At 42.7% G+C, this 144,179-nt stretch overlaps 2 protein-coding genes across 2 annotated transcripts; one reads left to right on the top strand and one right to left on the bottom strand.

Annotated features, from left to right (window-relative positions):
- The first annotated feature begins 368 nt into the window (after positions 1-368).
- LOC135529002 (ras-related protein Rab-8B) lies at positions 369-5,792 on the top strand. Its single transcript, XM_064957962.1, has 5 exons — positions 369-586; positions 2,948-3,037; positions 4,268-4,333; positions 4,473-4,523; positions 4,687-5,792. The coding sequence occupies exons 1-5, from the start codon at positions 515-517 to the stop codon at positions 4,777-4,779; spliced, it is 372 nt and encodes a 123-aa protein (XP_064814034.1). The 5' UTR covers positions 369-514; the 3' UTR covers positions 4,780-5,792.
- A 29,292-nt stretch (positions 5,793-35,084) lies between these two features.
- Positions 35,085-93,328, bottom strand: LOC135529003 (transient receptor potential cation channel subfamily M member 1-like). Its single transcript, XM_064957963.1, has 27 exons — positions 93,230-93,328; positions 92,494-92,707; positions 91,364-91,488; positions 90,541-90,712; positions 85,792-85,966; positions 81,673-81,796; positions 70,621-70,693; positions 70,149-70,261; positions 69,056-69,226; positions 66,927-67,061; positions 66,489-66,539; positions 65,163-65,303; positions 63,303-63,332; positions 62,626-62,927; positions 60,607-60,835; positions 57,592-57,732; positions 56,556-56,687; positions 55,321-55,449; positions 54,019-54,270; positions 51,015-51,189; positions 47,437-47,457; positions 45,125-45,269; positions 43,277-43,482; positions 42,467-42,599; positions 38,985-39,218; positions 36,066-36,126; positions 35,085-36,020 (listed from the first exon to the last, which is right to left on the bottom strand). Exons 1-27 carry the CDS (start codon positions 93,326-93,328, stop codon positions 35,145-35,147), a joined length of 4,659 nt encoding a protein of 1,552 aa, XP_064814035.1. The 3' UTR covers positions 35,085-35,144.
- Positions 93,329-144,179: the final 50,851 nt, after the last annotated feature.

The raw sequence follows: 144,179 nt of genomic DNA on the forward strand, positions 1-144,179 counted from the left end.
CCAATAATATGCATATCCTTGCTTCAGGGCCTGAGCTACAGGAAGTTAGATTTGGGTATGAGTCCTTTTAGGTGAAATTAGAATAAAAAGGGGCGGATCCTCAAGAGGATTTATCCTGTGGCCAGTTCCACTGCCTCAGAGTTCTAGTAGTCATAGCAATGTCTATTCCATCTTATTCATGGCTGTGTGGTCCGGTTAGAACATGTACTGTTCTTATGTTTTACTTACTAACCAGATTCTATATATGTCAATTTTATATACTGTATGTAAATACATGTTTGGGAAAAACAACCTGTTATTATTTTATTGAGGCAGAGTATTCTGGGTTTATAAGGGCTTCAAGCTTGTAGGGATAACAGTCAAGACCCAAGACCCTTATCTGACGACAACACAGACATACAGACATTTCACCGGGTCATGACTGGAATGGAGCTAGGTCGGGTCTTTTCCTGTCAATGTCACGGCGTGTCACTTCCTCTGACGTCACTTCCTGTCCTTTGTCCAACAGGGTATCATGCTTGTGTATGACATCACTAACGAGAAGTCCTTCGAGAACATCAAGAACTGGATCAGGAACATTGAAGAGGTATGAAGCTACCGCAGCAGGTAGCCTAGAAACAATCAGGTGTGAAGCTACCGCAGCAGGTAGCCTAGAAACAATCAGGTGTGAAGCTACCGCAGCAGGTAGCCTAGAAACAATCAGGTGTGAAGCTACCGCAGCAGGTAGCCTAGAAACAATCAGGTGTGAAGCTACCGCAGCAGGTAGCCTAGAAACAATCAGGTGTGAAGCTACCGCAGCAGGTAGCTTAGAAACAATCAGGTGTGAAGCTACCGCAGCAGGTAGCCTAGAAACAATCAGGTGTGAAGCTACCGCAGCAGGTAGCTTAGAAACAATCAGGTGTGAAGCTACCGCAGCAGGTAGCCTATAAACAATCAGGTGTGAAGCTACCGCAGCAGGTAGCCTAAAAACAATCAGGTGTGAAGCTACCGCAGCAGTTAGCCTAGAAACAATCAGGTGTGAAGCTACCGCAGCAGGTAGCCTAAAAACAATCAGGTGTGAAGCTACCGCAGCAGTTAGCCTAGAAACAATCAGGTGTGAAGCTACCGCAGCAGTTAACCTAGAAACAATCAGGTGTGAAGCTACCGCAGCAGGTAGCCTAGAAACAATCAGGTGTGAAGCTACCGCAGCAGTTAGCCTAGAAACAATCAGGTGTGAAGCTACCGCAGCAGGTAGCCTAGAAACAATCAGGTGTGAAGCTACCGCAGCAGTTAGCCTAAAAACAATCAGGTGTGAAGCTACCGCAGCAGGTAGCCTAGAAACAATCAGGTGTGAAGCTACCGCAGCAGTTAGCCTAGAAACAATCAGGTGTGAAGCTACTGCAGCAGTTAGCCTAGAAACAATCAGATGTGAAGCTACCGCAGCAGGTAGCCTAAAAACAATCAGGTGCACTGGCACACACACACTAACACGCACTAACACACACTAACACGCACTAACACGCACTAACACGCACTAACACACACTAACACGCACTAACACACACTAACACACACTAACACGCACTAACACGCACTAACACACACTAACACACACTAACACACACTAACACACACACAGACGGTTTCACACACCCGTTCCATCTCTATAAACTTTTTTTGCAATACTCACTCTTCTCTTTCTGTCTGTAGCAATATTCCGTCTTTTCATTCTGTCTGTAGCAATACTCAGTCTTCTATCATTCTGTCTGTAGCAATAATCAGTCTTCTCTCATTCTGTCTGTAGCAATAATCAGTCTTCTCTCATTCTGTCTGTAGCAATAATCAGTCTTCTCTCATTCTGTCTGTAGCAATAATCAGTCTTCTATCATTCTGTCTGTAGCAATAATCAGTCTTCTATCATTCTGTCTGTAGCAATAATCAGTCTTCTCTCATTCTGTCTGTAGCAATAATCAGTCTTCTATCATTCTGTCTGTCTGTAGCAATAATCAGTCTTCTCTCATTCTGTCTGTAGCAATAATCAGTCTTCTATCATTCTGTCTGTAGCAATAATCAGTCTTCTATCATTCTGTCTGTCTGTAGCAATAATCAGTCTTCTATCATTCTGTCAGTCTGTAGCAATAATCAGTCTTCTCATTCTGTCTGTCTGTAGCAATAATCAGTCTTCTATCATTCTGTCTGTAGCAATAATCAGTCTTCTATCATTCTGTCTGTAGCAATAATCAGTCTTCTATCATTCTGTCTGTAGCAATAATCAGTCTTCTATCATTCTGTCTGTAGCAATAATCAGTCTTCTCATTCTGTCTGTAGCAATACTCAGTCTTCTCTCATTCTGTCTGTAGCAATAATCAGTCTTCTCATTCTGTCTGTAGCAATACTCAGTCTTCTCTCATTCTGTCTGTAGCAATACTCAGTCTTCTCATTCAGTCTGTCTGTAGCAATACTCAGTCTTCTCATTCTGTCTGTAGCAATAATCAGTCTTCTATCATTCTGTCTGTAGCAATAATCAGTCTTCTATCATTCTGTCTGTAGCAATAATCAGTCTTCTATCATTCTGTCTGTAGCAATAATCAGTCTTCTCATTCTGTCTGTAGCAATAATCAGTCTTCTCATTCTGTCTGTAGCAATAATCAGTCTTCTCATTCTGTCTGTAGCAATACTCAGTCTTCTCTCATTCTGTCTGTAGCAATAATCAGTCTTCTATCATTCTGTCTGTCTGCAGCAATACTCAGTCTTCTCATTCTGTCTGTAGTAGTAATTAGTCTTCTCTCATTCTGTCTGTAGCAATAATCAGTCTTCTCTCATTCTGTCTGTAGCAATAATCAGTCTTCTCATTCAGTCTGTCTGTTGCAATAATCAGTCTTCTATCATTCTGTCTGTAGCAATAATCAGTCTTCTCTCATTCTGTCTGTAGTAGTACTGAGTCTCCTCCTTCTCTGTCTGTCCGTAGCATGCCTCCTCTGACGTGGAGAGGATGATCCTAGGAAACAAGTGTGACATGAACGACAAACGACAGGTGTCAAAAGAACGAGGAGAAAAGGTATGGAGGGTCTCCGAGTTTCAGGGTCTCTGTGTGTTTCAAATAAGCACTGACGAGTCTGAGATGTCTTGTTGCAGGGTGCGTTGGAAACAATGTGATAACGTTCCAGAGAAAAGAGAAACCCCCACACTGCCCTTCATAGTGTCTTTGGTGAAACCCCAACATTGCTCTTCATAGTGTCTTTGGAGAAACCCCCACACTGCCCTTCATAGTGTCTTTGGTGAAACCCCAACATTGCTCTTCATAGTATCTTTGGAGAAACCCCCACACTGGTCTTCATAGTATCTTTGGAGAAACCCCCACACTGCTCTTCATAGTATCTTTGGAGAAACCCACCACACTGGTCTTCATAGTATCTTTGATGTAAATGTACTCCCAGTTGTATGTTTGACAATGCTCATAATATACAGTATGATCTATGTCTGTCATAGCCAGCCCAGTTCTCCCTTCATGATGTAGTACAATTCCCTTTTGTAACAGAAAGGTAACGTCACTTTTACGTTCTGCGCTATGCCTCTTGGAATGTGTTGCATTGGGGGGAGGGGGGATATTTTTTAAAGGTGCATGGGGGGGAGGGGGGCTGCTGTTGATTTTTTTTTCAAAGGTACATGGGGGGAGGGGGCTGCTGTTGATTTTTTTTAAAGGTACATGGGGGCTGCTGTTGATTTTTTTTTAAAGGTACATGAGGGGGGGCTGCTGTTGATTTTTTTTTTAAAGGTACATGGTGGGGGCTGCTGTTGATTTTTTTTAAAGGTACATGGTGGGGGCTGCTGTTGATTTTTTTAAAGGTACATGGTGGGGGCTGCTGTTGATTTTTTTAAAGGTACATGGGGGCTGCTGTTGATTTTTTTTTTTAAAGGTACATGGGGGAGGGAGGGGCTGCTGTAGATTTTTTTTAAAGGTACATGGGGGGCTGCTGTTGATTTTTTTAAAGGTACATGGGGGAGGGGGGGCCTGCTGTTGATTTTTTTAAGGTACATGGGGGGAGGGGGCCTGCTGTTGATTTTTTAAAGGCACATGGGGGGGGCTGTTGATTTTTTTAAAGGTACATGGGGGAGGGGGCTGCTGTTGATTTTTTTAAAGGTACATGGGGGAGGGGGGTGCTGTTGACTTTTTTTAAATGTACATGGGGGGAGGGAGGGGGGACTGCTGTTGATTTTTTTTTTAAAGGTACATCTGTAACATGCGTTATTAACATGAATTGTTCTCATAATGTTTTATTGGTCACAGTTGGCGATTGATTACGGCATCAAGTTCTTAGAAACAAGCGCCAAGTCCAGCCTGAACGTGGAAGAGGTGAGTTCTGTTCCATACTATTCCCTATTTATTCATTCTTCTCTCAGTCTTTTTCCATTGAAAACAGGACATTTTTTCCTCTAATAAACGTGTTCCTGAAGTATACATTTTTTTGTTGTTGTTTTGTTTTGAAACACAGTCCTTTTTCACACTGGGAAGAGACATAATGACGAGACTCAACAGAAAAATAGTGAGTCTATGTTTGTTGTTTTTGCAGATGATGCTCATATGATATGATGTATACTTATCCAGAACGTAAGTTCCAACAGTTGTTGACAGCAATGGGATCTTAAGAGTGGTAATTGACCTTTGACACAAACCCTTTCATCCCCCCCCCCACACACACACTTTAGAACGACAACAGTCCTCCAGGAGGAGGTGGGCCGGTCAAGATCACAGAGAACCGGTCAAAGAAGAGCAACTTCTTCAGATGTTCCCTGTTCTAGTGGATCCGTCCTCTCCTTTCCATGGACTGATACAGCCCTCATCTGGCCTGCTGCTTCCCCCGAGAGCTGAGCAGAATACACCCCCAACCCCTCACCAGGCCTGGTACCAGGCTACCTACCTAGCACTCCTCCAACCCCTCACCAGGCCTGGTACCAGGCTACCTACCTAGCACTCCTCACCAGGCCTGGTACCAGGCTACCTACAGTGCCTTGCGAAAGTATTCGGCCCCCTTGAACTTTGCGACCTTTTGCCACATTTCAGGCTTCAAACATAAAGATATAAAACTGTATTTTTTTGTGAAGAATCAACAACATGTGGGACACAATCATGAAGTGGAATGACATTTATTGGATATTTCAAACTTTTTTAACAAATCAAAAACGGAAAAATTGGGCGTGCAAAATTATTCAGCCCCTTTACTTTCAGTGCAGCAAACTCTCTCCAGAAGTTCAGTGAGGATCTCTGAATGATCCAATGTTGACCTAAATGACTAATGATGATAAATACAATCCACCTGTGTGTAATCAAGTCTCCGTATAAATGCACTTGCACTGTGATAGTCTCAGAGGTCCGTTAACCTGTTGAAACTCCCCATCCCGGATCCGGGATCGTGACTAAAGCCTCAGGCTCATTAGCATAACGCAACGTTAACGATTTCTGAAAATCGCAAATAAAATGAAAATAATGCGCCTGCTCTCAAGCTTCGCCTTTTCTTAACAACACTGTCATCTCAGATTTTCAAAATATGCTTTTGAACCATAGCAATTGACTAATTTGTGTAAGAGTATGCTAAGCTAGCTTAGCATTTTGAGTAGCATTTAGCACGCAACATTTTCACAAAAACCAGATAACCAAATAAATAAAATAATTTACCTTTGAAGAGCTTCGGATGTTTTCAATGAGGAGACTCTCAGTTAAATACCAAATGCGCAGTTTTTCCTGAAAGCGTCTGTGTGTAGGAGAAATCGTTCCGTTTTGTACATCACATTTGGCTACCGAAAACGAACCGAAAATTCAGTCACCTACAACGTCAAACTTTTTCCGAATTAACTCCATAATATCGATCAAACATGGCAAACGTTGTTTGGAATCAATCCTCAAGGTGTTTTTCACATATCTCTTCATTGATATATCGTTCATTGGGAAGCCTGCATTCTCCTCTGAATTCTGTGGAAAAATACTTTTGCTGACTTTGCGCACCAATTTCGGCGCAGGACACCGGGCGGACACGTGGTAAATGTGGTCTCTTATGGTCAATCTTCTAATGATATGCCTACAAATACGTCACAATGCTGCAGACACCTTGGGGAAACGACAGAAAGGGCAGACTTACTCCTCTCGCATTCACAGCCATATAAGGAGACAATGGAAAACAGAGCCTCAAAAATCCTGCTCATTTCCTGGATGCCGTCTCATCTTGGTTTTGCCTGAAGCTCACGTTCTAGGGCACGCACAGAAAATATCTTTGCAGTTCTGGACACGTCAGAGTGTTTTCTTTCGAAAGCTATCAATTATATGCATAGTTGAGCATCTTTTTGTGACAAAATATCTTGTTTAAAACGGGAACGTTTTTCATCCAAAAATGAAATTGCGCCCCTAGAGTTTCAACAGGTTAAAAGCGCAGAGAGCATCATGAAGAACAAGGAACACACCAGGCAGGTCCGAGATACTGTTGTGAAGAAGTTTAAAGCCGGATTTGGATACAAAAATATTTCCCAAGCTTTAAACATCCCAAGGAGCACTGTACAAGCGATAATATTGAAATGGAAGGAGTATCAGACCACTGCAAATCTACCAAGACCTGGCCGTCCCTCTAAACTTTCAGCTCATACAAGGAGAAGACTGATCAGAGATGCAGCCAAGAGGCCCATGATCACTCTGGATGAACTGCAGAGATCTACAGCTGAGGTGGGAGACTGTCCATAGGACAACAATCAGTCATATATTGCACAAATCTGGCCTTTATGGAAGAGTGGCAAGAAGAAAGCCATTTCTTAAAGATATCCATAAAAAGTGTTGTTTAAAGTTTGCCACAAGCCACCTGGGAGACACACCAAACATGTGGAAGAAGGTGCTCTGGTCAGATGAAACCAAAATTGAACTTTTTGGCAACAATGCAAAACGTTATGTTTGGCGTAAATGCAACACAGCTCATCACCCTGAACACACCATCCCCACTGTCAAACATGGTGGTGGCAGCATCATGGGTTGGGTCTGCTTTTCTTCAGCAGGGACAGGGAAGATGGTTAAAATTGATGGGAAGATGGATGGAGCCAAATACAGGACCATTCTGGAAGAAAACCTGATGGAGTCTGCAAAAGACCTGAGACTGGGATGGAGATTTGTCTTCCAACAAGACAATGATCCAAAACATAAAGCAAAATCTACAATGGAATGGTTCAAAAATAAACATATCCAGGTGTTAGAATGGCCAAGTCAAAGTCCAGACCTGAATCCAATCGAGAATCTGTGGAAAGAACTGAAAACTGCTGTTCACAAATGCTCTCCATCCAACCTCCAACCTCACTGAGCTCGAGCTGTTTTGCAAGGAGGAATGGGAAAAAATTTCAGTCTCTCGATGTGCAAAACTGATAGACATACCACAAGCGACTTACAGCTGTAATCGCAGCAAAAGGTGGCGCTACAAAGTATTATCATAAGGGGGCTGAATAATTTTGCACGCACAATTTTTGGGTTTTTGATTTGTTAAAAAAGTTTGAAATATCTAATAAATGACGTTCCACTTCATGATTGTGTCGCACTTGTTGTTGATTCTTCACAAAAAAATGCAGTTTTATATCTTTATGTTTGAAGCCTGAAATGTGGCAGAAGGTCGCAAAGTTCAAGGGGGCCGAATACTTTCGCAAGGCACTGTACCTAGCACACCCCCAACCCCTCACCAGGCCTTGTACCAGGCTACCTACCTAGCACATCCCCAACCCCTCACCAGGCCTGGTACCAGGCTACCTACCTAGCACTCCTCCAACCCCTCACCAGGCCTGGTACCAGGCTACCTACCTAGCACTCCTCCAACCCCTCACCAGGCCTGGGTACCAGGCTACCTACAAAGCACTGGGTCTTGGCCAGGCCTGGTACCAGGCTACCTACCTAGCACTCCTCCAACCCCTCACCAGGCCTGGGTACCAGGCTACCTACAAAGCACTGGGTCTTGGCCAGGCCTGGGTACCAGGCTACCTACCTAGCACTCCTCCAACCCCTCACCAGGCCTGGTACCAGGCTACCTACAAAGCACTGGGTCTTGGCCAGGCCTGGTACCAGGCTACCTACCTAGCACTCCTCCAACCCCTCACCAGGCCTGGGTACCAGGCTACCTACAAAGCACTGGGTCTTGGCCAGGCCTGGGTACCAGGCTACCTACAAAGCACTGGGTCTTGGCCAGGCTAGGCTACTTATTGCTGCTGAACTGCCTGGCTATTCTGTAGGCTACAGAGGAAAGCGACTCGCCATCCCATCTTTAAAAAATGACACGTTAGAAAACCAAAGCAATTCTGAAAAGAACAAGGAATGCCCCTCAACTGCACCCCTCTCTCCCTTCCCCAAAGGAGTTAGTCCCAAATGGAACCCTTTTCACTATATAGTGCACTACTCTTCACCAGAGCCTTATTATGCAGGCCCTGGTCAAAAGTACTGCACTATATAGGGAATAGGGTGGCATTTTGGATGCAGTACATCCCCCTCCCCCCAACAGCTCTGATTGACAGTTGAACCCTGTCTTCTGTGTTCTTTAACTCACCCCTGGAAACGCTTTGTTGTTTGTTCAGCTTCCTGTTTAGCTGACGCTGCCTTTCCCCTGTATCCACTCGATGCACAGTTCACTTTTTCTTTTGTTGTCGCGTGTCTTGTCTTTCTTTACCTGCCTATCTTTCTGCAGGGGGGGGAAAGATTGACACCTGAAGAATTGGAAGAGTTTGTTTGACGTGGATCTCAGTTGGTTTGCTATTAGAGAAGAATATAGTCGTCTTTTAAAGTGCTGAATGAACATGACTGCAGGGAGAGATGGAGAGAAAAGAGAGTGTTGTACTGCATGTTCTGCCCGCGCTAGAAAGGAAAATGTAACCGTTGTTTAGTATTCTACCAAAGCTGATGACTTCATTGTGGTGGTTGTTTCACCAATGTCTTTATTTTTTATTTTTTTGGTCTTTTAGTTTTATATAATCTTTATGATAATCGCACTGGAGATCGTTATGGATGTTTCAATGATTGTTAAAACACCGCCTCTGTCAAAAAGGATGCTGCAGTCATTCAACGATGCATCCCTGGTCCAGAGCACTAAAGGCTAGATTCAGAACCGCTCTTCAGAAACCCTCTCTTCAGAACCACTCTAAAGAGTTAAAGGATGCTCATTGCTTGGCACTTCAACTGATGACGGTCTCAGAATTGGCTTCACTCAATCGGACGTAATGAATGACTAGTTTTAATGTTGTCACTTAGTCATGCACTTACAGAAGGAGGTTTCTCAATTACTCCAACTTAAAACCACTGAGCACCCTCTACTCAATTTAAAACCACTGAGCACCCTCTACTCAATTTAAAACCACTGAGCACCCTCTACTCAATTTAAAACCACTGAGCACCCTCTACTCAACTTAAAACCACTGAGCAGCCTCTACTCAACTTAAAACCACTGAGCAGCCTCTACTCAACTTAAAACCACTGAGCAGCCTCTACTCAACTTAAAACCACTGAGCAGCCTCTACTCAACTTAAAACCACAGAGCAGCCTCTACTCAACTTAAAACCACTGAGCAGCCTCTGTGCTTTGTCTTTTTAAAGCCTTGAATTGTTGTTGTTGTTTGTTCAGACTTTCTTTCATTCTATTCACTGAAAACGGCCCTCAGTTGGTAGCCCTGATTTGAGTTGACAGACCTTTCTGAAGAAACAACCACAACCACCATGGTAGAAGATACTGACTCATACAACCACCACGGTAGGAGATACCGACTCATACAACCACCAGGGTAGGAGATACTGACTCATACAACCACCACAACCACCACAGTAGCAGATACTGGCTCATACAACCTCCACAACCACCACGGTAGCAGATACTGGCTCATACAACCACCACGGTAGCAGATACTGACTCATACAACCACCATGGTAGGAGATACTGACTCATACAACCACCACGGTAGGAGATACTGACTCATACAACCACCACGGTAGCAGATACTGACTCATTCAACCACCACGGTAGCAGATACTGACTCATACAAGTGCTTTTGAAAAGTAGCAACAAGCAAAAAACCTCTTGTGTTCTATCGTTGGTGCGTTCATGCAAATGTTGTTTATGGTATTATATTTTTGTACGGTATCCGATAAGACATTGGACATTGGCGTTTACTCCCAGCATGCTTTGTGAAACCACAAGGTATACCACTTTCTACATGTTTCATTTTATTAGTTCTTTATTATCGCCCAAAAAAAACATGTTGATGAGGACACTTTTTCCAGTTCATATTAATATCCTTATATCTGCTTTCTGTTGTTACATCCTGCTCTTTCTAGTTTATAAAACCACTGTTGTATTATTCTGATCTGCTGCATTTTATCTTCTCTCTCTGTGTGTGTGTGTGTGTGTGTGTGTGTGTGTGTGTGTGTGTGTGTGTGTGTGTGTGTGTGTGTGCGTGCGTGTGTGTTTGTGTGTGTGTGCGTACGTGCGTCAGATTGAAGGTGCTTCTAACACATCTATATTTCATGTGAAGGGTTAGTAGGTTGATGATGATTGTGTGTATTGAGGGTAAATTGATGTCTGTGCCACTCCATGTCACAACAAAAGACACCAGATAGGATTTAATGTATTTGTTATTTTAATTTACGGTTAGTCTAGCTGTCAAATCTAACTTAATTTTTTTCTGAAAACACTTTTTTTTTAAGCGACTTTTTTTTGTGATGGAAGGAATTTGAAGGAGATCATACTCGGCACTGTAAAGTAAGCCGGGATGTTTATTTCGAGGTTGATTGTAAAAGATTGTAAAAGACAGATGAAAGCAACTCCAATCCATTTTCAACATATAACTGCTGTGTGTGATGGTCATGGTTGATTGGTCAAAACCATTCTTATTTAAAGTAAATGTCCAGTGGAAAACTCACTTTTTAAAATGTTCATGTTCTAGTAACTCATATCCAAATAATGTTGACTCGTTCTGTTGTTGGGGTTACCTCCACACCGTTCTGTTGTTGGGGACACCTCCACACCCTTCTGTTGTTGGGGACACCTCCACACCCTTCTGTTGTTGGGAAGACGTCCACACCGTTCTGTTAACTCACCGTTCTGTTGTTGGGGTTACCCCCACACCCTTCTGTTGTTGGGGTTACCCCCACACCCTTCTGTTGTTGGGGTTACCTCCACACCCTTCTGTTATTGGGGTTACCTCCACACCGTTCTGTTGTTGGGGTTACCTCCACACCCTTCTGTTGTTGGGGTTACCTCCACACTGTTCTGTTGTTGGGGACACCTCCACACCCTTCTGTTGTTGGGGACACCTCCACACCCTTCTGTTGTTGGGGTTACCTCCACACCCTTCTGTTGTTGGGGTTACCTCCACACCCTTCTGTTGTTGGGGTTACCTCCACACCCTTCTGTTGTTGGGGACACCTCCACACCCTTCTGTTGTTGGGGACACCCCCACACCCTTCTGTTATTGGGGTTACCTCCACACCCTTCTGTTGTTGGGGTTACCCCCACACCCTTCTGTTATTGGGGTTACCTCCACACCGTTCTGTTATTGGGGTTACCTCCACACCGTTCTGTTGTTGGGGTTACCTCCACACCCTTCTGTTATTGGGGATACCTCCACACCGTTCTGTTGCCGGGGTTACCTCCACACCGTTCTGTTGTTGGGGTTACCTCCACACCTTTCTGTTATTGGGGTACGCCCCCCCCCTTCCAAACAGAAAAGCTGCTTTTCAACGTGCTTAATTACCCATTTTTGGAAGGAAAACTAATACATTTTACAGTTCATATTCCATAGACATTTGTAAACACGGGACAGTTACTTTAAAAGGATGAAGAATTGTAATTAAAGTCATACAGTGTAACCTGTGAGGTGATACCTCCACACAGGGGTTATTGAGTTACTCCACATGTAGTAGATATGTCTGATCCACAGAGCTGTTGTGGTGATGGCTGTTATTGGGGTTACATGAATTCTCATGGTGAACTTCATGTTGGCATCATGTTCTGGAAATACAGATGTACCTCAGACATTCTAGAATACTTTCTATCACGTTGGTGTAACAATGAAAGCATTCCTCCCATTTGTTTTCTATCACGTTGGTGTAACAATGAAAGCATTCCTCCCATTTGTTTTCTATCACGTTGGTGTAACAATGAAAGCATTCCTCCCATTTGTTTTCTATCATGTTGGTGTAACAATGAAAGCATTCCTCCCATTTGTTTTCTATCACGTTGGTGTAACAATGAAAGCATTCACTCCCATTTGTTTTCTATCACGTTGGTGTAACAATTCTGAAAGCATTCCTCCCATTTGTTTTCTATCCGTTGGTGTAACAATGTTAAACATTCCTCCATTTGTTTTCTATCACGTTGGTGTAACAATGAAAGCATTCCTCCATTTGTTTTGGGGTTCTTTCTCTTCAGATCTGAAAGTTTAAATTGGTCTTTTCTCCTTATCACTGTTCTTTGTTACAAGCAGCTTGTTAACTTGTCTTCCGGCTCCTTTTTGTCAACACTGTAACATATCGATCTGATCAGTGTGAACTGATATGTGTATAAAAATTAAATAACTTTTGTCTTTTTTACCTCCAGTGTGGGTGTTTTTTTTGTTTCCTTCTGTTATCAGGTGTTACAGCTGCAGTGGAAGTTTGTTGTTGGGGTTGGCCCACCGCTCTAACCACTAGGCTACCTGCCACACCCCAGGGGGCCCCCAGGGCATGGGAAGTTTACATACACTGGCCCACCGCTCTAACCACTGGGGATACCTCCGCCCCCAGGGGGCGTGGGGTTTCCATACACTGTCCCACCGCTCTAACCACTAGGCTACCTCCGCCCCCAGGGGTACGCCCCCAGGGCGTGGGAAGTTGATTACCTGGCCCACCGCTCTAACCACTAGGCTACCTCCGCCCCCCTGGTTGCCGCCCCCAGGCGTGGGTTGTTGGGGTACACTGGCCCACCGCTCTAACCACTAGGCTACCTGCCGCCCCCCTGGTTGCCGCCCCCAGGGCGTTGTTACATACCTGGCCCACCGCTCTAACCATTGGGCTACCTCCGCCCCCAGGGCCGCCCCCAGGGCGTTGGGAAGTTATACACTGGCCCACCGCTCTAACCACTGGCTACCTCCGCCCCCTGTTGTTGCCGCCCCCGGGCGTGGGAAGTTACCTCCACATGTTCTGTTGGCCCACCGCTCTAACCATTGGGCTTACCTCCGCCCCTTTCTGTTAGGGGTGGGAAGTTTCATGTTACTGGCCCACCGCTCCAAACTAGGGCTGCCTGCCGCCCCCCAGGCCGCCCCCAGGGCGTGGGAAGTTTACATACACTGGCCCACCGCTCTAACCACTAGGCTACCTGTAACCGCCCCCAGGGCGTGGGAAGTTTACATACACTGGCCCACCGCTCTAACCACTAGGCTACCTGCCGCCCCCCAGGGCCGCCCCCCAGGGCGTGGGAAGTTTACATACACTGGCCCACCGCTCTAACCATTCTAGGCTACCTGCCGCCCCCCAGGGCCGCCCCCCAGGGCGTGGGAAGTTTACATACACTGGCCCACCGCTCTAACCATTAGGCTACCTGCCGCCCCCCAGGGCGTGGGAAGTTTACATACACTGGCCCACCGCTCTAACCACTAGGCTACCTGCCGCCCCCAGGTTTTCCCCAGGGCGTGGGAGTTTACATACACTGGCCCATTTGCTCTAACCACTAGGCTACCTGCCGCCCCCAGGGCGTGGGAAGTTTAACATACACTGGCCCACCGCTCTAACCATTAGGCTACCTGCCGCCCCCCATTTGCCCCCCAGGGTGTAACAATGAAACATACACTGGCCCACCGCTCTAACCATTGGTGTACCTGAAAGCCCCCAGGGCCGCCCCCAGGGCGTGGGAAGTTTAAATTGGTCTGGCCCATCCGCTCTAACCACTAGGCTTGTTAACTGCCGCCCCCCAGGGCCGCCCCCCAGGGCGTGGAAGTTTGTACATACACTGGCCCACCGCTCTAACCACTGTGGGTACCTGCCGCCCCCAGGGCGTGGGAAGTTTACATACACTGGCCCACCGCTCTAACCATTAGGCTACCTGCCGCCCCCCAGGGCGTGGGAAGTTTACATACACTGGCCCACCGCTCTAACCACTAGGCTACCTGCCGCCCCCCAGGGCCGCCCCCCAGGGCGTGGGAAGTTTACATACACTTAGGTTGGAGTCATTAAAACTTGTTTTTTAACCACTTCACAAATTTCTTGTTAACAAAATATAGTTTTGGCAAGTCGGTGAGAACATCTACTTGTCCAACAATTGTTTCACTTATAATTCACTGTATCACATTAACAGTGGGTCAGAAGTTTACATACACTACGTTGACTGTGCCTTTAAACAGCTTGGAAAATTCCAGAAAATTATTTAATGGCTTTAGAAGCTTCTGATAGGCTAATTGACATAATTTGAGTCAATTGGAGGTGTACCTGTGGATGTATTTCTAGATCTACCTTCAAACTCAGTGCCTCTTTGCTTGACATCATGGGAAAATCAAAAGAAATCAGCCAACACCTCAGAAAAAAATTGTAGACCTTCACTTGTCTGGTTCATCCTTTGGAGCAATTTCAAAACACCTGATGGTACCACTTTCATTTGTACAAACAATAGTACACAAGTATAAACACCATGGGTCCATGCAGCCATCATACCGCTCACTGGAAAATAAATGTGAGGAACTGAAAGCACGTATATCCTACCTACTTTCACCGAGACGTGGCTGAACGACGACATTAAGAACATACAGCTGGCAGGTTATACATCCATCGGCAGGAGAGAACAGCAGCCTCTGGTAAGACACGGGGCGGGGGTCTATTCATTTATGTAAACAACAGCTGGTGCAAGATATCTAAGGATGTTTCAAGGTTTTGCTCGCCTGAGGTAGAGTATCTCATGATAAACTGTAGACCACCCTATCTACGTAGAGAGTTTTCATTTTCTACATTCCACCACATCCCGATGCTGGCACTAATAGCATTCTCAATGAGCTGTATACCGCCATAAGCAAGCTGTAGACCACACTATCTACCTAGAGAGTTTTCATCTGTATTTTTCGTAGCTGTCTACATACCACCACAGACTGAGGCTGGCACTAGGACCGCACTGAATGAGCTGTACTCCGCAATAGGCAAACAGGAAAACGCTCACCCAGAGGCAGCGCTCCTAGTGGCCGGGGACTTTAATGCAGGGAAACTTAAATCTGTTTTACCTCTTTTCTATCAGCATGTTAAATGTGCAACCAGGAAAAAAATTCTAGACCACCTTTACTCCACACAGAGACACATACAAAGCTCTTCGCCCTCCATTTGGCAAATCTGACCATAATTCTATCCTCCTGATTCCTGCTTCAAGCAAAAATTAAAGCAGGAAGCACCAGTGACTCGGTCTATAAAAAAGTGGTCAGATGAAGAAGATGCTAAACTGCAGGACTGTTTTTCTATCAGAGACTGGAATATGTTCTGGGATTCTTCTAATGGCATTGAGGAGTTCACCACATCAGTCACTGGCTTTATCAATAAGTGCATTGAGGAGTTCACCAGATCAGTCACTGGCTTCATCAATAAGTGCATTGAGGAGTTCACCACATCAGTCACTGGCTTTATCAATAAGTACATAGAGGACGTCGTCCCCATGGTGACGGTACAACGCACATAACCCAACCAGAAGCTAGATAACTTCTCGGGTCGCTTCGAGGCAAATAACATTGAAACATGCATGAGAGCATCAGCTGTTCCAGATGACTGTGTGATCACACTCTCCGCAGCCGCTTTGAGTTTCAGACGGCCGAACGGCATAGGCAAGATGCAGTAGATGGTATAGAGTACAGTATATACATATGAGATGAGTAATGTAGGGTATGTAAACATTATATAACGTGGCATTGTTTAAAGTGGCTAGTGATACAATTATTACATCAATTTTTCCATTATTAAAGTGGCTGGAGTTGAGTCAGTATGTTGGCAGCAGCCACTCAATGTTAGTGATGACTGTTTAACAGTCTGATGGCTGTCAGGGAAATTGCAAGATTATGTTATAATGCTTGTATTGCATTATAATGGTTGTTTTATTCAACAGAATAGAGTATTCTGTTAACTATTGTGTGTGTGTGTTCTACTGAGGATGGGCCTCTATGAGACAGAGGAGATTTACGATGTCTTTGGGTGATAAAACCTAAAGAGCATTCCAGAGAACATGAGGTAATGGTTCTGTTCTATACCTTACCAGGGAGAGATGGTTCCAGTTTGGAGTCAGAGGACCAGACAATGGTCTCTATACAATGAAAACTCTTGACACAGCAGATGCTGTCTGCTATGTATTACAGATACCTTTCATACAAATCTTAACCGTGTGACCCATTCTATGTATCTGTTGTTCGTCATGTAGGCTGAAAGGGGTGAATCTTGGCTATAAAAGATCGTTGTACTTTTGTGTTGTCACTTTCAATGGTTCGTTAGAAATGGCGCATCATTGAAAGTCAGTGTTATTAGTTAGCTCTTATTATTAAAGATGTAGTTTAAGTATAACTCTGACTTGTGTGATAAATTTGTCTCTCCTCGTTTGATAGTCAAGAAATTAACCACCAAATGGCCTTGAGATAGAAGCTGTTTTTCAGTCTCTCGGTCCCAGCTTTGATGCACCTGTACTGACCTCGCCTTCTGGATGATAATGGGGTGAACAGGCAGTGGCTCGGGTGGTTGTTGTCCTTGATGATTTTACTGGCCTTCCTGTGACATCGGGTGGTGTAGGTGTCCTGGAGGGCAGGTAGTTTGCCCCTGTGATGCGTATGTGCAGACTACCCTCTGGAGAGCCTTACGGTTGTGGGTGGAGCAGTTGCCGTACCAGGCGGTGATACAGCCCGACAGGATGCTCTCGACTGACATCTGTAAAGTTTTTGAGTGCTTTTGGTGACAAGCCGAATTTCTTCAGCCTCCTGAGGTTGAAGAGGCGATGCTGCGCCGTCTTCACGATGCTGTCTGTGTGAGTGGACCAATTCAGTTTGTCCGTGATTTGTATGCAGAGGAACTTAAAACTCTCCACCCTCTCCACTACTAATGTGGATAGGGGGCTGCTCCCTGCTGTTTCCTGGTAGTCCACAATCGTCTCTTTGTTTTGTTGACGTTGAGTGTATGGTTATTATCCTGACACCACACTCTAGTATGGTACTCCTCCCTGTAGGCCGTCTCGTCGTTGTTGGTAATCAACCTGACCACTGTAGTGTCGTCAGATTTGATGATTGAGTTGGAGGCGTGCGTGGCCACGGAGTCATGGGTGAACAGGGAGTACAGGAGACCTTACCCCTCCCTATAGTGCATCAACAACAACCTCTCCTCAACGTGATCAAGACAAACTGATTGTGGACTAAAGGGAAAGGAGGACCGACCACTGACCCCATTCTCATCGAGCAGGTTGAGAGCTTGAAGTTCCTTGGCGTCCACATCACTAACAAATAACATGGTCCAAGCACACCAAGACAGTCGTGAATAGGGCACGACAAAACCTATTCCCTCTCAGGAGACTTAAAAGATTTGGCACGAGTCCTCAGATCCTCAAAACGTTCTACAGCTGCACCATCGAGAGCATCCTGACGGGTTGCATCACTGCCTCGTATGGCAACTGCTCGGCCTCCGACCGCCAGGCACTACAGAGGGAAGTCTCAGCCTCCAGTATTTATGCTGCAGTAGTTTATGTGTCGGGGGGCTACGGTCAGGTCCCCGTATACCCCGTGACCCCGTATATAGTATGGTATTAAACTGACCCTGTATTTAGTATGGTATTAACTGACCCTGTATATAGTATGGTACTAACTGACCCTGTATATAGTGTGGTATTAACTGACCCTGTATATAGTATGGTATTAACTGACCCTGTATATAGTATGGTATTAAACTGACCCTGTATTTAGTATGGTATTAACTGACCCTGTATATAGTATGGTATTAACTGACCCTGTATATCACATATGTCAGAGTCAAGGCCCGACATCCGATATGCGAAGGTTTTACGGCCCCTGGGATGATCTTGATTTATTATTAGAACCGGCCCGCAGACCGCAGCAAGGCAGCCCGCAGATCTTTACACGCACCAATACTACATTTCCCACAATGCAACGGTGACGCACTAAGCAGTGGCTGCTTCATTTCAATATTTATTGGCACAGAGTCGTCAGCATCACAGTAAAATTAACTTTCAGATACCCATCAAAAATGGCAAAACGGAAGGTGGACACTGAGAACCGGGGTTTCAAACAAGGTGGGAGTCGGAGTATATGTTCACGGAGGTAGCTGGAAAACCTGTGTGTCTTCTGTGTGGAGAAAGTGTGGCGGTATGAAAGAGTATAATCTGAGACGACATTATGAAACGAAACACGCGGACAAAAACAAGAATATGGACATGGAACAAAGGCTACAAAAAGGCAGAGGAATTAAAGTATGGCCTCAAATCTCGACCTCTGTTCAAAAAAGCCAAATCACAAGGCCAGGCTGCTGTCAAGGCCAGTTTTATTTTGGCAGAAGAGATCGCTAAATCAGCCCGGCCATTTACGGAGGGGGATTTCATCAAAAACTGCATGATTAAAGTTTGTGACGAAGTTTGCCCAGAAAAAAGGCAACTCTTTTTAAATGTGAGTCTGAGCAGAAACACCATTGCCGAGAGAGTAGACCAGTTGTCCATCAATCTAAAAGAGCAGCTTGTGAAAAAGGAAAAGATTTCATTGCATATTCCTTGGCTGTGGATGAGAGCACCGACATTTCTGACATTGCCCAGTTGTCAATTTTCATCCGCGGAGTGGACTCCAGCCTAAGCGTGACAGAGGAGTTTTGGCTTTACGTCCTATGCATGGCACAACTACGGGGCATGATTTGTATGAAGAGGTGTCAAGATGTGTAAATGAGATGGAGCTGCCTTGGGAAAAACTCGTGGGTTTGACAACCGACGGAGCACCTGCGATGTGTGGACACAGGAGCGGACTGGTGGCGAAGATACGGGAAAAGATGCAAGAGGAAAACGCGACAGGTGAGCTGACAGCTTATCATTGTATCATACACCAGGAAGCGTTGTGCGGTAAAGCCTTGAAAATGGAGCATGTAATGAGCATCATCACGCGCACAGTTAACTTTATCAGAGCCAAAGGTTTGAATCACCGCCAGTTCAAGGCATTTCTGACGGAGTTAGAAACGGAGCATGGTGATTTGCCTTATCACACAGAGGTGCGATGGCTAAGCCAGGGAAAGGTGCTTCAAAGATGTTTCGAGCTTCGTGAGGAGATTTGTCTGTTCTTGGACAGCAAAGGGAAAGACACAACACAACTCCGAGACGAAATATTTCTGTGTGAAATGGCTTTTCTGTGTGACATTACGAGTCATCTGAATGCAATGAACTTGCAGCTGCAGGGTCGGGATCATGTCATCTCTGATATGTACAGTACAGTGAAGGCATTTAAAACCAAACTGACTCTGTGGGAGACGCAGATGCGGAAAGAAAATTTGAGCCACTTTCCCAGCTGCCAGACCATGAAAGAGAAGCTCTCTACCAGTGCGTTCCCGAGCGCACAGTTGGCTGATAAAATAGGTATGCTTGCCGCTGACTTTCGACGCCGATTTGCTGACTTTGAAGCACAAAAAAGCAGGTTGGAACTGCTCGGTAACCCATTTGCTGTTGACGTGGAAAGCTCACCACCAAACCTCCAAATGGAGTTGATTGACCTCCAATGCAATGATGCACTGAGGGCAAAATATGCGGCAGTGGGTGCTGCGGAGTTCGCCCGTTTCCTCCCCGACACAATGCCCCAGCTGCGCATCCAGGCTGCTCAAACGTTGTCTATGTTTGGCAGCACATACCTGTGTGAACAACTTTTTTCTTTGATGAACCTGAACAAAACATCACACAGAAGTCGACTTACTGCTGAACACCTCCACTCAATTCTGAGGATTTCCTCAGCTCAGAGCCTTTACCCCAACATTGATGAACTTGTGGAAAAGATGGGACACCACCAAGTATCACCCTCAACCTCAAACAAGTGAACATTACTGTGCAATCACATATTTAGAGTTTTTACTCAGTTCAAGTTTAAAAGTTAAAGTTTAATATTTGTTTTCACTGCATGTTACTTCTCCTTAAACAAAGTGTTGTTTTTGATTAATAGATTTTTGCACTTTATTTTATTGTATTTCAATCCAATTATATTTTAAAAATATTTCAGTTGAGTGGATGATAGAAAATTGCTATTATTGTTTTTTTCTTTGAAGTAAATTTAGCCCACTTTTGCTAAAATAGAAAATATAGGCTACTGATGGTGCCTTGAATACCGGTTTCTTTCATTTAATGTTCATGTTATGGGGATTTTTATATAAAGGAAATTTGTCTTTTGTGTCTGTTGAAAATTAAAAGATTACTGACAGAGCCATAAGAAAATATTGCTTTATTTATCTGATCATATTGGAATATATTTGTTAGGTTTTCAGTAGGTTCAATTAGGTTCACTAGACTATATGCGTCATTTAAAAATTTTTCGATGAACATTCGAACAGTCCGGCCCTCGGCTTGTAGCTAAATTTTTTATTTGGCCCTCCGTCCATTTGACTTTGACACCCCTGCTGTATATAGTATGGTATTAAACGGACCCTGTATATAGTATGGTACTAACTGACCCTGTATATAGTGTGGTACTAACTGACCCTGTATATAGTATGGTACTAACTGACCCTGTATATAGTATGGCACTATGACCCTGTATAGTATGGTATTAACTGACCCTGTATATAGTATGGTATTAACTGATCCTGTATATAGTATGGTATTAACTGACCCTGTATATAGTATGGTACTAACTGACCCTGTATATAGTATGGCACTAACTGACCCTGTATATAGTATGGTATTAACTGACCCTGTATATAGTATGGTATTAACTGACCCTGTATATAGTATGGTATTAACTGACCCTGTATATAGTATGGTACTAACTGACACTGTAAATAGTATGGTACTAACTGACCCTGTATATAGTATGGCACTAACTGACCCTGTAAATAGTATTAACTGACCCTGTATATAGTATGGTATTAACTGACCCTGTATATAGTACTAACTGACCCTGTATATAGTATGGTACTAACTGACCCTGTATATAGTACTAACTGACCCTTTATATAGTATGGTATTAACTGACCCTGTATATAGTACGGTATTAACTGACCCTGTATGTAGTATTTATTAACTGACCCTGTATTTAGTATGGTATTAACTGACTGTATATAGTAACCTATTAACTGACCCTGTATGTAGTATGGTATTAACTGACCCTGTATTTAGTATGGTATTAACTGACCCTGTATATAGTGTGGTATTAACTGACCCTGTATATGGTATTAACTGACCCTGTATATAGTGTGGTATTAACTGACCCTGTATATAGTATTAAACTGACCCTGTATATAGTATGGTACTAACTGACCCTGTATATAGTATGGTACTAACTGACCCTGTATATAGTATGGTATTAACTGACCCTGTATATAGTATTTATTAAATGACCCTGTATATAGTATTGTATTTAACTGACCCTTTATATATAGTATGGTATTAACTGACCCTGTATATAGTATGGTATTAACTGACCCTGTATATAGTATGGTATTAACTGACCCTGTATATAGTATGGTATTAACTGACCCTGTACATAGTATGGTATTAACTGACCCTGTATATAGTATGGTATTAACTGACCCTGTATATAGTATGGTATTAACTGACCCTGTATATAGTATGGTATTAACTGACCCTGTATATAGTATGGTATTAACTGACCCTGTATATAGTATGGTACTAACTGACACTGTAAATAGTATGGTACTAACTGACCCTGTATATAGTATGGCACTAACTGACCCTGTATATAGTATTAACTGACCCTGTATATAGTATGGTATTAACTGACCCTGTATATAGTACTAACTGACCCTGTATATAGTATGGTACTAACTGACCCTGTATATAGTACTAACTGACCCTGTATATAGTATGGTATTAACTGACCCTGTATATAGTACGGTATTAACTGACCCTGTATGTAGTATGGTATTAACTGACCCTGTATTTAGTATGGTATTAACTGACCCTGTATATAGTGTGGTATTAACTGACCCTGTATATGGTATTAACTGACCCTGTATATAGTGTGGTATTAACTGACCCTGTATATAGTATTAAACTGACCCTGTATATAGTATGGTACTAACTGACCCTGTATATAGTATGGTACTAACTGACCCTGTATATAGTATGGTATTAACTGACCCTGTATATAGTATGGTATTAAATGACCCTGTATATAGTATGGTATTAACTGACCCTGTATATAGTATGGTATTAACTGACCCTGTATATAGTATGGTATTAACTGACCCTGTATATAGTATGGTATTAACTGACACTGTATATAGTATGGTATTAACTGACCCTGTACATAGTATGGTATTAACTGACCCTGTACATAGTATGGTATTAACTGACCCTGTATATAGTATGGTATTAACTGACCCTGTATATAGTATGGTATTAACTGACCCTGTATATTGTATGGTATTAACCAACCCTGTATATAGTATGGTATTAACTGACCCTGTATATAGTATGGTATTAACTGACCCTGTATATAGTGTGGTATTAACTGACCCTGTATATAGTATTAAACTGACCCTGTATATAGTATGGTACTAACTGACCCTGTATATAGTATGGTACTAACTGACCCTGTATATAGTATGGTATTAACTGACCCTGTATATAGTATGGTATTAAATGACCCTGTATATAGTATGGTATTAACTGACCCTGTATATATTATGGTATTAACTGACCCTGTATATAGTATGGTATTAACTGACCCTGTATATAGTATGGTATTAACTGACCCTGTATATAGTACTAACTGACCCTGTATATAGTATGGTACTAACTGACCCTGTATATAGTACTAACTGACCCTGTATATAGTATGGTATTAACTGACCCTGTATATAGTACGGTATTAACTGACCCTGTATGTAGTATGGTATTAACTGACCCTGTATTTAGTATGGTATTAACTGACCCTGTATATAGTGTGGTATTAACTGACCCTGTATATGGTATTAACTGACCCTGTATATAGTGTGGTATTAACTGACCCTGTATATAGTATTAAACTGACCCTGTATATAGTATGGTACTAACTGACCCTGCATATAGTATGGTACTAACTGACCCTGTATATAGTATGGTATTAACTGACCCTGTATATAGTATGGTATTAACTGACCCTGTATATAGTATGGTATTAACTGACCCTGTATATAGTATGGTATTAACTGACCCTGTATATAGTATGGTATTAACTGACCCTGTACATAGTATGGTATTAACTGACCCTGTATATAGTATGGTATTAACTGACCCTGTATATAGTATGGTATTAACTGACCCTCTATATAGTATGGTATTAACTGACCCTGTATATTGTATGGTATTAACCAACCCTGTATAGAGTATGGTATTAACTGACCCTGTATATAGTATGGTATTAACTGACCCTGTATATAGTGTGGTATTAACTGACCCTGTATATAGTATTAAACTGACCCTGTATATAGTATGGTACTAACTGACCCTGTATATAGTATGGTACTAACTGACCCTGTATATAGTATGGTATTAACTGACCCTGTATATAGTATGGTATTAAATGACCCTGTATATAGTATGGTATTAACTGACCCTGTATATATTATGGTATTAACTGACCCTGTATATAGTATGGTATTAACTGACCCTGTATATCGTATGGTATTAACTGACCCTGTATATAGTATGGTATTAACTGACCCTGTACATAGTATGGTATTAACTGACCCTGTATATAGTATGGTATTAACTGACCCTGTATATAGTATGGTATTAACTGACCCTGTATATAGTATGGTATTAACTGACCCTGTATATAGTGTGGTACTAACTGACCCTGTATATAGTATGGCACTAACTGACCCTGTATATAGTATTAACTGACCCTGTATATAGTATGGTATTAACTGACCCTGTATATAGTACTAACTGACCCTGTATATAGTATGGTACTAACTGACCCTGTATATAGTACTAACTGACATTGTATATAGTATGGTATTAACTGACCCTGTATATAGTATTAACTGACCCTGTATATAGTATGGTATTAACTGACCCTGTATATAGTATGGTATTAACTGACCCTGTATATAGTATGGTATTAACTGACCCTGTATATAGTATGGTACTAACTGACCCTGTATATAGTATGGTATTAACTGACCCTGTATATAGTATGGTACTAACTGACCCTGTATATAGTATGGTATTAACTGACCCTGTATATAGTATGGTATTAACTGACCCTGTATATAGTATGGTATTAACTGACCCTGTATATAGTATGGTATTAACTGACCCTGTATATAGTATGGTATTAACTGACCCTGTATATAGTATGGTATTAACTGACCCTGTATATAGTATAGTATTAACTGACCCTGTATATAGTATGATATTAACTGACCCTGTATATAGTATTACACTGACCCTGTATATAGTATGGTATTAACTGACCCTGTATATAGTATGGTATTAACTGACCCTGTATATAGTATGGTATTAACTGACCCTGTATATAGTATGGTATTATCTGACCCTGTATATAGTATGGTATTAACTGACCCTGTATATAGTATGGTATTAACTGACCCTGTATATAGTATGGTATTAACTGACCCTGTATATAGTATGGTACTAACTGACCCTGTATATACTATGGTACTAACTGACCCTGTATATAGTATTAACTGACCCTGTATATAGTATGGTATTAACTGACCCTGTATATAGTATTACACTGACCCTGTATATAGTATGGTATTAACCGACCCTGTATATAGTATGGTATTAACTGACCCTGTATATAGTATGGTACTAACTGACCCTGTATGTAGTATGGTATTAACTGACCCTGTATATAGTATGGTACTAACTGACCCTGTATATAGTATGGTATTAACTGACCCTGTATATAGTGTGGTACTAACTGACCCTGTATATAGTATGGTATTAACTGACCCTGTATATAGTATGGTACTAACTGACCCTGTATATAGTATGGTATTAACTGACCCTGTATATAGTATGGTATTAACTGACCCTGTACATAGTATGGTATTAACTGACCCTGTATATAGTATGGTATTAACTGACCCTGTATATAGTATGGTATTAACTGACCCTGTATATAGTATGGTATTAACTGACCCTGTATATAGTGTGGTACTAACTGACCCTGTATATAGTATGGTACTAACTGACCCTGTATATATTATGGTATTAACTGACCCTGTATATAGTATGGTACTAACTGACCCTGTATATCGTATGGTATTAACTGACCCTGTATATAGTATGGTATTAACTGACCCTGTACATAGTATGGTATTAACTGACCCTGTATATAGTATGGTATTAACTGACCCTGTATATAGTATGGTATTAACTGACCCTGTATATAGTATGGTATTAACTGACCCTGTATATAGTGTGGTACTAACTGACCCTGTATATAGTATGGCACTAACTGACCCTGTATATAGTATTAACTGACCCTGTATATAGTATGGTATTAACTGACCCTGTATATAGTACTAACTGACCCTGTATATAGTATGGTACTAACTGACCCTGTATATAGTACTAACTGACATTGTATATAGTATGGTATTAACTGACCCTGTATATAGTATTAACTGACCCTGTATATAGTATGGTATTAACTGACCCTGTATATAGTATGGTATTAACTGACCCTGTATATAGTATGGTATTAACTGACCCTGTATATAGTATGGTACTAACTGACCCTGTATATAGTATGGTATTAACTGACCCTGTATATAGTATGGTACTAACTGACCCTGTATATAGTATGGTATTAACTGACCCTGTATATAGTATGGTATTAACTGACCCTGTATATAGTATGGTATTAACTGACCCTGTATATAGTATGGTATTAACTGACCCTGTATATAGTATGGTATTAACTGACCCTGTATATAGTATGGTATTAACTGACCCTGTATATAGTATAGTATTAACTGACCCTGTATATAGTATGATATTAACTGACCCTGTATATAGTATTACACTGACCCTGTATATAGTATGGTATTAACTGACCCTGTATATAGTATGGTATTAACTGACCCTGTATATAGTATGGTATTAACTGACCCTGTATATAGTATGGTATTATCTGACCCTGTATATAGTATGGTATTAACTGACCCTGTATATAGTATGGTATTAACTGACCCTGTATATAGTATGGTATTAACTGACCCTGTATATAGTATGGTACTAACTGACCCTGTATATACTATGGTACTAACTGACCCTGTATATAGTATTAACTGACCCTGTATATAGTATGGTATTAACTGACCCTGTATATAGTATTACACTGACCCTGTATATAGTATGGTATTAACCGACCCTGTATATAGTATGGTATTAACTGACCCTGTATATAGTATGGTACTAACTGACCCTGTATGTAGTATGGTATTAACTGACCCTGTATATAGTATGGTACTAACTGACCCTGTATATAGTATGGTATTAACTGACCCTGTATATAGTGTGGTACTAACTGACCCTGTATATAGTATGGTATTAACTGACCCTGTATATAGTATGGTACTAACTGACCCTGTATATAGTATGGTATTAACTGACCCTGTATATAGTATGGTACTAACTGACCCTGTATATAGTATGGTACTAACTGACCCTGTATATAGTATGGTATTAACTGACCCTGTATATAGTATGGTATTAACTGACCCTGTATATAGTATGGTATTAACTGACCCTGTATATAGTGTGCTACTAACTGACCCTGTATATAGTATGGTACTAACTGACCCTGTATATAGTATGGTATTAACTGACCCTGTATATAGTATGGTATTAACTGACCCTGTATATAGTATGGTATTAACTGACCCTGTATATAGTATGGTATTAACTGACCTGTATACACTGTATATAGTATTCTTACTTACTTATTGTGTTCTTCATATTTCTTCTTATTTGTCTTGTTTTTTTCTTCTTGTAATACATTCTTATTGATTACTGCGTTGTTGGGTTTTGGAAACAAGGCATTTCACTGTACTCGTGCATGTGACATAAAATCTTGAAATATTAGAAGTCATGTTCACTGTTGTTGTCTGAAATGTGCTGTTCAAAACAACTTTGACCTTGGAAAAAACGAGCTCCGACTGGGGAAATATAGGTTTGAGCGGTCATCCTACCCGGTCATCCAACCCGGTCATCCAACCCGGTCATCCAACCCGGTCATCCAACCCGGTCATCCAACCCGGTCATCCAACCCGGTCGTCCAACCCGGTCGTCCAACCCGGTCGTCCAACCTTTCATCCTACCCGGTCATCCAACCCGGTCATCCAACCCGGTCATCCTACCCGGTCATCCAACCCGGTCATCCAACCCGGTCATCCAACCCGGTCATCCTACCCGGTCATCCAACCCGGTCATCCAACCCGGTCATCCTACCGGTCATCCAACCCGGTCATCCAACCTTTCATCCAACCCGTCATCCAACCCGGTCATCCTACCCGGTCATCCTACCCGGTCATCCTACCCGGTCATCCTACCCTGTCATCCAACCCGGTCATCCAACCCGGTCATCCTACCCGGTCATCCAACCCGGTCATCCAACCCGGTCATCCAACCCGGTCATCCAACCCGGTCATCCAACCCGGTCATCCAACCCGGTCATCCTACCCGGTCATCCTACCCGGTCATCCAACCCGGTCATCCAACCCGGTCATCCAACCCGGTCATCCAACTCGGTCATCCAACTCGGTCATCCAACCCGGTCATCCAACCCTGTCATCCAACCCGGTCATCCAACCTGGGAATTCGGGCTTCTTTCTAGAGCTCTGACTTTCCAACATTTTTAATGTGTAACCTTTATGTAACCTTTATGTAACCTTTATTGAACCTTTATTTGACCTTTGTGCAACCTTTATTTAACCTTTATTGAACCTTTATTTAACCTTTTTGCAACCTTTATTTCACCTTTATTTCACCTTTGTGTAACCTTTATTTGACCTTGATGTAACCTTTATTTAACCTTTATTTGACCTTTATGTAACCTTTATTTGACCTTGATGTAACCTTTATTTAACCTTTATTTGACCTTTATGTAACCTTTATTTAACCTTTATGTAACCTTTGTGTAACCTTTATTTAACCTTTATGTAACCTTTATTTATTTCACCTTTATTTGACCTTTATTGAACCTTTGTTGAACCTTTATTGAACCTTTATTTGACCTTTATGCACCCTTTATGTAACCTTTATTTAACCTTTATGTAACCTTTATGTAACCTTTATTTAACATTTATGTAACATTTATGTAACCTTTATGTAACCTTTATTTATTTAATTGACCTTTATATAACCTTTATTGAACCTTTATATAACCTTTATTTAGCCTTTGTTTAACCGTTATGTAACCTTTATGTAAGCTTTATATAAGCTTTATGTAAGCTTTATTTAACCTGCATGTAACCTTTATGTACCCTTTATTTAACCTTTATTTATTTCACCTTTATGTAACCTTTATTTAACCTTTATGTAACCTTTAACCTTTATATAACCTTTATTTGACCTTTATGTAACCTTTATATAACCTGTATTTGACCTTTATGTAACCTTTATTTAACCTTTATGTAACCTTTATGTAACCTTTATTTTTTTAATTAACCTTTATATAACCTTTAATGAACCTTTATATAACCTTTATGTAACCTTTATTTAACCTTTATTTAACCTTTTTGCAACCTTTATGTCACCTTTAACCTTTATATAACCTTTATTTGACCTTTATGTAACTTTTATGTAACCTTTATGTACCCTTTATTTAACCTTTATTTAACTACGGAAAGTCAGTTAAGAACAAATTCTTATTTTACAATGACGGCCAAAACCGGACGACACTGGGCCAATTGTGCGCCGCCCAATGTGACTCCCAATCCCGGCCGTACGTGATGCAGCATGGATTCGAACCAGGTACTGCAGTGACGGCTCTAGCACTGAGATGCAGTGCCTTAAAGTTCCCAGCTGCCTTGAACGCACCAATAGAATTCACAGCTGGCAACACCTCATCGTGATTGGTTATTTCCTCATCGTTTGCAACAATGTCAATGAGCGTCATCATTATCTTTCCTTGGCAGTACCTCAAACTGTTGTGATTACCAGCTGAGATCAACCTCATGAGTTGATTTTTACTCCTGGCTCAGAGTCTGAGCTGTGTCTAACATCATCCTAAAACCTACTCTGAGCTGTGTCTAACATCATCCTAAAACCTACTCTGAGCTGTGCCTAACATCATCCTAAAACCTACTCTGAGCTGTGTCTAGCATCATCCTAAATCCTAATCTGAGCTGTGTCTAACATCATCCTAAATCCTAATCTGAGCTGTGTCTAACATCATCCTAAAACCTACTCTGAGCTGTGTCTAACATCATCCTAAAACCTAATCTGAGCTGTGTCTAACATCATCCTAAAACCTACTCTGAGCTGTGTTTTATCGTCATCCTAAAACCTACTCTGAGCTGTGTTTTATCGTCATCCTAAAACCTACTCTGAGCTGTGTCTAACATCATCCTAAAACCTACTCTGAGCTGTGTTTTATCGTCATCCTAAAACCTACTCTGAGCTGTGTTTTATCGTCATCCTAAAACCTACTCTGAGCTGTGTCTTATCGTCAGCCTAAAACCTACTCTGAGCTGTGTCTAACATCATCCTAAAACCTACTCTGAGCTGTGTCTAACATCATCCTAAAACCTACTCTGAGCTGTGTCTAACATCATCCTAAAACCTACTCTGAGCTGTGTTTTATCGTCAGCCTAAAACCTACTCTGAGCTGTGTCTAACATCATCCTAAAACCTACTCTGAGCTGTGTCTAACATCATCCTAAAACCTACTCTGAGCTGTGTCTAACATCATCCTAAAACCTACTCTGAGCTGTGTCTAACATCATCCTAAAACCTACTCTGAGCTGTGCCTAACATCATCCTAAAACCTACTCTGAGCTGTGTCTAACATCATCCTAAAACCTACTCTGAGCTGTGTCTAACATCATCCTAAATCCTAATCTGAGCTGTGTCTAACATCATCCTAAAACCTACTCTGAGCTGTGTCTAACATCATCCTAAAACCTAATCTGAGCTGTGTCTAACATCATCCTAAAACCTACTCTGAGCTGTGTTTTATCGTCATCCTAAAACCTACTCTGAGCTGTGTTTTATCGTCATCCTAAAACCTAATCTGAGCTGTGTCTAACATCATCCTAAAACCTACTCTGAGCTGTGTTTTATCGTCATCCTAAAACCTACTCTGAGCTGTGTTTTATCGTCATCCTAAAACCTACTCTGAGCTGTGTCTTATCGTCAGCCTAAAACCTACTCTGAGCTGTGTCTAACATCATCCTAAAACCTACTCTGAGCTGTGTCTAACATCATCCTAAAACCTACTCTGAGCTGTGTCTAACATCATCCTAAAACCTACTCTGAGCTGTGTCTAACATCATCCTAAAACCTACTCTGAGCTGTGTCTAACATCATCCTAAAACCTACTCTGAGCTGTGTCTAACATCATCCTAAAACCTACTCTGAGCTGTGTCTAACATCATCCTAAAACCTACTCTGAGCTGTGTCTAACATCATCCTCAAACCTACTCTGAGCTGTGTCTAACATCATCCTAAAACCTACTCTGAGCTGTGTCTAACATCATCCTAAAACCTACTCTGAGCTGTGTCTAACATCATCCTAAAACCTACTCTGAGCTGTGTCTAACATCATCCTAAAACCTACTCTGAGCTGTGTCTAACATCATCCTAAAACTTACTCTGAGCTGTGTCTAACATCATCCTAAAACCTACTCTGAGCTGTGTCTAACATCATCCTAAAACCTACTCTGAGCTGTGTCTAACATCATCCTAAAACCTACTCTGAGCTGTGTCTGAAATCATCCTAAAACCTACTCTGAGCTGTGTCTAACATCATCCTAAAACCTACTCTGAGCTGTGTCTGAAATCATCCTAAAACCTACTCTGAGCTGTGAGTTTGTTGTTGTTGTTGTTGTTGTCTTTATCAGGTTTTAACAGGAATCCTAGGGCCTTTTCTGAGATGCTTTGTGGATCTGGGCCCTGATTCAACTAATTCCATTCTAAACCTGAGACTTTGGCTGTGTTCCCCAGCTCAGACTTTGTCTGTTGTTCCCCAGCTCAGACTATGGCTGTGTTCCCCAGCTCAGACTTTGGCTGTGTTCCCCGACTCAGACTTTGGCTGTGTTCCCCAGCTCAGACTTTGGCTGTGTTCCCCAGCTCAGACTATGGCTGTGTTCCCCAGCTCAGACTATGGCTGTGTTCCCCAGCTCAGACTTTGGCTGTGTTCCCCAGCTCAGACTTTGGCTGTGTTCCCCAGCTCAGACTATGGCTGTGTTCCCCAGCTCAGACTTTGGCTGTGTTCCCCAGCTCAGACTTTGGCTGTGTTCCCCAGCTCAGACTTTGGCTGTGTTCCCCAGCTCAGACTATGGCTGTGTTCCCCAGCTCAGACTTTGGCTGTGTTCCCCAGCTCAGACTTTGGCTGTGTTCCCCAGCTCAGACTTTGGCTGTGTTCCCCAGCTCAGACTTTGGCTGTGTTCCCAGCTCAGACTATGGCTGTGTTCCCCAGCTCAGACTTTGGCTGTGTTCCCCAGCTCAGACTTTGGCTGTGTTCCCCAGCTCAGACTTTGGCTGTGTTCCCCAGCTCAGACTTTGGCTGTGTTCCCCAGCTCAGACTATGGCTGTTCCCAGCTCAGACTTTGGCTGTTCCCAGCTCAGACTTTGGCTGTGTTCCCCAGCTCAGACTTTGGCTGTGTTCCCCAGCTCAGAAAGCTGCTGACACATAGTAGATATTACAACACCTGGCTAGGGGAACGCGACCCATGATTAGTTGAATCTTAGAGTCAGGTTTACCAGCTTGGACTGGGCCAAAAGTGTGCTATAAATCAGGCCCCGAGGACTGGAGCTGACCAACCCTGCTGTATGTTCTTCCCATGTGGATTGTTGATGTAATTAAGGTCCTTTGTTTTCCTTTCCTCAGCTGAGCTCTAGAGGGCGCTGTTACACCATTTTAACTCACAGATAGACCGACATGCTCAACACAACTGTAATTCAAATAATTCCATGTTTTTAATTTCAGAATTCAACGTTATTCAATCTGTGTTACACAGAGGTCGTTATAATTGTCCCTTTTTACCCATTTTTAAGGATCAAATAAATGTTTGTAAAAACTATGCCTTGTCTCTTACCTTGTTTGTGTAATGATTTCCATTTTAGATTAATACAAAAATCTCCCTTATCTTTATAAGATGGCTGTCTGTATCTGCAATGTTATTTTCTTGATTAATCAACATGAAATACATTTAATACTAGAAACATTTTTTTTTAAATAAACGTTTAACAACAACTCAATAATCACCGCACTTTCGCCATTCGCTCGCTCAAAGCTGTCCCCATCAACTGGAATGACTTGGAAAAACCAAGATATGCAACGTGCCTGGGTCTCAGACAGGAGGTCAGCGCTGCTCAGCTCTACCACCATTGGCTGGTTTATTCCGTTCCACAGTGAGTAATGCCAGTCAGACATCGTCAGAAGTCATTCACAGGTGTTCTGTCTTTGAGGCTTTTTGTCTTTCTGTCTCTGTCTCTGTCTCCCCAGTCCCTTCTAACATAGCTGTTAGGTCTTTAATACTGTCTGTCAGTCTCTACCTCTGTCTCTGTCTCCCCAGTCCCTTCTAACATAGCTGTTAGGTCTTTAATACTGTCTGTCAGTCTCTACCTCTGTCTCTGTCTCCCCAGTCCCTCCTAACATAGCTGTTAGGTCTTTAATACTGTCTGTCAGTCTCTACCTCTGTCTCTGTCTCCCCAGTCCCTTCTAACATAGCTGTTAGGTCTTTAATACTGTCTGTCAGTCTCTACCTCTGTCTCTGTCTCTCCAGTTCCTTCTAACATAGCTGTTAGGTCTTTAATACTGTCTGTCAGTCTCTACCTCTGTCTCTGTCTCCCCAGTCCCTCCTAACATAGCTGTTAGGTCTTTAATACTGTCTGTCAGTCTCTACCTCTGTCTCTGTCTCCCCAGTCCATTCTAACATAGCTGTTAGGTCTTTAATACTGTCTGTCAGTCAGTCTCTGTCTCTGTCTCCCCAGTCCCTCCTAACATAGCTGTTCGGTCTTTAATACTGTCTGTCAGTCTCTACCTCTGTCTCTGTCTCCCCAGTCCCTCCTAACATAGCTGTTCGGTCTTTAATACTGTCTGTCAGTCTCTACCTCTGTCTCTGTCTCCCCAGTCCCTCCTAACATAGCTGTTAGGTCTTTAATACTGTCTGTCAGTCTCTACCTCTGTCTCTGTCTCTCCAGTTCCTTCTAACATAGCTGTTAGATCTTTAATACTGTCTGTCAGTCTCTACCTCTGTCTCTGTCTCCCCAGTCCCTCCTAACATAGCTGTTAGGTCTTTAATACTGTCTGTCAGTCTCTACCTCTGTCTCTGTCTCTCCAGTTCCTTCTAACATAGCTGTTAGGTCTTTAATACTGTCTGTCAGTCTCTACCTCTGTCTCTGTCTCCCCAGTCCCTCCTAACATAGCTGTTAGGTCTTTAATACTGTCTGTCAGTCTCTACCTCTGTCTCTGTCTCCCCAGTCCCTTCTAACATAGCTGTTAGGTCTTTAATACTGTCTGTCAGTCAGTCTCTGTCTCTGTCTCCCCAGTCCCTTCTAACATAGCTGTTAGGTCTTTAATACTGTCTGTCAGTCTCTACCTCTGTCTCTGTCTCCCCAGTCCCTTCTAACATAGCTGTTAGGTCTTTAATACTGTCTGTCAGTCTCTACCTCTGTCTCTGTCTCCCCAGTCCCTCCTAACATAGCTGTTAGGTCTTTAATACTGTCTGTCAGTCTCTACCTCTGTCTCTGTCTCCCCAGTCCCTCCTAACATAGCTGTTAGGTCTTTAATACTGTCTGTCAGTCTCTACCTCTGTCTCTGTCTCCCCAGTCCCTTCTAACAAAGCTGTTAGGTCTTTAATACTGTCTGTCTGTCTCTACCTCTGTCTCTGTCTCCCCAGTCCCTCCTAACATAGCTGTTAGGTCTTTAACACTGTCTGTCAGTCTCTACCTCTGTCTCTGTCTCCCCAGTCCCTACTAACATAGCTGTTAGGTCTTTAATACTGTCTGTCTGTCTCTACCTCTGTCTCTGTCTCTGTCTCCCCAGTCCCTACTAACATAGCTGTTAGGTCTTTAACACTGTCTGTCAGTCTCTACCTCTGTCTCTGTCTCCCCAGTCCCTACTAACATAGCTGTTAGGTCTTTAATACTGTCTGTCAGTCTCTGTCTCTGTCTCTGTCTCCCCAGTCCCTTCTAACATAGCTGTTAGGTCTTTAATACTGTCTGTCAGTCTCTACCTCTGTCTCTGTCTCCCCAGTCCCTACTAAAATAGCTGTTAGGTCTTTAACACTGTCTGTCAGTCTCTACCTCTGTCTCTACCCCTGTCTCTGTCTCCCCAGTCCCTCCTAACATAGCTGTTAGGTCTCTAATACTGTCTGTCAGTCTCTACCTCTGTCTCTACCTCTGTCTCTGTCTCCCCAGTCCCTACTAACATAGCTGTTAGGTCTTTAACACTGTCTGTCAGTCTCTACCTCTGTCTCTGTCTCCCTAGTCCCTTCTGACATAGCTGTTAGGTCTTTAATACTGTCTGTCAGTCTCTACCTCTGTCTCTGTCTCCCCAGTCCCTTCTAACATAGATGTTAGGTCTTTAATACTGTCTGTCAGTCTCTACCTCTGTCTCCCCAGTCCCTCCTAACATAGCTGTTAGGTCTTTAATACTGTCTGTCAGTCTCTACCTCTGTCTCTGTCTCCCCAGTCCCTTCTAACATAGCTGTTAGGTCTTTAATACTGTCTGTCAGTCTCTACCTCTACCTCTGTCTCTGTCTCCCCAGTCCCTTCTAACATAGCTGTTAGGTCTTTAATACTGTCTGTCAGTCTCTACCTCTGTCTCCCCAGTCCCTACTAACATAGCTGTTAGGTCTTTAACACTGCTGTCTGACTTGGTTCTCTGTGCCCAGTCCCCTCTGGCCTTCACTTTTCTGGGGTTGGTGTTCAGGCTCTTAGACCTCAGTGATGGATACATCCTGTCCTCTGCCACAAGCAGAAGGCCTCCACCAGTATCTTCAGCCTCCGCTTCCAGCTTCTCCTCACCTCCATCTTGGTTGCTCTCTGGCTCCTGTGGTTCATTGTCTGTCGTTGTCTCTTTGGCCTCGTCCTTTGTGTCTGTGGTGGTGGGGACTAGCTTCTCCATGGAGACTTTGGGCATGTGGCCGAACGGGCAGGGGTGGACTTTGTACTCGAAGCGCGCTGCCCAGTGACCCATGGTCGGAGATCTGGTGGTAACCGTTTCCTGATGCCCTGAGAGGGGGTTGTTGACGTCTGTGGCCCAAGTAGCCCCCTCGTCTCCCCCATCGGCTGGGTTGTACACCATAGTGCTCCTGGATCTGGGCCTGGAGGTGAGCCAGTCACTGTGGGTCTCGGGTGACTGGTACTGCAGGGACCTGACCCTCTCCAGAGGGTATGAGATGGCTGCTTCTAGCTTGATCTTCTCCGTGGTCACTCCTGCCTTCTCCAGGGCCGCGTCCATCGAGGCAGCAGGGCTGCAGGGCGGTGGAAGAGGCTCTGTAGGAACCTCAGGCCTCTGGGTTGGGGTTTCCTTCGCCCCTTCGCAGACAGAGACACTGGAGCGGTTCCTCTCTCTGGGGCCCACCACGTCTAACGTGGCCCCGTACTCCTTCACAGAGGACGTGATGCTGGTCGTGGTTTCTCTCATACTCCGTTTCCTCTCAACCACCTTCCTCTGGCTCCCCTTCCTCTCAGGGCTCCTGATGTCCCCCGCCTCAGAGCGGGTGTCGTCTCCCATCTCCAGGTGGTACCGGTACAGACTGTAGCCGTCAGAGCTGAAGGACAGACAGACACACAGACAGATATATAATCAGTAAATATCATCCTCACATCGTCCATAAACACTAGACTACTGTACTGATCATCAGTAAATATCATCCTCTCATCATCCTTATTCAACACTAGACTACTGTACTGATCATCAGTAAACATCATCCTTATTAAACACCAGACTACTGTACTGATCGTCAGTAAACATCATCCTCTCATCATCCTTATTAAACACCAGACTACTGTACTGATCATCAGTAAACATCATCCTCTCATCATCCTTATTCAACACTAGACTACTGTACTGATCATCAGTAAACATCATCCTCTCATCATCCTTATTCAACACTAGACTACTGTACTGATCATCAGTAAATATCATCCTCTCATCATCCTTATTCAACACTAGACTACTGTACTGATCATCAGTAAACATCATCCTCTCATCATCCTTATTCAACACCAGACTACTGTACTGATCATCAGTAAACATCATCCTTATTCAACACTAGACTACTGTACTGATCATCAGTAAACATCATCCTCTCATCATCCTTATTCAACACTAGACTACTGTACTGATCATCAGTAAACATCATCCTTATTCAACACTAGACTACTGTACTGATCATCACATCATCCTTATTCAACACTAGACTATCATCAGTAAACATCATCCTCTCATCATCCTTATTCAACACTAGACTACTGTACTGATCATCAGTAAACATCATCCTCTCATCATCCTTATTCAACACTAGACTACTGTACTGATCATCAGTAAACATCATCCTCTCATCATCCTTATTCAACACCAGACTACTGTACTGATCATCAGTAAACATCATCCTCTCATCATCCTTATTAAACACTAGACTACTGTACTGATCATCAGTAAACATCATCCTTATTCAACACCAGACTACTGTACTGATCATCAGTAAACATCATCCTTATTCAACACTAGACTACTGTACTGATCATCAGTAAACATCATCCTCTCATCATCCTTATTCAACACTAGACTACTGTACTGATCATCAGTAAACATCATCCTTATTCAACACTAGACTACTGTACTGATCATCAGTAAACATCATCCTTATTCAACACTAGACTACTGTACTGATCATCAGTAAACATCATCCTTATTCAACACCAGACTACTGTACTGATCATCAGTAAACATCATCCTTATTCAACACCAGACTACTGTACTGATCATCAGTAAACATCATCCTTATTCAACACCAGACTACTGTACTGATCATCAGTAAACATCATCCTTATTCAACACCAGACTACTGTACTGATCATCAGTAAACATCATCCTCTCATCATCCTTATTAAACACTAGACTACTGTACTGATCATCAGTAAACATCATCCTTATTCAACACTAGACTACTGTACTGATCATCAGTAAACATCATCCTCTCATCATCCTTATTCAACACTAGACTACTGTACTGATCATCAGTAAACATCATCCCTATTCAACACTAGACTACTGTACTGATCATCAGTAAACATCATCCTTATTCAACACTAGACTACTGTACTGATCATCAGTAAACATCATCCCTATTCAACACTAGACTACTGTACTGATCATCAGTAAACATCATCCTTATTCAACACTAGACTACTGTACTGATCATCAGTAAACATCATCCTTATTCAACACTAGACTACTGTACTGATCATCAGTAAACATCATCCTCTCATCATCCTTATTAAACACTAGACTACTGTACTGATCATCAGTAAACATCATCCCTATTCAACACTAGACTACTGTACTGATCATCAGTAAACATCATCCTTATTCAACACTAGACTACTGTACTGATCATCAGTAAACATCATCCTTATTCAACACTAGACTACTGTACTGATCATCAGTAAACATCATCCTCTCATCATCCTTATTCAACACTAGACTACTGTACTGATCATCAGTAAACATCATCCTTATTCAACACTAGACTACTGTACTGATCATCAGTAAACATCATCCTTATTCAACACCAGACTACTGTACTGATCATCAGTAAACATCATCCTCTCATCATCCTTATTCAACACTAGACTACTGAACTGATCATCAGTAAACATCATCCTTATTCAACACTAGACTACTGTACTGATCATCAGTAAACATCATCCTTATTCAACACTAGACTACTGTACTGATCATCAGTAAACATCATCCTCTCATCATCCTTATTCAACACCAGACTACTATACTGATCATCAGTAAACATCATCCTCTCATCATCCTTATTCAACACTAGACTACTGTACTGATCATCAGTAAACATCATCCTTATTCAACACTAGACTACTGTACTGATCATCAGTAAACATCATCCTTATTCAACACTAGACTACTGTACTGATCATCAGTAAACATCATCCTCTCATCATCCTTATTCAACACCAGACTACTATACTGATCATCAGTAAACATCATCCTCTCATCATCCTTATTCAACACTAGACTACTGTACTGATCATCAGTAAACATCATCCTTATTCAACACTAGACTACTGTACTGATCGTCAGTAAACATCATCCTTATTCAACACTAGACTACTGTACTGATCATCAGTAAACATCATCCTTATTCAACACCAGACTACTGTACTGATCATCAGTAAACATCATCCTTATTCAACACTAGACTACTGTACTGATCATCAGTAAACATCATCCTCTCATCATCCTTATTCAACACTAGACTACTGTACTGATCATCAGTAAACATCATCCTTATTCAACACTAGACTACTGTACTGATCATGACAGAGCAGACCATTCAGTCTTTCTCATCTGGAGTCCTTAAAGTTGTCATTGAACCTGTTGATGGAGCTGTGACGGAGCAGAGAAGAAGTGTCGCAGACTGAGGAGACCCCCGACTGGGTTCTGACCAGGTCGTTGTGGTCCACCCCGGCCAGCTTCTCCAGGGCGTTCATCATACGTCCAGAGAACTCCTCCAGCTGACCCAGTCGCAGGTCCACCGTCTGCAGGGAAGCCTTCATGGAGTGCTCCCTCTCGTTCACCTCCTCCAGACGCATCGACATGTTCTCCACCCTGAGAGGAGAGAGAGTCAACGGTACCACAAGTCGTTTTATTTATTTATATTTTACTCACCCTGCCGATTACACCAAACGTATTGGGATTACACCAAATGTATTGGGATTACACCAAATGTATTGTGATTTCAACAAATGTATTGGGATTACACCAAATGTATTGGGATTACACCAAATGTATTGGGATTACACCAAATGTATTACTAAATGATTACACCGAATGTCTTGTGATTACACCAAATGTATTGTGATTACACCAAATGTATTGGGATTACACCAAATGTATTACTAAATGATTACACCAAATGTATTGTGATTACACCAAATGTATTGTGATTACACCAAATGTATTGTGATTACACCAAATGTATTGTGATTACACCAAATGCATTGGGATTACACCAAATGTATTGTGATTACACCAAATGTATTGTGATTACACCAAATGTATTGTGATTACACCAAATGTATTGGGATTACACCAAATGTATTACTAAATGATTACACCAAATGTATTACTAAATGATTACACCAAATGTATTACTAAATGATTACACCAAATGTATTGTGATTACACTAAATGTATTGTGATTACACCAAATGTATTGGGATTACACCAAACGTATTGGGATTACACCAAATGCATTGGGATTACACCAAATGCATTGTGATTACACCAAACGTATTGGGATTACACCAAATGTATTGGGATTACACCAAATGTATTGTGATTACACCAAATGTATTGTGATTACTCCAAATGTATTGGGATTACACCAAATGTATTGTGATTACACCAAATGTATTACTAAATGATTACACCAAATGTATTACTAAATGATTACACCAAATGTATTACTAAATGATTACACCAAATGTATTGTGATTACACCAAATGTATTGTGATTACACCAAACGTATTGGGATTACACCAAACGTATTGGGATTACACCAAATGTATTGTGATTACACCAAATGTATTGGGATTACACCAAATGTATTACTAAATGATTACACCAAATGTATTGTGATTACACCAAATGTATTGTGATTACACCAAATGTATTGTGATTACACCAAATGTATTGTGATTACACCAAATGTATTGTGATTACACCAAATGTATTGTGATTACACGAAATGCATTGGGATTACACCAAATGCATTGTGATTACACCAAATGTATTGTGATTACACCAAATGTATTGTGATTACACCAAATGTATTGTGATTACACCAAATGTATTGGGATTACACCAAATGCATTGGGATTACACCAAATGCATTGTGATTACACCAAATGTATTGTGATTACACCAAATGTATTGGGATTACACCAAATGTATTGGGATTACACCAAATGTATTGGGATTACACCAAATGTATTGGGATTACACCAAATGCATTGGGATTACACCAAATGTATTGTGATTACACCAAATGCATTGGGATTACACCAAATGTATTGTGATTACACCAAATGTATTACTAAATGATTACACCAAATGTCTTGTGATTACACCAAATGTATTGTGATTACACCAAATGTATTGTGATTACACCAAATGTATTGGGATTACACCAAATGTATTGGGATTACACCAAATGTATTGGGATTACACCAAATGTATTGTGATTACACCAAATGTATTGTGATTACACGAAATGCATTGGGATTACACCAAATGCATTGTGATTACACCAAATGCATTGTGATTACACCAAATGTATTGGGATTACACCAAATGTATTGGGATTACACCAAATGCATTGGGATTACACCAAATGCATTGTGATTACACCAAATGTATTGGGATTACACCAAATGTATTGGGATTACACCAAATGTATTGGGATTACATCAAATGTATTGGGATTACACCAAATGTATTGGGATTACACCAAATGTATTGGGATTACACCAAATGCATTGGGATTACACCAAATGTATTGGGATTACACCAAATGTATTGGGATTACACCAAATGTATTGTGATTACACCAAATGTATTGGGATTACACCAAATGTATTGGGATTACACCAAATGTATTGGGATTACACCAAAAGTATTGGGATTACACCAAATGCATTGGGATTACACCAAATGTATTGTGATTACACCAAATGTATTGTGATTACACCAAATGTATTGTGATTACACCAAATGCATTGTGATTACACCAAATGTATTGTGATTACACCAAATGTATTACTAAATGATTACACCAAATGTATTGTGATTACACCAAATGTATTGTGATTACACCAAATGTATTGTGATTACACCAAATGCATTGGGATTACACCAAATGTATTGGGATTACACCAAATGTATTACTAAATGATTACACCAAATGTATTGTGATTACACCAAATGTATTGGGATTACACCAAATGTATTGTGATTACACCAAATGCATTGGGATTACACCAAATGTATTGTGATTACACCAAATGTATTACTAAATGATTACACCAAATGTATTGTGATTACGCCAAATGTATTGTGATTACACCAAATGTATTGTGATTACACCAAATGTATTGGGATTACACCAAATGTATTGGGATTACACCAAATGTATTACTAAATGATTACACCAAATGTCTTGTGATTACACCAAATGTATTGTGATTACTCCAAATGTATTGTGATTACACCAAATGTATTACTAAATGATTACACTAAATGTATTGTGATTACACCAAATGTATTGTGATTACACCAAATGTATTGTGATTACACCAAATGTATTGTGATTACACCACATGTATTGTGATTACACCAAATGTATTGGGATTACACCAAATGTATTGGTATTACACCAAATGTATTGGTATTACACCAAATGTATTGTGATTACACCAAATGTATTGGGATTACACCAAATGTATTGGTATTACACCAAATGTATTGGGATTACACCAAATGTATTGGTATTACACCAAATGTATTGTGATTACACCAAATGTATTGTGATTACACCAAATGTATTGGGATTACACCAAATGTATTGGGATTACACCAAATGTATTGTGATTACACCAAATGTATTGGGATTACACCAAATGTATTGTGATTACACCAAATGTATTGGGATTACACCAAATGTATTGTGATTACACCAAATGTATTACCAATAAATATGAATAACCGTAGCGAATACTGAGACAGTTCTACAAGGCTAATTTAAATATAAGTAGTTCCCCCAAAGAAGAAAGACCATAGCTGTCCGGTCTCCGACCTCTCAGATGTGACCCGGATGCGTTCGTTGCTAGACGACTGCTCCTCGTCCTCCTTCTCTCTGAAATACTCCTCCACACACTGCTCCTCAAAGTCATACAGAGCCTTCAGCTCCTCAGCGTTCAGCAGCAGCTCTGTCAGAGAGAGAAACACACGTCACACACTGGAGGCGGGGTTGGTGGAGTTCAACTGCTTCCGAAACCTGGTAGAACGCACTGACATCGGTCTCGGAAGGACCATCAGTCAACCCAGCCAACCAACCTGACAACCAACCGGTCATCCAATCAGTCAACCCAGCCAACCAACCAGACGACCAACCGGTCATCCAATCAGTCAACCCAGCCAACCAACCAGACAACCAACCGGTCATCCAATCAGTCAACCCAGCCAACCAACCAGACAACCAACCGGTCATCCAATCAGTCAACCAACCAACCAGTCATCCAATCAGTCAACCAATCAACCAGTCACTCAACCAATCATCCAATCACTCAACCAATCAACCAGTCATCCAATCAGTCAACCAATCAATTAATCAGTCATCCAATCAGAGTCAACCAATCAATCAATCAGTCATCCAATCAGAGTCAACCAATCAATCAATCAATCAAGTCATCCAATCAGACTCAACCAATCAACCAGTCATCCAATCACTCAACCAATCAATCAACCAGTCATCCAATTAGAGTCAACCAATCAATCAATCAACCAGTCATCCAATCAGAGTCGACCAATCAACCAGTCATCCAATCAGAGTCGATCAATCAACCAGTCATCCAATCAGTCAACCGATATCCCGAACACCACTGACGTAGTCCTTTGTTGTCCCTGTCGTCCTGCTCTCCCTCTGTTCTCCTCTTGCAACGCCGACAGACGTGTTTCAGAACGATGTAGATGTGGCTGAAGATGATGAGGGGCGGAGGGAGGAGGGGCCGGTCGTGGAACTTCATGATCAGCTGGTAACGCTGGAACTTCCAGATCTGGTTGGAGACGGACTTGACCTCTAAGAAGGTGTTGCTGTAGGTCAGAGGTCAGGACGGAAAAAGCGGATCAATCAGGGAGCTGTTCTTTTTTTAACCAACGGGGTTAAATCTTCACAACACCACAACACAGTCAACTACATAAATGAACCAGGCCAAATCCCCAGGCCTCCTACACAACACCACAACACAGTCAACTACATGAATGAACCAGGCTAAATCCCCAGGTCTCCTACACAACACCACAACACAGTCAACTACATGAATGAACCAGGCTAAATCCCCAGGTCTCCTACACAACACCACAACACAGTCAACTACATGAATGAACCAGGCTAAATCCCCAGGTCTCCTACACAACACAGTCAACTACATAAATGAACCAGGCTAAATCCCCAGGTCTCCTACACAACACAGTCAACTACATAAATGAACCAGGCCAAATCCCCAGGCCTCCTACACAACACCACAACACAGTCAACTACATAAATGAACCAGGCCAAATCCCCAGGTCTCCTACACAACACCACAACACAGTCAACTACATGAATGAACCAGGCTAAATCCCCAGGTCTCCTACACAACACCACAACACAGTCAACTACATGAATGAACCAGGCTAAATCCCCAGGTCTCCTACACAACACAGTCAACTACATAAATGAACCAGGCTAAATCCCCAGGTCTCCTACACAACACCACAACACAGTCAACTACATGAATGAACCAGGCTAAATCCCCAGGTCTCCTACACAACACCACAACACAGTCAACTACATGAATGAACCAGGCTAAATCCCCAGGTCTCCTACACAACACCACAACACAGTCAACTACATGAATGCATACTTCATGATGTAATGACTGTAGCTGTCCGTAATGCCTGTAATGACTGTGATTATCACCCTGAACGGAGAGGGTTTTCATTGGAGAGGAGAGGGTTTTCATTGGAGAGGAGAGGGTTTTCATTGGAGAGGAGAGGGTTTTCATTGGAGAGGAGAGGGTTTTCATTGGAGAGGAGAGGGTTTTCATTGGAGAGGAGAGGGTTTTCATTGGAGAGGAGAGGGTTTTCATTGGAGAGGAGAGGGTTTTCATTGGAGAGGAGAGGGTTTTCATTGGAGAGGAGAGGGTTTTCATTGGAGAGGAGAGGGTTTTCATTGGAGAGGAGAGGGTTTTCATTGGAGAGGAGAGGGTTTTTATTGGAGAGGAGAGGGTTTTCATTGGAGAGGAGAGGGTTTTTATTGGAGAGGAGAGGGTTTTCATTGGAGAGGAGAGGGTTTTCATTGGAGAGGAGAGGGTTTTCATTGGAGAGGAGAGGGTTTTCATTGGAGAGGAGAGGGTTTTCATTGGAGAGGAGAGGGTTTTCATTGGAGAGGAGAGGGTTTTCATTGGAGAGGAGAGGGTTTTCATTGGAGAGGAGAGGGTTTTCATTGGAGAGGAGAGGGTTTTCATTGGAGAGGAGAGGGTTTTCATTGGAGAGGAGAGGGTTTTCATTGGAGAGGAGAGGGTTTTCATTGGAGAGGAGAGGGTTTTCATTGGAGAGGAGAGGGTTTTTATTGGAGAGGAGAGGGTTTTCATTGGACCGACTGCGTGCCACAAAGTTATGACTTTACTTCAGACCTCGTGCTGCTCCCTACCGTTCCGTTACGCTGGTGTCAGAAGTGGGATCCACGACTTACTTGAAGACAGCGATGAGTAAGTTGACCAGGAGGATGTTGGCCACCAGCAGGTAGCAGGCCATGATGGCTGGAGTGAGCCAGGCTCCAGGGATACAAGGAGGAAGCTTCTTCCCATCCTCATCGTACATGTTATCACCACATGGTGCTGGAAACAGACTAAATGTGAGTCCACAGTACTACTACTGATACTACTACTACTACTACTACTGATACTACTAATACAACTAATACTACTACTATTACTACTAATACTACTACTGATACTACTACTACTACTACTATTACTACTAATACAACTACTAATACTACTACTACTACTACTACTACTAATACTACTACTGATACTACTACTACCACAACAACAACTACTACTGCTACTACTACTGATACTACTACTACTACTACTATTACTACTAATACTACTTACTACTACTACTACTACTACTACTACTGATACTACTACTATTACTACTAATACTACTAATACTACTACTACTACTACTACTACTACTACTACTACTAATACTACTACTACTACTACTACTAATACTGATACTACTAATACTAATACTACTACTACTACTGATACTGATACTACTACTACAGCTACTGCTACTAATACTACCACTACTAATACTAATACCAATACTACTACTACTACTACTACTACTCCTGATACTACTACTACTAATACTACTACTACTACTACTACTACTACTACTATTACTACTGTTACTACTACTACACTACTACTACTACTGCTGCTACTTATACTACACTACTACTACTACTGGTACTAGTACTACTACACTACTACTACTGCTACTAGTACTACTACTACTAATAATACTACACTACTACTACTACTGCTACTACTACTACTACTACTACTACTACTACTACTACTACTACTACTACTACTACTACTATACTAATGCTGCTACTACTACTACTACTACTACTACTACTACTACTACTACTGTTACTACTACTACTACACTACTACTACTACTACTAATACTAGTGTTACTACTACTACTACAACACTACTACTACTACTACTAATACTACTAATACTGCTACTACTACAACAACGACTACTACTACTGTTACTACTACTACTACTACTACTACTACTACTACTAATACTAGTGTTACTACTACTTCTACAACACTACTACTACTACTAATACTAGTGTTACTACTACTACTACAACACTACTACTACTACTACTACTACAACAACGACTACTACTACTGTTACTACTACTACTACTACTACTACTACTACAACTACTAGATGGTACTTTGCCATGAAGAAAATTGTGACTTTCGCCAGCTCTTTAAAAGTATTTTCATGGTAATCGAAGAATTTCTGAAAAAGTTTTACTTAAGCAAAACAGTGAAATATAGTCCAAGTGAAATATATTAAAATATCTGGTCTGATTACTGTCAGGATTTGGCCAGGGTTGTTCCGGGTTTTGGTCACTAGATGCCCCCATTGTGCTTTTTGACCTTATGTTTTTTCCCTTGTTCCCCATTATTATTTGCACCTGTGCCTCGTTTCCCTGATTGTATTTAAACCCTTAGTTTCCCTCAGTTCTGTGCTCTGTGTTTGTATGTTAGCACCCAGCCCTAGTGTTCTGTGTATTCTTGTCGATTCCGGTGGATGCTCTTGTGGAATTCTGTTTTTGTTCTTGAGTATCTCTTGAGGCTTTTTTGTGCTATTCCTACCACCTTTTGGATTTGCCATTTTTTGTATTGAAGGACTTCTCCTTTTTTACTTTATTAAATACACCGTCTTAAGTACTGCTGTGTCTGCCTCATCTTCTGGGTTCCGCTGACTATTCGTGGCTCAGTTGGTTAAGTGACTGTTTCTCACTCCGGAGACCCAGGTTCGTAACCGGGTCCTGACAATTACTTCGATAGGCTACTATGGCAATGTATTTTTTTTTTTACAATATATTCTTAATAACACTCTTTTCCAAACCCCAAAGGGCCCTTCCAGCAGGGAATTAATACTACCAGAATGAATGGCGAAAACAACTTGTACCTTTGCTGTATTTTTCAATTGATCTAAATTTGATTAGTTCGCCTGAATCAATTGATCTAAATTTGATTAGTTCGCCTGAATCAATTGATCTAAATTTGATTAGTTCGCCTGAATCAATTGATCTAAATTTGATTTGTTTGCCTGAATCAATTGAATCGTTTGATATAAAAGCAAAACGCTGGTTTTGTCCATTATATTTTGTACTGCGGTAGTACATCATGTAGGATTGTATGAGTGTATTGTACAATTAGATACTTACGATTGATTTCCATTGCATAGACTACCAATCAACCATGTGATGGAAGTGGAAAAAGGAGATAGAGAGACAGGGAGACAAAGAGAAAGGAGAGAGAGAGAAAGATATAGAGAGAAAGAGAGAGAGAGAGACAGAGAGAGAGAGAGAGAGACAGACAGAGAGAGAGAGAGAGAAAAATCAGAGAAACAGAAGAGAACAACAGTACAACAACAACAACCAAAACTAATAATCAATAACCAACATGAGTCTGCCGAGAGGAGGACCGTGCCTCTCCGTTGAGTAGGATTTGATTAAAATCATTTTGATTAAATTGAAAGCAATGTAATACAAAATAATTATAATCATCCCTTCAATTTTCACTCCAGTAACATTTATTGGATCCCATTAGTTTGCTCACCAATCAAATCGATTAATAATAGAGATGATCCATTGCCGTAGAATGCTTGGATCCCATCCAATATTTCAGATCTGTAGCTATATTGGTTTCTGATCTCTGGTCGATGTTGCTGTGTCTATACCGTCTATAGAGTTTTATAATGGATTGCTTGGATTGTACAGTTATGAAAATGTGATTAGACTCCTCCATGCGGGACTGGTTTGTCTTCCTCTGGGCAGAGACTAAAACCACAACACCTATTACTATCTGAATTAGTGACGTCATCCCAAAGGGGCACCCTATTCCCTCATTGCCTCTGGTCAAAAAGAGTGCACTACATAGGGAATAGGGTGCACTTTGGAATACCACACAGTATCTCTAGCAGGCAGATGATCACTTGAAAAAAGAGGACCAATCCTTTTCCATTTGTGAAGAGAAGAAACACACTTTCTTGTTAGTGGGATCACTTATTAAGGATAAATCAATATGCATCATTGGTCATTTTACTTACACAAACAATATGGAGAGTTAGTTTTAATGTTAGTTATAATTCATGGAGGACTTTACCGTTTTAAATACTATACCATTTTAAGTACTATACCGTTTTAAATACTATACCATTTTAAATACTATACCATTTGAAATACTATACCATTTTAAGTACTATACCGTTTTAAATACTATACCATTTGAAATACTATACCATTTGAAATACTATACCATTTTAAGTACTATACCGTTTTAAATACTATACCATTTGAAATACTATACCATTTTAAATACTATACCGTTTTAAATACTATACCGTTTTAAATACTATACCGTTTTAAATACTATACCATTTGAAATACTATACCATTTTAAATACTATACTGTTTTAAATACTATACCGTTTTAAATACTATACCATTTTAAGTACTATACCGTTTTAAATACTATACCATTTTAAATACTATACCGTTTTAAATACTATACCATTTTAAATACTATAGCATTTGAAATACTATACCATTTGAAATACTATACCATTTTAAATACTATACAATTTTAAATACTTTACCATTTTAAATACTTTACCATTTTATATACTTTACCATTTGAAATACTTTACCATTTGAAATACTATACCATTTGAAATACTATACCATTTGAAGTACTATACTGTTTTAAATACTATACCATTTTAAATACTTTACCATTTTAAATACTTTACCGTTTTAAATACTTTACCGTTTTAAATACTATACCATTTTAAATACTTTACCGTTTTAAATACTATACCATTTTAAATACTATACCATTTTAAATACTATACCATTTTAAATACTTTACCATTTTAAATACTATACCATTTTAAATACTTTACCATTTTAAATACTATACCATTTTAACACACTGTCACCAACACACTGTCTCCAACACACTGTCTCCAACACACTGTCACCAACACACTGTCACCTGTCTCCAACACACTGTCTCCAACACACTGTCACCAACACACTGTCACCTGTCTCCAACACACTGTCTCCAACACACTGTCACCTGTCTCCAGCACACTGCCACCAACATACTGTCTCCAAAACACTGTCTCCAACACACTGTCTCCAACACACTGTCACCAACACACTGTCTCCAACACACTGTCACCTGTCTCCAACACACTGTCACCAACACACTGTCACCTGTCTCCAACACACTGTCTCCAACACACTGTCACCAACACACTGTCTCCAACACACTGTCACCTGTCTCCAACACACTGTCTCCAACACACTGTCTCCAACACACTGTCACCAACACACTGTCTCCAACACACTGTCACTTGTCTCCAACACACTGTCTCCAACACACTGTCTCCAACACACTGTCTCCAACACACTGTCATAGACATCTGTCTATATGTAGAGGTACATCAAGTCTTTAATATCTGGAGTCTGTGTTATTAAACCAATACGTGACTGTATTTAGATCGTGGATATTATTATAGTGTGACAGGTTATATCATGAGGAATTAAATGGATTGTTATTGGGTTAGTGACCAAGGTTATATCATTAGGAATTAAACTGTGTTAGTGACCAAGGTTATATCACTAGGAATTAAATGGATTGTTATTGGGTTAGTGACCAAGGTTATATCATGAGGAATTAAATTGATTGTTATTGGGTTAGTGACCAAGGTTATATCACTAGGAATTAAATTGATTGTTATTGGGTTAGTGACCAAGGTTATATCATTAGGAATTAAATTGATTGTTATTGGGTTAGTGACCAAGGTTATATCATTAGGAATTAAATTGATTGTTATTGGGTTAGTGACCAAGGTTATATCATTAGGAATTAAATTGAGTGTTATTGGGTTAGTCAACCAGCAGTGGAAGTAAAGGACAACACACACACACACACACACACACACACACACACACACACACACACACACACACACACACACACACACACACACACACACACACACACACACACACACACACACACAATCACAATAGTAGTCAACGCGGGAGGAGAGGAGCAGGCCAAGGGTGAGAGTAGAACAGATGGAGAGGCTTCACAGAGACTACAGAGATTAGGACCAGAACACCAGGTTTGTTCTACTGGGAATGAGACCACAGAGATTAGGACCAGAACACCAGGTTTGTTCCACTGGGAATGAGACTACAGAGATTAGGACCAGAACACCAGGTTTGTTCCACTGGGAATGAGACTACAGAGATTAGGACCAGAACACCAGGTTTGTTCTACTGGGAATGAGACTACAGAGATTAGGACCAGAACACCAGGTTTGTTCTACTGGGAATGAGACTACAGAGATTAGGACCAGAACACCAGGATTGTTCTACTGGGATTGAGACTACAGAGATTAGGACCAGAACACCAGGTTTGTTCTACTGGGAATGAGACTACAGAGATTAGGACCAGAACACCAGGTTTGTTCCACTGGGAATGAGACTACAGAGATTAGGACCAGAACACCAGGTTTGTTCCACTGGGAATGAGACTACAGAGATTAGGACCAGAACACCAGGTTTGTTCCACTGGGAATGAGACTACAGAGATTAGGACCAGAACACCAGGTTGGTTCCATTGGGATTGAGACAACGACAACACACAACCATCATGGGATTAGGGTTGAATTGATCATCCGCCCATGAAACAGGAAACAGAATCTTACTATTAATGCTACTCTTACGGTCTATGGAGTCAGCGAACACTTCCCCATAGATCATCCAGTAGGGCATGTAGAAGATGTTCCTGGCCAGACGCCATGTTGGGATCTCATCAGGGTGCAGGATGGCCTGCCGCGCCACGCCGAAACTCATCAACACCACCAGCATGATCACCACGAAGTACAACATGTCAATCATCTAGAGGACGTAGAACACAACATGTCAGTCATCTAGAGGACATAGAACACAACATGTCAGTCATATAGAGGACATAGAACACAACATGGACATAGAACACAACATGTCAGCCATCTGGAGGACATAGAACACAACATGTCAGTCATATAGAGGACATAGAACACAACATGTCAGTCATCTGGAGGACATAGAACACAACATGGACATAGAACACAACATGTCAGTCATCTAGAGGACATAGAACACAACATGTCAGTCATCTAGAGGACATAGAACACAACATGTCAGTCATGTGGAGGACATAGAACACAACATGTCAGTCATCTAGAGGACATAGAACACAACATGTCAGTCATCTAGAGGACATAGAACACAACATGTCAGTCATCTAGAGGACATAGAACACAACATGTCAGTCATATAGAGGACATAGAACACAACATGTCAGTCATCTAGAGGACATAGAACACAACATGTCAGTCATCTAGAGGACATAGAACACAACATGTCAGTCATATAGAGGACATAGAACACAACATGTCAGTCATCTAGAGGACATAGAACACAACATGTCAGTCATCTAGAGGACATAGAACACAACCTGTCAGTCATCTGGAGGACATAGATCACAACCTGTCAGTCATATAGAGGACATAGAACACAACATGTCAGTCATCTGGAGGACATAGAACACAACATGTCAGTCATCTGGAGGACATAGAACACAACATGTCAGTCATATAGAGGACATAGAACACAACCTGTCAGTCATATAGAGGACATAGAACACAACATGTCAGTCATCTAGAGGACATAGAACACAACATGTCAGTCATATAGAGGACATAGATCACAACCTGTCAGTCATATAGAGGACATAGAACACAACATGTCAGTCATCTGGAGGACATAGAACACAACATGTCAGTCATCTGGAGGACATAGAACACAACATGTCAGTCATATAGAGGACATAGAACACAACCTGTCAGTCATATAGAGGACATAGAACACAACATGTCAGTCATCTAGAGGACATAGAACACAACATGTCAGTCATCTGGAGGACATAGAACACAACATGTCAGTCATATAGAGGACATAGAACACAACCTGTCAGTCATATAGAGGACATAGAACACAACATGTCAGTCATCTAGAGGACATAGAACACAACCTGTCAGTCATCTGGAGGACATAGATCACAACCTGTCAGTCATATAGAGGACATAGAACACAACATGTCAGTCATCTGGAGGACATAGAACACAACATGTCAGTCATCTGGAGGACATAGAACACAACATGTCAGTCATATAGAGGACATAGAACACAACCTGTCAGTCATATAGAGGACATAGAACACAACATGTCAGTCATCTAGAGGACATAGAACACAACATGTCAGTCATATAGAGGACATAGAACACAACCTGTCAGTCATATAGAGGACATAGAACACAACCTGTCAGTCATATAGAGGACATAGAACACAACCTGTCAGTCATATAGAGGACATAGAACACAACATGTCAGTCATCAGGAGGACATAGAACACAACATGGACATAGAACACAACATGTCAGTCATCTAGAGGACATAGAACACAACATGTCAGTCATCTAGAGGACATAGAACACAATATGTCAGTCATCTGGAGGACATAGAACACAACATGTCAGTCATCTAGAGGACATAGAACACAACCTGTCAGTTGTAAAATACTTATTTTCCACCGTAATTTGCAAATAAATTCATAAAAAATCCTACAATGTGATTTTCTGGATTTTCTTTCCTCATTTTGTCTGTCAGAGTTGAAGTGAACCTATGATGGAAATTACAGGCCTCTCTCATCATAGGGTCCTGTGTGGCTCAGTCGGTAGAGCATGGCGCTTGCAACGCCAAGCGTCGTGGGTTCGATTCCCGCTGGGACCACCCATATGTAAAAGTAGTGGCCCCAGCCGACTTGTAAGTCGCTTTGGACAAAAGCGTCTGCTAAATGGGATATATATTTATATTATATATATCTTTATAAGTGGGAGAACTTGCACAATTGGTGGCTGACTAAATACTTTTTTCCCCCACTGTATATTGTTGAATCAAAAATACAGTAGTTTGATTCTTCCTAAAAGATGCCATATTCAATTGTTCAAGGCATAAAATATTGGTGAGAAAAGTGTACAATAGGGGGTTGACCAGTCGTTCTATAAATCTACTCTAATGATCCTCACTAATCATGGAAGCGTGATGCCAACGGTCCTGTCGTTGTGAACCGTGTACCAGGCTCCAGGTTTAAACGGATAAACATGGTCTGTGTAGCATAACCTTTCAAATAGGCCTCATGGTTCGATGAGCATGAAAACGAGGTAAAACCATAGGACGTGGTCGTCTCACCAGATCTCAACCCAATTTAACACACTTATGATTCTGGAGCAGTGACTGAGACCAGTGTTTTCCACCACCATCAACAAAACACCAAATGATGGAATTTATCGTTGAAGAATGGTGTCTCATCCCTCCAATAGAATGGTGCCTCATCCCTCCAATAGAATGGTGTCTCATCCCTCCAATAGAATGGTGCCTCATCCCTCCAATAGAATGGTGTCTCATCCCTCCAATAGAGTTCCAGACACTCGTAGAATCTATGACAAGGTGCATTGAAGCTGTTCTGACTGGTGGTGACCCAACGCCCCTATAAACACACTTTATGTTGGCGTTTCCTTTATTTTGACAGTTACCTGTTTAAACACACACATTTACCTATATATACACACACATTTCATATTACAATAGCCAGCCAAGACAGTCAAAACCAAACCGAAGCCTCACCATTTTCCCGATCATCATGACGTAGGGTCCCAGGTACTTGTTGACCCCGAAGATGTCGAGCACCCTGATGTACCAGAAGATGATGTCCACGCAGTAGATGACCCGTCCGATGCCCAACAGGGGCTCGCTCTGCAGCCTCAGCATCAGGCCCAGGAGGAAGGTAAAGATGGCCGCCGCGTCTGTGATGTTCCAGTACTCTTCGGCCCAAACGTTGATCTTCTGCTTCAGCTTCCCCGGCTCTGACATCAGGATCTGTATTGGGGCAGCAACAGCAGGGACGGACTAGGATCAGAACCGATAAATCAGGCCTGGGCGTAAGACCCCTACATCGACCCATATTTTCCCTGGAGGCCCTCACACCGGTCTTTTTTTTTAACTTGAGGACCCATCATACTGTACATTTCTTGAATTGTTCTAGACATTCCCTTTCTAATTTTCTCCAGTCGCAGGGTGACGATGTGAGACGTTACCTGTCTGACTGTGATGGTGTGAGACATTACCTCTCTGAGACGTTACCTTTCTGACTGTGATGATGTGAGACGTTACCTCTCTGAGACGTTACCTTTCTGACTGTGATGATGTGAGACGTTACCTGTCTGACTGTGATGGTGTGAGACGTTACCTGTCTGACTGTGATGGTGTGAGACGTTACCTGCCTGACTGTGAAGATGTGAGACGTTACCTGCCTGACTGTGATGATATGAGACGTTACCTGTCTGACTGTGAAGATGTGAGACGTTACCTGCCTGACTGTGATGATATGAGACATTACCTGCCTGACTGTGAAGATGTGAGACGTTACCTGTCTGAGACGTTACCTGCCTGACTGTGATGATGTGAGACGTTACCTGTCTGACTGTGATGATGTGAGACGTTACCTGTCTGAGACGTTACCTGTCTGACTGTGATGATATGAGACGTTACCTGTCTGACTGTGATGATGTGAGACGTTACCTGTCTGACTGTGATGATGTGAGACGTTACCTGTCTGACTGTGATGATGTGAGACGTTACCTGCCTGACTGTGAAGATGTGAGACGTTACCTGTCTGACTGTGAAGATGTGAGACGTTACCTGCCTGACTGTGATGATATGAGACGTTACCTGTCTGACTGTGATGATGTGAGACGTTACCTGTCTGAGACGTTACCTGTCTGACTGTGATGATGTGAGACGTTACCTGTCTGACTGTGATGATGTGAGACGTTACCTGTCTGAGACGTTACCTGTCTGACTGTGATGGTGTGAGACGTTACCTGTCTGAGACGTTACCTGTCTGACTGTGATGATGTGAGACGTTACCTGTCTGACTTTCTCCATTCCCAGAGTGATGATGTAAGAGATGACGATCCACTCCTGCAGGGACGGCCAGCGTTCCATCTTGACCAGGATGATGTAGTTGTACAAACACAGGTAGGCCAGGTAGGAGATCTGAGGAGACACAGAAAACAGCTCGGAGCTTTTAGGAGAACATGAACACAAGATCAGAGGTGGGGGCAGTAGTGGTGTTTTAGGCCACAAGACCAGAGGTGGGGGCAGTAGTGGTGTTTTAGGACACAAGACCAGAGGTCGGGCAGCAGTGGTGTTTTTGGACACAAGACCAGAGGTCGGCAGTAGTGGTGTTTTAGGACACAAGACCAGAGGTCGGGCAGCAGTGGTGTTTTAGGCCACAAGACCAGAGGTCGGGCAGCAGTGGTGTTTTAGGACACAAGACCAGAGGTCGGGGCAGTAGTGGTGTTTTAGGACACAAGACCAGAGGTCGGGCAGCAGTGGTGTTTTAGGACACAAGACCAGAGGTCGGGCAGCAGTGGTGTTTTAGGACACAAGACCAGAGGTGGGGGCAGCAGTGGTGTTTTTGGACACAAGACCAGAGGTCGGGCAGCAGTGGTGTTTTAGGACACAAGACCAGAGGTCGGGCAGCAGTGGTGTTTTAGGCCACAAGACCAGAGGTGGGGGCAGCAGTCGTGTTTTAGGACACAAGACCAGAGGTCGGGGCAGTAGTGGTGTTTTAGGACGCAAGACCAGAGGTGGGGGCAGCAGTGGTGTTTTAGGACACAAGACCAGAGGTGGGGGCAGTAGTGGTGTTTTAGGACACAAGACCAGAGGTCGGGCAGCAGTGGTGTTTTAGGACACAAGACCAGAGGTCGGGCAGCAGTGGTGTTTTAGGACACAAGACCAGAGGTGGGGGCAGCAGTGGTGTTTTTGGACACAAGACCAGAGGTCGGGCAGCAGTGGTGTTTTAGGACACAAGACCAGAGGTCGGGCAGCAGTGGTGTTTTAGGACACAAGACCAGAGGTCGGGCAGTAGTGGTGTTTTAGGACACAAGACAAAGTGCTGTCGATCAATAATCACACATCTTCAGATCACCATTAGCTGATATCATATTATCATTATATTAAATAGTATTATATTATCTGTGGATAAGGTCTATTTGAAACCAAGTTTTCCCAAAAGTACATTTCCAAAGTGTGTGGTGTTGAGAAATGCTTCTTAAATAACATTTCTTTCTTTTTAGTTGTATTTAAAGTCTACTTGCTGTGTTGAACCAGAATTTGGTGAAAGGAGTGTTGTAGAATTCATAGATCTTCTTTCCGATTGGAACTCTTCTCTTTTTTACGGCGCTTTCTTCTTCATCCCCCTTTCTGGACACCGCATCAGCATTCACTTCCTGAAAGCATGGTCGACAGAAACAACCGCCATGAATTTACATTCACTTCCTGAAAGCATGGTCGACAGAAACAACCGCCATGAATTTACATTCACTTCCTGAAAGCGTGTTCGACAGAAACAACCGCCATGAATTTACATTCACTTCCTGAAAGCATGTTCGACAGAAACAACCGCCATGAATTTACATTCACTTCCTGAAAGCATGGTCGACAGAAACAACCGCCATGAATTTACATTCACTTCCTGAAAGCATGGTCGACAGAAACAACCGCCATGAATTTACATTCACTTCCTGAAAGCATGGTCGACAGAAACAACCGCCATTAATTTACATTCACTTCCTGAAAGCATGGTCGACAGAAACAACCGCCATTAATTTACATTCACTTCCTGAAAGCGTGTTCGACAGAAACAACCGCCATGAATTTACATTCACTTCTTGAAAGCATGTTCGACAGAAACAACCGCCATGAATTTACGTTCACAACTTGAAAGCATGTTCGACAGAAACAACCGCCATGAATTTACATTCACTTCCTGAAAGCATGGTCGACAGAAACAACCGCCATGAATTTACATTCACTTCTTGAAAGCATGTTCGACAGAAACAACCGCCATGAATTTACATTCACTTCCTGAAAGCATGGTCGACAGAAACAACCGTCATGAATTTACATTCACTTCCTGAAAGCATGGTCGACAGAAACAACCGCCATGAATTTACATTCACTTCCTGAAAGCATGGTCGACAGAAACAACCGCCATGAATTTACATACAGGATTAAATGTAAAGTAGTATTAAGTATTATTAAAAAAAACAGATAAACCAATCAAGCAATCCACTGATGACCGACCGACCAATCAATCAATCAATCAACCAATCAGATTGCTTGACTGTCAGCGTTCACCTTGCTGGATTTGTTGTCATCGTCTTTGTCCTTGGCTTCTTCTTCGTTCTCCGCTGGGGCTTGACATGTCACTTCCTCCCCGAGTCGAAAATCCATGAGGAGAATCGAAGGTGGGAAAATTATGCCAAATATCACCTGAGAGTAGAAGGATTACAGTTGGACTGCTATTTGTCTCAAGCACCGAAATGACACAAAACCACACATTCTCGACTAGTTATTAGTGTATTACGTATTTATAAGCCATCTATAAACCAATTCATAACGGCCTATAAACTCCTTATAAATAATTTGCAAACCTAGTATAAAGTATACCTTATACTCAAATACTTTACATTGAGTAAACATTAATGTAAAGTGTGACCAGTGTGTTAGCCTAATGTAAAATGTTACCAATGTGTTAGCCTAATGTAAAGTGTGACCAGTGTGTTAGCCTAATGTAAAGTGTGACCAATGTGTTAGCCTAATGTAAAGTGTGACCAATGTGTTAGCCTAATGTAAAATGTTACCAATGTGTTAGCCTAATGTTAAGTGTTACCAATGTGTTAGCCTAATGTAAAGTGTGACCAATGTGTTAGCCTAATGTAAAGTGTGACCAATGTGTTAGCCTAATGTAAAGTGTTACCAATGTGTTAGCCTAATGTAAAATGTTACCAATGTGTTAGCCTAATGTAAAATGTTACCAATGTGTTAGCCTAATGTAAAATGTTACCAATGTGTTAGCCTAATGTAAAATGTTACCAATGTGTTAGCCTAATGTAAAATGTTACCAATGTGTTAGCCTAATGTAAAATGTTACCAATGTGTTAGCCTAATGTAAAATGTTACCAATGTGTTAGCCTAATGTAAAATGTTACCAATGTGTTAGCCTAATGTAAAATGTTACCAATGTGTTAGCCTAATGTAAAATGTTACCAATGTGTTAGCCTAATGTAAAATGTTACCAATGTGTTAGCCTAATGTAAAATGTGACCAATGTGTTAGCCTAATGTAAAGTGTGACCAGTGTGTTAGCCTAATGTAAAGTGTGACCAGTGTGTTAGCCTAATGTAAAGTGTGACCAATGTGTTAGCCTAATGTAAAGTGTGACCAGTGTGTTAGCCTAATGTAAAATGTTACCAATGTGTTAGCCTAATGTAAAGTGTGACCAATGTGTTAGCCTAATGTAAAGTGTGACCAGTGTGTTAGCCTAATGTAAAGTGTGACCAGTGTGTTAGCCTAATGTAAAGTGTGACCAATGTGTTAGCCTAATGTAAAGTGTGACCAGTGTGTTAGCCTAATGTAAAATGTTACCAATGTGTTAGCCTAATGTAAAGTGTGACCAATGTGTTAGCCTAATGTAAAGTGTGACCAGTGTGTTAGCCTAATGTAAAGTGTGACCAGTGTGTTAGCCTAATGTAAAGTGTGACCAGTGTGTTAGCCTAATGTAAAATGTTACCAGTGTGTTAGCCTAATGTAAAGTGTGACCAATGTGTTAGCCTAATGTAAAATGTGACCAATGTGTTAGCCTAATGTAAAGTGTGACCAATGTGTTAGCCTAATGTAAAGTGTGACCAATGTGTTAGCCTAATGTAAAATGTTACCAATGTGTTAGCCTGATGTAAAATGTGACCAGTGTGTTAGCCTAATGTAAAGTGTGACCAGTGTGTTAGCCTAATGTAAAGTGTGACCAGTGTGTTAGCCTAATGTAAAGTGTGACCAGTGTGTTAGCCTAATGTAAAATGTGACCAGTGTGTTAGCCTAATGTAAAATGTGACCAGTGTGTTAGCCTAATGTAAACTGTGACCAGTGTGTTAGCCTAATGTAAAGTGTGACCAGTGTGTTAGCCTAATGTAAAGTGTGACCAGTGTGTTAGCCTAATGTAAAATGTTACCAATGTGTTAGCCTAATGTAAAATGTTACCAATGTGTTAGCCTAATGTAAAATGTTACCAATGTGTTAGCTTAATGTAAAATGTTACCAATGTGTTAGCCTAATGTAAAATGTTACCAATGTGTTAGCCTAATGTAAAGTGTGACCAATGTGTTAGCCTAATGTAAAGTGTGACCAGTGTGTTAGCCTAATGTAAAATGTTACCAATGTGTTAGCCTAATGTAAAATGTTACCAATGTGTTAGCCTAATGTAAAGTGTGACCAATGTGTTAGCCTAATGTAAAGTGTGACCAGTGTGTTAGCCTAATGTAAAGTGTGACCAGTGTGTTAGCCTAATGTAAAGTGTGACCAGTGTGTTAGCCTAATGTAAAGTGTGACCAGTGTGTTAGCCTAATGTAAAGTGTGACCAGTGTGTTAGCCTAATGTAAAGTGTGACCAGTGTGTTAGCCTAATGTAAAATGTGACCAGTGTGTTAGCCTAATGTAAAGTGTGACCAGTGTGTTAGCCTAATGTAAAGTGTGACCAGTGTGTTAGCCTAATGTAAAGTGTGACCAGTGTGTTAGCCTAATGTAAAATGTTACCAATGTGTTAGCCTAATGTAAAGTGTGACCAGTGTGTTAGCCTAATGTAAAGTGTGACCAGTGTGTTAGCCTAATGTAAAGTGTGACCAGTGTGTTAGCCTAATGTAAAGTGTGACCAGTGTGTTAGCCTAATGTAAAATGTAACAGTTTTATGAAAGCAATAAGACACAGGAAGCAGTGATGTATCATGAATACAGTCACAGGTAAAATGGGCTGATTGGCTCTCTGCTATCGCTTGGCCATGTTCAGGTCTTTAAAACTTGTTGGGGTTAGGGGGCAGTATTTTTTACACCTTTTCAGCTGAATGGGGGGTGGAGTTCCCCTAGTGGTGGTCTACCATAAATATATGTTGTGTTTTCGCTGTAAAACAATTAAAAAATCGGACATGATGGGTAGATGAACAAGATGTTTATCTTTCATTTGCTGTATTGGACTTGTTAATGTGTGAAAGTTAAATATTTCTAAAGAATATTTTTGAATTCCCTGCGCCACCTTTACAGCTGAATGGGGGGTGGAGTTCCCCTAGGGGAACACCTTGCCATAACAGGTCTATAACCCACCTTGAACCCGTTCCTCTTGCCCATTCTCAGACATCCCATCCACATATCAGTGAGCAGCATCTGACTGCAGGTGTGGGCGATGAAGTCTCTGTGCTTGGCGGCTACAGCCAGTTTCAGGCAGGTAGAGTTGCTCCAGTTCTTTAGCTGATAGGTCAGTAGTTTCATGGCCACCTGCTCATCGTGCTTATAGGACTGGTCTAGGAGCTCGTAGGCCAGCTGGCCAAACTCTCTGAGGAGGGAAGAAGGAAGACGTTGTGCTTAGGGGTCAATTCCATTTACAATTCCAATTTTCTTATTTGGAATTTGAGTTGCTTCCTGAATTTCCTCACTAACGTGATCCCAATGCTGTTGGATTGAAACCGTTCTGCTAGCTAGCCCCTCACTAACTTGCCCCCAACACTGTTAGATTGAAAACGTTCTGCTAGCTAGCCCCTCACTAACTTGACCCCAACACTGTTAGATTGAAAACGTTCTGCTAGCTCGCCCCTCTAACTTGAACCCAACACTTAAATCTAAACCTTTCTGCTAGCTAGCCCCTCACTAACTTGACCCCGACACTGTTAGATTAAAACCTTTCTGCTAGCTAGCCCCTCACTAACTTGAAATCCAAAACTGTTAGATTGAAACCGTTCTGCTAGCTCGCCCCTCACTAACTCGACCCCAACACTGTTAAATCTAAACCTTTCTGCTAGCTAGCCTCTCACTAACTTGACCCCAACACTGTTAAACTTTTCTGCAAGCTAGCCCCTCACTAACTTGACCCCAACTCTGTTAAACCTTTCTGCTAGCTAGCCCCTCACTAACTTGACCCCAACACTGTTAGATTGAAAACGTTCTGCTAGCTAGCCCCTCACTAACTTGACCCCAACACTGTTAGATTGAAAACGTTCTGCTAGCTAGCCCCTCACTAACTTGACCCCAACACTGTTAAATCTAAACCTTTCTGCTAGCTAGCCTCTCACTAACTTGACCCCAACACTGTTAAACTTTTCTGCAAGCTAGCCCCTCACTAACTTGACCCCAACTCTGTTAAACCTTTCTGCTAGCTAGCCCCTCACTAACTTGACCCCAACACTGTTAAACCATTCTGCTAGCTAGCCCCTCACTAACTTGACCCCAACACTGTTAGATTAAAACCTTTCTGCTAGCTAGCCCCTCACTAACTTGAAATCCAAAACAGTTAGATTGAAACCGTTCTGCTAGCTAGCCCCTCACTAACTTGACCCCGACACTGTTAGATTGAAAACGTTCTGCTAGCTAGCCCCTCACTAACTTGACCCCAACACTGTTAGATTAAAACCTTTCTGCTAGCTAGCCCCTCACTAACTTGAAATCCAAAACAGTTAGATTGAAACCGTTCTGCTAGCTAGCCCCTCACTAACTTGACCCCGACACTGTTAGATTAAAACCTTTCTGCTAGCTAGCCCCTCACTAACTTGAAATCCAAAACTGTTAGATTGAAACCGATCTGCTAGCTCGCCCCTCACTAACTCGACCCCAACACTGTTAGATTGAAAACGTTCTGCTAGCTCGCCCCTCACTAACTTGACCCCAACACTGTTAGATTGAAAACGTTCTGCTAGCTAGCCTCTCACTAACTTGACCCCAACACTGTTAAATCTAAACCTTTCTGCTAGCTAGCCTCTCACTAACTTGACACTGTTAGATTGAAACCGTTCTGCTAGCTCGCCCCTCACTAACTTGATCCCAACGCTGTTAGATTGAAACCGTTCTGCTAGCTCGCCCCTCACTAACTTGACACTGTTAGATTGAAACCGTTCTGCTAGCTCGCCCTTCACTAACTTGATCCCAACGCTGTTAGATTGAAACCGTTCTGCCAGCTCGCCCCTCACTAACTTGACCCCAACACTGTTAGATTGAAAACTTTCTGCTTGCTAGCCTCTCACTAACTTGACCCCAACACTGTTAGATTGAAACCTTTCTGCTAGCTCACCCCTCACTAACTTGACCCCAACACTGTTAAATCTAAACCGTTCTGCTAGCTAGCCCCTCACTAACTTGGAATTGTTTTCCAGGTCCTGGAAGATGTCGTCCACCAGTTCACTCTGAGACGACTCGTGGGCCATGGCCTTGTACAGCTTACAGGCCACCAGAGCTTTGGCCATGGCCTCTTCCCCCCTCTTCCACAGGAACAGAGCCATCTTCTGACGCTTCATGAGAACGGCCCACACCATCAGCTCATGGAACGGGTACTGGAAGCGGCTGACCTCCGGGTCGTCCACATCGATGTCGATCTCTTCCTCTTTCTTCTTCTTCTTCTTCTTCCCTTTACTCTTGCTCTTTCCTCCAGGCTCGTCGTCCTGGTATGAATCAGATATTAGAAATATGAAGTATTGGGTGTAGGGCGAATTTCACTTCACTTCACTGAAGTCAAATGTTTACTTAGACATGCATTGATACCAATGGGAAACTAAGTGGATTCTCCCCTGTATACAGAAATTAATTCAAGTGGTTATTGTATTGGTGTGGATGATGTTGTAATGAAACAGCAGGGAGCAGGCCTCGAACCCTCGACCTTCTCGCCCGAAGTCCAGCGTGCTATCGACTGTGCCACAAAAGCATGCTCGTGTGGCAGAGTCGATTTCCGAGCTTATAAACCCAGGGTTGTTACAATATGTAAATATAAAATGTCGCTAAGTAGAACAACGGTGCTCAGTGAAAGACGAGACACTCACCTCCAGTCCTAACATTTTTAAAGCTTTCGGCTGTGAAACAAAACAGGGGATGGGGACAGCATTTAATTAGCATGATTAACATTAGCATTCATGTTAGCATTAGCATTAATGTTAGCATTAGCATTCATGTTAACATTAGCATTCATGTTAGCATTAGCATTCATGTTAGCATTAGCATTCATGTTAGCATTAGCATTCATGTTAGCATTAGCATTCATGTTAGCATTAGCATTTTATATATTATATATTATTAAAGTTATTATTACACTGAACAAAAATATTTAAATGCAGCACGCAACAGTTTCAAAGGTTTTACTGAGTTACAGTTCATATAAGGAAATCAGTCAATTTGAAATAAACTCATTATTTATCTCAAATAATGTGCTTCTACGTCTGCATTGCTTCCTGTTTGGGGTTTTAGGTTGAGTTTCTGCACTTTGTGACATTGGCGGATGCAAAAAGGGCTTTATAAATACATTTGATTTGATTTGATTCATTAGGCCCTAATCTATGGATTTCACATGACTGGGAATACAGACATGCATTGGTCTGTATCTGGTGTGACCGCCATTTGCCTCATGCAGCGAGACTCATCTCCTTCGCATAGAGTTGATCAGGCTGTTGATTGTGGCCTGTGGAATGTTGTCCCACTGCTCTTCAATGGCTGCGGGAACTGGAACAAGCTGTCGTACACATCGATCCAGAGCATCCCAAACATGCTCAGTGGGTAACATATCTTCCATGGAAGAACTGCGACTTTTTCAGCATCCGGGAATTGTGTACAGATCCTTGTGAACGGGGCAGTGCATTATCATGTTGAAACATGAGGTGATGGCGGCGGATGAATGTCAAGAAAATGGGCCTCAAGATCTCGTCACGGTATCTCCGTGCATTCAAATTTCCATTGATAAAATTCTATTGTGTTTGTTTTCCGCAGCTTATGCCTGCCCCATACCATAACACCACTGCCACCATGGGGCACTCTGTTCACAACGTTGACATCAGCAAACCACTCGCCCACACAACACCATACACGCTATCTGCCATCTGCCCGGTACAGTTGAAACCGGGATTCATCCGTGAAGAGCACACTTCTCCAGCGTGCCAGTGGTCATCGAAGGTGAGCATTTGCCAACTGAAGTCGGTTATGAAGCCGAACTGCAGTCAGGTCAAGACCCCGTTGAGGACGACGAGGACGCAGATGAGCTTCCCTGAGACGGTTTCTGACAGTTTGTGCAGAAATTCTATTGGTTGTGCAAACCCACAGTTTCATCAGCTGTCTGGTTGGCTGGTCTCAGACGATCCTGCAGGAGAAGAAGCCGGATGTGGAGGTCCTGGGCTGGCGTGGTTACACGTGCTCTGGGGTTGTGATGCCGGTTGGACGTACTGCCAAATTCTCTAAAATGACGTTGGAGGCGGCTTATGGTAGAGAAATGAACATTCAATTCTCTGGCAAGACATTCCTGCAGTCTGCATGCCAATTGCATGCTCGCTCAAAACTTGAGACATCTGTGGCATTGTGTTGTGTGACAAAACTGCACATTTTAGAGTGGCCCTTTAGTGTCCCCAGCACAAGGTGCACCTGTGTAATGATCATGCTGTTAAATACGTTTTTTTGATATGCCACACCTCTCAGGTGGATGGATTATCTTGGCAAAGGAGAAATACTCATTAACAGGGAGGTAAACAAATGTATAGACAACATATATTAAGAGAAATAAGCTTTACGTGAGGATGAAAAATTTCGGGGACCTTTTATTTCAGCTCATGACAAATAGGATCAACACTTTACACGTTGCGTTTATATTTTTGTTCAGTATATTATATTCAGATCTGTAAAGGGAGAGTGTTTCTCCTCACTCTTTTTAAACCGTAGAGGTTGTTGTAGAGGGTGCGGAACTGTTTCCTGGTGTAGTTACAGCGATAGGCCCCGCCCATCAGGAACTCCAGGACCAATCCGATATCGATCAAGGTGATCTGGTAATCCGGTGGAAGATTTCCCTGAAACACCAAACAACCATCATCATTATACTGTTACTGTTTCCACATTACTATAGGGGTCAATATTAGGTAACACATTACTATAGGGGTCAATATCAGGTAACACTACTATACGGGGTCAATATTAGGTAACACTACTATAGGGGGTCAATATTAGGTAACACATTACTATAGGGGGTCAATATCAGGTATCACTACTATAGGGGGTCAATATCAGGTATCACTACTATAGGGGGTCAATATTAGGTATCACTACTATAGGGGGTCAATATCAGGTAACACTACTATACGGGGTCAATATTAGGTAACACTACTATAGGGGGTCAATATCAGGTATCACTACTATAGGGGGTCAATATCAGGTATCACTATTATAGGGGGTCAATATCAGGTAACACTACTATAGGGGGTCAATATCAGGTATCACTACTATAGGGGGTCAATATCAGGTAACACTACTATAGGGGGTCAATATTAGGTAACACTACTATAGGGGTCAATATTAGGTATCACTACTATAGGGGGTCAATATCAGGTAACACTACTATAGGGGGTCAATATCAGGTATCACTACTATAGGGGGTCAATATCAGGTAACACTACTATACGGGGTCAATATGAGGTAACACTTTGCTATAGGGGGTCAATATCAGGTAACACTTTGCTATAGGGGGTCAATATTAGGTAACACTTTACTATAGGGGGTCAGTATTAGGTAACACTACTATAGGGGGTCAATATTAGGTAACACTTTGCTATAGGGGGTCAATATTAGGTAACACATTACTATAGGGGGTCAATATTAGGTAACACTTTACTATAGGGGGTCAGTATTAGGTAACACTACTATAGGGGGTCAATATTAGGTCACTTCACTATCAGGGGTATACATGGTACCTTTTTGAAACCAGTCATAACACCTTTATGAACCCAGTCATAACACCTTTATGAAACCAGCCATAACACCTTTATGAAACCAGCCATGACACCTTTACGAAACCAGTCATAACACCTTTATGAAACCAGCCATAACACCTTTATGAAACCAGTCATAACTCCTTTCTGAAACCAGCCATAACACCTTTATGAAACCAGTAATAACACCTTTGTATTGTTGATGGACATTGTGAACATGTCATTGACTCCCTGTCCAAATAATGGTTAAATAATAGAAGGAAACAGTACCTTTTTAACGTCTCTAACTACAAAGTGCAGAGTGTTCGTTGGGCCCAGCCTCTGTAAAAACAAACAACATAACAAACAGAGATGTACTTTCAATTCAATCCAAGGGGTTTTATTCACATGGGAAACATATGTTAACATAACAAAGCAAGTGAGGTAGATAATTTTTGTATATACTACTAACATGTATTTAGAAGCAAGGTTGGGGTCAAGTCCACTTAAATCAATTCTTGAAGTTAACAGAAATGGAATTGACCCCAACCCTGTTAAGAAAGTTTTCATTTAGGAGAAATCAAAAAGTAATCTATCTATCTATCTATCTATCTATCTATCTATCTATCTGTCTATCTGTCTATCTGTCTATCTGTCTATCTGTCTATCTGTCTATCTGTCTGTCTGTCTGTCTGTCTGTCTGTCTGTCTGTCTGTCTGTCTGTCTCACCGTGTTGTAGAGTTCCTCCAGACGAGGGATGGTGAGGAAGTGGTGAATGTTGACACCGTTCTCTATCAGCAGTTTGACAAAGTCCACTCTGTCCAGCACCAGGGCATCCATCATGGCCTGCTCCAGAGAGTTCACCTACAGTAGAGAAACACATTAAACTTCTTAGGGCTAGGTCCCTTTTTTTTCTCCACTTCCTGTCTGAATGACATGCCCAAAGTAAACTTCCTGGAATTCAGGCCCAAAGTAAACTGCCTGTTGATCAGGCCCTGAAGCCAGGATATGCATATAATTGGTTTGTAGTTTGTAGAAATGTAAAAATAATGTAGGAGAATATAACACAATAGATATGGTAGGAGAAAATCCAAAGAAAAACCAACCAGATTTTTTGTTGTTGTTGAGGGACCATCCTCTTAGAATGGCTAGTATAAGGGCATATTGCAAATTAGCTCCCAGGATGCAATTTCTATGGCTTCCACAGGGTGTTAGCAGTCTATGTTCAAGGTTTCAGGCCTGTAACTTCCAAAATTAATAAGAAATATCCATTTTAGTACAGTGACACAGTCTTGGAAATTCATGTTTGCGCGCCATGAAGACAGGACACACCTGCTAAAATCGGTTTCCTATTGAACATATTTCTTTTCGTAAGAAATATTGTAGTTTGATTACATTTTAGGGTATCTGAGGAGTTAATAGAAACATATTTTGACTTGTTGAAACAAAGTTTAGGGGTAGATTTTCAGATTCCTTTCTCTACATTTTGAACAAGTGGATTACTCAAATCGATGGCGCCAACTAGACTGACTTCTGGGATATAAAGAAGGATTTTATCTAACAAAACGACACTACATCTTAAAGCTGGGACCCTTTGGATGACAAATCAGAGGAAGATTTTCAAAAAGTAAGTGAATATTTAATCGCTTTTTGTGAATTTATGAAACCTGTGCCGGTGGAAAGATATTTTGATATTGGGAGCCGTCCTCAAACAATCACATGGCATGTTTTCACTGTAATGGCTACTGTAAACCGGACAGTGCAGTTAGATTAACAAGAATTTAAGCTTTCAAATGATATAAGACACTTGTATGTACATAAATGTTTACTATCCATCATTTTTATGATTATTTATTTGAATTGCACGCCCTCCAGTTTCACCAGAAGTTAATCCCGCTACCGGGACCCCTGGCCCTAAGAAGTGCCATAACCCTGTTCAGCACCAGGGCATCCATCATGGCCTGCTCCAGAGAGTTCACCTACAGTACTGGAGGAACCAGGAAGACAGTAGAGGAGACAGTAAGGCTATGGATTACCACCAGTGGCCGGTGTGGTCTGTCCAGCAGGGGGCAGCATTACAGAATGTTAAGGTCCAATACAGACGTTTTTTTTCTCAACATCAAATAATTTCAGGGTAACAATAAGTTGATCAAAAAATGATCAGAAATGAACAAAAGTAGCTTCTTAGCAAAGAGTAATTTCAAACGCTAGAATTTAGCGAGGACTGTCTGGGATTGGTCTGAGTGGGGAGGGAGAAAACGGAATACTTGCTGTTATTGACAAGAGAGGTTTGGGAACTCTCTTTCTTATTGGTCTATGAACTCAGTTACCGCCTGGTGATGTCACCACACAGGCCCAAAAAACTCCATCACACCAAAACACGCTGCATTTTCAGGCAGTCTTTTCAAACAGCTCTGTACACTAAAAGGGCGTTATCATATATATTTTTTTCTACATTTCCCATTATTATTCCAACCTTAAAGTGTGTAAATATATATAAAACACCTTTAATATCAGTGTTGTCGTGGTAATGAAAGGTGGGTAAACCCTGACGCCACGGTTCAGGGAGAATAAGTTCTCATTAAAATATGAATTAAAAGAGTTGACTTGCATTTCCCTCTACATAACTGCTTCAGATAGAAATTATATGATATAGTGTATTGATGTGTTTGAATATAGTGTATTGATGTGTTTGAATATAGTGTATTGATGTGTTTGAATATACTGTATTGATGTGTTTGAATATAGTGTATTGATATGTTTGAGAGTTGAATATAGTGTATTGATATGTTTGAGGGTTGAATATAGTGTATTGATATGTTTGAGGGTTGAATATCGTGTATTGGTTATTGATTTACCCAGTTGCGTAGCTCCAGCTTCCTGGGGTCCGTCTCTTCCGGAGGTTCAGGTTTGGCCTTGCCTCCTTTGCCCTTCTTGACCCTGGCCTTGCCCTTCCCTGCCCCACCACCTCCACCGCGGGCTGGGCCAGGGCTCTTCGTCTTCTCCTGGGATGCCGTGGTGTTGGCCGCCTGGAAGGTAACACAGGAGGGATGAAAGCCCCTTGTTGACCCAGTTCCCATGGAGCTGTTACAGGTACCTGCAGTGGAGGTTGTTGTCTCACCATCACCGTTGGTTAGAGGTTCAGGGTGTATCCCAAATGGCACCCTATTCCCTATATCGCGCACTAGTTTTGACCAAGTCCCATAGGGCTCTAGACAAAAGTAGTGCACTGTGTTTAGGGAATTTGATGCCATTTGGGGTCAGGTAAAATATTTATTTTGGAATATGGGCGGTTTTTGTGACTTGAGGTCTGCAAGCTGAACTCTATTTAAGCCATATTGTGCAAACTTCCCTCGAACCCACTGATGACAATGAGTGATTTAGGTCAAAGGTCAAGTTGCACGTGCTTATCTGATCTCTGAATCAGATCTCTGAATCAGACCCATGTTCATTACAACTCTGAAACAGACCCTGTTAGACCAGCATGGTGATGTTCATTACAACTCTGAATCAGACCCTGTTAGACCAGCATGGTGATGTTCATTACAACTCTGAATCAGACCCTGTTAGACCAGCATGGTGATGTTCATTACAACTCTGAATCAGACCCTGTTAGACCAGCATGGTGATGTTCATTACAACTCTGAATCAGACCCTGTTAGACCAGCATGGTGATGTTCATTACAACGCTGAATCAGACACTGTTAGACCAGCATGGTGATGTTCATTACAACTCTGAATCAGACCCTGTTAGACCAGCATGGTGATGTTCATTACAACGCTAAATCAGACCCTGTTAGACCAGCATGGTGATGTTCATTACAACTCTGAATCAGACCCTGTTAGACCAGCATGGTGATGTTCATTACAACTCTGAATCAGACCCTGTTAGACCAGCATGGTGATGTTCATTGTGTATCCATGTGTTTCCCAAGTTGTTTATAGACTTACGCTGCCACTCATGGGCCAGTGGTGACCGTAGACGAAGATCTGGCTCCTAGCGATGTCCACTCTGTTCCAGGCCAGGGCGAGACTCAGCTGGTCAGGGGCAGAGGCATTGGTGCCTACAATTAAACACCAACAAGGCTTTTTGGTTTACCCTTGAAACGCTTCACAGCTGTTCAATAGGCTATGGCTGGGATTCAATCAAATGTCTCAATCCCAGCATTCATCTGTTCTGTAGACTATGGCTGGGATTCAAATCAAAAGTTTCAATCCCAGCATTCATCTGTTCTATAGGCTATGACTGGGATTCAAATCAAAAGTTTCAATCCCAGCATTCATCTGTTCTATAGACTATGACTGGGATTCAAATCAAATGTCTCAATCCCAGCGTTCCTGAGAAATATCCTCTATCCTCAAAGTCAGTGGTGTTCAGTGTGAAGTAAAAAAGAGCAGAAGAGCAGTGTTCTTCCCAGGTTACCTTTGAGCAAGGCTGTCAGTATGGACATCTCGATATCCTGCTGGCCCTCTGAGCCCATACGAAACACAGTGATCTAACAGGCCCGTGAAAGAACAACAACAAAGACACATGTAAAGGGTCAAAGGTCAACTCTCTTTTTCAGGGATTCAGTGCAGGGATTCTATATCTGTCAGTTTCCTTCTCTGTTCACCTGGACTCACTTATCACCTGTTCATTTCCTCTCCTATATCTGTCAGTTTCCTTCTCTGTTCCCCTGGACTCACTCATCACCTGTTCATTTCCTCTCCTATATCTGTCAGTTTCCTGCTCTGTTCACCTGGACTCACTCATCACCTGTTCATTTCCTCTCCTATATCTGTCAGTTTCCTGCTCTGTTCACCTGGACTCACTTATCACCTGTTCATTTCCTCTCCTATATCTGTCAGTTTCCTGCTCTGTTCACCTGGACTCACTCATCACCTGTTCATTTCCTCTCCTATATCTGTCAGTTTCCTGCTCTGTTCACCTGGACTCACTTATCACCTGTTCATTTCCTCTCCTATATCTGTCAGTTTCCTTCTCTGTTCACCTGGACTCACTCATCACCTGTTCATTTCCTCTCCTATATCTGTCAGTTTCCTGCTCTGTTCCAACGCTGCTGCATTGTATTGTTGTTGTTGTGTTTTGTTTCTGACGCGGTCCCTGTCTCGTCTCCGTTATAACTAAATGTTCTACTCCCCGTACCTGCTTCCTCTCTCCCGCGTCATTCCGCGTGACAGCGCATACTGTTAAGTGTGTACTTTGGAGAGTGTCGTTCGGAGGGCCTTGAAAAGCTTACGGTGTACTTGATTTATTGCTTCTTAATCTCTTAATCTCTTGTTTTTCATGTGACAGAAACGCTCATACTAATAAATACTAATAAATACTAATGCTTACTAATACTAATATTAATAAATACTAATACTAATAAATACTAATACTAATAAATACTAATACTAATAAATACTAATACTAACAAATACTTATACTAATAAATACTAATACATATTAATACTAATAAATACTAATACTAACAAATAGTAATACTAATACATAATACTACTAATAAATACTAATAAATACTAATACTAATAAATACTAATATTATACTAATGATTGTGAATGTGTTTTGAGGACATATGGCACTCTCTCTTCAGGCATTTCTTCTATGTTAAATGAAGGAGTGGGTCTTTAAACGGCATTACTGGGGAACGTGTCAAAGGTCAAGCACGGTTTACAACTCTATCGCACGTCAGGGAGACAGTCAGCAGTGTGTGTGTGTGTGTGTGTGTGTGTGTGTGTGTGTGTGTGTGTGTGTGTGTGTGTGTGTGTGTGTGTGTGTGTGTGTGTGTGTTAAGTGAAGTCAGGAGCCTCTCATTGTGAATTGTGTCTCTGAATAACAGGAGCTGTCATTATAAACCACAGACACACCCTGCAGTACATAACAAGCCCTTCAGAGTTAACAACCCCCTTAGTAAGATAACAGTATAGTCCTTGTTGTTGCCCAGACCATCCCAAATGCAATAAGACTGCAGGCCTGTCACATGCCAGCAAGGAATGCACTGCTAATAGCACAATTATGTCTGTTGAAACTTTTCAGAACCAAACCAATCCAAAGATTCACTGATAATGAGCTACGTGTCGCAGCTCCATGACTGGCCCCTCGTGATAGCTCCACCACCAGGCCCTTGTGATAGCTCCACCACCAGGCCCTCGTGATAGCTCCACCACCAGGCCCTCGTGATAGCTCTACCACCAGGCACTTTTGATAGCACCAGCACTAGGCCCTCGTGATAGCTCTACCACCAGGCCCTCGTGATAGCTCCACCACCAGGCCCTCGTGATAGCTCCACCACTAGGCCCTCATGATGGCTCCACCACTAGGCCCTCGTGATAGCTCTACCACCAGGCCCTCGTGATAGCTCCACCACCAGGCCCTCGTGATAGCTCCACCACTAGGCCCTCATGATGGCTCCACCACTAGGCCCTCGTGACAGCTCCACCACCAGGCCCTTGTGATAGCTCTACCACCAGGCCCTCGTGACAGCTCCACCACCAGGCCCTCGTGATAGCTCCACCACCAGGCCCTCATGATAGCTCTACCACTAGGCCCTCATGATGGCTACACCACTAGGCCCTCGTGACGGCTCCACCACCAGGCCCTCGTGATAGCTCTACCACCAGGCCCTCGTGATAGATCCACCACAAGGCCCTGGTGATAGCTCCACCACTAGGCCCTCGTGATAGCTCTACCACTAGGCCCTCATGATGGCTCCACCACTAGGCCCTCGTGACAGCTCCACCACAGGGCCCTCGTGATAACTCTACCACCAGGCCCTCGTGAAAGCTCCACCACCAGGCCCTCGTGATAGCTCCACCACCAGGCCCTCGAGATAGCTCCACCACTAGGCCCTGGTGATAGCTCCATCACAAGGCCATGGTGATAGCTCAACTAACAAGGCCCTGGTGATAGCTCCACCACCAGGTCCTTGGGATAGCTCCATCACTAGGCCCTCGTGATAGCTCTACTACCAGGCCCTCATGATGGCTCCATCACTAGGCCCTCGTGATAGCTCCACCACCAGGCCCTCGTGATAGCTCTACCACCAGGCCCTCGTGATAGCTCCACCACCAGGCCCTCGTGATAGCTCCACCACCAGGCCCTCGAGATAGCTCCACCACTAAGCCCTGGTGATAGCTCCACCACAAGGCCCTGGTGATAGCTCCATCACTAGGCCCTGGTGATAGCTCCACCACAAGGCCCTGGTGATAGCTCCATCACTAGGCCCTGGTGATAGCTCTACCACCAGGCCCTCGTGATAGCTCCACCACTAGTCCCTGGTGATAGCTCCACCACTAGGCCCTCGTGATAGCTCCACCACCAGGCCCTGGTGATAGCTCCACCACTAGGCCCTCGTGATAGCTCTACCACCAGGCCCTCGTGATAGCTCCACCACCAGGCCCTCGAGATAGTTCCACCACTAGGCCCTGGTGATAGCTCCACCACTAGGCCCTGGTGATAGCTCCACCACAAGGCCCTGGTGATAGCTCCACCACAAGGCCCTGGTGATAGCTCCACCACAAGGCCCTGGTGATAGCTCCATCACTAGGCCCTGGTGATAGCTCTACCACCAGGCCCTCGTGATAGCTCCACCACTAGGCCCTGGTGATAGCTCCACCACTAGGCCCTCGTGATAGCTCCACCACCAGGCCCTGGTGATAGCTCCACCACTAGGCCCTGGTGATAGCTCTACCACCAGGCCCTCGTGATAGCTCTACCATCCATCTCCATGATATCTAGTTGTACCTGACTAATTTCCCACGCATCCACCAGTCTAGATATCCATCTATATACTGTCATTCAGACTGTTATATACTGTCATTCAGACTGTTATATACTGTAATGTAATGGACTGTCATTCAGACTGTTATATACTGTCATTCAGACTGTTATATACTGTAAGGTAGTGGACTGTCATTCAGACTGTTATATACTGTAATGTAGTGGACTGTCATTCAGACTGTTATATACTGTAATGTAATGGACTGTCATTCAGACTGTTATATACTGTAATGTAATGGACTGTCATTCAGACTGTTATATACTGTAATGTAGTGGACTGTCATTCAGACTGTTATATACTGTAATGTAGTGGACTGTCATTCAGACTGTTATATACTGTAATGTAATGGACTGTCATTCAGACTGTTATATACTGTAATGTAATGGACTGTCATTCAGACTGTTATATACTGTAATGTAGTGAGTGGACTGTCATTCAGACTGTTATATACTATAATGTAATGGACTGTCATTCAGACTGTTATATACTGTAATGTAATGGACTGTCATTCAGACTGTTATATACTGTAATGTAATGGACTGTCATTCAGACTGTTATATACTGTCATTCAGACTGTTATATACTGTAATGTAGTGGACTGTCATTCAGACTGTTATATACTGTAATGTACTGGACTGTCATTCAGACTGTTATATACTGTAATGTAATGGACTGTCATTCAGACTGTTATATACTGTAATGTAGTGGACTGTCATTCAGACTGTTATATACTGTCATTCAGACTGTTATATACTGTAATGTAATGGACTGTCATTCAGACTGTTATATACTGTAATGTAGTGGACTGTCATTCAGACTGTTATATACTGTAATGTAATGGACTGTCATTCAGACTGTTATATACTGTAATGTAATGGACTGTCATTCAGACTGTTATATACTGTCATTCAGACTATTATATACTGTAATGTAATGGACTGTCATTCAGACTGTTATATACTGTAATATAGTGAGTGGACTGTCATTCAGACTGTTATATACTGTAATGTGATGGACTGTCATTCAGACTGTTATATACTGTAATGTAATGGACTGTCATTCAGACTGTTATATACTGTAATGTAATGGACTGTCATTCAGACTGTTATATACTGTAATGTAATGGACTGTCATTCAGACTGTTATATACTGTAATGTTGTGGACTGTCATTCAGACTGTTATATACTGTAATATACTGGACTGTCATTCAGACTGTTATATACTGTAATGTAGTGGACTGTCATTCAGACTGTTATATACTGTCATTCAGACTGTTATATACTGTAATGTAATGGACTGTCATTCAGACTGTTATATACTGTAATGTAGTGGACTGTCATTCAGACTGTAATGGACTGTCATTCAGACTGTTAGATACTGTAATGTACTGGACTGTCATTCAGACTGTTATATACTGTAATGTAATGGACTGTCATTCAGACTGTTATATACTGTAATGTAATGGACTGTCATTCAGACTGTTATATACTGTAATGTAATGGACTGTCATTCAGACTGTTATATACTGTAATGTAATGGACTGTCATTCAGACTGTTAGATACTGTAATGTACTGGACTATCATTCAGACTGTTATATACTGTAATGTAATGGACTGTCATTCAGACTGTTATATACTGTAATGTATTGGACTGTCATTCAGACTGTTATATACTGTAATATAGTGAGTGGACTGTCATTCAGAATGTTACATACTGTAATGTAGTGGACTGTCATTCAGACTGTTATATACTGTAATGTAGTGGACTGTCATTCAGACTGTTATATACTGTAATGTAGTGGACTGTCATTCAGACTGTTATATACTGTAATGTAGTGGACTGTCATTCAGACTGTTATATACTGTAATGTAGTGGACTGTCATTCAGACTGTTATATACTGTAATGTGATGGACTGTCATTCAGACTGTTATATACTGTAATGTAATGTACTGTCATTCAGACTGTTATATACTGTAATGTAATGGACTGTCATTCAGACTGTTATATACTGTCATTCAGACTGTTATATACTGTAATGTAGTGAGTGGACTGTCATTCAGACTGTTATATATTGTAATGTAGTGGACTGTCATTCAGACTGTTATATACTGTAATGTAATGGACTGTCATTCAGACTGTTATATACTGTCATTCAGACTGTTATATACTGCAATGTAATGGACTCTCATTCAGACTGTTATATACTGTAATGTAATGGACTGTCATTCAGACTGTTATATACTGTCATTCAGACTGTTATATACTGTCATTCAGACTGTTATATACTGTAATGTAGTGGACTGTCATTCAGACTGTTAGATACTGTAATGTAATGGACTGTCATTCAGACTGTTAGATACTGTCATTCAGACTGTTATATACTGTAATGTAATGGACTGTCATTCAGACTGTTAGATACTGTAATGTAGTGGACTGTCATTCAGACTGTTATATACTGTCATTCAGACTGTTATATACTGTAATGTAGTGGACTGTCATTCAGACTGTTATATACTGTAATGTAATGGAATGTCATTCAGACTGTTATATACTGTAATGTAGTGGACTGTCATTCAGACTGTTATATAATGTAATGTAGTGGACTGTCATTCAGACTGTTATATACTGTAATGTAATGGACTGTCATTCAGACTGTTATATACTGTAATGTAATGGACTGTCATTCAGACTGTTATATACTGTCATTCAGACTGTTATATACTGTAATATAGTGGACTGTCATTCAGACTGTTATATACTGTAATGTAATGGACTGTCATTCAGACTGTTATATACTGTCATTCAGACTGTTATATACTGTAATGTAGTGGACTGTCATTCAGACTGTTATATACTGTAATGTAATGGACTGTCATTCAGACTGTTATATACTGTAATGTAATGGACTGTCATTCAGACTGTTATATACTGTAATGCAATGGACTGTCATTCAGACTGTTAGATACTGTAATGTAATGGACTGTCATTCAGACTGTTAGATACTGTAATGTACTGGACTATCATTCAGACTGTTATATACTGTAATGTAATGGACTGTCATTCAGACTGTTATATACTGTCATTCAGACTGTTATATACTGTAATGTAGTGGACTGTCATTCAGACTGTTATATACTGTCATTCAGACTGTTATATACTGTCATTCAGACTGTTATATACTGTAATGTAGTGGACTGTCATTCAGACTGTTATATACTGTAATGTACTGGACTGTCATTCAGACTGTTATATACTGTAATGTAATGGACTGTCATTCAGACTGTTATATACTGTCATTCAGACTGTTATATACTGTAATGTAGTGAGTGGACTGTCATTCAGACTGTTATATACTGTAATGTAATGGACTGTCATTCAGACTGTTATATACTGTAATGTAATGGACTGTCATTCAGACTGTTATATACTGTAATGTAATGGACTGTCATTCAGACTGTTATATACTGTCATTCAGACTGTTATATACTGTAATGTAGTGAGTGGACTGTCATTCAGACTGTTATATACTGTAATGTAATGGACTGTCATTCAGACTGTTATATACTGTCATTCAGACTGTTATATACTGTAATGTAGTGAGTGGACTGTCATTCAGACTGTTATATACTATAATGTAATGGACTGTCATTCAGACTGTTATATACTGTAATATAGTGAGTGGACTGTCATTCAGACTGTTATATACTGTAATGTAATGGACTGTCATTCAGACTGTTATATACTGTAATGTAGTGGACTGTCATTCAGACTGTTATATACTATAATGTAGTGGACTGTCATTCAGACTGTTATATACTGTAATGTAATGGACTGTCATTCAGACTGTTATATACTGTCATTCAGACTGTTATATACTGTAATGTAGTGGACTGTCATTTAGACTGTTATATACTGTAATGTAGTGGACTGTCATTCAGACTGTAATGGACTGTCATTCAGACTGTTATATACTGTAATGTAATGGACTGTCATTCAGACTGTTATATACTGTAATGTAGTGGACTGTCATTCAGACTGTAATGGACTGTCATTCAGACTGTTATATACTGTAATGTACTGGACTGTCATTCAGACTGTTATATACTGTAATGTAATGGACTGTCATTCAGACTGTTATATACTGTAATGTAATGGACTGTCATTCAGACTGTTATATACTGTAATGTACTGGACTGTCATTCAGACTGTTATATACTGTAATGTAGTGGACTGTCATTCAGACTGTTATATACTGTCATTCAGACTGTTATATACTGTAATGTAATGGACTGTCATTCAGACTGTTATATACTGTAATGTAATGGACTGTCATTCAGACTGTTATATACTGTAATGTAATGGACTGTCATTCAGACTGTTATATACTGTCATTCAGACTGTTATATACTGTAATGTAATGGACTGTCATTCAGACTGTTATATACTGTAATGTAATGGACTGTCATTCAGACTGTTATATACTGTAATGTTGTGGACTGTCATTCAGACTGTTATATACTGTCATTCAGACTGTTATATACTGTAATGTAGTGGACTGTCATTCAGACTGTTATATACTGTCATTCAGACTGTTATATACTGTAATGTAGTGGACTGTCATTCAGACTGTTATATACTGTCATTCAGACTGTTATATACTGTAATGTAGTGGACTGTCATTCAGACTGTTATATACTGTCATTCAGACTGTTATATACTGTAATGTAATGGACTGTCATTCAGACTGTTACATACTGTAATGTAATGGACTGTCATTCAGACTGTTATATACTGTAATGTTGTGGACTGTCATTCAGACTGTTATATACTGTCATTCAGACTGTTATATACTGTAATGTAGTGGACTGTCATTCAGACTGTTATATACTGTCATTCAGACTGTTATATACTGTAATGTAATGGACTGTCATTCAGACTGTTATATACTGTAATGTAGTGGACTGTCATTCAGACTGTTATATACTGTAATGTAGTGGACTGTCATTCAGACTGTTATATACTGTAATGTAATGGACTGTCATTCAGACTGTTATATACTGTAATGTAGTGGACTGTCATTCAGACTGTTATATACTGTAATGTAGTGGACTGTCATTCAGACTGTTATATACTGTCATTCAGACTGTTATATACTGTCATTCAGACTGTTATATACTGTAATGTAATGGACTGTCATTCAGACTGTTATATACTGTAATGTAATGGACTGTCATTCAGACTGTTATATACTGTAATGTAATGGACTGTCATTCAGACTGTTATATACTGTAATGTAGTGGACTGTCATTCAGACTGTTATATACTGTCATTCAGACTGTTATATACTGTAATGTAGTGGACTGTCATTCAGGTTGTTATATACTGTAATGTACTGGACTGTCATTCAGACTGTTATATACTGGAATGTAATGGACTGTCATTCAGACTAAGTGAAAGGGAGGGATTGATTAATAAAAGTGGGCCTAGGTCAGATACTTCAACAGGAAGTTAGGGATGGGAGGTCAGATACATCAACAGGAAGTTAGGACGGGAGGTCAGATACATCAACAGGAAGTTAGGACGGGAGGTTAGATACATCAACAGGATGCAGGGATGATGGTGATGTAGCTGAAGATGTGAGACAGGGATGATGGTGATGCAGTTGAAGATGTGAGACGGGGATAATGGTGATGTAGTTGAAGATGTGAGACATGGATGATGGTGATGAAGTTGAGCATGTGAGACATGGATGATGGTGATGTAGTTGAGCATGTGAGACATGGATAATGGTGATGTAGTTGAAGATGTGAGACATGGATGATGGTGATGTAATTGAAGATATGCGACATGGATGATGGTGATGTAGTTGAAGATATGAGACAGGGATGATGGTGATGTAGTTGAGCATGTGAGACATGGATGATGGTGATGTAGTATAAAGATGTGAGACATGGATGATGGTGATGTAGTTGAGCATGTGAGGCATGGATGATGGTGATGTAGTTGAGCATGTGAGGCATGGATGATGGTGATGTAGTTGAAGATGTGAGACATGGATGATGGTGATGTAGTTGAAGATGTGAGACATGGATAATGGTGATGTAGTTGAAGATGTGAGACATGGATGATGGTGATGTAGTCGAAGATATGAGATGGGGATGATGGTGATGTAGTTGAAGATGTGAGACATGGATGATGGTGATGTAGTTGAAGATAAGAGACAGGGATGATGGTGATGTAGTTGAGCATGTGAGACATGGATGATGGTGATGTAGTATAAAGATGTGAGACATGGATGATGGTGATGTAGTTGAGCATGTGAGACATGGATGATGGTGATGTAGATGAAGATATGAGACAGGGATGATGGTGATGTAGTTGAAGATGTGAGAAGGGGATGATGGTGATGTAGTTGAGCATGTGAGACATGGATGATGGTGATGTAGTTGAAGATGTGAGACATGGATGATGGTGATGTAGTTGAAGATGTGAGACATGGATGATGGTGATGTAGTTGAAGATGTGAGACATGGATGATGGTGATGTAGTTGAAGATGTGAGACATGGATGATGGTGATGTAGTTGAGCATGCGAGACAGGGATGATGGTGATGTAGTTGAAGATGTGAGACAGGGATGATGGTGATGTAGTTGAAGATGTGAGACAGGGATGATGGTGATGTAGTTGAAGATGTGAGACGGGGATAATGGTGATGTAGTTGAAGATGTGAGACATGGATGATGGTGATGTAGTTGAAGATGTGAGACATGGATGATGGTGATGTAGTTGAAGATGTGAGACATGGATGATGGTGATGTAGTTGAAGATGTGAGACATGGATGATGGTGATGTAGTTGAAGATGTGAGACATAGATGATGGTGCGGTAGTTGAAGATGTGAGACATGGATGATGGTGATGTAGATGAAGATATGAGACATGGATGATGGTGATGTAGTTGAGCATGCGAGACATGGATGATGGTGATGTAGTTGAAGATGTGAGACAGGGATGATGGTGATGTAGTTGAAGATGTGAGACAGGGATGATGGTGATGTAGTTGAAGATGTGAGACATGGATGATGGTGATGTAGTTGAAGATGTGAGACATGGATGATGGTGATGTTGTTAAAGAAGCTGGGAGACAGTGAAGATGGTGTCGTAGTTCATGTTATTGTTGTTTATGAGGACATATTCTTCAACTGTAGTTTATGAGGACACTGATTATGGGATGCAGGGTTTATGAAGTAGAATGGTGTCAGGGGTTCAATGATGATGGATATTGGTTGTGTTGACTTATTTCATGTAGAGGGTCAAATGATTGTACACGTGACACATGAATGACGATACAGGATGACACAAATAAATGGGACGGTTTTATTGATGCATCAAATTAACATAAAACAATTCAATTATTAAATTGTCGCTTTACTTTCATCACAAATTATAATCTTTAATGTTCGAATATATTTTGAATACATTAGGTTTTTACTTACAGTATGTGGTAAAATAGAGTTTCTAAAATATACGTAAGGCTTTAAAAAAACAAAACATTTTAACTACCAAATTGTCTAGATACTAAAACCGTCACTTATGACGCACGCAATGCATTGTGGACAGGAATTCTAAGTGTTATGCTAATGTCGTTTATGGGAACATATCCTGTATAATAATGTCTTCCCTACTCACCAGAGATCGTTTCTTCATGCATTCCATCACCATGAGGAAGATCTGCTGGGCCTGACCGCGGTTGTAGTTAAACGTCTTCTGTATGGTGACCAGGAGCTGGTCCTTCACGCTATCACTGACCAGGCTGAGGGGAGACAGAGAGACTGGTCAGACCACCTCTACAGTCTACTCTTTAGACTGACCAAGCTGAGGGGAGACAGAGAGACTGGTCAGACCACCTCTATAGTCTACTCTTTAGACTGACCAAGCTGAGGGGAGACAGAGAGACTGGTCAGACCACCTCGACAGTCTACTCTTTAGACTGACCAGGCTGAGGGGAGACAGAGAGACTGGTCAGACCACCTCTATAGTCTACTCTTTAGACTGACCAAGCTGAGGGGAGACAGAGAGACTGGTCAGACCACCTCTACAGTCTACTCTTTAGACTGACCAAGCTGAGGGGAGACAGAGAGACTGGTCAGACCACCTCTACAGTCTACTCTTTAGACCGACCAAGCTGAGGGAGACAGAGAGACTGGTCAGACCACCTCTACAGTCTACTCTTTAGACTGACCAAGCTGAGGGGAGACAGAGAGACTGGTCAGACCACCTCTATAGTCTTCTCTTTAGACTGACCAAGCTGAGGAGAGACAGAGAGACTGGTCAGACCACCTCTACAGTCTACTCTTTAGACTGACCAAGCTGAGGGGAGACAGAGAGACTGGTCAGACCACCTCTACAGTCTACTCTTTAGACTGACCAAGCTGAGGAGAGACAGAGAGACTGGTCAGACCACCTCTACAGTCTACTCTTTAGACTGACCAAGCTGAGGGAGACAGAGAGACTGGTCAGACCACCTCTACAGTCTACTCTTTAGACTGACCAAGCTGAGGAGACAGAGAGACTGGTCAGACCACCTCTACAGTCTTCTCTTTAGACTGACCAAGCTGAGGGGAGACAGAGAGACTGGTCAGACCACCTCTACAGTCTACTCTTTAGACTGACCAAGCTGAGGGGAGACAGAGAGACTGGTCAGACCACCTCTACAGTCTACTCTTTAGACTGACCAAGCTGAGGGGAGACAGAGAGACTGGTCAGACCACCTCTACAGTCTACTCTTTAGACTGACCAAGCTGAGGGGAGACAGAGAGACTGGTCAGACTACCTCTACAGTCTACTCTTTAGACTGACCAAGCTGAGGGGAGACAGAGAGACTGGTCAGACCACCTCTACAGTCTACTCTTTAGACTGACCAAGCTGAGGGGAGACAGAGAGACTGGTCAGACCACCTCTACAGTCTACTCTTTAGACCGACCAAGCTGAGGAGAGACAGAGAGACTGGTCAGACCACCTCTATAGTCTACTCTTTAGACTGACCAAGCTGAGGGGAGACAGAGAGACTGGTTCGACCACCTCTATAGTCTACTCTTTAGACTGACCAAGCTGAGGGGAGACAGAGAGACTGGTCAGACCACCTCTATAGTCTACTCTTTAGACTGACCAGGCTGAGGGGAGACAGAGAGACTGGTCAGACCACCTCTATAGTCTACTCTTTAGACTGACCAAGCTGAGGGGAGACAGAGAGACTGGTCAGACCACCTCTACAGTCTACTCTTTAGACTGACCAAGCTGAGGAGAGACAGAGAGACTGGTCAGACCACCTCTACAGTCTACTCTTTAGACTGACCAAGCTGAGGGGAGACAGAGAGACTGGTCAGACCACCTCTATAGTCTACTCTTTAGACTGACCAAGCTGAGGGGAGACAGAGAGACTGGTCAGACCACCTCTACAGTCTACTCTTTAGACCGACCAAGCTGAGGGGAGACAGAGAGACTGGTCAGACCACCTCTACAGTCTACTCTTTAGACCGACCAAGCTGAGGGGAGACAGAGAGACTGGTCAGACCACCTATACAGACTACTCTTCAGGCTTAGGAAATGCTCAAAAGTTATATTCCATTTGAAAGAATTTGCAATGTGCTTCAGTTTGGAGTTTACATTCTTAGTACTATTCAGTTGGTTCCATTGTAACTAAATCAATTTTATTATATTTTTATTTAACCTTTATTTAACTATTTAATTAATTTAACTCAACTTAATTTAACTTAATTAGTTAATTAAACTTAATTAATTTAACTCAACTTAATTTAACTTAATTAATTAATTAAACTTAATTAATGTAACTTTATTTAACTCAGTTAAGAGCAAATTCATCAGAACACGGGCCTGTTCTAGTTCTGTTTCTGCTAGTGTGGACATTAGATCACAGCCCTGTTCTAGTTCTGTTTCTGCTGGTGTGGACATTAGATCACAGCCCTGTTCTAGTTCTGTTTCTGCTGGTGTGGACATTAGATCACAGCCCTGTTCTAGTTCTGTTTCTGCTGGTGTGGACATTAGATCACAGCCCTGTTCTAGTTCTGTTTCTGCTGGTGTGGACATTAGATCACAGCCCTGTTCTAGTTCTGTTTCTGCCAGTGTGGACATTAGATCACAGCCCTGTTCTATTTCTGTTTCTGCTCGTGTGGACATTAGATCCCAGCCCTGTTCTAGTTCTGTTTCTGCCAGTGTGGACATTAGAACACAGCCCTGTTCTAGTTATGTTTCTGCTAGTGTGGACATTAGATCACAGCCCTGTTCTAGTTCTGTTTCTGCTAGTGTGGACATTAGATCACAGCCCTGTTCTAGTTCTGTTTCTGCTAGTGTGGACATTAGATCACAGCCCTGTTCTAGTTCTGTTTCTGCTAGTGTGAACATTAGATCACAGCCCTGCTCTAGTTCTGTTTCTGCTAGTGTGGACATTAGATCACAGCCCTGTTCTAGTTCTGTTTCTGCTAGTGTGGACATTAGATCACAGCCCTGCTCTAGTTCTGTTTCTGCTAGTGTGGACATTAGATCACAGCCCTGCTCTAGTTCTGTTTCTGCTAGTGTGGACATTAGATCACAGCCCTGTTCTAGTTCTGTTTCTGCTAGTGTGGACATCAGATCACAGCCCTGTTCTAGTTCTGTTTCTGCTGGTGTGGACATTAGATCACAGCCCTGCTCTAGTTCTGTTTCTGCTAGTGTGGACATTAGATCACAGCCCTGTTCTAGTTCTGTTTCTGCTAGTGTGGACATTAGATCACAGCCCTGCTCTAGTTCTGTTTCTGCTAGTGTGGACATTAGATCACAGCCCTGTTCTAGTTCTGTTTCTGCTAGTGTGGACATCAGATCACAGCCCTGTTCTAGTTCTGTTTCTGCCAGTGTGGACATCAGATCACAGCCCTGTTCTAGTTCTGTTTCTGTTAGTGTGGACATTAGATCACAGCCCTGTTCTAGTTCTGTTTCTGCTAGTGTGGACATCAGATCACAGCCCTGTTCCCTGTTCTGTTTCTCATCCAACGTCCTATATACTGTCTCTAACATGAATTTGACATGTGTCTGACATATATTTCACATGTATTTCACATGTATTTGAAATATATTTGACATGTATTTGAAATATATCTGACATGTATTTGACATGTATTTGACATGTTTTTAAGCATATATTTTTTGACATGTATCTGACATGTATCTGACATGTATTTCACATGTATTTGACATGTATTTCACATGTATTTTACATGTATCTGAAATATATTTGACATGTATCTGACATGTATTTGACATGTATTTCACATGTATTTCACATGTATTTGACATGTATTTCACATGTATTTCACATGTATTTTACATGTATCTGAAATATATTTGACATGTATCTGACATGTATTTGACATGTATCTGACATGTATTTGACATGTATTTCACATGTATTTCACATGTATTTCACATGTATTTCACATGTATTTTACATGTATCTGAAATATATTTGACATGTATCTGACATGTATTTCACATGTATTTTACATGTATCTGAAATATATTTGACATGTATCTGACATGTATTTGACATGTATTTCACATGTATTTCACATGTATTTCACATGTATTTTACATGTATCTGAAATATATTTGACATGTATCTGACATGTATTTCACATGTATTTTACATGTATCTGAAATATATTTGACATGTATCTGACATGTATTTGACATGTATTTGATATGTTTTTAAGCATATATTTTTTTGCAGGTATGCGACCCAGGTCTGTTTCTCACCCGTCGTCCTCAGAGTATCTGTGTGCGAAGGAGATGATGTCAGAGGCCCGTCCACTGCCGTCACAGACCACCACCGGGACAGGGGGGTCCTCCCTCAGGCTCTCCAGGACTATGGAGATGACGTTGGGACCCCCCTCCAGGATCAGACAGACCAGAGGCACCCCCTGACCCAGACCTGGCAGAGGCAGACAAAACAACATGTTATAGACCCCTGACCTGGCAGAGGCAGACAAAACAACATGTTATAGACCCCCTGACCTGGCAGAGGCAGACAAAACAACATGTTATAGACCCCTGACCTGGCAGAGGCAGACAAAACAACATGTTATAGACCCCCTGACCTGGCAGGGGCAGACAAAACAACATGTTATAGACCCCCTGACCTGGCAAGGGCAGACAAAACAACATGACCCCTGACCTGACAGAGGCAGACAAAATAACATGACCCCTGACCTGACAGAGGCAGACAAAATAACATGACCCCTGACCTGGCAGAGACATACACAACAACATGACCCCTGACCTGACAGAGGCAGACAAAATAACATGACCCCTTGACCCTGACCTGGCAGAGGCATACACAACAACATGACCCCTGACCTGGCAGAGACAGACACACCAACATGACCCCCTGACCCCTAGCCTGGCAGAGACAGACACAACAACATGACCCCCTGACCCCTAGCCTGGCAGAGACAGACACAACATGTTATAATGACGAAAAAGACAAATAGCAGCAAAACAAAGTTCCCAGACTTCGTTTTTTTTAAAGCTTATTTCTAAATGGCAATAAATTGGAACCTTGAATAATTTTCATAATGCCTACTAATTACTTCCTATTCATGTTCAGGCCTCAGACACACAGTGATGTCTGTAGTCAGTATGTGGTCCTCAGCGGTGCTGTCTGTAGTCAGTATGTGGTCCTCAGCGGTGCTGTCTGTAGTCAGCATGTGGTTCTCAGCGGTGCTGTCTGTAGTCAGTATGTGGTCCTCAGCGGTGCTGTCTGTAGTCAGTATGTGGTCCTCAGTGGTGCTGTCTGTAGTCAGTATGTGGTCCTCAGCGGTGCTGTCTGTAGTCAGCATGTGGTCCTCAGTAGTGCTGTCTGTAGTCAGTATGTGGTCCTCAGCGGTGCTGTCTGTAGTCAGTATGTGGTCCTCAGCGGTGCTGTCTGTAGTCAGTATGTGGTCCTCAGCGGTGCTGTCTGTAGTCAGTATGTGGTCCTCAGCGGTGCTGTCTGTAGTCAGTATGTGGTCCTCAGCGGTGCTGTCTGTAGTCAGTATGTGGTCCTCAGCGGTGCTGTCTGTAGTCAGTATGTGGTCCTCAGACACAGTGGTGCTGTCTGTAGTCAGTATGTGGTCCTCAGCGGTGCTGTCTGTAGTCAGTATGTGGTCCTCAGGGGTGCTGTCTGTAGTCAGTATGTGGTCCTCAGTGGTGCTGTCTGTAGTCAGCATGTGGTCCTCAGCGGTGCTGTCTGTAGTCAGTATGTGGTCCTCAGCGGTGCTGTCTGTAGTCAGCATGTGGTTCTCAGCGGTGCTGTCTGTAGTCAGTATGTGGTCCTCAGCGGTGCTGTCTGTAGTCAGTATGTGGTCCTCAGTGGTGCTGTCTGTAGTCAGTATGTGGTCCTCAGCGGTGCTGTCTGTAGTCAGCATGTGGTCCTCAGTAGTGCTGTCTGTAGTCAGTATGTGGTCCTCAGCGGTGCTGTCTGTAGTCAGTATGTGGTCCTCAGCGGTGCTGTCTGTAGTCAGTATGTGGTCCTCAGCGGTGCTGTCTGTAGTCAGTATGTGGTCCTCAGCGGTGCTGTCTGTAGTCAGTATGTGGTCCTCAGCGGTGCTGTCTGTAGTCAGCATGTGGTCCTCAGCGGTGCTGTCTGTAGTCAGTATGTGGTCCTCAGACACAGTGGTGCTGTCTGTAGTCAGTATGTGGTCCTCAGCGGTGCTGTCTGTAGTCAGTATGTGGTCCTCAGGGGTGCTGTCTGTAGTCAGTATGTGGTCCTCAGCGGTGCTGTCTGTAGTCAGTATGTGGTCCTCAGTGGTGCTGTCTGTAGTCAGTATGTGGTCCTCAGTGGTGCTGTCTGTAGTCAGCATGTGGTCCTCAGCGGTGCTGTCTGTAGTCAGTATGTGGTCCTCAGCGGTGCTGTCTGTAGTCAGTATGTGGTCCTCAGCGGTGCTGTCTGTAGTCAGTATGTGGTCCTCAGTGGTGCTGCCTGTAGTCAGTATGTGGTCCTCAGCGGTGCTGTCTATAGTCAGTATGTGGTTCTCAGCGGTGCTGTCTGTAGTCAGTATGTGGTCCTCAGCGGTGCTGTCTGTAGTCAGTATGTGGTCCTCAGCGGTGCTGTCTGTAGTCAGTATGTGGTCCTCAGCGGTGCTGTCTGTAGTCAGTATGTGGTCCTCAGCGGTGCTGCCTGTAGTCAGTATGTGGTCCTCAGCGGTGCTGTCTGTAGTCAGTATGTGGTCCTCAGCGGTGCTGTCTGTAGTCAGTATGTGGTCCTCAGTGGTGCTGTCTGTAGTCAGTATGTGGTCCTCAGACACAGTGGTGCTGTCTGTAGTCAGTACGTGGTCCTCAGCGGTGCTGTGTGTAGTCAGCATGTGGTCCTCAGCGGTGCTGTCTGTAGTCAGTATGTGGTCCTCAGCGGTGCTGTCTGTAGTCAGTATGTGGTCCTCAGCGGTGCTGTCTGTAGTCAGTATGTGGTCCTCAGCGGTGCTGTCTGTAGTCAGTATGTGGTCCTCAGCGGTGCTGTCTGTAGTCAGTATGTGGTCCTCAGCGGTGCTGTCTGTAGTCAGCATGTGGTCCTCAGCGGTGCTGTCTGTAGTCAGTATGTGGTCATCAGCGGTGCTGTCTGTAGTCAGCATGTGGTCCTCAGCGGTGCTGTCTGTAGTCAGTATGTGGTCCTCAGTGGTACTGTCTGTAGTCAGTATGTGGTCCTCAGTGGTGCTGTCTGTAGTCAGTATGTGGTCCTCAGCGGTGCTGTCTGTAGTCAGCATGTGGTCCTCAGCGGTGCTGTCTGTAGTCAGTATGTGGTCCTCAGCGGTGCTGTCTGTAGTCAGTATGTGGTCCTCAGCGGTGCTGTCTGTAGTCAGCATGTGGTCCTCAGCGGTGCTGTCTGTAGTCAGTATGTGGTCCTCAGCGGTGCTGTCTGTAGTCAGTATGTGGTCCTCAGCGGTGCTGTCTGTAGTCAGTATGTGGTCCTCAGCGGTGCTGTCTGTAGTCAGCATGTGGTCCTCAGCGGTGCTGTCTGTAGTCAGTATGTGGTCCTCAGTAGTGCTGTCTGTAGTCAGTATGTGGTCCTCAGCGGTGCTGTCTGTAGTCAGCATGTGGTCCTCAGCGGTGCTGTCTGTAGTCAGTATGTGGTCCTCAGTAGTGCTGTCTGTAGTCAGTATGTGGTCCTCAGCGGTGCTGTCTCTAGTCAGTATGTGGTCCTCAGCGGTGCTGTCTGTAGTCAGTATGTGGTCCTCAGCGGTGCTGTCTGTAGTCAGCATGTGGTCCACAGTGGTGCTGTCTGTAGTCAGTATGTGGTCCTCAGACACAGTGGTGCTGTCTGTAGTCAGTACGTGGTCCTCAGTGGTGCTGCCTGTAGTCAGCATGTGGTCCTCAGCGGTGCTGTCTGTAGTCAGTATGTGGTCCTCAGCGGTGCTGTCTGTAGTCAGTATGTGGTCCTCAGCGGTGCTGTCTGTAGTCAGCATGTGGTCCTCAGCGGTGCTGTCTGTAGTCAGCATGTGGTCCTCAGCGGTGCTGTCTGTAGTCAGTATGTGGTCCTCAGCGGTGCTGTCTGTAGTCAGTATGTGGTCCTCAGCGGTGCTGTCTGTAGTCAGTACGTGGTCCTCAGCGGTGCTGTCTGTAGTCAGTATGTGGTTCTCAGCGGTGCTGTCTGTAGTCAGTACGTGGTCCTCAGCGGTGCTGTCTGTAGTCAGTATGTGGTCCTCAGCGGTGCTGTCTGTAGTCAGTATGTGGTCCTCAGCGGTGCTGTCTGTAGTCAGTATGTGGTCCTCAGGGGTGCTGTCTGTAGTCAGTATGTGGTCCACAGTGGTGCTGCCTGTAGTCAGTATGTGGTCCTCAGCGGTGCTGTCTGTAGTCAGTATGTGGTTCTCAGCGGTGCTGTCTGTAGTCAGTATGTGGTCCTCAGCGGTGCTGTCTGTAGTCAGTATGTGGTCCTCAGCAGTGCTGTCTGTAGTCAGTACGTGGTCCTCAGCGGTGCTGTCTGTAGTCAGTATGTGGTCCACAGTGGTGCTGCCTGTAGTCAGTATGTGGTCCTCAGCGGTGCTGTCTGTAGTCAGCATGTGGTCCTCAGCGGTGCTGTCTGTAGTCAGTACGTGGTTCTCATAGGCCTCAGACACAGTATTAATGTCAGGGTAGTTGAAGTCAGAGGTGACAGCTGAGCATCCCTTTGTTGTCCCTGCCTTATCACGATCTCCAGGCATAGGATGACAAAGGGAAACCCACAGGTCACATAGATCAGCTCCTCGCCGGGTTACAGCAGTGCAGGACAGGCTCTCTCTGATCAACACACCTAAAGAAGCCTGGACTATGACAATACGAGGGTATGTTGTATCTATGACACAAACACTGGGTATAGTTCCAACATTAGCATTAACATTAGATGATTCATGGTAAATATGAAGTTGTTCTGGTCTGAGACCTGAAGACTTGTTGTTAGTTAGCTCCCTGAGCTAATGCCTTGGTCTTTAGCTCAACAGGCTTACACTGCCTGGTGTCACACAGACAACCCCACCACCACCAATCTGTCAGACTTACGTGTGTTGATCTTCTGCAGGGAGATGTGTTTCTCCAGCTGACGGCGAAGACGGACCTCAGCGCCGTACTTTCCGTGGGTCCCGTTATCTGCTAGGATGAAGTGGGAGTGGCTGTTGTTGAGGACAGACAGCTTGGACATGGGGTTGGACATGGCCTGGTACGGACGTGTCACCTGGGCGGGAGACATAGAATAACATCATGTTAACGTGGAGTTGATTTGAGGAGTTGAATTGAGGAGTTGATTTGAGGAGTTGAATTGAAGGTGGGGAGTATAGTTGAGTTGAATTGAGTTGAGGAGTTGAATTTTTTTTTTTTTTTATTTTTTTTTTTCTCACTTTTATTTAACCAGGTAGGCTAGTTGAGAACAAGTTCTCATTTGCAACTGCGACCTGGCCAAGATAAAGCATAGCAGTGTGAACAGACAACACAGAGTTACACATGGAGTAAACAATAAACAAGTCAATAACACAGTAGAAAAAAGGGTCTGTATACATTGTGTGCAAAAGGCATGAGGAGGTAGGTGAATAAGTACAATTTTGCAGATTAACACTGGAGTGATAAATGATCAGATGGTCATGTACAGGTAGAGATATTGATGTGCAAAAGAGCAGAAAAGTAAATAAATAAAAACAGTATGGAGATGAGGTAGGTATAATTGGGTGGGCTATTTACCGATAAGACTATGTACAGCTGCAGCGATCGGTTAGCTGCTCAGATAGCAGATGTTTGAAGTTGGTGAGGGAGATAAAAGTCTTTGAGTTGAATTTAAATGTAGAATCACACACCTTAACAAGTTCCCATGTTGCAGTTATCTGTGACTTACGTCTCTTCCTATCAGATCCTCCTTGTTCTCCACGATGCCCCATGGTGCGACCCCAATGGCACATACCTTCCCCCTGGACTTGGAGGAGTGGTCCTTCAACGCGTCTCCAACATGCCGGATCACCCCTAGGATACACATGGAGCCCGTTCAGCACTAATAAGAGACGTTGACTCCATTCAGACATTAGTAGAGTGGATTTGGACTCGGACTCAGACTTGAACACGAGGGACTTGGTACTCGACTCGGACTCAGACTTGAAAACGAGGGACTTGGTGCTGGACTCGGACTCAGACTTGAACACTAGGGACTTGGTACTGGACTCGGACTCAGACTTGAACACTAGGGACTTGGTACTCGACTCGGACACGGACTTGAACACTGGGGACTTGGTGCTGGACTCGGACTCAGACTTGAACACTAGGGACTTGGTACTGGACTCGGACTCAGACTTGAACACTAGGGACTTGGTACTCGACTCGGACTCAGACTTGAACACTAGGGACTTGGTCCTCGACTCGGACTCAGACTTGAACACTAGGGACTTGGTACTCGACTTGGGACTCAGACTTGAATACTAGGGACTTGGTACTCGACTTGGGACTCAGACTTGAACACTAGGGACTTGGTACACGACTCAGAATCAGACTTGAACACCAGGGACTTGGTACTCGACTCGGACTCAGACTTGAACACTAGGGACTTGGTACACGACTCGGAATCAGACTTGAACACTAGGGACTTGGTACTCGACTCGGACTCAGACTTGAACACCAGGTACTTGGTACTCGACTCGGACTCAGACTTGAACACTAGGGACTTGGTACTCGACTCGGACTCAGACTTGAACACCAGGGACTTGGTACTCGACTCGGACTCAGACTTGAACACCAGGGACTTGGTACTCGACTCGGACTCAGACTTGAACACCAGGGACTTGGTACTCGACTCGGACTCAGACTTGAACACTAGGGACTTGGTACTCGACTCGGACTCAGACTTGAACACCAGGGACTTGGTACTCGACTCGGACTCAAGATTTAGTGACTTGCCTATGTTACCGTAGTTTTGCTAGATACCTCAGTGACTGTGTCAGTGAATGTAGCACGTCGTTAGCAAACTACAGTACGTACCAGTGCTGACTCCGCCAGTGAGTATCCAGGCTCCGGTGGTGACCGCAGCCTGGATCAGACCCTTCCCAAACACCTGCTTTAGTTTGGGCTGCAGGTCAAAGTTCTGCAGTCCCCCGTGGACGGAGATGAGCAGGGTGGGGAGCTCCAGCTGCCAGTCTTTCACCATCAGGTGGAGCATGTTGTCTGGCTTGGAATCGTACGCCACACGGATGTACTGTAGGGGGAGAGATGGATGGAGAGAGAGGAGGAGTAAATGAGAAAGGAGATGAAGACATTTAATACAAACGCCACATGGATGTACTGTAGGGGAGAGATGGATGGAGAGAGTGAACAAGATGATGGTGGCATGGTTCATGTCTTCATGTCTTCATGGTTCATGTCTTCATGTCTTCATGGTTCATGTCTTCATGGCTCATGTCTTCATGGTTCATGTCTTCATGGTTCATGTCTTCATGTCTTCATGTCTTCATGGTTCATGTCTTCATGGTTCATGTCTTCATGTCTTCATGTCTTCATGTCTTCATGGTTCATGTCTTCATGGTTCATGTCTTCATGTCTTCATGTCTTCATGTCTTCATGGTTCATGAGGACATTCTATTTCAACTATTGTTTACGTTGAGGAGCGATGAGAGAGATGAGAGAATGAAGGATTGAGGAGGAGAGGAAAAGGGTCAGGAAGTGAATGTATAAATGGAGGATGCTTCAAAGGAATGAAGGAAAGAAAATGGTGTCTAACCATGGCCTTGTTGACATGTCCTCCTCCCTGAAACTCCATGATGCCATATGTGTCTGTGGGCGTGGCCTGTGTGTGTTTAAGCACAGACCAGCGTTCCATGGGCACCGCCAGGGAAGTGAATGTATAAATGGAGGATGCCTGACCGATCTGACCTGCCTCTTCCGCCGCCCCTAGTGGTCGCCCCGGGATGATGGCCACATGCTGGTTCACTACCTGACCACAACTGCACCTGGAGGTAGAAAGGGAGGACACAGGGGTGGGGGTGGGGGGGGGGGGTTATAAATGCTTATTGCTGGTGTTATATTGCATTATAACCACTTCATAGTGCTTTCTACATGTTGGTTTGTAAAGTGTTAACGGAAGCGTGATGGAATGTGAAACACGAACAGACTGATGGTGTAAACAGCTATGAAAGATGACTAGTAGTAGCATCGTCAACGTAGCATAAAGCTACCTCACCATGTTACTGACAGCTGTTAGGGTTCATGTTTGTGTGCTGACCAATTTCAGCTGCATCTCTGTTTGCTTTTGAGCTATCTGAAGGGGGGTTGGGGGGGGTGGTTTGGTCACGTTAAATCCCCACAATCACCACCATGTGAAAGGATTTGGGCCTTAATAAGGGATTTGGGCCACGTAACGGCAGGTTGTTTATACAATTTTATTTTATTTTACTGAGAGCGTTTCGGTACGAGTGGAGATTTCATTAAGTCTACGTCCCAAATAGCATCATGTTCCCTTTGTAGTGCACTAAGTTTGACAGCTACGTTTGATCAGGACTGATAACAGTGCTCTATATAGGGCATAGGATACCACTTGGGATGTACCCTAAATTATACAGCACTCTAAAAACACAGAGGGTTTTATTTTATTAAACTGGGTCAGTGAAAGCCCTCTCTCTCTCTCTCTCTCTGCCTCAACAAATGATCTGGTGCTCAACATGGAAGCATATGAGAACAGCAAGGAGCCAGGAAAATTGGATCGGTGGAAAGAGTGGCGTGAATGGTACCTGTTGGGTTCTGGGTAAAGAGGGGCATGAATGGTACCTGTTGGGTTCTGGGTAAAGAGGGGCATGAATGGTACCTGTTGGGTTCTGGGTAAAGAGGGGCATGAATGGTACCTGTTGGGTTCTGGGTAAAGAGGGGCATGAATGGTACCTGTTGGGTTCTGGGAGAACAGTGGTATGAATGGTACCTGTTGGGTTCTGGGTAAAGAGGGGCATTAATGGTACCTGTTGGGTTCTGGGTAAAGACTGGCGTGAATGGTACCTGTTGGGTTCTGGGAGAATAGTGACGTGAATGGTACCTGTTGGGTTCTGGGTAAAGAGTGGCGTGAATTGTACCTGTTGGGTTCTGGGAGAATAGTGGTATGAACGGTACCTGTTGGGTTCTGGGAGAATAGTGGTATGAACGGTACCTGTTGGGTTCTTTGCTGGGAAATATTTGGATACACTCTCTTTTCTGAAACGTCTTCTCAATCCAAGCTTTGTGGGCCTGTAAGACAGAGATTGGTGATTCAGAACAACTCTGGTACACACTGCGTCGTAAAGAAAAGCACTACCAATGAATTCATCCGCAAAATTAAATACTTTAATAAATAGCTTGGGATACATTAAAATAACAACAGGTCAGGTCTGAGATTTCATGTTCTGTTCTTTTGCAGTTTATGAACCCAAACTGATGATAGGAGCATCATGGCACGACAGCAGAACAACACTAGTCAGGGTGCTTTTTCTGTCTTGTCTAAATTCAATCGAAGCCTGATAAAAAAATGTAAAAAAGGTCCAAACATTGAAAGTGGATGTTCCATGTTATCACAACACACGTTCTGTTAGTGTGTTCTACTGATCCAACAATGGACCATACCCTGCACCATCTGGTCTCTCCCTGCCGTCACACTGCTGCTCTGTCACAGGTGGCTCCCTATTCTCTATGTAGTGGTACTACTATAGACCAGAGCCCTATTCCCTATATAGTGGTACTACTATTGACCAGAGTCCTATTCCCTATATAGTGGTACTACTATAGACCAGAGCCCTATTCCCTATATAGTGGTACTACTATAGACCAGAGCCCTATTCCCTATATAGTGTACTACTATAGACCAGAGCCCTATTCCCTATATAGTGGTTCTACTATAGACCAGAGCCCTATTCCCTATATAGTGGTTCTACTATAGACCAGAGCCCTATTCCCTATATAGTGGTACTACTATAGACCAGAGCCCTATTCCCTATATAGTGCAGTACTATAGACCAGAGCCCTATTCCCTATATAGTGGTACTACTATAGACCAGAGCCCTATACACTATATAGTGGTACTACTATAGACCAGAGCCCTATACACTATATAGTGGTACTACTATAGACCAGAGCCCTATACACTATATAGTGGTACTACTATAGACCAGAGCACTATTCCCTATATAGTACACTACTATAGACCAGAGCCCTATTCCCTATATAGTGGTACAACTATAGACCAGAGCCATATTCCCTATATAGTGTACTACTATAGACCAGAGCCCTATTCCCTATATAGTGGTACTACTATAGACCAGAACCCTATTCCCTATATAGTACACTACTATAGACCAGAGCACTATTCCCTATATAGTGGTACTACTATAGACCAGAGCCCTATGACCTATATAGTGGTACTACTATAGACCAGAGCCCTATTCCCTATATAGTGGTACTACTATAGACCAGAGCCCTATTCCCTATATAGTGGTACTACTATAGACCAGAGCCCTATTCCCTATATAGTGGTACTACTATAGACCAGAGCACTATTCCCTATATAGTACACTACTATAGACCAGAGCCCTATTCCCTATATAGTGGTACTACTATAGACCAGAGCCCTATTTCCTATATAGTGGTACTACTATAGACCAGAGCCCTATTCCCTATATAGTGGTTCTACTATAGACCAGAGCACTATTCCCTATATAGTACACTACTATAGACCAGAGCACTATTCCCTATGTAGTACACTACTATAGACCAGAACCCCATTCCCTATATAGTACACTACTATGGACCAGAGCCCTATTCCCTATATAGTGGTACTACTATAGACCAGAGCCCTATTCCCTATATAGTGGTACTACTATAGACAAGAGCCATATTCCCTATATAGTGGTACTACTATAGACCAGAGCACTATTCCCTATATAGTACACTACTATAGACCAGAGCCCTATTCACTATATAGTGGTACTACTATAGACCAGATCCCTATTCCCTATATAGTGTACTACTATAGGCCAGAGCCCTATTCCCTATATAGTGGTACTACTATAGACCAGAGCCCTATAAAGTGGTACTACTATAGACAAGAGCCATATTCCCTATATAATGGTACTACTATAGACCAGAGCACTATTCCCTATATAGTACACTACTATAGACCAGAGCCCTATTCCCTATATAATGGTACTACTATAGACCAGAGCCCTATTCCCTAAATAGTGGTACTACTATAGACCAGGACCCTATTCCCTATATAGTACACTACTATAGACCAGAGCCCTATTCCCTATATAGTGGTACTACTATAGACCAGAGCCCTATTCCCTATATAGTGGTAAGACTATAGACCAGAGCCCTATTCCCTATATAGTGGCACTACTATAGACCAGAGCCCTATTCCCTATATAGTGGCACTACTATAGACCGGAGCCCTATTCCCTATATAGTGGCACTACTATAGACCAGAGCCCTATTCCCTATATAGTGGTACTACTATAGACCAGAGCCCTATTCCCTATATAGTGGTACTACTATAGACCAGAGCCCTATTCCCTATATAGTGGTACTACTATAGACCAGAGCCCTATCCCTATATAGTGGTACTACTATAGACCAGAGCCCTATTCCCTATATAGTGGTACTACTATAGACCAGAGCCCTATTCCCTATATAGTGGTACTACTATAGACCAGAGTCCTATCCCCTATATAGTGTACTACTATAGACCAGAGCCCTATTCCCTATATAGTGGTACTACTATAGACCAGAGCCCTATTTAGTGCACTACTTTCTACAGGAGCCCTATTCCCTATATATAGTGCACTACTTTCTACAGGAGCCCTATTCCCTATATATAGTGCACTACTTTTTACAGGTGCCCTATTCCCTATATATAGTGCACTACTTTCTACAGGAGCCCTATTCCCTATACATAGTGCACTACTTTTTACAGGTGCCCTATTCCCTATATATAGTGCACTACTTTTTACAGGTGCCCTATTCCCTATATATAGTGCACTACTTTCTACAGGAGCCCTATTCCCTATATATAGTGCACTACTTTCTACAGGAGCCCTATTCCCTATATATAGTGCACTACTTTCTACAGGTGCCCTATTCCCTATATGCATAGTGCACTACTTTCTTTCTACAGGAGCCCTATTCCCTATATAGTGCACTACTTTCTACAGGAGCCCTATTCCCTATATAGTGCACTACTTTCTACAGGAGCCCTATTCCCTATATAGTGCACTACTTTCTACAGGTGCCCTATTCCTATATATAGTGCACTACTTTCTACAGGAGCCCTATTCCCTATATAGTGCACTACTTTCTACAGGAGCCCTATTCCCTATATAGTGCACTACTTTCTACAGGAGCCCTATTCCCTATATATAGTGCACTACTTTCTACAGGAGCCCTATTCCCTATATAGTGCACTACTTTCTACAGGAGCCCTATTCCCTATATAGCCCTATTCCCTAATATAGTGCACTACTTTCTACAGGAGCCCTATTCCCTATATAGTGCACTACTTTCTACAGGAGCCCTATTCCCTATATAGTGCACTACTTTCTACAGGTGCCCTATTCCCTATATATAGTGGTGCACTACTTTCTACAGGAGCCCTATTCCCTATATAGTGCACTACTTTCTACAGGAGCCCTATTCCCTATATAGTGCACTACTTTCTACAGGAGCCCTATTCCCTATATATAGTGCACTACTTTCTACAGGAGCCCTATTCCCTATATATAGTGCACTACTTTCTACAGGAGCCCTATTCCCTATATAGTGCACTACTTTCTACAGGAGCCCTATTCCCTATATAGTGCACTACTTTCTACAGGAGCCCTATTCCCTATATATAGTGCACTACTTTCTACAGGAGCCCTATTCCCTATATAGTGCACTACTTTCTACAGGAGCCCTATTCCCTATATAGTGCACTACTTTCTACAGGAGCCCTATTCCCTATATAGTGCACTACTTTCTACAGGAGCCCTATGGCTCTAGCTAATTACTTGTAGAATGCTGCTTTCTATTGTAACATTCAGGCACAAAAACTCCTATTTCTTGATGGAACAAATCCTCTTAACTACAACGCTGGTCACCTAATCCTGCCTAAACGCTCCAGCAAAGAACAAGGCAGTGTGTGTGTGTGTCTGTGTGTGTGTCTGTGTGTGTGTGTGTGTGTGTGTGTGTGTGTGTGTGTGTGTGTGTGTGTGTGTGTGTGTGTGTGTGTGTGTGTGTGTGTGTGTGCGTGCGTGTGTGTGTGTGTGTATGTGTGTGTGTGTGCGTGCGTGCGTGTGCGTGTGTGTGTGCTTGTATGCATTCATGCGTGTCTATGTGACGCCAAATAAACCCAACGACTCTGTGTTGTGGTTTTGCCGTAGTGATTAACAGGTCACTCTACTGCAGAAGCCAGGGGACAGGGGTCCTGTCTGTCGCCGAGCACTCTGGGAAATACATTCACTCTGGATAATGGTGGATTAATCCCAAGTCCCAACAAATAGTGACTCGGCACATCTTGGATTATTGTCTATACTGCATATAACAAATAGCTAGTATTTATATCTAAAACGGTAACTAACCTCAACTAGTTTAACTCAAGCTTTAACAAAAAATATTATTTCAGAGATTTGGATGTAAAAGTTTGTTCATTGCAAATAGTTAAAATAGTAAAACAATTAGTGAACATAGGCCTCTTAGCCGCAGATAATATCAAACTCATCTAGTCAACGACTCAACGGAGCCGGACAGCGTTCCACAACTCATTATTATCAACCTGGTAAACAGTTTAATTAATAAACAACTTATTACCACTCGTTATTATCAACCTGGTAAACAGTTTAATTAATAAACAACTTATTACCACTCGTTAGTATCATCCTGGTAAACCAAGATCAGTTCCTGGGAAAGAAATGTGAAAAGGGACAAAGAAGGCAGTCAATTCTGTAACTACCAAGATCAGTTCCTGGGAAAGAAATGTGAAAAGGGACAAAGAAGGCAGTAAATTCTGTAACTAACAAGATCAGTTCCTGGGAAAGAAATGTGAAAAGGGACAAAATTCTGAAGGGGAAAGAAAGGTGAAAATGGACAAAGAAGGCAGTCAATTCTGTAACTAACAAGATCAGTTCCTGGGAAAGAAAGGTGAAAAGGGACAAAGAAGGCAGTCAATTCTGTAACTAACAAGATCAGTTCCTGCGAAAGAAATGTGACAAAGGGACAAACTAAAGATCAGCAAAGTCAATTCTGTAACTAACAAGATCATTTTGGGAAAGAAAGGTTAAACTTGGACAAAGTTAAGAACAAATTCTTATTTATAATGACAGCCTCACCGGCCAGTCCCGGCAACGTCAGTTAAGACTCCCAATCATGACAGTTGTGATACACCTGGATTTGAACCAGGGTGTCTGTAGTGACGCCTCTCGCACTGAGACACAGTGCCTTAGACCGCTGCAACACTCAGGAGCCCAGAGAGAGGAAGTTGGCCAAAAACAGACTCCTAACTCCTAACTCCTAACCCTAACTTAACCACAAACACCTAACACCTAACTGCTATCCTAACTCCTAACTCCTAACTCCTAACTCCTAACTCTAACTCATAACCCCTAACTCCTAACTCCTAACCCCTAACTCCTAACCAACTAACCCCTAACTCCTAACTCCTAACCCCTAACTCCTAACCCCTAACTCCTAACTCCTAACCCCTAACTCCTAACTCCTAACCCCTAACTCCTAACTAACATAACACCCACCTAACTCCTAACACCTAACTCCTAACCCCTAACTCCTAACTCCTAACTCCTAACTCCTAACTCATAACCCTTAACTCCTAACCACTAACCCCTAATTCCTAACACCTAACACCTAACTCCTAACTCCTAACTCCTAACCCCTAACTCCTAACTCCTAACAACCCCTAACTCATAACCCTTAACTCCTAACCACTAACCCCTAATTCCTAACGCCTAACACCTAACTCCTAACTCCTAACTCCTAACACCCTACACACTATAGAGTACACTACAGATGACATAGATTGACTAAAGTTTTAGATTGACCAAAGTTTTGAAACTAATTTTTATAAAAATTAAATTATGAACTTTTAAAATCAGGGTGCTTCCAAAATAAGCATTTTGTTCAGAGATCTATTCCTCATGTGGAGTTGTTTTGGCGACTGAGTAACATAGAGGTTTTTTGGTATTTAACCTTTCTTTAACGAGCCAAGTCTGTTTGGAAGAAATTCCTATTTACAATGACAGCCTACCGGGGAACCTGTGGTTATAGAGGTTAACATAGAGGTTATTTGTTCGTCGATGGAAATGTCTCTAAATTGCTATTTTAAATGTTTTTATTTATTATAATTTCCTCAGATTTCTATTCCATTTCCCTCTATATGTTGTGTCCCAACCTAAGTTGGTGGAACATAACTCAACTCCATTCTATTGCACCTCAAATTAATCCCCTGCCTATAAGAAATGAACAAAATAGACCATCAAAAATTTCTACACCAAAGAAGATACAGAGTTTCCTCGATACATCAGAAAAAATGAAGAACCACTTACCCTGAGTTGAAGAGCAACCAGTCGAAACTTCAAGAGGAGCACAAGAGTAACTCAACACCCAACTACTAGTAAAGAAGAACTCTCTAAGAACTCAAGAACTCTAAGAACTCAAGAACTCTCTCAGAACTCAAGAACTCTCTAGAACTCAAGAACTCAAGAACTCAAGAACTCAATAACTCTAAGAACTCTCTTAGAACTCAAGAACTCTCTAAGAACTCAAGAACTCTCAATAACTCTAAGAACTCTCAAGAAACTTCACACCAGCCCAGCTCCAGCTCCAGCTCTCTGGCTGCTCTCACCCGGGTCCTCCTAACCCACTGAAGCCCAGCAGATATGAAGCGACATGACTTTATGAAGCAGGGCTCATATGATGAGCATGTGAGCCGGCTCTTTGTTCAAGCCTTGGTCTCATGACTTCAGTTCAAGGTAATCCTTTTGAGAGTCTCATGACCCATATCAGTCCCTGCTCCCCTCCTCACACACAGGGCATTTTCATCCTGGGCTGGAACGAGAACCAGAAAGAACCAACCCCCACCCCACTCACCCCCTCTCTCTCCTCACTAATCTCTCTAACTCAAACTCTGCTAGAGAACGTTCTTCTCTCTAACTCTCTCTCCCACTAATTGTCTAAAAACTCTGCAAGAGGAAGAAATCTCTCTAACTCAAACTCTGCTAGAGAAGATATACTAATCTCTCTAACTCAAACTCTGCTAGAAAAAAAAAAAAGCATATTTAAAAAAAAAAAACATTTAAAAAAAAGTAGTGGAACAAAAGTAATGTTTTATCGGAGAATATGTGTCAACCCCTGCTGCTCTGATTGAACTCTATTTGCATAATTGAGAAAATTGGACAGAGGATGGATGTTGTTGTTGAAAGGGGTTTTGTTGAAGAATGACAGAGCACTATATTTGCCCATATTGATGATTGTAACATTATAATGAAACATATGTTTTCCTCTTAGCAGCTTCGTTACAGTGAACTTTTCGAAGGACCGTCTTTGATATGATCCAACCAGAGGATGTCTGGATGAGACTGTTGTCATGGTGAAACAGAGAGACAAACCCATCAGACAGGAAACCACTTTCGTTCCGAGGACATTCATTTTACCCTGGCTTGTCCTTTCTTTCTTTCTAAAACAAATCAAAAGAGGATATGGACTTCACCTGAAGAGAAAATTTTGCTTCAAACTCACTTCAACTTTAGGTTACCGAACGATGAATTTAACAAGGAACAGTGTGCATGTTTTGAGTTTGTGACAGAAACAAGGTTGAAAATATCTTATTTAAAAAAAGACTGATCAAACGTGGTGAATAAAACCAGTGTATGTCATGGCAGCCGGTGCACCCTGGTAAACTGGCGAGGGTTGTGCTGTGAAAACACGTGCAACTCGCCCTGCTGCACGGCCCCTGGGTCAAATTATCCCACACTCTTAGAAAAAAAAAGTGCTATCAAGAACCTATACGTTTCTTCGGCTGTCTCCATAGGAGACCCCTTTGAAGAACCCTTTTGGGTTCCAGGTAGAACCCTTTTTGGTTCCACGTAGAACTATTTTTGGTTCCAGGTAGAACACATTTTGGTTCCAGGTAGAAGCCCTTTTGGTTCCAGGTAGAACCCTTTGAAGAACCCCTTTGGGATCCAGGTAGAACCTTTTTGGTTCCAGGTAGAACCCTTTGAAGAACCCTTTTGGGTTCCAGGTAGAACCCTTTTTGGTTCCAGGTGGAACCCTTTTTGGTTCCAGGTAGAACCCTTTCCACAGAGGGTTCTACCTGGAATCAAAAAGGGTTCTTAAAAGGGTTCTCCTACGGGGACAGGTGAAGAAACCCCTTATGCAACCCCCATTCCCCCTCACCTAAACCCTTCATCCACACCATTTAATATGGAAATCCTGTTTAGGCTGTAGGGGGGAAGAATAAGGCTGTAGGGGGCACATGAGGAATAGGGAGTTATTTGGGCTGCGTCCCGGGATACTTTAGAATCAGATTAGGATAAGTATATGAACATGACTAGCATCTAGAGCCCCACAAAACAATAAACCCTATGTGTTTCGGTGAGACAAACAGATATTGTATTAGGTATTATAGTGGCATGACTATTTGAAAACAAAAGACAATTGTTACAGTTTGTGTTTAGACTTAAAACATATGCTTAGAGATCAAATTATTAAGAGCTTTGGTTAATACTGCTTGTTTCCTCTTAAAATGATGAACAGTTTTATTCAATTTGTAAATCACATTACCTTCTCAAAGCATGGCATTGTGAAGTGATGATGACATGTGAGTGACCAGACACCAGGCGCACACGCACACACACACACACACACACAGGCACAGACACACACACACACACACACAGACAAAGACACGAGACACACAGACACAGACACAGACACAGACAGACACACACACACACACACACAGACAAAGACACACACGCACACAGACAGACACACACACACACACACACACACACACAGACAAAGACACGCACACAGACACACACACACAGAGACACAGAGACACACACACACACAAGGCAGTCTGAACGTCACAACACATTAGTGGTAATGAGGATCAGATCAAAGACCAGTTAAAGCAGAGACGCTGGTGATGAAGATAACAAGCGGCATGGTGAGCCGAGGTCCAAGTGGGCACCCGAAACCCTCTTCCCTTTAACCAGGGAACTGATTTGGACCAAGACCCTTTGGGAATTCGGGGTTTACTTGTTTGGTTTAAGTGGAACGCACAACATCAACCAATGACAGCCATTTAGAGATCCTTAAATATCCCGACGTTTACATTTCCTGTCATTTAGCAGACGGTCCAGAGAGACATACAGGAACAATTAGGGTCAAGTGCCTTGCTCAAGGACACGGGGATCTCGTCAGCTCCGGGATTTAAACCAGCCGACCTGTCGGTTACTGGGCCCAACGCTCTTAATCGCTAGGCAACCTCTTGCCCCAACGGGTTCATGTTGGAAATCATTCAATGTAGTGTATTATATCTGGAGCCTCAAACACATTTACCATGTAACATTGCCAACAAAGGGTATATAACAAAGTATTGAGATAAACTTTTGTTATTGACCAAATACTTATTTTCCACCATGATTTGCAAATAAATTCATTAAAAATCAATGTGATTTTCTGGATTTTGTTTCTGATTTTGTACGTCGTAGTTGAAGTGTACCTATGATGAAAATTACAGGCCTCTCTCATCTTTTTAAGTGGGAGAACTTGCACAATTGGTGGCTGACTAAATAGTTTTTTGCCCCACTGTATCTGGAGCGTCAAACACATTTACCATGTAACTAGCTGATAGTATCTGCACACGTTGTCCACAGTCAGTGGATGCTTCCCAATTTAATACATCTATATATTTATTATTATTATTATGGTCTATAGTAGTACCACTATATAGGGAATAGGGCTCTGGTCTATAGTAGTACCACTATATAGGGAATAGGGCTATGGTCTATAGTAGTACCACTATATAGGGAATAGGACTCTGGTCTATAGTAGTACCACTATATAGGGAATAGGGCTCTGGTCTATTGTAGTGTACTATATAGGGAATAGGGCTCTGGTCTATAGTAGTACCACTATATAGGGAATAGGGCTCTGGTCTATAGTAGTACAACCATATAGGGAATAGGGCTATGGTCTATAGTAGTACCACTATATAGGGAATAGGGCCCTGGTCTATAGTAGTACCACCATATAGGGAATAGGGCTCTGGTCTATAGTAGTACCACTATATAGGGAATAGGGCTCTGGTCTATTGTAGTGTACTATATAGGGAATAGGGCTCTGGTCTATAGTAGTACCACCATATAGGGAATAGGACTCTGGTCTATAGTAGTACCACTATATAGGGAATAGGGCTCTGGTCTATAGTAGTAACACTATATAGGGGATAGGACTCTGGTCTATAGTAGTACCACTATATAGGGAATAGGGCTCTGGTCTATAGTAGTAACACTATATAGGGAATAGGGCTCTGGTCTATAGTAGTACCACTATAGAGGGAATAGGGCTCTGATCTATAGTAGTACCTCTAAAGGGAATAGGGCTCTGGTCTATAGTAGTACCACTATATAGGGAATAGGGCTCTGGTCTATAGTAGTACCACTATATAGGGAATAGGGCTCTGGTCTATAGTAGTACCACTATATAGGGAATAGGACTCTGGTCTATAGTAGTACCACTATATAGGGAATAGGGCTCTGGTCTATAGTAGTACACTATATAGGGAATAGGGCTCTGGTCTATAGTAGTACAACCATATAGGGAATAGGGCTCTGGTCTATAGTTGTACCACTATATAGGAATAGGGCTCTGGTCTATAGTAGTACCACTATATAGGGAATAGGGCTCTGGTCTATAGTAGTACCACTATATAGGGAATAGGGCTCTGGTCTATAGTAGTACCACTATATAGGGAATAGGGCTCTGGTCTATAGTAGTACCACTATGAAGAGGCTGAATGGTCTCTGGTCTATAGTAGTACCACTATATAGGGAATAGGCTGATTGGTCACTGGGTGCTATTAGCAGGGCTCAGATAGTAGTACCACTATATTGGGAATAGGGCTCTGGGTCTATAGTAGTACCACCATATAGGGCTGATAGGGCTCTGGTCTATAGTAGGGCCACTATATAGGGAATAGGGCTCTGGTCTATTGTAGTGTACTATATAGGGAATAGGGCTCTGGTCTATAGTAGTACCACCATATAGGGAATAGGACTCTGGTCTATAGTAGTACCACTATATAGGGAATAGGGCTCTGGTCTATAGTAGTAACACTATATGAAGGGCTGATTGGACTCTGGTCTATTAGTAGGGCCACTATATAGGCTGAATGGGCTCTGGTCTATAGTAGGGCCACTATATAGAGAATGATTGGTCTCTGGTCTATAGTAGTACCACTATAAGAGGGAATGGTCTCTGGTCTATAGTAGTACCTCTATAAGGGAATAGGTCTCTGGTGCTATAGTAGTACCACTATATAGGGAATGGGCTCTGGGTCTATTAGCAGGGCCAGATGAAGGGAATGGGCTCTGGTCTATAGTAGTACCACTATATAGGGAATAGGGCTCTGGTCTATAGTAGTACCAGCTATTGGGAATAGGGCTCTGGTCTATAGTAGTACACTATATAGGGAATAGGGCTCTGGGTCTATTAGCAGGGCCACTATATGAATAGGGCTCTTGGTCTATAGTAGTGCTCTATATAGGGAATTGGGCCAGAGGAAGCAGACAGGGACTTCACAGCTGTGTCTCTGGGTGCTATTAGCAGGGCCAGATGAAGAGGCTGATTGGTCTCTGGGTGCTATTAGCAGGGCCAGATGAAGAGGCTGATTGGTCTCTGGGTGCTATTAGCAGGGCCAGATGAAGAGGCTGATTGGTCTCTGGGTGCTATTAGCAGGGCCAGATGAAGAGGCTGATTGGTCTCTGGGTGCTATTAGCAGGGCCAGATGAAGAGGCTGATTGGTCTCTGGGTGCTATTAGCAGGGCCAGATGAAGAGGCTGATTGGTCTCTGGGTGCTATTAGCAGGGCCAGATGAAGAGGCTGATTGGTCTCTGGGTGCTATTAGCAGGGCCAGATGAAGAGGCTGATTGGTCTCTGGGTGCTATTAGCAGGGCCAGATGAAGAGGCTGATTGGTCTCTGGGTGCTATTAGCAGGGCCAGATGAAGAGGCTGATTGGTCTCTGGGTGCTATTAGCAGGGCCAGATGAAGAGGCTGATTGGTCTCTGGGTGCTATTAGCAGGGCCAGATGAAGAGGCTGATTGGTCTCTGGGTGCTATTAGCAGGGCCAGATGAAGCAGCTGATTGTTCTGGTCTCCGGGTAGGGCCGAGACATGAGGCCGACATGCTGTTGGTTAGCCCTGAAGGATGTCAGGTGGTCTCACAGACTCAGCAGGGCTGATGAAGAGGCTGGTGGCTGATGGGATATTTTAGCAGGGCCTTTAGAAAACATTACGTTTTTTTGTGTTTTTAAACTGATAAACGAAGAAGTCTTATTTTATTATATTTTATACCCATAAAGATAAAATCTAGAGGGAGAGAGGGCCAGAGAAGAGGACTGATTGGTCTCTGAAAGCTATTAGAGGGCCAGAGACAGAGCTGAGAGGGAGATAGAGGGAGAAAGAGAGAGGGAGAGAGAGAGACAGAGAGAGAAAGAGAGAGAGAGAGAGTGAGAGACAGAGAGGTGAGACAGCAGAGAGACAGAGAAGAGAATCATGAGAAAACAAAAAGCTAATTACTTGACACATTGAAAGAATTAACAAAAAAACAGAGTCTCTAGAATGCTATTTGGCCCTACCAGATGACACAGCTGATTGGTACCTGACCACTATGACTGACCCAAATGAAGAGCTTTGACTATGTACAGACTCAGCGAGCATAGCCTTGCTAGATGAAAGGCCGCCGTAGGCTGATTGGCTCTCAAGAGAAGACAGGCTATGTGCTCACTGGCCCACAAAATGAGGTGGAAACTGAGCTGCACTTCCTAACCTCCTGCCCAATGTATGACCATATTAGAGAGACATATTTCCCTCAGATTACACAGATCCACAAAGAATTCGAAAACAAATCCAATTTTGAAAAACTCCCATATCTACTGGGTGAAATTCCACAGTGTGCCATCAGAGCAGCAAGATTTGTGACCTGTTGCCACGAGAAAGGGCAGAGTGAGGAACAAGCACCATTGTAAATACAACCCATATCTATGCTTATTTATTTTATCTTGTGTCCTTTCAAATTGACCTTGTAAAAACACTGTATATATATATATAATAAACATTTTCAATGTCTTTATTGTTTTGAAACTTCTGTATGTGTGATGTCTACTGAATTTTTATTGTTTACCTTAGAGGCAATGTTAACACATGTTTCCCATGCCAATAAAGCCCCTTGAATTGAATTGAATTGAATTGAGAGAGAGAGAGGGAGAGGGAGATAGAGAGTGAGAGGGAGAGGGAGATAGAGAGTGAGAGAGAGAGAGAGACAGAGAGAGAGAGGGAGATAGAGAGAGAGAGGGAGAAAGAGAGAGAGGGAGAGGGAGAGAGAGACAGAGAGAGAGAGAGAGAGAGAGAGTGAGACAGAGAGAGAGAGACAGCGAGAGAGAGAGAGAGAGAGGGAGAGAGATAGAGAGTGAGAGAGAGAGAGAGAGAGACAGAGAGAGAGAGAGAGAGAGAGACAGAGAGAGAGAGAGAGAGAGAAAGAGAGAGAGAGAGAGAGAAGAGAGAGAGAGAGGGAGAAAGAGAGAGAGAGAGAGGGGAGAAAGAGAGAGAGAGAGGGAGAAAGAGAGAGAGAGAGAGAGAGAGAGGGAGAAAGAGAGAGAGTGAGAGACAGAGAGAGAGAGAGAGAGACAGAGAGAGAGAGAGAGAGAGAGAGAGAGAGAGAGAGAGAGAGAGAGACAGCGAGAGAGAGAGACAGCGAGAGAGAGAGACAGAGAGAGGGGATAGAGAGAGAGAGAGTGAGAAAGAGAGAGATAGAGAGAGACAGAGAGAGAGAGAGAGAGAGAGAGAGAGAGAGAGAGAGAGAGGGAGAGACAGAGAGAGAGAAATGCTATTATACAGTCTTGTGCTAAAGTCACATGATAACAAGTGAAACCTATTACAACTAACTCAACACTACCCTGAAAGGCCCATTCCTGAACCGTTAGGCCCTCTGACTACATAGTCGATTATGTGATTGTTCTGTATGTAACGTGTGTCATTAAGTTTCATGGGCTTTACCAGGGCTCAAGGGGCCAACAGGCTATCCAGAGAGCGTAACGGGCAGAGAGCCCGAAACAGAGACAGATATAGACAGTCAGGCAAAGCTCTCACTTAATCAATTCATATGATTCTCTGCCTTTGCTTATCACCCAAAAGTGTATGAATTGAATTGACCTTTTTCAAGAACAGTGACTGAACTAATGCTAAACGAACAACATTAAAGAATAAAATAAATAAAGAATAAAATAGCTTTTGACTTGGAACAATACAATCTGTTGATAATATTGAGTGTTATAATATATAATAGTATAATATAATAGTCTATAGACAGGCTATATGCCCTTCAACTCGTTTCTCCTTTTGTTGCCTTTGAAATACAATATAAAAAGGGATTAAATTAGATGGTGGTTATTCATGTTCTTTAATAAATGACTCGACATGAAATAACTAAACAAAACGACCGTGAAAACCTATACAGCCTATCTGGTGAACATAAACACAGAGACAGGAACAATCACCCACGAAACACTCAAAGAATATGGCTGCCTAAATATGGTTCCCAATCAGAGACAACGATAATCACCTGACTCTGATTGAGAACCGCCTCAGGCAGCCATAGACTATGCTAGACACCCCCAAGACAAAACACACCACAATAAACCCATGTCACACCCTGGCCTGACCAAGTAAATGAAGACAAACACAAATTATTACGACCAGGGTGTGACATACACATCCTACTCCACATTTTCAAAGTGAAAGAAAGTTGTAGAAAATTGTCCGAATTAAAGAAAAATGTATACATGGAAATATCATAATTGGATAAGTCACTAACCTCTGAGGTAAAAACTTTGATGGAAGCACCTTGGGTATCCATTGCAGTTGTAAATCATTTTATTTGAGATTCTTCCAACTTTGGTAGATTCATCGGAAGGGCCTGGTGTCACGTTCTGACCTTTATCTCCTTTGTTTTGTCATCATTTAGTACGGTCAGGGCTTGATTTGGGGTGGGCAGTCTATGTTTGTTTTTCTATGATTTGGGTATTTCTATGTTTCGGCCTAGTATGGTTCTCAATCAGAGACAGGTGTCATTAGTTTTCTCTGATTGAGAATCATCATACTTAGGTAGCCTGTGTTTCACTGTGTGTTTGTTCCTGTCTCTGTGCTTGCATCAGATAGGGCTGTTTTGAGTTTAGTCATGTATAGTGTCTTTATATATTAACATAAATAACCACCACGCTGCGTTTTGGTCCGCCTCTCCTTCACCTCAAGAAAACCGTTCCACCTGGGGAGTTTGTCAGGCTCAAACAAAATATGAAAGGAGCAAAGCTCAGGTAAAAGGTTTGAGGAATCCTCACCTCAGTCCTCTGAAAACCCAACACTACAATAGGGCTGTATTTTTCAGTGAGACAGGAACACATGTTAATGCCAAAGACAAAGCGGCTTTCCAAGAGGTGTTGAGGGTCCCTGAATGATCAAGTCTCAGGACTTTTGTACATTTATTTATTGACATTTTTGTATTTGAAGACATGTAAAACCTAGCAGTAATACTTATTTATCTGAGAGTGTGGTGGAAATAGATATTTGTCTCTCTGAAATGAAACCATGAAATTATAGATTTTAAACAAAACATATCTGTAATTGATCAAACCCACGTCATGATTAGATGGTGAAAAAACACATCAATCTCATTCAGAATTTCTATAAATAATCCAATCTAATTTCTGGATATGCATCAACTCAGCAACAACAACAAAACGTCCTCTCACTGTCAACTGCGTTTATTTTCAGCAAACTTAACACGTGTAAATATTTGTATGAACATAAGATTCAACAACGGAGATAAACTGGACAAGCCTCGGTGTAACGCTCATTCCTTCGACGATAAACGCAAATCCGACCACCAACCCGGGTGAGCCAAAACCGAGACTCGTCAGTGAAGAGCACTTTCTGCCAGTCCTGTCTGGTCCAGCGACGGTGGGTTCGTGCCCATAGGTAACGTTGTTGCCGGTGATGTCTGGTGAGGAACCTGCCTTTACAACAGGCCGACAAGCCCTCAGTCCAGCCGCTCTCAGCCTATTGCGGACAGTCTGAGCACTGATGGAGGGATTGTGCGTTCCTGGTGTAACTCAGACAGTTGTTGTTGCCATCCTGTACCTGTCCCACAGGTGTGATATTCGGATGTACCGATCCTGTGCAGGTGTTGTTACACGTTAGTCTGCCACTGCGAGGACGATCAGCTGTCCGTCCCGTCTCCCTGTAGTGCTGTGTTAGGCGTCTCTCTTTAAGAACATTGCCATTTATTGCCCTGGTCACATCTGCAGTCCTCATGCCTCCTTGCAGCATGCCTAAAGCACAATCACGCAGATGAGCAGGAACCCTGGGAATCTTTCTTTTGGTGTTTTTCAGAGTCAGTAGAAAGGCCTCTTTAGTGTCCTAAGTTTTCAATAATGTGACCTTAATTGCCTACCGTCTGTAAGCTGTTAGTGTCTTAACGACAGTTCCACAGGTTCATGTTCATTAATTGTTTACGGTTCATTGAACAAGGTTGGGAAACAGTGTTTAAACCCTTTACAATGAAGATCTGTGAAGTTATTTGGATTTTTACAAATTATCTTTGAAAGACAGAATCCTGAACAATGGGCTTTTCTTTTTTGTTGTTTGCTGACTATACAAAGCATTTTAGAAGTAAACTCTTCATATGTATGTGTATATACCGTACCAGTCCAAAGGACACACCTACTCATTCCAGGGCGTTCCTTTCGTTTTACTTTTCTCGACATTGTAGAATAATAGTGAAGACAACAAAACTGAATGAAATAACACAAATGGAATCATATAGTAACCAAAAAAGTGTTAAACAAATCTACATTTATTTTATAATTGAGATTCTTCAAAGTAGCCACTCTTTGCCTTGATGACAGTTTTGCACACTCTTGGCATTCTCTCAACCAGCTTCACGAGGTAGTCATCTGGAATGCATTTCAATTAACAGGTGGAATATATTTCCTTCTTAATGCATTTGAGCCAATCAGTTAGAGTTGTGACAAGGTAGGATGGTATACAGAAGATAGCCCTATTTGGTAAAAGACCAAGTTCATATTATGGTAAAAACAGCTCAAATTAGCAAAGAGAAACGACAACCCTTCATTACTTTTAGACATGAAGGTCAGTTTCTAGTCTGGTCATGAAGCACGTTGAATGTGTTTAGGTAATGGGAGAGCACGTTGAATGTGGTTAGGTAATGGGAGAGCACGTTGAATGTGGTTAGGTAATGGGAGAGCACGTTGAATGTGGTTAGGTAATGGGAGAGCACGTTGAATGTGGTTAGGTCATGGGAGAGCACGTTGAATGTGGTTAGGTCATGGGAGAGCACGTTGAATGTGGTTAGGTCATGGGAGAGCACGTTGAATGTGGTGTGGTTAGGTCATGGGAGAGCACGTTGAATGTGGTTAGGTCATGGGAGAGCACGTTGAATGTGGTTAGGTCATGGGAGAGCACGTTGAATGTGGTTAGGTCATGGGAGAGCACGTTGAATGTGGTTAGGTCATGGGAGAGCACGTTGAATGTGGTTAGGTCATGGGAGAGCACGTTGAATGTGGTTAGGTCATGGGAGAGCACGTTGAATGTGGTTAGGTAATGGGAGAGCACGTTGAATGTGGTTAGGTCATGGGAGAGCACGTTGAATGTGGTTAGGTCATGGGAGAGCACGTTGAATGTGGTTAGGTAATGGGAGAGCACGTTGAATGTGGTTAGGTAATGGGAGAGCACGTTGAATGTGGTTAGGTAATGGGAGAGCACGTTGAATGTGGTTAGGTAATGGGAGAGCACGTTGAATGTGGTTAGGTAATGGGAGAGCACGTTGAATGTGGTTAGGTAATGGGAGAGCACGTTGAATGTGGTTAGGTAATGGGAGAGCACGTTGAATGTGGTTAGGTAATGGGAGAGCACGTTGAATGTGTTTAGGTCATGGGAGAGCACGTTGAATGTGGTTAGGTAATGGGAGAGCACGTTGAATGTGGTTAGGTAATGGGAGAGCACGTTGAATGTGTTTAGGTAATGGGAGAGCACGTTGAATGTGTTTAGGTCATGGGAGAGCACGTTGAATGTGGTTAGGTAATGGGAGATCACGTTGAATGTGGTTAGGTAATGGGAGAGCACGTTGAATGTGGTTAGGTCATGGGAGAGCACGTTGAATGTGGTTAGGTAATGGGAGAGCACGTTGAATGTGGTTAGGTAATGGGAGAGCACGTTGAATGTGGTTAGGTCATGGGAGAGCACGTTGAATGTGGTTAGGTCATGGGAGAGCACGTTGAATGTGGTTAGGTCATGGGAGAGCACGTTGAATGTGGTTAGGTCATGGGAGAGCACGTTGAATGGACAGGATAGGGCTATAGAGTGTATTGTGTTTATAGTCCTGAAGTGTTTTATAATCCTGTCCTGAAGTGTACAGTGTATTGTGTTTATAGTCCTGAAGTGTACAGTGTATTGTGTTTATAGTCCTGAAGTGTACAGTGTATTGTGTTTATAGTCCTGAAGTGTACAGTGTATTGTGTTTATAGACCTGTCCTGAAGTGTACAGTGTATTGTGTTTATAGTCCTGAAGTGTACAGTGTATTGTGTTTATAGTCCTGAAGTGTACAGTGTATTGTGTTTATAGTCCTGAAGTGTACAGTGTATTGTGTTTATAGTCCTGAAGTGTACAGTGTATTGTGTTTATAGTCCTGAAGTGTACAGTGTATTGTGTTTTATAGTCCTGAAGTGTACAGTGTATTGTGTTTATAGTCCAGTCCTGAAGTGTACAGTGTATTGTGTTTTATAGTCCTGAAGTGTACAGTGTATTGTGTTTTATAGTCCTGAAGTGTACAGTGTATTGTGTTTATAGTCCTGAAGTGTACAGTGTATTGTGTTTATAGTCCTGAAGTGTACAGTGTATTGTGTTTATAGTCCTGTCCTGAAGTGTACAGTGTGTTGTGTTTATAGTCCTGTCCTGAAGTGTACAGTGTATTGTGTTTATAGACCTGAAGTGTACAGTGTATTGTGTTTATAGTCCTGAAGTGTACAGTGTATTGTGTTTATAGTCCTGAGACCTGAAGTGTACAGTGTATTGTGTTTATAGTCCTGAAGTGTACAGTGTATTGTGTTTATAGACCTGAAGTGTACAGTGTATTGTGTTTATAGTCCTGAAGTGTACAGTGTATTGTGTTTATAGTCCTGAAGTGTACAGTGTATTGTGTTTATAGTCCTGAAGTGTACAGTGTATTGTGTTTATAGTCCTGAAGTGTACAGTGTATTGTGTTTATAGTCCTGAAGTGTACAGTGTATTGTGTTTATAGTCCTGTCCTGAAGTGTACAGTGTATTGTGTTTATAGTCCTGTCCTGAAGTGTACAGTGTATTGTGTTTATAGTCATTACCAACAATCCTCCCCAGAACATTCTAGTCCTCCTGAAGTTTGTTCAAATACTCCTGTTATTGATTGTATCTAATTGGACTCTGCCTGTGATGACTTCGTCTAAGGTACTGAATGGAAATAGGCATTTCATGCAATTGTGTTTTTTTTTATTGTGTTTATGAATCTGTTGGTTGTAATATATTTAATGTTTAAATGTCCTGAAAATATATTGTATGTTTTATAGTCCTGAAGTGTACACTTTATAATATAACAAATAGAAAAACATAGCATGAAGATGCCTATTTTTTATATTGTGTAAAATTGTGTTTTATAAAGTGCACATTTATTCAATAAATTACAGTACAAAGCAATGCTTTATAGTCCTGTCAAATGTCAGTGAGTGTTTTATAGTCTAATCACAGTGTATTGTAATGTCCTCAAGTAACCATGTATTGTGTTTATAGTCACAAGTGTACAGTGTACAGCTGTGTGTTTATAGTCCTGAAGTAATGTATCGTGTTTAACCATGGGAACACAGTAAAGTGTACAGCTATTGTGTCAGTCCTGAAGTGTACAGTGTAGTGTTTATAGTCCTCAGTAACCATGGGAAGTCACAGTAAACACAGCTGTGTTATTGTCACTCTGCCTGTGAGAGAATAAATGTTGGTTGTAATATATCAGTAACCATGGGAACACAATAAACACAGCTGTGTGTCACAGAGTAATGCCTCAGTAACCATGGGAACAAACAGTAAACACAGCTGTGTAAAAATGTCACAGAGTAATGCCTCAGTAACCATGGGAACAGTTGGAGCCAAGCTAATCACAGAGTAATGCCTCAGTAACCATGGGAACACAGTAAACACAGCTGTGTGTCACAGAGTAATGCCTCAGTAACCATGGGAACACAGTAAACACAGCTGTGTGTCACAGTGTAATGCCTCAGTAACCATGGGAACACAGTAAACACAGCTGTGTGTCACAGAGTAATGCCTCAGTAACCATGGGAACACAATAAACACAGCTGTGTGTCACAGAGTAATGCCTCAGTAACCATGGGAACACAGTAAACACAGCTGTGTGTCACAGAGCAATGCCTTAGTAACCATGGGAACACAGTAAACACAGCTGTGTGTCAGAGAGTAATGCCTCAGTAACCATGGGAACACAGTAAACACAGCTGTGTCACAGAGTAATGCCTCAGTAACCATGGGAACACAGTAAACACAGCTGTGTGTCACAGCTCCCACCAGTGGTGTAAATCCTTTCTGTTCGAACGACGGAAACTTCTAGAAACATCCCTCTAAAGAGGAGAGAGGAAACACCCCTTCCTTTAACAAACCAAGACAACACCTTCGACCTGCAGGTTCAGCCCCCAAAATAACTGACCAATCAATAATCACCTGTTGATCACTTCAAATACATGACAGAGCCCACTGAAATGTTTAAATGATATGTATAGCATATGCATGATACACACCAAAATAATGCCAATATATTGACTTTATCCATTAGTGCTCCCTTGGGCGCCTCACACCCCTACTACCTGACCACCGCCACGACCACCACCATCCTTACCTTCTGAGACCCAGATGTGGTTCTCTTGATGGAGGCCCTTCTGAAGGATCCAGCACTGCTCCCCCTCTTCTCCATGATGACTGGTCCTGCTGCCACCTCTCCTACAGAGCTTCCTCCAGACCGTCACCCACTGACAGCCCCATGACTACTACCGTGCTAACGTCAAGACCAACACAGAACTCTGACCTGAGTAGAACTGACGGAATCAACCTCTCAGAGCAACTAGACTTCCAGTTCTGTTCTAGAACTTCCCTGGTCTCCTCCTCTGATCTGTCTCCTCCTCTGATCTGTCTCCTCCTCTGATCTGTCTCCTCTCTGATCTGTCTCCTCCTCTGATCTGTCTCCTCCTCTGATCTGACTTCTCCTCTGATCTGTCTCCACCTCTGATCTGTCTCCACCTCTGATCTGTCTCCATCTGTCTGTCTCCTCCTCTGATCTGTCTCTGATCTGTCTCCTCCTCTGATCTGTCTCCTCCTCTGATCTGTCTCCTCTGTCTGTCTCCTCCTCTGATCTGTCTCCACCTCTGTGATCTGTCTCCTCTGTGATTTCTCTTCTCTGTGCTGTTGTACAGAAAGGAGGGATCTACTGAAGTAGAGATGACAGCTTAACTACACTACCACACTACGTTGACACATAGACCCCCCTTCCTCTCCTCTCCCTCTCTCTCTTCCTCTCTATAATCAGGCTTAATGGACCGCTACCGGGGCAGAGCAGAACCGACCGGCCAATGCAGCAGCTCTTTAATGGATAGATATTTCATAAATGCCGATTTTTGAACGCAAAAATCTACTTTAGGACAACTACTCAGAAATCCCCCCAAAAAGGCTTGTTTAAAGCCTGACGCTGAATGAGTACATATGGAGAAAGAGGACAGGAGAGGAATGGTTTTGAGGGGAAGTATTATGATAAAAGCTATGCAGATGTTTTAAGAAGGTTTGGTGTTTTTTAAAGGAAAAAGAGAGTGTTTTAAAGGACTGACATAGAAGGATATAGAAGACTGGCACATGTCCGATTACTGAACAGGATCGATTCAACTCTTTCAAAGCTACACAGTAAAACTTTTCCCCTGTAAATTTACAGCATTATACTGGCATCAGAGCTGTATTCTTGATTTTCCTTTAAAAAAAAAGTAGGGGCGTGGATCAGAAAACCAGTTCAGTATCTGGTGTGGATCAGAAAACCAGTTCAGTATCTGGTGTGGATCAGAAAACCAGTTCAGTATCTGGTGTGGATCAGAAAACCAGTTCAGTATCTGGTGTGGATCAGAAAACCAGTTCAGTATCTGGTGTGGATCAGAAAACCAGTTCAGTATCTGGTGTGGATCAGAAAACCAGTTCAGTATCTGGTGTGATCAGAAAACCAGTTCAGTGAATCTGGTGTGGATCTGGATATTGAACTGGAACCTCTGTCGTAGTCAGTCCCTAACATGCTGTGGGTGTCTGGATCAGAAAACCAGTTCAGTATCTGTACAGATCTTAGTGACCTCCATTTCATGCTGAAACTGAGGTGCAGCGTGACACATCCCCTTCTCTTTGTGCATTCAAATTACTGATAAAATGCAGGCCGGTTGAATGTTGTCCCACTCACTCTTTAATGGCTGTGTGAATACACGCTTGCTCTGGATATCCGTGGCGGCGTGCCACTGGAACACTCTGACACATCTGTGGCCTTGTTGTGTGACAAAAACTGTTGATCCTTTTAGAGCATCACCTGTGTAACATGCTTTTAATCAGCTGGGTAACATGTCTGGTGAATATGTTCAGGCCATGGAAGAAATGGATATTTTCAGCTTCCAGGAATTGTGTTGCAGATATTTTTGTTCAGTGACATGGAATAATTTCTAGAGACCTTAACACAAGGCTTCCAAAATGGCATTGATCATGCTGAAAGGACATGTCAGGTGTGGGTAACTGGTGAAAGGAGTCGGCGCAGGATGAATGGGACAAAGTATTTCATTCAGTATAAACACAATGGGTGCTCAACTAATATATATTTGATCTCATCACAGTATCTTTTTTGAAAAGGTCTGAAAACCCACCTTATGAAACCAACACTTTACATGTTGCATTTATATTTTTGTTCAGTGTACTGTATGTTGGCCATACCAAATCTGTAAAACCCACCTGAAAAGAATAATTTCTAGAGACCTTAACACAAGGCTTCCAAACTGGCAGTGACTACAGTGTAAAACACACCAAGGACATGTCAAGGCTGTGGGTAACTGGTGAAAGGAGTCCAGGCGCAGGAGAGCTGAGATGCGTGGACAAAGTATTTCATTCAGTATAAAACACAAAAGTGCTATGGTGCTGAAAACCCACCTGAAAAGTGTTGGCCAACTGAAAACCCACCTGATAGGTGTTAGCAACTAATACCCACCTGGTTGGTGTTTGAAAACTGTTCTTGTCACAAATGTTAAAGTTTCTGATCCCAAGGTATGTATATTTCCACCTGATAGGTGTTAGCCAACTGAAAACCCACCTGGTAGGTGTTAGCCAACTGAAAACCCACCTGGTAGGTGTTAGCCAACTGAAAACCCACCTGATAGGTGTTAGCCAACTGAAAACCCACCTGGTTGTTGTTAGCCAACTGAAAACCCACCTGGTTGGTGTTAGCCAACTGAAAACCCACCTGGTTGGTGTTAGCCAACTGAAAACCCACCTGAAAGGTGTTAGCCAACTGAAAACCCACCTGGTAGGTGTTAGCCAACTGAAAACCCACCTGGTAGGTGTTGTTAGCCAACTGAAAACCCACCTGAAAAGTTGTTGTTGTTAGCCAACTGAAAACCCACCTGATAGGTGTTAGCCAACTGAAAACCCACCTGATAGGTGTTAGCCAACTGAAAACCCACCTGGTAGGTGTTAGCCAACTGAAAACCCACCTGGTTGTTGTTAGCCAACTGAAAACCCACCTGATAGTGTTAGTTGTTAGTCAACTGAAAACCCACCTGATAGGTGTTAGCCAACTGAAAACCCACCTGGTTGTTGTTAGCCAACTGAAAACCCACCTGATAGGTGTTAGCCAACTGAAAACCCACCTGGTTGTTGTTGAGCCAACTGAAAACCCACCTGATAGGTGTTGGCCAGTGAGGTCTGTTTCTGGGGGCACAGTGAGGTCTGTTTCTGGGGCCCAGTGAGGTCTGTTTCTGGGGCCCAGTGAGGTCTGTTTCTGGGGGCCAGTGAGGTCTGTTTCTGGGGGCACAGTGAGGTCTGTTTCTGGGGGCCAGTGAGGTCTGTTTCTGGGGGCATAGTGAGGTCTGTTTCTGGGGGCACAGTGAGGTCTGTTTGGTAAATGATGGTAAAGTTACTGGAGGGCCAGTGTTAGCAGCCACATTGAGTGGAGCTTTTGAAGAGTGTGCATTCACGGGTAGATAATTAGAGCTCATTGAACCTTTGTAATCTTGGACGCCCAGCACACGTGTTCCCAAGAGATTACAACCTTGTGACGGTTATTACTGAATCGGATGCAGATGAGAAGAAACTAAAAACTAAAGTGGAAACTAGTCCGTTAGTCCTCTATATGTTGTTTAATATGTAGCTATAAGTTATTACAATTAACTAGAATACTTTGTTAAGGTGTAGTAAGGACCCCTAACAAGGATGTGTTATGTATGTAGCCTAGTGGTTAGAGCGTTGGACTAGTAACCGAAAGGTTGCAAGTTCAAATCCCCGAGCTGACAAGGTACAAATCTGTCGTTCTGCCCCTGAACAGGCAGTTAACCCCACTGTTCCTAGGCCTTCATTGAAAATAAGAATTTTCTTATTTTTTAAATAAAGGAAAAATTCATTTTTACAGGGGTGAAACAGTATTTTACATGCAATCTCCAGCATTAATTCAGTAAAACACATTTAAAGTATTTGACTGCATTTTACAGTGTTTCACAGTTGAGACGACAGAACAGTCTTACAGTGTACGGTTTTCTCACATGAATAAACTTTACTATTTAATAAAGTGCACGTTATGTAGATTCCAAATGAATTACTGGACCGTGTAGCTCAGTGGTGTCCTGTTATAGAGCGTACATGTAGACGTTATATGATTGAAATTGAACGAGCATCACATCACATTACTTCATCACTGCAGGGTAAAATCAAGCTAAAACCTGGAGAATATTGGACATTTTTAATGAAGAGATGAAAACATGTCCACTCTAATGCTTCCATCTAATCTATTATGTCCCTGACTCTATCTGCACCATCTTTACATTACTGGATGGTTCTATCTACACCATTTTACATTACTGGATGGTTCTGATTCTATCTACACCATCTTTACATTACTGGATGTTCTGATTCTATCGACACCATCTTTACATTACCGGATGTTCTGATTCTATCTTCACCATCTTTACATTACTGGACGGTTCTGATTCCATCTACACCATCTTTACATTACTGGACGGTTCTGATTCTATCTGCACCATCTTTACATTCCCGGATGTTTTTTCTCTCTCTGAGCTACTTGATGCACATTGAGCTTGAGATGATTAAATAGATTTGTTTCTATTTCAGGTGTTCTCGGGGTTAGAGTTCAAACCAAACTGAAATACCTCCAGACATATTTGAATCATGGAACTGGATTATATTTGAAGGTTAACACCAATGACACTGTCTAGTTGATTATACTTGAAGGTTAACACCAATGACACTGTCTAGTTGATTATACTTGAAGGTTAACACCAATGACACTGTCTAGTTGATTATACTTGAAGGTTAACACCAATGACACTGTCTAGTTGATTATGTCCAATGACACTGTCTAGTTGATTATACTTGAAGGTTAACACCAATGACACTGTCTAGTTGATTATACTTGAAGGTTAACACCAATGACACTGTCTAGTTGATTATACTTGAAGGTTAACACCAATGACACTGTCTAGTTGATTATACTTGAAGGTTAACGCCAATGACACTGTCTAGTTGATTATACTTGAAGGTTAACGCCAATGACACTGTCTAGTTGATTATACTTGAAGGTTAACGCCAATGACACTGTCTAGTTGAAGAGTCTCATTCCAAAACGCTACCTATCCATTTTCAGAAATGTTGGTAAATTAGATGTGATTATTTATAGAAATACTGATAGAGATTGATGTGGGTTTTTTTTTCTCACTATTTAATCATGGCGCGGGTTTGTTCAATGGCAGATATATATTTATTTAAAATCTATGACTTCATGGTTTCATTTCAGAGACACAAATAGTATAAGATAAATATGTACTACTGCTAAGTTTTACACAGTCAAATGTAACAAATCATTAAAAAAATGAATATAAAAAATTTTATTTTTTTATTTATTCAATACAGTAATATGTGATCTGTATGTAAAACATTTAGTTGTTTTTTTTTCCAGAGCAACTTACAGTAAGGGCATTAATCTTAAAATAGATACGAACATTCCATTCCAGCTAAACTTTGGATACATAGCGCTCTGTAAAAAATACACTAAAATATATTTAATATTATAATATAATTTATAAATATATGAATTACATGTCTGAGAACAGTAATATTTTACCCATAAACAATCATTTCTGGTTTAAAAAATAACAATTAAATGTAAAAAACAAATGGGTGGATATAGCGTTTTGGAAAAAAACTCTTTCATTTCTACATTGGTGGCATCGTCTTATACAACAGGTCGATTAAATGTTAAACACCATCACACGTTTTAATACTCACTGCTCGTTTTTACTGTGCATTTCATCAGACGGAATATTGCCACGATTAAACACACAGATGAACGAAGCTCACAATAAAATATAATTTTATAATATGAAAGTGAGAATCAGTACAAACAAGTAAGACTGGAATATGCCTCATCAAGGCTCTGAGTCATTTCTTCTTTATGTTCACAAACAGTTTTAAGACATCAGAGAACATTTTAAAACGGTGCCGTTATATCAGGAAGGAAGTGTCACAGAGAGACGTTAGTCAAACCGTCATGAAGAAGACTTGACAAAAGAGACTGTTGGCTCATATTTGCACAAGCGCCGTGGGTTCGATCACGAGACTGAACAAAACGCAAATGTTTTTTTTGAACAAAACGCATACAGAGACGATATCAAGCAGCTAGGTAGCAGCGCCATCTGCTGGCGATAGTGGTCAATACAATTCAATTCAAGGGGCTTTATTGGCATGGATAACATGTGTTAACATTGCCAAAGCAAGTAAGGTAGATAATATATAAAGTGAAATAAACAATACAAATTAACAGTAGATATCACACATACAGAAGTTTCAAAACAATAAAGACATTACAAATGTCATATTATTTATATATATATATACAGTGTTTTTACAATGTACAAATGGTAAAGGACACAAGATAAAATAAATAAGCATAGATATGGGTTGTATTTACAATGGTGAGTGTTCTTCACTGGTTGCCCTTTTCTCGTGGCAACAGGTCACAAATCTTGCTGCTCTGATGGCACACTGTGGAATTTCACCCAGTAGATATGGGAGTTTTTCAAAATTGGATTTGTTTTCGAATTCTTTGTGGATCTGTGTAATCTGAGGGAAATATGTCTCTCTAATATGGTCATACATTGGGCAGGAGGTTAGGAAGTGCAGCTCAGTTTCCACCTCATTTTGTGGGCAGTGAGCACATAGCCTGTCTTCTCTTGAGAGCCATGTCTGCCTACGGCGGCCTTTCTCAATAGCAAGGCTATGCTCGCTGAGTCTGTATATAGTCAAAGCTTTCCTTAATTTTGGGTCAGTCACAGTGGTCAGGTATTCTGCCGCTGTGTACTCTCTGTGTAGGGCCAAATAGCATTCTAGTTTGCTCTGTTTTTTTGTTAATTCTTTCCAATGTGTCAAGTAATTATCTTTTGTTTTCTCATGATTTGGTTGGGTCTAATTGTGCTGCTGTCATGGGGCTCTGTAGGGTGTGTTTGTGAACAGAGCCCCAGGACCAGCTTACTTAGGGGACTCTTCTCCAGGTTCATCTCTCTGTAGGTGATGGCTTTGTTGTGGAAGGTTTGGGAATCGCTTCCTTTTAGGTGGTTATAGAATTTAACAGCTCTTTTCTGGATTTTGATAATTAGTGGGTATCGGCCTAATTCTGCTCTGCATGCATTATTTGGTGTTCTACGTTGTACACGGAGGATATTTTTGCAGAATTCTGCGTGCAGAGTCTCAATTTGGTGTTTGTCCCATTTTGTGAAGTCTTGGTTGGTGAGCGGACCCCAGACCTCACAACCATAAAGGGCAATGGGCTCTATGACTGATTCAAGTATTTTTAGCCAAATCCTAATTGGTATGTTGAAATGTATGTTCCTTTTGATGGCATAGAATGCCCTTCTTGCCTTGTCTCTCAGATCGTTCACAGCTTTGTGGAAGTTACCTGTGGCGCTGATGTTTAGGCCGAGGTAGGTATAGTTTTGTGTGCTCTAGGGCAACAGTGTCTAGATGGAATGTGTATTTGTTGTCCTGGTGACTGGACCTTTTTTGGAACACCATTATTTTGGTCTTACTGAGAGTTACTGTCAGGGCCCAGGTCTGACAGAATCTGTGCATAAGATCTAGGTGCTGCTGTAGGCCCTCCTTGGTTGGTGACAGAAGCACCAGATCATCAGCAAACAGCAGACATTTGACTTCAGATTCTAGTAGGGTGAGGCCGGGTGCTGCAGACTTTTCTAGTGCCCACGCCAGTTCGTTGATATATATGTTGAAGAGGGTGGGGCTTAAGCTGCATCCCTGTCTAAACCCCACGACCCTGTGTGAAGAAATTTGTGTTTTTTTGCCAATTTTAAACGCAGACTTGTTGTTTGTGTACATGGATTTTATGATGTCGTATGTTTTACCCCCAACACCACTTTCCATCAGTTTGTATAGCAGACCCTCATGCCAAATTGAGTCGAAGGCTTTTTTGAAATCAACAAAGCATGAGAAGACTTTGCCTTTGTTTTGGTTTGTTTGGTTGTCAATTAGGGTGTGCAGGGTGAATACATGGTCTGTTGTACGATAATTTGGTAAAAAGCCAATTTGACATTTGCTCAGTACATTGTTTTCATTGAGGAAGTGTACGAGTCTGCTGTTAATGATAATGCAGAGGATTTTCCCAAGGTTACTGTTGACGCATATTCCACGGTAGTTATTGGGGTCAAATTTGTCTCCATTTTTGTGGATTGGGGTGATCAGTCCTTGGTTCCAAATATTGGGGAAGATGCCAGAGCTAAGGATGATGTTAAAGAGTTTTAGTATAGCCAATTGGAATTTGTTGTCTGTATATTTGAACATTTCATTGAGGATACCATCAAGACCACAGGCCTTTTTGGGTTGGAGGGTTTTTATTTTGTCCTGTAACTCATTCAATGTAATTGGAGAATCCAGTGGGTTCTGGTAGTCTTTAATAGTTGATTCTAAGATCTGTATTTGATCAATACATCCAACTGTTGACATCTCATCTCTTTCCGTATTTTCAGTAGTACATATTGTCAGCCACTAGAGGACGCTACAGTTTAGCTGAGCCCATCCACAGTTCCAGACAGCCCACACAGACATAAAGAGATGGCCATTTCTGAGTACTCATGGTGCAGTCTCTACCCTGTGTCTCTGAGTACTGCAGTCTCTACCCTGTGTCTCTGAGTACTGCAGTCTCTACCCTGTGTCTCTCTGAGTACTGCAGTCTCTACCCTGTGTCTCTCTGAGTACTGCAGTCTCTACCCTGTGTCTCTCTGAGTACTGCAGTCTCTACCCTGTGTCTCTCTGACCAGTCTCTACCCTGTGTCTCTCTGAGTACTGCAGTAGTACTGCAGTCTCTACCCTGTGTCTCTCTGAGTACTGCAGTCTCTACCCTGTGTCTCTCTGAGTACTGCAGTCTCTACCCTGTGTCTCTCTGAGTACTGCAGTCTCTACCCTGTGTCTCTCTGAGTACTGCAGTATCTCCCTGTGTCTCTCTGAGTACTGCAGTATCCTGTGTCTCTGAGTACTGCAGTCTCTACCCTGTGTCTCTCTGAGTACTGCAGTCTCTACCCTGTGTCTCTCTGCAGTCTCTACCCTGTGTCTCTCTGAGTACTGCAGTCTCTACCCTGTGTCTCTCTGCAGTACTGCAGTCTCTACCCTGTGTCTCTCTGAGTACTGCAGTATCGCTCTGAGTACTGCAGTCTCTACCCTGTGTCTCTCTGAGTACTGCAGTCTCTACCCTGTATCTCTCTGAGTACAGCAGTCTCTACCCTGTATCTCTCTGAGTACAGCAGTATATTCCCTGTGTCTCTCTGAGTACTGCAGTATATTCCCTGTGTCTCTCTGAGTACTGCAGTCTGTCCCCTGTATCTCTCTGAGTACTGCAGTCTGTCCCCTGTGTCTCTCTGAGTACTGCAGTCTGTCCCCACCCACTGGGGAGCCAGGCCCAGACAATCAGATTTAGTTTTTCCCCACCCTTCAGACGATTCCGCAGGTGAAATTCCCTAAAACAACGTTAGAGGCGGCTTATGGTAGAGATCTAAACACCAGTTCTCTGGCAACAGCTCTGGTGGACATTCCTGCAGTCAGCATGCCAATTGCATGTTCCCTCAACTTGAGACATCTGTGGCATTGTGTTGCGTGACAAAACTGCACATTTTAGAGAGGCCTTTTATTGTCCCCCTGCACAAGGTGCACCTGTGTAACGACCATTGCTGTTTAAACAGCATCTTGATATGTCACACCTGTCAGGTGGTTGGATTATCTTGACAAAGGAGTAGTAAAGAGGAAACACATTTGTACACAACATTTGAGAGAAATGAGCTTGTTGTGCTTAGGGAACATTTTTGGGATCTTTGTTTTTCCAGCTCATGGAACATGGGAACATAAACTCTTTACATGTTGTGTGTTTATATTTTTGTTGAGTGTACATAGGGAATTAGGGTGTCATATGGGACGTACACTTTGCATACTCATCATGTAGTTCCTCTCCTTGTATCTCCAAGACTCTGGGGGTGAAGAACCATTAGTCAGCGTCTTGTATCTCCAAGACTCTGGGGGTGAAGAACCATTAGTCAGCGTCTTGTATCTCCAAGACTCTGGGGGTGAAAAACCAACAGTCTGCATCTGGGTCTTACCTTAAACCTGATGAAGCATGTCTGTAGGTGTGTTTTTAATTTATTACAAGTTTTAATTTAAAGTTGTGTCAAGAAGTCCCAAAATAATGTACTGTAGCCCCTTTCAGCAGCTTGCTACAGCTAGCTTTACAATGTGGCTACTTTACCTGGTGCTGCTAGCTTTACCTGATGCTGCTACCTTTACCTGCTGCTAGCTTTACAATGTGGCTACTTTACCTGGTGCTGCTTTAGGTGCTGCTAGCTTTACAATGTGGCTACTTTACCTGATGCTGATGCTGCTATGGCTACTTTACAATGTGGCAACTTTACCTGGTGCTGCTAGCTTTACAATGTGGCTACTTTACCTGGTGCTGCTAGCTTTACCTGGTGCTGCTAGCTTTACAATGTGGCTACTTTACCTGGTGCTGCTAGCTTTACAATGTGGCTACTTTACCTGATGCTGCTAGCTTTACAATGTGGCCACTTTACCTGATGCTGCTAGCTTTACAATGTGGCTACTTTACCTGGTGCTGCTAGCTTTACAATGTGGCTACTTTACCTGGTGCTGCTAGCTTTACAATGTGGCTACTTTACCTGGTGCTGCTAGCTTTACCTGGTGCTGCTAGCTTTACAATGTGGCTACTTTACCTGATGCTGCTAGCTTTACAATGTGGCTACTTTACCTGATGCTGCTAGCTTTACCTGATGCTGCTAGCTTTACCTGATGCTGCTAGCTTTACAATGTGGCTACTTTACCTGATGCTGACAGCTTTACAATGTGGCTACTTTACCTGATGCTGATAGCTTTACAATGTGGCTACTTGACCTGATGCTGCTAGCTTTACAATGTGGCTACTTTACCTGATGCTGATAGCTTTACAATGTGGCTACTTGACCTGATGCTGCTAGCTTTACAATGTGGCTACTTTACCTGATGCTGCTAGCTTTACAATGTGGCTACTTTACCTGATGCTGATAGCTTTACAATGTGGCTACTTGACCTGATGCTGCTAGCTTTACAATGTGGCTACTTGACCTGATGCTGCTAGCTTTACAATGTGGCTACTTTACCTGGTGCTGCTAGCTTTACAATGTGGCTACTTGACCTGATGCTGCTAGCTTTACAATGTGGCTACTTTACCTGGTGCTGCTAGCTTTACCTGATGCTGCTAGCTTTACAATGTGGCTACTTTACCTGATGCTGCTAGCTTTACAATGTGGCTACTTTACCTGATGCTGCTAGCTTTACAATGTGGCTACTTTACAATGTGGCTACTTTACCTGGTGCTGCTAGCTTTACCTGATGCTGCTAGCTTTACAATGTGGCTACTTTACCTGATGCTGCTAGCTTTACAATGTGTCTACTTTACCTGATGCTGCTAGCTTTACAATGTGGCTACTTTACCTGATGCTGCTAGCTTTACCTGATGCTGCTAGCTTTACAATGTGGCTACTTTACCTGATGCTGCTAGCTTTACAATGTGGCTACTTTACCTGATGCTGCTAGCTTTACAATGTGGCTACTTTACCTGATGCTGCTAGCTTTACAATGTGGCTACTTTACCTGATGCTGCTAGCTTTACAATGTGGCTACTTTACCTGATGCTGCTAGCTTTACAATGTGTCTACTTTACCTGATGCTGCTAGCTTTACCTGATGCTGCTAGCTTTACAATGTGGCTACTTTACCTGATGCTGCTAGCTTTACAATGTGGCTACTTTACCTGGTGCTGCTAGCTTTACAATGTGGCTACTTTACCTGATGCTGCTAGCTTTACAATGTGTCTTTACCTTTACCTGATGCTGCTAGCTTTACAATGTGGCTACTTTACCTGATGCTGCTAGCTTTACAATGTGGCTACTTTACCTGATGCTGCTAGCTTTACAATGTGGCTACTTTACCTGATGCTGATTTACCTGCTGCTAGCTTTACAATGTGGCTACTTTACCTGATGCTGACAGCTTTTTACAATGTGGCTACTTTACCTGATGCTGCTTTACTTTACAATGTGCTTGCTTTACAATTGACATGATGCTGCTAGCTTTACAATGTGGCTACTTTACAATGTGGCTACTTTACCTGGTGCTGCTAGCTTTACCTGATGCTGCTAGCTTTACAATGTGACTACCTGGTGCTGTTTGCTTTACAATGTGGCTACTTTACCTGATGCTGATAGCTTTACAATATGGCTACTTTACAATGTGGCTACTTTACCTGGTGCTGCTAGCTTTACAATATGGCTACTTTACCTGGTGCTGCTAGCTTTACCTACTTTACCTGATGGCTACTTTACCTGGTGCTGCTAGCTTTACAATGACTTTACCTGCTGCTAGCTTTACAATGTGGCTACTTTACCTGGTGCTGCTAGCTTTACCTGATGCTGCTAGCTTTACAATGTGGCTACTTTACCTGGTGCTGCTAGCTTTACAATATGGCTACTTTACCTGGTGCTGCTAGCTTTACAATATGGCTACCTCACCTGTTGTGGAAAACACATTGAAGCAACACCCTGTACACCGAGATGCAGCTCCTAGCTTGGTCCCAGGTATCGTTGTACTGTTTTGCCAACTCCTATGGTTGTTGTCATGTAGATAATGGTAAAACAACACAAAGAGATCTGGGACCAGGCTAGCAACACATTACACACTGAGATACATGTACCTATGGGGTTTAGCTGTCTCAAGTTGTGTTCACTCTAGCGTGCATCTGCAAATATAGCAGGGGAACATTACCAAACAGTGTCAATCATTCTGACATCCATTAGTGTGATTTTAACCTGTAGGAAAACCGATATTAGGATGTTTAATATGTGGTTGTGTTGTGTAGTGGCAATGGGCTCTTTCCTCTGCAGTCATTTCAGAATGGGTCTTTGGCATTGTGCCCATATTTTTGTTTGGGACGAAAGGTGTGTGTGTGTGTGTGTGTGTGTGTGTGTGTGTGTGTGTGTGTGTGTGAGGCAGGAGACAAACAGTAGGCCTATAAAGGAGGGGCAGGTTCCGGCTGCTCCCAGTTCCTCTCAGTCTGTCTGATTAGGGGACATGTTGGGGCATGTATGGATGAAAAGGGAGGCTCTGATCTAGCTACCCCACCATGCCAGGAGAGAAAGGAAGGGAGAGAGGAAGGGGGAGAGGGAGGGAGGAATTTCCTCCTCTGGTCTACTCCAACACCCTGGAGAGAGGCTAGGACAGAGATGACGGGTCCCCTTAACTGAGGGCCTCAGGTTCACTGAGTAAACAGAGAGATAGACACAGTGAACAAAAAGACATTGAGACACTTTTCTGGAGAGTTGAGTTGTGGGCATCTAAACTGTCAGTGAACTATGCAGCGACTGTAAATCACATTCAGGACACATTTAAATGACTCCTATAGTAAAAGTGGGTTTGTGTTTCCCCTAGAGTAGCTACAGTGTGAAGAAGGTTACATCCCAACTGGGACTATATTCCCTACGTAGTACTGCACTGTTTTAGACCAGAGCTGTAGTGCACCACGTAGAAAATAGGGTTTCATTTTGGACGTAACCTAAACGTTGAGCCCATAAGTTTCCTCTGGGAGTGAGTTGTGTACGGGTGAGTGTTTTTCTCACTGACATTCAGTACAATACGTCACATGTTTCTGTGGAGGATCTTTCTACCAGCTGGTAAGGCCAGAATGAAGTTTGATTGAATGCTCTATGACATGTTATTGGTCAATATTTCAAACTTGAGTTAAAATAAAGATACCTTGACAGAAAATGACTCAGGTAAAAGTGAAAGTCATCCAGTAAAATTCTACTTGAGTAAAAGTCTAAAAGTATTTGCTTTTAAATATACTTACATTTACTTTTTGATATTTAATTGCTAAGTTATATTTAAAAGTATCAAAAGTAAAAGTATAAATAATTTAAAATGTCTTATATTAAGCAAACCAGACAGCCTAATTTTCTTGTTTTTTAATTACAGATAGCCAGGGGCACACTACAACACTAAAAATGAAGCATGTGCTTAGTGAATCTGCCAGATCAGAGACAGTAGGGATGACCAGGGATGTTCTCTGTTTAGTGAGTCCTCCAGATCAGAGGCAGTAGGGATGACCAGGGATGTTCTCTGTTTAGTGAGTCCTCCAGATCAGAGGCAGTAGGGATGACCAGGGATGTTCTCTGTTTAGTGAGTCCTCCAGATCAGAGGCAGTAGGGATGACCAGGGATGTTTTCTGTTTAGTGAGTCCTCCAGATCAGAGGCAGTAGGGATGACCAGGGATGTTCTCTGTTTAGTGAGTCCTCCAGATCAGAGGCAGTAGGGATGACCAGGGATGTTCTCTGTTTAGTGAGTCCTCCAGATCAGAGGCAGTAGGGATGACCAGGGATGTTCTCTGTTTAGTGAGTCCTCCAGATCAGAGGCAGTAGGGATGACCAGGGATGTTTTCTGTTTAGTGAGTCTGCCAGATCAGAGGCAGTAGGGATGGACCAGGGATGTTTTCTGTTTAGTGAGTCCTCCAGATCAGAGGCAGTAGGGATGACCAGGGAAGTTCTCTGTTTAGTGAGTCCTCCAGATCAGAGTCAGTAGGGATGACCAGGGATGTTCTCTGTTTAGTGAGTCCTCCAGATCAGAAGCAGTAGGGATGACCAGGGATGTTTTCTGTTTAGTGAGTCTGCCAGATCAGAGGCAGTAGGGATGGACCAGGGAAGTTCTCTGTTTAGTGAGTCCTCCAGATCAGAGGCAGTAGGGATGACCAGGGAAGTTCTCTGTTTAGTGAGTCCTCCAGATCAGAGACAGTAGGGATGACCAGGGATGTTCTCTTGATAAGTGTGTGAATTCGACCATTTTACTGTCCTGCTAAGCATTCAAAATGTAAAGAGTACTTCTGGGTGTCAGGGGAAAATGTTTGGACTCCACACTGCCCTTTCCCACCTGGACAAAAGGAACACCTATTTGAGAATGCTGTTCATTGACTACTGCCCACGAAGCTCATCACTAAGCTAAGGACCCTGGGACTAAACACCTCCCTCTGCAACTGGATCCTGGACTTCCTGACGTGCTGCCCCCAGGTGGTAAGGGTAGGCAACAACTACAGGAAAAAGCGGGCCGAACATGCCACCATTCTCATCGACGGGGCTTTAGTGGATTTGTTGAGGTTGAGAGCATCAAGTTCCTTGGTGTCCACATCACCAACAAACTAACCAGTATTGTATGGAGTGATACCAGTATTGAAACTATCATGGTCCAAACACACCAAGACAGTAATGAAGATGGCACGGCAAAACCTTTCTCCCCCAGGAGACTGAAAAGATCCTCAAAAAGTTCTACAGCTGCACCATCGAGAGCATCCTGACCGGTTGCATCACCGCCTGGTATGGCAACTGCTCGGGCATTTGACCGTAAGGCGCTACAGAGGGTAGGGCGAATGGCCCAGTACATCACTGGGGCCAAGCTTCCTGCCATCCAGGACCTATGTAATAGACGGTGTCAGAGGAAAGCCCATGAAATTGTCAGAGACTCCAGTCACCCAAGTCATAGATTGTTTGCCGTGCGGTAGCAGAGAAAACAGTTACCGGAGCGCCAAGTCTAGGTCACCGGACTATTTACATTGACCCCCCCCCCCCCCCATTTGTTTTGTACACTGCTGCTACTCTCTGTTAATTATCTATGCATAGACTCGGTACCGGTACCCCCTGTATATAGCCTCCACATAGACTTGGTACCGGTACCCCCTGTATATAGCCTCCACATAGACTCGGTACCGGTACCTCCTGTATATAGCCTCCACATTGACTCGGTACCAGTACCCCCTGTATATAGCCTCCACATTGACTCGGTACCGGTACACCCTGTATATAGCCTCCACATTGACTCGGTACCAGTACCCCCTGTATATAGCCTCCACATTGACTCTGTACCGGTACCCCCTGTATATAGCCTCCACATTGACTCGGTACCAGTACCCCTGTATATAGCCTCCACATTGACTCTGTACCAGTACCCCCTGTATACAGCCTCCACATTGACTCTGTACCAGTACCCCCTGTATACAGCCTCCACATTGACTCTGTACCGGTACCCCCTGTATATAGCCTCCACATTGACTCTGTACCGGTACCCCCTGTATATAGCCTCCACATTGACTCGGTACCGGTACCCCCTGTATATAGCCTCCACATTGACTCTGTACCGGTACCCCCTGTATATAGCCATCACATTGACTCTGTACCGGTACCCCCTGTATATAGCCTCCACATTGACTCTGTACCGGTACCCCCTGTATATAGCCTCCACATTGACACTGTACCGGTACCCCCTGTATATAGCCTCCACATTGACTCTGTACCGGTACTCCCTGTATATAGCCTCCACATTGACTCTGTACCGGTACCCCCTGTATATAGCCTCCACATTGACTCTGTACCGGTACCCCCTGTATATAGCCTCCACATTGACTCTGTACCGTAACACCCTGTATATAGCCTCCACATTGACTCTGTACCGGTACCCCCTGTATATAGTCTCCACATTGACTCGGTACCGGTACCCCCTGTATATAGTCTCCACATTGACTCTGTACCGGTACCCCCTGTATATAGCCTCCACATTGACTCTGTACCGGTACCCCCTGTATATAGCCTCCACATTGACTCGGTACCGGTACCCCCTGTATATAGCCTCCACATTGACTCTGTACCGGTACCCCCTGTATATAGCCTCCACATTGACTCTGTACCGGTACCCCCTGTATATAGTCTCCACATTGACTCTGTACCGGTACCCCCTGTATATAGCCTCCACATTGACTCTGTACCGGTACCCCCTGTATATAGCCTCCACATTGACTCTGTACCGGTACCCCTGTATATAGCCTCCACATTGACTCTGTACCGGTACCCCCTGTATATAGCCTCCACATTGACTCTGTACCGGTAACCCCTGTATATAGCCTCCACATTGACTCTGTACCGGTACCCCCTGTATATAGCCTCCACATTGACTCTGTACCGGTACCCCCTGTATATAGCCTCCACATTGACTCGGTACCGGTACCCCCTGTATATAGCCTCCACATTGACTCGGTACCGGTACCCCCTGTATATAGACTCGGTACCGGTACTCCCTGTATATAGCCTCGTTATTGTTATGTTACTATGTTATTTTTATAATTTTACTTTAGTTTAATTTGGTAAATATTTTCTTAACACTTCTTGAATTGCACTGTCGGTTAAGGGCTTGTCAGTAAGTATTTCACTGTAAGGTCTACGCTTGTTGTGTTCGGCGCATGTGACAAATAAAGTTTGATTTCGATTTGTAGTTCAGGATATCTGCTATCAGGCCAGACAGTAGATATCCTGAACTACATGGAAATCACTATCAGGCCAGACAGTGTTTCTATGTAGTTCAGGATATCTACTATCAGGCCAGACAGTGTTTCCATGTAGTTCAGGATATCTACTATCAGGCCAGACAGTGTTTCCATGTAGTTCAGGATATCTACTATCAGGCCAGACAGTGTTTCTATGTAGTTCAGGATATCTGCTATCAGGCCAGACAGTGTTTCTATGTAGTTCAGGATATCTGCTATCAGGCCAGACAGTGTTTCTATGTAGTTCAGGATATCTGCTATCAGGCCAGACAGTGTTTCCATGTAGTTCAGGATATCTGCTATCAGGCCAGACAGTGTTTCTATGTAGTTCAGGATATCTACTATCAGGCCAGACAGTGTTTCTATGTAGTTCAGGATATCTGCTATCAGGCCAGACAGTGTTTCCATGTAGTTCAGGATATCTGCTATCAGGCCAGACAGTGTTTCCATGTAGTTCAGGATATCTGCTATCAGGCCAGACAGTGTTTCCATGTAGTTCAGGATATCTGCTATCAGGCCAGACAGTGTTTCCATGTAGTTCAGGATATCTGCTATCAGGCCAGACAGTGTTTCCATGTAGTTCAGGATATCTGCTATCAGGCCAGACAGTGTTTCTGTGTAGTTCAGGATATCTGCTATCAGGCCAGACAGTGTTTCTATGTAGTTCAGGATATCTGCTATCAGGCCAGACAGTGTTTCCATGTAGTTCAGGATATCTGCTATCAGGCCAGACAGTGTTTCTATGTAGTTCAGGATATCTACTATCAGGCCAGACAGTGTTTCCATGTAGTTCAGGATATCTACTATCAGGCCAGACAGTGTTTCCATGTAGTTCAGGATATCTGCTATCAGGCCAGACAGTGTTTCCATGTAGTTCAGGATATCTGCTATCAGGCCAGACAGTGTTTCCATGTAGTTCAGGATATCTGCTATCAGGCCAGACAGTGTTTCCATGTAGTTCAGGATATCTACTATCAGGCCAGACAGTGTTTCCATGTAGTTCAGGATATCTACTATCAGGCCAGACAGTGTTTCTATGTAGTTCAGGATATCTGCTATCAGGCCAGACAGTGTTTCCATGTAGTTCAGGATATCTGCTATCAGGCCAGACAGTGTTTCCATGTAGTTCAGGATATCTGCTATCAGGCCAGACAGTGTTTCCATGTAGTTCAGGATATCTGCTATCAGGCCAGACAGTGTTTCCATGTAGTTCAGGATATCTGCTATCAGGCCAGACAGTGTTTCTATGTAGTTCAGGATATCTGCTATCAGGCCAGACAGTGTTTCCATGTAGTTCAGGATATCTGCTATCAGGCCAGACAGTGTTTCTATGTAGTTCAGGATATCTGCTATCAGGCCAGACAGTGTTTCCATGTAGTTCAGGATATCTGCTATCAGGCCAGACCGTGTTTCCATGTAGTTCAGGATATCTGCTATCAGGCCAGACAGTGTTTCCATGTAGTTCAGGTTATCTGCTATCAGGCCAGACAGTGTTTCTATGTAGTTCAGGATATCACAGGCTCCTGTCAGGGGTAGACACTATTAAGGCTCCTTCTACCCCCCATAAGACTGCTGAACAATTAATCAAACGTCCACCTGGACTATTTACATTGACCCGTTATTATTATTATTATTATTATTATGTAATTTTCTTGTGTTCATTTTGGATTTTATTTTTTAAAAATGCATCTTTAGGTTATTTAGTAAATATTTTTCTTAATTGTATTTCTTGAAATGCATTGTTGTCTGTTCTAACTCACTCACACGGCCCGTGCTCCTGCAGTAGATCCCCCTGAACCCGGCTATCTCCAACACACTGTCCAGCTTCCGATACACATAGATCCCCCTGAACCCAGCTTTCAACACACTGTCCAGCTCACACTCTCATACACATAGATCCCCTGAACCCAGCTCACTCTCCAGCCCACTTCCAGCTCACACTCATACACATAGATCCCCCTGAACCCAGCTCACTCTCCAACACACTGTAATCCAGCTTTTGGTCCAGCTCACACTCAAACACATATATTCCCACTCTCCAACTGTCCAGCTCACTGTCTCAACACTGCTTCCACTCACTCTCCACACACTCAGCTCACACTCAAACACGTAGATCCCCCTGAACCCGGCTCACTCTCCAGCCCACTGTCCAGCTCACACTCATACACGTCCCCCTGAACCCAGCCCACTGTCCAGCTCACACTCAAACACATAGATCCCCCTGAACCCAACACACTGTCCAGCTCACACTCCGATACCATAGATCCCCCAGAACCCAACACACTGTCCAGCTCACTCTCATACACATAGATCCCCTGAACCTGTTCACACACCTTGTATGTCATTATAACACACTATTTAGTTCAGTTCTTTGCTCCTCATCACTGTGAGGTATTGCTTGTTTTGTGACACACGTCTTTCAGAGCGCTGTGTTTCCTGTAATGGACGCCTCCCGTGTTTGATAGTTTTTACCTGCCTCACTAACGACGCCTTTCTGCCTATTCCCTGCCTGTACGCCTTTCTCCTGTTATCAACCTATTGCCTGGTCTCCCAGACGATGTTAAAAGTAATTAATTTGCATTTTATTGCATGACATAAGTATTTGATCACCTACCAACCAGTAAGAATTTGTTGCAATTGTTGGACCCTAAATACTGTAAAAACACCAGCAAATCAGCTTCATGTGATTTTTTTTTTTTTTAAATCTGTTGCAAAGTATTTCCCAACACATAATACAGAGAAGTGATTGTATACAAATGAAAGTATGATTTGAAATTGTTTTAGCCAAATATATCTGTTTGGGGTTCTTGCGGTCAACTTGCAGTCTACAAATGATTTGTAATTATGTTCCCGCCCCTGAACATTCACTCATAATATCAGTCCGTGGCTGAATCTAGTTGATGATCCCTGGACTAGGCCCTTGATAAGGTCAGAGCCATAGACAGACAGTCACCCTCCCTCCCACAGTTACCGATGAGAGACCCTCCAGTTTAGAGACAGACACCCACAGTTACCAGAGCCATTCCCACAGTTACCAGAGCCATAGAGACAGACAGACAGACACCCTACAGTTACCTGTTAGGCTGTTAGCCAGTTAGCCTGTTAGCCAGCTCGCCTGTTGGCTATAATCCCTAATGCCTGGAGACACTGATAGAGAAAATGCATCTGACATATGTCCCACACACACACACACACACACACACAGATTGTCCCACAGATTAGCTCATTAGCCTACTGCTCTGAGATAAAGCTGATCAGTGCAGAGTAGCGCATCAGCAGTATTAGATTTTACAGTAACAGGAGATGAGCATCAGCAGTATTAGATATTACAGTAACAGGAGATGAGCATCAGCAGTATTAGATTTTACAGTAACAGGAGATGAGCATCAGCAGTATTAGATATTACAGTAACAGGAGATGAGCATCAGCAGTATTAGATATTACAGTAACAGGAGATGAGCAACAGCAGTATTAGATATTACAGTAACAGGAGATGAGCAACAGCAGTATTAGATATTACAGTAACAGGAGATGAGCAACAGCAGTATTAGATATTACAGTAACAGGAGATGAGCAACAGCAGTATTAGATATTACAGTAACAGGAGATGAGCAACAGCAGTATTAGATATTACAGTAACAGGAGATGAGCATCAGCAGTATTAGATTTTACAGTAACAGGAGATGAGCATCAGCAGTATTAGATATTACAGTAACAGGAGATGAGCATCAGCAGTATTAGATATTACAGTAACAGGAGATGAGCAACAGCAGTATTAGATATTACAGTAACAGGAGATGAGCAACAGCAGTATTAGATATTACAGTAACAGGAGATGAGCATCAGCAGTATTAGATATTACAGTAACAGGAGATGAGCAACAGCAGTATTAGATTTTACAGTAACAGGAGATGAGCAACAGCAGTATTAGATATTACAGTAACAGGAGATGAGCATCAGCAGTATTAGATATTACAGTAACAGGAGATGAGCAACAGCAGTATTAGATATTACTGTAACAGGAGATTAACTGCTGCTGTTTCTGATGATTACAGTAACAGTAGATGAGCTCAGCATCTCTGCCTGTCAGCCAATCCTGGGGATATTAGGGATGGAGGGGTCATGACCTGGACCTCACAACCATCTTAGTATTACTGTAAAGGAGATGAGTTCCAATTAGATATCCTCCAGTCCCCTAGCCTCAAGCCTCTCCTGTAGGCCTAGTCTCCTGTTTCTGATGAGCTACTCCCTAAGCACCTAACCCGCTAGCCTCCTGGGGATATAGGGATGGAGGGGTCATGACCCTGGACCCCCCATCTGGTGTACTGTAAAGCCTCCCAAAGCTCCTCCAGTCCCCTAGCCTCAAGCCTCTCCCTTAGGCCTAGTCTCCTAGCCTGTAGCTACTCCCTAAACACTAACCCGCTAGCCTCTAGCTACTCCCTAACCCTAACCCCCTATCCTCTAGCTACTCCCTACTCCCTAACCCCCTAGCCTCAAGCCTCTCCCTTAGGCCTAGTCTCCTAGCCTGTAGCTACTCCCTAAACCCTAACCCGCTATCCTCTAGCTACTCCCTAACCCTAACCCCCTATCCTCTAGCTAACTCCCTACTCCTAACCCCCTAGCCTCAAGCCTCTCCCTTAGGCTAGTCTCCTAGCCTGTACCTCCCTAAACACTAACCCGCTCCTCTAACCCCCCCCTAGCTTCTAAACCCCCCTATAACCCCCTATCCCCTAGTTACTCCCTACTCCCTAACCCCCTAGCCTCTAACTACTCCCTATCCCCTAAACCCCTATCATCTAGTTACTCCCTAACCCCTAACCCCCTAGCCTCTAGCTGCTCCCTATCCCCTATCCCCCTGATCTGTAGCTGCTCCCTAACCCCTAGCGCCTAGATTCTAACTACTCCCTAAGCCCTATCCTGTAATTTGCATGGTGCCTGCTGTCTGGAGCTGATGTGTGAGAGAGACTGTGCCTGGCTTGGCTTGAATAGAACGACTGAACCACCGAAAGTCGTTTACATGAGGCTGGTGATTGAAGGGTTGATACTCCACTGAAGGTTACTGATGTAATCTACTGTATGTCACACTAGAGCTAGAGAGATCATAGAGTACAGTAGGGTATAGGGGGTATTGAATACAGTAGGGTGTAGGGGGTATAGAGTACAGTAGGGTATAGAATACAGTAGGGTATAGGGGGTATAGAGTACAGTAGGGTATTGAATAGGGTATTGAGGGAATAGAGTACAGTAGGGTATTGAATAGGGTACAGTAGGGTATGGAGAGTATAGAGTACAGTAGGGTATAGGGGGTATAGAGTACAGTAGGATATAGAGTACAGTAGGGTGTAGGGGGTATAAGAGTGCAGTAGGGTATAGGGGGTATAGAGTACAGTAGGGTATAGGGGGTATAGAGTACAGTAGGGTATAGGGGGTATAGAGTACAGTAGGGTATTGAATACAGTAGGGTAGAGGGGGTATAGAGTACAGTAGGGTATAGGGGGTATAGAGTACAGTAGGGTATTGAATACAGTAGGGTATAGGGGGTATAGAGTACAGTAGGGTAGAGGGGGTATAGAGTACAGTAGGGTAGAGGGGGTATAGAGTACAGTAGGGTAGAGGGGGTATAGAGTACAGTAGGGTACAGGGGGTATAGAGTACAATAGGGTATTGAATAGGGTATAGGGAGTATAGAGTACAGTAGGGTAGAGGGGGTATAGAGTACAGTAGGGTAGAGGGGGTATAGAGTACAGTAGGGTATTGAATACAGTAGGGTATAGAGTACAGTAGGGTAGAGGGGGTATAGAGTACAGTAGGGTATAGGGGGTATAGAGTACAGTAGGATATAGAGTACAGTAGGGTATAGGGGGTATTGAGTACAGAAGGGTATTGAATACAGTAGGGTATAGGGGGTATAGAGTACAGTAGGGTATAGGGGGTATAGAGTACAGTAGGGTATTGAATACAGTAGGGTATTGAGTACAGTGGGGTATAGGGGGTATAGAGTACAGTAGGGTATTGAATACAGTAGGGTATAGGGGGTGTAGAGTACAGTGGGGTATAGGGGGTATAGAGTACAGTAGGGTATTGAATACAGTAGGGTATAGGGGGTATAGAGTACAGTAGGGTATTGAGTACAGTAGGGTATAGGGGTATAGAGTACAGTAGGGTATAGGGGGTATAGAGTACAGTAGGGTATTGAATACAGTAGGGTATAGGGGGTATAGAGTACAGTAGGGTATTGAGTACAGTAGGGTATAGGGGGTATAGAGTACAGTAGGGTATTGAGTACAGTAGGGTATTGAGTACAGTAGGGTATAGGGGGTATAGAATACAGTAGGGTATTGAGTACAGTAGGGTAGAGGGGGTATAGAGTACAGTAGGGTAGAGGGGGTATAGAATACAGTAGGGTAGAGGGGGTATAGAGTACAGTAGGGTAGAGGGGGTATAGAATACAGTAGGGTATTGAGTACAGTAGGGTAGAGGGGGTATAGAGTACAGTAGGGTAGAGGGGGTATAGAGTACAGTAGGGTAGAGGGGGTATAGAGTACAGTAGGGTAGAGGGGGTATAGAGTACAGTAGGGTAGAGGGGGTATAGAGTACAGTAGGGTAGAGGGGGTATAGAGTACAGTAGGGTAGAGGGGGTATAGAGTACAGTAGGGTAGAGGGGGTATAGAGTACAGTAGGGTAGAGGGGGTATAGAGTACAGTAGGGTAGAGGGGGTATAGAGTACAGTAGGGTAGAGGGGGTATAGAGTACAGTAGGGTAGAGGGGGTATAGAGTACAGTAGGGTAGAGGGGGTATAGAGTACAGTAGGGTAGAGGGGGTATAGAGTACAGTAGGGTAGAGGGGTATAGAGTACAGTAGGGTAGAGGGGGTATAGAGTACAGTAGGGTAGAGGGGGTATAGAGTACAGTAGGGTAGAGGGGGTATAGAGTACAGTAGGGTAGAGGGGGTATAGAGTACAGTAGGGTAGAGGGGGTATAGAGTACAGTAGGGTAGAGGGGGTATAGAGTACAGTAGGGTAGAGGGGGTATAGAGTACAGTAGGGTATAGAGGGGTATAGAGTACAGTAGGGTAGAGGGGGTATAGAGTACAGTAGGGTAGAGGGGGTATAGAGTACAGTAGGGTAGAGGGGGTATAGAGTACAGTAGGGTATAGGGGGTATAGAGTACAGTAGGGTAGAGGGGGTATAGAGTACAGCAGGGTAGAGGGGGTATAGAGTACAGTAGGGTATAGAGTACAGTAGGGTATTGAATACAGTAGGGTATTGAATACAGTAGGGTATAGGGGGTATAGAGTACAGTAGGGTATAGGGGGTATAGAGTACAGTAGGGTATAGGGGGTATAGAGTACAGTAGGATATAGAGTACAGTAGGGTATAGGGGTATAGAGTACAGTAGGGTATAGGGGGTATAGAGTACAGTAGGGTATAGGGGTATAGAGTACAGTAGGGTATTGAATACAGTAGGGTATTGAGTACAGTAGGGTATAGGGGGAATAGAGTACAGTAGGGTATTGAATACAGTAGGGTATAGGGGGTGTAGAGTACAGTGGGGTATAGGGGGTATAGAGTACAGTAGGGTATTGAATACAGTAGGGTATAGGGGGTATAGAGTACAGTAGGGTATAGGGGGTATAGAGTACAGTAGGGTATTGAATACAGTAGGGTATAGGGGGTATAGAGTACAGTAGGGTATTGAGTACAGTAGGGTATAGGGGGTATAGAGTACAGTAGGGTATTGAATACAGTAGGGTATTGAATACAGTAGGGTATAGGGGGTATAGAGTACAGTAGGGTATTGAGTACAGTAGGGTATAGGGGGTATAGAATACAGTAGGGTATTGAGTACAGTAGGGTATAGGGGGTATAGAGTACAGTAGGGTATAGGGGGTATAGAGTACAGTAGGGTATAGGGGGTATAGAGTACAGTAGGGTATAGGGGGTATAGAGTACAGTAGGGTAGAGGGGGTATAGAGTACAGTAGGGTAGAGGGGGTATAGAGTACAGTAGGGTAGGGGGTATAGAGTACAGTAGGGTATAGGGGGTATAGAGTACAGTAGGGTAGAGGGGGTATAGAGTACAGTAGGGTAGAGGGGGTATAGAGTACAGTAGGGTAGAGGGGGTATAGAGTACAGTAGGGTAGAGGGGGTATAGAGTACAGTAGGGTAGAGGGGGTATAGAGTACAGTAGGGTAGAGGGGGTATAGAGTACAGTAGGGTAGAGGGGGTATAGAGTACAGTAGGGTAGAGGGGGTATAGAGTACAGTAGGGTAGAGGGGTATAGAGTACAGTAGGGTAGAGGGGGTATAGAGTACAGTAGGGTATAGGGGGTATAGAGTACAGTAGGGTAGAGGGGGTATAGAGTACAGTAGGGTAGAGGGGGTATAGAGTACAGTAGGGTAGAGGGGGTATAGAGTACAGTAGGGTAGAGGGGGTATAGAGTACAGTAGGGTAGAGGGGGTATAGAGTACAGTAGGGTGTAGGGGGTATAGAGTACAGTAGGGTGTAGGGGTATAAGAGTGCAGTAGGGTAGAGGGGGTATAAGAGTGCAGTAGGGTGTAGGGGGTATAGAGTACAGTAGGGTATTGAATACAGTAGGGTATAGGGGGTATAGAGTACAGTAGGGTATTGAGTACAGTAGAGTATAGGGGGTATAGAGTACAGTAGGGTATTGAATACAGTAGGGTATTGAATACAGTAGGGTAGGGGGTATAGAGTACAGTAGGGTATTGAATACAGTAGGGTATAGGGGGTATAGAGTACAGTAGGGTATTGAATACAGTAGGGTATAGGGGGTATAGAGTACAGTAGGGTATTGAGTACAGTAGAGTATAGGGGGTATAGAGTACAGTAGGGTATTGAATACAGTAGGGTATTGAATACAGTAGGGTAGGGGTATAGAGTACAGTAGGGTATTGAGTACAGTAGGGTATAGGGGGTATAGAGTACAGTAGGGTATTGAGTACAGTAGGGTATAGGGGGTATAGAATACAGTAGGGTATAGAGTAAAGTAGGGTATAGGGGGTATAGAGTACAGTAGGGTATAGAGTACAGTAGGGTATAGAGTACAGTAGGGTATAGGGGGTATAGAGTACAGTAGGGTATAGGGGGTATAGAGTACAGTAGGGTATAGGGGGTATAGAGTACAGTAGGGTATAGGGGGTATAGAGTACAGTAGGGTATAGGGGGTATAGAGTATAGGGGTATAGGGTATAGGGGTATAGAGTATAGGGGGTATAGAGTATAGGGGGTATAGAGTATAGGGGGTATAGGGTATAGGGGTATAGAGTATAGGGTATAGGGGGTATAGAGTACAGTAGGGTATAGGGGGTATAGAGTACAGTAGGGTATAGGGGGTATAGAGTACAGTAGGGTATAGGGGTATAGAGTATAGGGGGTATAGGGTATAGGGGTATAGAGTATAGGGGGTATAGAGTATAGGGGTATAGGGTATAGGGGTATAGAATATAGGGTATAGGGGGTATAGAGTACAGTAGGGTATAGGGGGTATAGAGTACAGTAGGGTATAGGGGTATAGAGTACAGTAGGGTATAGGGGTATAGAGTACAGTAGGGTATAGGGGGTATAGAGTACAGTAGGGTATAGGGGGTATAGAGTACAGTAGGGTATAGGGGGTATAGAGTATAGGGGGTATAGGGTATAGGGGTATTGAATACAGTAGGGTATTGAATAGTAGGGTATAGGGGGTATAGAGTACAGTAGGGTATTGAATACAGTAGGCTATAGGGGGTATAGAGTACAGTAGGGTATTGAATACAGTAGGCTATAGGGGGTATAGAGTACAGTAGGGTATTGAATACAGTAGGCTATAGGGGGTATAGAGTACAGTAGGGTATTGAATACAGTAGGGTATAGGGGTATAGAGTACAGTAGGGTATTGAATACAGTAGGGTATAGGGGGTATTGAGTACAGTAGGGTATAGGGGGTATAGAGTACAGTAGGGTATAGAGTACAGTAGGGTATAGAGTACAGTAGGGTATAGGGGGTATAGAGTACAGTAGGGTATAGGGGTATAGGGTATAGGGGGTATAGGGTATAGGGGGTATAGAGTATAGGGGTATAGGGTATAGGGGGTATAGAGTATATGGTATAGGGGGTATAGAGTACAGTAGGGTATAGGGGTATAGAGTACAGTAGGGTATAGGGGGTATAGAGTACAGTAGGGTATAGGGGGTATAGACTACAGTAGGGTATAGGGGGTATAGAGTACAGTAGGGTATTGAATACAGTAGGCTATAGGGGGTATAGAGTACAGTAGGGTATTGAATACAGTAGGCTATAGGGGGTATAGAGTACAGTAGGGTATTGAATACAGTAGGCTATAGGGGGTATAGAGTACAGTAGGGTATTGAATACAGTAGGGTATAGGGGGTATAGAGTACAGTAGGGTATTGAATACAGTAGGGTATAGGGGGTATTGAGTACAGTAGGGTATAGGGGGTATAGAGTACAGTAGGGTATAGAGTACAGTAGGGTATAGAGTACAGTAGGGTATAGGGGGTATAGAGTACAGTAGGGTATAGGGGGTATAGGGTATAGGGGGTATAGGGTATAGGGGGTATAGAGTATAGGGGTATAGGGTATAGGGGGTATAGAGTATAGGGTATAGGGGGTATAGAGTACAGTAGGGTATAGGGGGTATAGAGTACAGTAGGGTATAGGGGGTATAGAGTACAGTAGGGTATAGGGGGTATAGAGTACAGTAGGGTATAGGGGGTATAGAGTACAGTAGGGTATAGGGGGTATAGAGTACAGTAGGGTATAGGGGGTATAGAGTACAGTAGGGTATAGGGGGTATAGAGTACAGTAGGGTATAGGGGGTATAGAGTACAGTAGGGTATAGGGGGTACAGAGTACAGTAGGGTATAGGGGGTACAGAGTACAGTAGGGTACAGGGGGTACAGAGTACAGTAGGGTGTTTAGTGTAGAACTGTTACATGGCTACTAAATGGAGTCAACAGGCACATCGATTAAGTATTTACCATTAAAAATTTTTAAAACATTTCATATTCCAATGCTGTGGTATGCATGGTGTGGTTCTCACCAGACCAGTGAGACTATAGGCTAA

Source organism: Oncorhynchus masou, unplaced genomic scaffold (assembly GCF_036934945.1).
Source record: "Oncorhynchus masou masou isolate Uvic2021 unplaced genomic scaffold, UVic_Omas_1.1 unplaced_scaffold_1072, whole genome shotgun sequence".
Classification (NCBI taxonomy): Eukaryota; Metazoa; Chordata; class Actinopteri; order Salmoniformes; family Salmonidae; genus Oncorhynchus; species Oncorhynchus masou.

Bases quoted from the DNA above. Each gene is read 5' to 3' on its own strand.
- LOC135529002 (XM_064957962.1), top strand. From the start codon at position 515: ATGCTTGTGTATGACATCACTAACGAGAAGTCCTTCGAGAACATCAAG. The intron at 587-2,947 runs GTATGAAGCTAC...GTCTGTCCGTAG, and splicing joins GGATCAGGAACATTGAAGAG to CATGCCTCCTCTGACGTGGA. The intron at 4,334-4,472 runs GTGAGTTCTGTT...TTTGAAACACAG, and splicing joins CCAGCCTGAACGTGGAAGAG to TCCTTTTTCACACTGGGAAG.
- LOC135529003 (XM_064957963.1), bottom strand. From the start codon at position 93,328: ATGGAACGCTGGTCTGTGCTTAAACACACACAGGCCACGCCCACAGAC. The intron at 36,127-38,984 runs GTTCAATGACAA...TCTGTCCTTCAG, and splicing joins CGTCACAGCTCCATCAACAG to CTCTGACGGCTACAGTCTGT. The intron at 36,021-36,065 runs GCGGGGGACATC...AGCCAGAGGAAG, and splicing joins GAGACGACACCCGCTCTGAG to GTGGTTGAGAGGAAACGGAG.